Raw genomic sequence first — 144,179 nt, 5'->3', positions numbered from 1 at the left:
TTGACAACACCATTTCATGTATATTTTACATTATATCTTAATCAAACGTGCCCCAATCACTCTCATATTTTAAAGTGAGGTGCAGACTGGCACTCACTACCGCCTGACAAAGTTTGATGTAGATCTGATCCGGACTGTGGATTTTGTGGACATTTAAATTTAATATTGAAAAGCCCATTTAATATATATTTTACATTATATCTTAATCAAATGTGCCCCAATCACTCTCATATTTTAAAGTGAGGTGCAGACTGGCACTCACTATCACCTGACAAAGTTTCATCTAGATCTGATCCGGATTGTGGATTTTGTCGACATTTAAATTTAATATTGAAAAGCCCATTTGGGTTATATCTCAATCAAAAGTGCCTCAGTTACTCACATTTGTGACAATGAGGTGCAAACTGGCACTTTCAATCAATAGACTCAATAGAAAGTTCTTATCCGTATTGCAGATTTAGAAGATATTTGTTTCTTTTTAACATTGAAAAGCCCTTTTGATCTATATTTTGTATTCTATTTTAGCTTATGAAAAGCCACTTCTAGCAGGACTTTGACCTTGAAAATTTTTTTCCAAGGTAAAAATTTGTGGAATTGGAAACTTGTGTTGTCAGAGGTTTGCTCTGTATGAGTGCAGTGCTCTGGTTTGAAATGTGGCTCTCGCTGGGCTCGCCCAGCACTTTTGAACAAATTCCTTTTTTTTTTAAGTCGTCAACATTAACATTAATGTTTGACCCACTAAAAATCAGACAAAATAAATTTCTCTTATTTTGAAATAGCCATCGATGGGATTAAAGCAGACATTCTAACGGAGTTAACAGCAGTGTTGTATAAAGTACCGGAAAATCACACTTAAGTAAAAGTACAGATACCCATTAAAAAAATGACTTTGGTAGACGTTCAAGTCACTGATTGAAATGCTACTCAAGTAAAAGTCTTAAAGTATCTAGTATTTATTGTACTTAAGTATGACAAGTAATGAACAACTAAATGTACTCAAGTATTGAAAGTAAAAGTACAAGTAAATGTTAATAATCAAAAACGGACTGATTTTTTTTTTCTGTTACAAAGTTTATCTAGGCTTGTAAATGACTGGTAGTATTAGTCAAAATACTGAAAATTGTGCACATCACACAAAAACACTTCAGAAACAAGGTTTCAAAACCTAAACGAAAGTAGGCTACTCACTAGATGTTCACAGGAAACAGTTATTTCTATATGTATTTATTTATATTCATTGTTACATGGTTTTATCTTTTCTCTTGTGTTTTGTTTCATTAGGTTATTTTTGTCGCTTTCTCTAAAATTGTGTTGTAACATTATTAGTCTATTATTATTGACTATTATTGTCTATTATGTAGACTATTGTTGTTGTAAAAATAAATTTAAAAAATTACAATTTGACTCTTTTATGACACAAACGCTGTGCCATTAATTATACAGAAAACAAATCAACACAAACGTGCTGATGCAAACAGCTTAATGCTAACTTTAACATTGAAAACGCCATAGACATGCTAACGTGTTAGCATCGGTCCCGTTTTTAAGTTATAAAATACATCTAACAACTGTTTCAGAAGACCATAACAGGTTGGTTTAACATAAAAATATTAAACATTACTCACAGACATATGCTTTTCAGGGTTTTAGCGGTAAAAATTTAAGATAAAGTGAACTAAAATCCACAAATTGTAGATCGAAGCAGTGCTTCGACCTGCGAATCACTGCTTCGATTGGTTCAAGGTTCAAAGCAAAGCCGCGCTGCAGAAAAGTTGATTACAGACCCACTGCAGGTCTGTAATCAATGTAGAGAAATGATTATTTTCCTGATAAACGAGTGCGCAACTGCAAAAAAGCCTACCGGACATGCCTCATGACAAATCGGCCTGACTTCGTTGCAGTCACTAGTAATCAGTGGTGTCTCTCGGTGCAAACACGACTTTTTTCGTGTGTGTGTGTGTGTGTGTGTGTTGTGTGTTTTTTGTAAAGAGTAACGGCATGGCGCATAGAAAATGTATCGGAGTAGAAGTATGCAATTAAGGTCGGAAATGTAGTGAAGTAAAAGTGAAAGTAAGCTGAATTTTTAAAAAACTCAAGTAAAGTACGAAGTCTCCCAAAACGTACTTAAGTACAGTAGTGAAGTATTTTTACTTCATTACTATACAACACTGGTTAACAGAGATATGGTTTGACAAAATGGGACGTGCAGTGTGGAAAATTGAGTTTGGAAGTTCATCATCAAGCTGTATGTAAATATATGTCCATAATGAAACAGTCAACAGACAATGTAGCAAACCAGAATGTGGTTTGGATGTTGTGCCTTTGGCTGGTGTCACGTCGATGGGTTTAGGACGTAGACGAGCTCTCATTGTCTCTGTCACCAGGTTGTCACATGGCTTAATGACTCTGATGATGACCTCATACAAATACTGTCAGTATTTTCCTTTCAGGGGAAACCTGCACGCTGAGCATTTGTGACGAGTGCTTGATCTCAGAGCAGTAATGAATCTGCACTCTGTGTTTTCTACATCCATCTGATGATTGACAGTAACAGCCTCGATGTCAGGCCATCTCAAAGTCACTCATGCTATCTAAACATGTTTAGCCCCCTCTAACCTACGCTGTGGAGCTCCATGCAACAATCATCGCAATCATGTCTACTTTCACAATAAACGCCACATTTGTAAATCAGAAGTCAGTCAGAGAAGAATGTGTGCAGTTTGTGTATGACCAACACAGGCTAGGCTAAAACACGGTGCTAATAAGTGAGATGCAGTGAGGAAAATAAGAATTTGAACACCCTGCTGTTTTGCAAGTTTTCCCACTTATAAATCATGGAGGGGTCTGAAATTTTCATCTTAGGTGCATGTCCACTGTGAGAGACATAATCTAAAAAATAAAAAATAAAATCCAGAAATCACAATGTATGATTTTTTTTTTTTTTTATAATATGTTACTGCTGCAAATACTTATTTGAACACCTACTAACCAACAAGAATTCTGGCTCACACAGACCTGTTAATTTTTCTTTAAGAAGCCCTCTTATTCTGCACTCTTTACCTGTATTAATTGCACCTGTTTGAACTTGTTACCTGTATAAAAGACACCTGTTCACACACTCAATCAATCACACTCCAACCTGCACCACCATAGTCAAGACCAAAGAGCTGTCTAAGGACACCAGGGACAAAACTGTAGACCTGCACATGGCTGGGATGGACTATAGGACAACAGGCAAGCAGCTTGGTAGAAGACAACAACTGTTATGATTATTTATTAGAAAGTGGAAGAAACACAAGATGACTGTCAATCTCCCTCGGTCTGGGATTCCATGCAAGATCTCACTTTGTGGGGTAAGGATGATTCTGAAAAAGCTCAGAACTACACAGGAGGACCTGTGTAGTTCTGAGTATTGTACCTGGTCAATGACCTGAAGAGAGCTGGGACCACAGTCGCAAAGATTACATTGGTAACACATGATGCTGTCATGGTTTAAAATCCTGCAGGGCAGCAAGGTCCCCCTGCTCAAGCCAGCACATGTCCAGGCCCGTTTGAAGTTCACCAGTGACCATCTGGATGATCCAGAGGAGGCATGGGAGAAGGTCATGTGGTCAGATGAGACCAGAATAGAGCTTTTTGGAATCAACTCCACTTACCATGTTTAGAGGATGAGAACAACCCCAAGAAAACCATCCCAACTGTGAAGCATGGGGGTGGAAACATCATACTCTGGGGGTGCTCTTCTGCAAAGGGGACAGGACGACTGCACCATATTGAAGGGAGGATGGATGGGGTCATGTATTGCAAGATTTTGGCAAACAACCTCCTTCCCTCAGTAAGAGCATTGAAGATGGGTCATGGCTGGGTCTTCCAGCATGACAATGACCCCAAACACACAGCCAGGGCAACTAAGGAGGGGCTCCATAAGAAGCATTTCAAGGTCCTGGAGTGGCCTGGCCAGTCTCCAGACCTGAACTCAATAGAAAATCTTTGGAGGGAGCTGAAACTCCAAACCTGAAAGATCTAGAGAAGATCTGTATGGAGGAGTGGACCAAAATCCCTGCTGTAGTGTGTGAAAACCTGGTGAACAACTACAGGAAACGTTTGACCTCTGTAATTGCAAACAAAGGCTACTGTACCAAATATTAACATTAATTTTCACAGGTGTTCAAATACTTATTTGCAGCAGTAACATACAAATAAATTATTAAAAAATCATACATTGTGATTTCTGTAATTTTTTTTTTTTTTTTTTTTTTTTTTTTTTTTTTTTTTTTTAGATTATGTCTCTCTCAGTGGACATGCACCTAAGATGAAAATTTCAGACCCCTCCATGATTTCTAAGTGGGAGAACTTGCAAAATCGCAGGGTGTTCAAGTACTTATTTTCCTCACTGTATCATGATAACAAAAACACTCTGTGCCAAAACCTGCAATTCTTAGGAATGGCCACTTGAGGGTGGCTCCAAAAGCAAGTCAGTCCCCATAGATACCCATGTTAAAATGTCTACATTTACAGTACAAATAAGTATCTTTACAGCCTGGTACAAAAAATGGTTGTAGCCTCTCTAGCTATTTTATCCATTCATAACAACTGTACATGGGATTTTTTTTTTTATGTAACTTATCTGGTTAAGCCGTGTTAGGCCATAAAGTTCTGGATATTTAGGGGAGTGGTCATTTTGATTTGAGTGACAGTTGACGTGTGCCGTTTCCAGGAGGCAGTCGACTAGCAGAGGCCACAGTGAAGTTAATGTGGAGCTGTGATAGACAGGCGACCTATCCAAGGTGTAATCCAGGGTGTACCCCGTCTCTCACCCAATGACCATTGAGGCAGACTCCAGCTGATACATAACTGGAATAAGCATGTGTAGAAACTGAATGAATAAATTTATTTTCTCTTTCATATGGCTAGCATACTGGTGCAGTTTTGTTTTACGCTTTTTACTCTTTTAATTCATGTTATTAGTAATTGAAGTGGGCCGCAGCCTCAACTTCACCTAAATTCTGGGTCTTTTAGTGAAGCTTAGGGCTAGTGGCCGGCGATCACCTTAGTATTTCTTCTGTTTTTCTTGTTGATTAATGCTGGCAAATTATACAGTATTTTTTTTGTCTTTCTGATGCCTAATTCTGTTTTTTCTCTGTTTAAGGTGCAGCTCCATCCAGAGATGGGAGTTGTGTTTGTGTTGGCGATCCTCCTGTCCTGTGCACCAACAGCAATTCTTGTATATTCGTCCGTGAATTGTTCTGTGAATTATTTCTGTAATTTATGTTTGTAGCATGGCCCAAGCAGAGGGTCACCCCTTTGAGTCTGGTCTGCTTGAGGTTTCTTCCTCAGAGGAAGTTTTTCCTTACCACTGTTGCTCTGGGGGTTGGTAAGGTTAGACCTTACCTGTGTGAAGCGCCTTGAGGCAACTCTGTTGTGATTTGGCGCTATATAAAGGAAATAAACTGAAATTGAATTGAAATTGAAATTGAAATTTAAAATGAATGAATGTGCAGTTAATTGTAAATGTGCGAGTCTGTCCAAAAAGTATCGGACCTTTTTATTTTTGCGAAAACCATATGGATTTGAATCATGTGTGATTGCATCAACCAAGCTTGAACCTTCGTGCGCATGTGTGAGTTTTGTCACGCCTGTCGGTTGCGTCATTGGCCTGTGAGCAGGCTTTGTGTGAGCAGTGGCCCACCCCTCTCATCGGATTTTTACTGCGAATAAATGTCTGAACGATTTGGAGCTTTGCTGTATCAAATTTTTCCAGAAACTGTGAGAGACCTCCAGGTGGACACCATTCGGAAAATTTATATGGCTTTCAGGGATGATTTTATGTGGATTACACAGATTAAGGAGTGCTCCAGCCGGTTTAAAGACCGCGGCGCACTCCAAGCGCCAATTGACAGGCTGAAACCCCGCTGAAACAACCAGATCATTTCCAACGTGAAGGCTTTGTTCATCCGGGACGTCGTCTGACTTCCACAAAAAGGCAGAAGGCATGGACATCAGTACTTTTTCGACACATTCTACTGTTACAGGAGTTTTTTTCATGGAAAGAGAAGTGGAGGATTGCGCCACTGTGCCGTTCATGGCGCGGGACAAAACCACCTCCGTGTTGGTCTCACAGGACGGCTTTCAGGTGGCTTTCAGACGGCTTCTGGTTGCTTTTCAGTCGTGTAACTATCCGAGAAATTGTGCATGAGCTCGACATGCCCCAATGTGTCCTGTGAGGCTTCATCACGGCGTTTCTTTGCGCCATGCAGCTCCGTCCTGACGCGCGGAATTCCTCCACGTCTGTCTCAATGTGCCGAAAAAGTGCTGATGTCCATGTCTTCCGCAATTCCTGTGCTAGTCAGACGACATACCGGATCAAGACAGTGTCCAGTTTAGAAATGAACGGCACATTCCACTGTTACAGGAGTTTTTGTCATGAGTGGAGGAATTCCGCGCGTCGCGGCAGAGCCGCATGGCGCAAAGCAATGCCGTGATGAAGCCTCACAGGACATGTTCTGGCATGTCCAGCTCATGCACAATTTCTCGGATACTCACATGACTGAAAAGCAACCGGAAGCCGTCTGAAAGCCACCTGAAAGCCGTCCTGTGAGACCAACACGGAGGTGGTTTTGTCCCGCGCCATGAGCGGCATGGTGGCACAATCCTCCACTTCTCTTTCCATGAAAAAAACTCCTGTAACAGTGGAATGTGCCGAAAAAGTGCTGATGTCCACGTCTCCTGCCTTTTTTAAGAAAGTCAGACGACGTCCCGGATCAACAAAGCCTTCACGTTGGAAATGATCTGGTTCTTTCAGCGGGGTGTCAGCCTGTCGATCTGCGCTCGGAGTGCACCGCGCTCTCAGATGCTGTGGGTGGTCTTTAAACCAGCTGGAGCACTCCTTAATCTGTGTAATCCCCATAAAATCGTCGCAGAAAGCCATCTAAATTTTCCGAATGGTGTCCAGCTGGAGGTCTCTCACAGTTTCTGGAAAAATTTGATGCAGCAAAGCTCCAAATCGTTCAGACATTTATTCGCAATAAAAATCCGACAAGAGGGGTGGACCACTGCTCACACAAAGCCTGCTCACAGGCCACTGACGCAACTGACAGGCATGAAAAAACTCACGCATGCGCACGAAGGTTCAAGCTTGGCTGATGCAATCACACGTGATTCAAATCCATATGGTTTTTGCAAAAAATAAAAAGGTCCGATACTTTTTGGACAGACCTCGTAAATGGACTGCATTTATATAGAGCTTTTCCATCTGCATCAGACACTCAAAGCACTTTACAATTATGCCTCACATTCACCCCGATGTGAGGGTCTTGCTATACAAGGCGCCCACTACACACCAGGAGCAATAAGGGATTATAGAGCCAAGGGCCCTTAATGATTTTCCAGTCAGGCGGGGATTTGAACCGAGGATCTTCTGGTCAAGCCCAACACCTTAACCACTAGACCATCACCTCCCCATTTTAGATTTTTTTTAGATGAACTGTCACCCATGGTTGATCTAAAAAGTCACTGCTCGAGTGTTTTCAGTGAGTGAAATTTTAATATGATTTAATTTGTTACCGTTACCTTTTGGCCACTATTGAGCAGGTATCAAAAGCTTAGTGATTTGGTTCACTGACAGTGACAGTTACTGAGGCATTATGCTCCACATAGCTTTTAATACCCTCCCCCAAGCCAACCCAAATGACAATAACTCTCCAGTGTTAATCGTACACTGGATCCAAGGAGCCTGTTAGCCTTAGCTAGCTTGGTAACTTCCAGATATGTGGCACATATTCAGACTTAATCCGTCCTGTCCAGGTCAATAAACACTTGTCAACGCTCAACGTTTTCATTTATTTATGTGTGTCAGGCGTTAACGGGAGTCAGGCACCGCCAAGATGGCACCATCCAAAACCAACCCACTCGAGCTTCAAACCTGCTCTTCAGAAAACATGTGGGCATCGCAGAGTTTGCTCAGCAAACATACACTCTATGGTTTTCACTCTATGGTTACACATCTCCAGTTCCAGGGTTCTTGTTGCTGATTGTCCAGTCAGCTGGGAAACACCAAATGCTGATAAGATCATTGAATGCAAGTGTGAAGAAAGGCAGTACTTCTGTGCATCATCTGCAGATTTTTGCAAAGTTTAATTCAGGTGAGTGTCTGATTTCTGGGCCATTCTGAGAATTTGTGGGATCCCCAACAAGTTGCTGGACATCATATCCAGCCTCCACACAGATACTCTGAGTGCTATAAGGAGCGGAGAGAGAAACTCTGGAGTTTTTCTCAGCGAAAATGCATTTATCAGGGATGTGTTCTGGTGTCAGTGACTTCGGTGCTTTTGTTGACTTTGAGGACAATGCTGTGATCTTTGTAGAATCAATGGATACTCTGAATGTCACACTTGAGAAGCTGAGTGAGGAATTGGAGTGTCTGGGTTTGTGATTGCTCTGGATCAAGACAAAGATCCAGGCTTTTAATGACTTGTTGGACTCCACCATCAGAAGAACCTAAATGTGGTGAAAGTGTTGAATTTGTAGAGACATTCACTTATCCCAGCAGTGACATACATGTCCCTGAGACCTCTATCTTTGAGACTGAAAGAAGAGCTTATGGAGTCAGAGGTGTTAAGCATGCTGATATCTTTGCAAGAGAAAGAACGTTTAAAACTCTAATGACTGCTTGTTTTGGCAGTGACTTGAGAAGATGATGAGGACACTGTGTACATTGTGAGGGAATGTCATCTCCAACATATCTGCCAAGTTTCTCTGTGTGCATGATCCAGCATGCAGGTGCCTCAGTGTTGAGGAGCCCAGCATAATACAATTTTATTCAACTGGTGAACAGTTATTTTGGTATTTATCAGTGATATTTTGATGAAAAAGTATAAAGCTATGAGTTTCACATTTGCGACTCAAAAAGAATTCACAGCACTTTTTTTTTCCATACGTTATGTTACAACCTTATTCCAAAATGGATGAAATCCATTTGTTTCCTCAAAATTCTACACACAAAACCCCATAATGACAATGTGAAAAAAGTTTTTTTTTTAGATTTTGCAAATTTATTAAAAATAAGAACATTAAGCAATCACATGCACATAAGTATTCACAGCCTTTGCCATGAAGCTCAGAATTAAGCTCAGGTGAAATCTTGGTTCTACTGATCATCCTTGAGATGTTTCTGCAGCTTAATTAGAGTCCACCTGGGGTAAATTCAGTTGATTGGACATGATTTGGAAAGACACACACCTGTCTAAATATAAGGTCCCACAGTTGACAGTGTATATCAGAGCAAACAAAGCATGAAATCAAAGGAATTTTCTGTAGACCTCCGTGACAGGATTGTCTCGAGGCACACATCTGGGGAAGGGTACAGAAACATTTCTGCTGCTTTGACGGTCCCAATGAGCACAGCGGTCTCCATCATCTGTAAATGGAAGACATTTGGATCCACCAGGACTCTTCCTAGAGCAGGCCGCTCGTCTAAACTGAGAGATCGGTGGAGAAGAGCTGTTCACCCCCAAAACATGAATCAGCTGCAAATCGTGAATTATCCACAAATTGTGAATTGCCAAACATCCATCCATCCATTCATCTTCAACCGCTTAGTCCAATTAAGGGTCGCGGGGGGCTGGAGAGTATCCCAGCAGTCATAGAGCGTGAGGTGGGGTACACCCAGGACAGGACGCCAGTCTGTCGCAGGGCCACAAACAGACAAACAAACACAGACACACCCACACACACCTACGGACAATTTTAAAGACTCCAATCCACCTAACCCGCATGTCTTTGGATGTGGGAGGAAACCGGATCACCCGGAGGAAACCCACGCACACATGGGGAGAACATGCAAACTCCACACAGAAAGGCCATGGGAATTGAACCCATGACCTTCTTGCTGTGAGGCAACAGTGCTAACCACTAAGCCACTCTGCTGCCCAATTGGCAAACATGAATACTGAAAAGGTATCACCCAAAACGTGAACACATATCACCCAAAACATGAATTTCTTCACAATTTTGTGTATGTGCGTAGCTGAGGAGCCAATGGTGAGACGCAACCATCTGTGGGATTATGACTGTGCACCTCTCACTTCCATTGTACCATGGGGCTTTGCACCACCCCTCATCTTAGACTCTTTCACATTCCCTATTAGTGGGTGAACAATCCAACCACTGATGAATTCTGCTTCATGATGATAGTGTAGCGGGATGAAAGTCCCGGGTCCCAATTGAAAAGACGTTCCCGCTAGCTTGGCTAACGGGGTGTTCCCCTTTGGCTGACCTGGTAGAGGAACGGTCTTTTGTGCGAGCCGCGTGGGTTCGATCTCCACCGTCGTCCCGGCCATGAAGGTCCCGCTGCTTCAATAGGAAGAGTTCACATCAAAGGATCAAAAAGTGACATCGCCATGAACGCTTGGCCGGCACAAGCCAGTTTCATATGAATTGTTTCAAGCTTTCGTAACTGGGATGTTCGCCAAATAGTGACACGGCATACAATGATTTTTCATCTGTACAGTGTGGTTTTATGAGAGTCTGTCATTTGTGCAAAAATCAAACACTTAAAATTGACAGAATACTGAAAGTGGTCGAGTGCAATACATTAAAAAAAATACAAAAGTAAATTCACCCTGTGTGAAATTTCAGTGATGCTGAAAAACTAATTCATGCATTTATTTCCTCTAGGCTGGACTATTGTAATTCATTATTATCAGGTTGTCCTAAAAGTTCCCTGAAAAGCCTTCAGTTAATTCAAAATGCTGCAGCTAGAGTACTGACAGGGACTAGAAGGAGAGAGCATATCTCACCCATATTGACCTCTCTTCATTGGCTTCCTGTTAATTCTAGAATAGAATTTAAAATTCTTCTTCTTACTTATAAGGTTTTGAATAATCAGGTCCCATCTTATCTTAGGGACCTCATAGTACCATATCACCCCAATAGAGCACTTCGCTCTCAGACTGCAGGCTTACTTGTAGTTCCTAGGGTTTGTAAGAGTAGAATGGGAGGCAGAGCCTTCAGCTTTCAGGCTCCTCTCCTGTGGAACCAGCTCCCAATTCGGATCAGGGAGACAGACACCCTCTCTACTTTTAAGATTAGGCTTAAAACTTTCCTTTTTGCTAAAGCTTATAGTTAGGGCTGGATCAGGTGACCCTGAACCATCCCTTAGTTATGCTGCTATAGACTTAGACTGCTGGGGGGTTCCCATGATGCACTGAGTGTTTCTTTCTCTTTTTGCTCTGTATGCACCACTCTGCATTTAATCATTAGTGATTGATCTCTGCTCCCCTCCACAGCATGTCTTTTTCCTGGTTCTCTCCCTCAGCCCCAACCAGTCCCAGCAGAAGACTGCCCCTCCCTGAGCCTGGTTCTGCTGGAGGTTTCTTCCTGTTAAAAGGGAGTTTTTCCTTCCCACTGTCGCCAAGTGCTTGCTCACAGGGGGTCGTTTTGACCATTGGGGTTTTTCCGTAATTATTGTATGGCCTTGCCTTACAATATAAAGCTCCTTGGGGCAACTGTTTGTTGTGATTTGGCGCTATATAAATAAAATTGATTGATCAAATTGACTGATTGATTGAGTAACGAGAGCTGTACAACTGAAAAACATTTACTCTCCATTTGCCCTATTGACGTATCCCATAATCCCTTGCGTGTCAGAGAGTCGCTGCAGTCAAACAACATATAGCGAATCAACACAATGACAGTTGTAAATTAATATTATACTACAAAATGTATTTTTTATGCTTTTCGTCACGTTAAGAAGAGACTGCTGCATGATACCTTGAAAACTTGCTAAAACAATTATAACAAATAATCCATATGTTACGTTTAATCTGCGTGTAATTTAATAAATGCAAAGCAAATTTCAGACATATTATATATATTCATCTTGAACAAAGAGGACAAACAGTGTTGTAAAGAACAATAATCAAGACGTTAAAGAGCAAACTTCACTTTCCCCCAGAACGACATGATCAGGAAGTGATTGTAGCTCACAGCAGCTCCCACTGAAAATAACGGAGAGACAGCCTGTGATTCTCATGTTTACATAAGATAAACACAATAACAACGTCTATAAACCCAGAGAATATATTCGTGAGAGTTTTAGGCACAATATAAAAATAGTTTTATGTTGCGATGTTAATGCTGTTGTCCGTGTGCAGCGGTTAAAGTGCAGCGTGATCAGAGCGTCTCAATGCAGTTCTCAATGTTACTGAGATCTCGCAGCACGGCGACCTCTCCGAGATTTTAAGATTTGAAACGTCAATAGGGCAAATCTCACAGTGTTAAAATGCCTGATGCAGCTCTTGACTGCTCACAGATTAAATCTACTGTGAGCACGTTTATGAACACAGCAGCAAACACTATATCCATCCAATATTAATGTTTTTTTAACACTTTAAATGTTATTTCAAGTGTATATTTTATGACATCACGTCATAAAATATAATCATCAGCATCACATTTAACTTAAATTGGCTCAAGTTGAGGCTCTTACAACAGATTTAAAAAAATTACATTAATCTTCAATAATTTATTTTATTTATTCTATGTTGTATAGGCCCATTGATGTGTGAAAAGGGCCCATCATAAATGGCCATTAGCCCACACCCCCCTTTTAAAATATAAATAGCTGATTTAGGTTTTTTTTTTTTCATATTTCAATTCCATTGTTGAATATTCTTAACATTTAAAAGATCGCTGCTCTTAGATAAGATGTCATTGCATTTTTATGTGATATTATCATTAAATCAATGTTAAATCAACATATTGTTTATCGTGACATTTTCCGAGGCAACGTATCATCCAGCAAAATTTGTCATCGTGACAGGCCTACCTCTCTGTCAACATTAAAAGCAATCATTTGGGCACTCTTTGCATTGTCTAATATCCAGGTGTCGCAGACCGAGTTTTCAGGGAATACTGTTAAGTCTTCAATTTCCATACCATAAGTCAGAACAAGATCTAAGATATGATTAAAGTGGTGGGTGGACTCATTTACATTTTGAGCAAAGCCAATTGAGTCTAATAATAGATTAAATGCAGTGTTGAGGCTGTCATTCTCAGCATCTGTGTGGATGTTAAAATCGCCCACTATAATTATCTTATCTGAGCTAAGCACTAAGTCAGACAAAAGGTCTGAAAATTCACAGAGAAACTCACAGTAACGACCAGGTGGACGATAGATAATAACAAATAAAACTGGTTTTTGGGACTTCCAATTTGGATGTACAAGACTGAGTCAAGCTTTCAAATGAATTAAAGCTCTGTATGGGTTTTTGATTAATTAATAAGTTGGAATGGAAGATTGCTGCTAATCCTCCGCCTCAGCCCGTGCTACGAGCATTCTGGCAGTTAGTGTGACTCGGGGGTGTTGACTCATTTAAACTAACATATTCATCCTGCTGTAACCAGGTTTCTGTAAGGCAGAATAAATCAATATGTTGATCAATTACTATATCATTTACTAACAGGGACTTAGAAGAGAGAGACCTAATGTTTAATAGACCACATTTAACTGTTTTAGTCTGTGGTGCAGTTGAAGGTGCTATATTATTTTTTCTTTTTGAATTTTTATGCTTAAATAGATTTTTGCTGGTTATTTGTGGTCTGGGAGCAGGCACCGTCTCTATGGGGATGGGGTAATGAGGGGATGGCAGGGGGAGAGAAGCTGCAGAGAGGTGTGTAAGACTACAACTCTGCTTCCTGGTCCCAACCCTGGATAGTCACGGTTTGGAGGATTTAAGAAAATTGGCCAGATTTCTAGAAATGAGAGCTGCTCCATCCAAAGTGGGATGGATGCCGTCTCTCCTAACAAGACCAGGTTTTCCCCAGAAGCTTTGTCAATTATCTATGAAGCCCACCTCATTTTTTGGACACCACTCAGACAGCCAGCAATTCAAGGAGAACATGTGGCTAAACATGTCACTCCCGGTCCGATTGGGGAGGGGCCCAGAGAAAACTACAGAGTCCGACATTGTTTTTGCAAAGTTACACACCGATTCAATGTTAATTTTAGTGACCTCCGATTGGTGTAACCGGGTGTCATTACTGCCGACGTGAATTACAATCTTACCAAATTTACGCTTAGCCTTAGCCAGCAGTTTCAAATTTCCTTCAATGTCGCCTGCTCTGGCCCACGGAAGACATTTGACTATGGTTGCTGGTGTCGCTAACTTCACATTTCTCAAAACAGAGTCGCCAATAACCAGAGTTTGATCCTCGGCGGGTGTGTCGCCAAGTGGGGAAAAACGGTTAGAAATGTGAACGGGTTGGCGGTGTACACGGGGCTTCTGTTTAGGGCTACGCATCCTCCTCACAGTCACCCAGTCGGCCTGCTTTCCCGGCTGCTCGAGATCTGCCAGAGGGAAACTAACGTCGGCTAAGCTACCTTGGTCCGCACCGACTACAGGGGCCTGGCTAGCTGTAGAATTTTCCACGGTGCGGAGCCAAGTCTCGAATTCACCCAGTCTGGCCTCCAAAGCTACGAATAAGCTACACTTATTACAAGTACCATTACTGCTAAAGGAGGCCGAGGAATAACTAAACATTTCACACCCAGAGCAGAAAAGTGCAGGAGAGACAGGAGAAGCCGCCATGCTAAACCGGCTAAGAGCTAGTAGCTGCGCTAAGCTAGCGGATTCCTAAAAACACACAAAGTGAATAATGTGTAAATAATTTAGAGGTGATTCAGCAGAGGGAGTGCTTTAGTTAAGGCACGTGAGGATTACACTGTGAAACAAATTGTTATCTAGTTAACTAGATCAATCTAACTGCGCAGATTAAACAGCTAACAGATACAGCAAAACACCGCTGTGCTCCGGAACAGGAAGTGATACAATACCGCAGTGAGAGCCAACCACCAGTAGAGGCAAGCAAGAGACATGAACATTGTTTTCAAGAATCTGCTGACATTGACCGGAATCCATGTGACCCTCAACTTTAACAAGATTCCCAGTACCTGCACTGGCCACACAGCCACACAGCATGATGGAACCACCTCCAAATTTTACTGTAGGTAGCAAGTGTTTTTTCTTGGAATGCTGTGTTCTTTTTCAGCCATGCATACCACCCATTGTTATGTCCAAATAACTCAATTGTAGTTTAATCAGTCCACAGCACCTTATTCCAAAATGAAGCTGGCTTGTCCAAATGTGCTTTAGCATACCTCAAGCAACTCTGTTTGTGGCGTGTACACAGAAAAGGCTTCCTCTGCGTTACAGCATAATACAGCATCTTCTTGTGCAAAGTGTGCTGTATAGTTGAATGATGCACAGACACACTATCTGCAGCAACATCATGTTGTAGGTCTTTGGAGCAGGTCTGTGGGTTGACTATAACTGTTCTCACCATCCTTCACTTCAGGCTATCTGAGATTTTTCTTGGCCTGCCACTTTGGGCCATAACTAGTATTATGCTTGTGGTCTTCCATTTCCTCACTATGTTCCTCACAGTGGAAACTGACAGCTGAAATCTCTGAGATAGCGTTTTGTATCCTTCCCCTAAACCATGATGTTGAATAATCTTTGTTTTCAATTTGAGAGTTGTTTCGAGGCTCCCATGTTGCCACTCATTAGAAGAGATGCAAAGAGGGGAAACATTTACAAATGGCCACCTTAAATACCCTTTCTCATTACTGGATTCTCCTGTGTAAGGAGCTCAAGGGTCAATGATTTTACCAAACCAATTTTGTGTTCCAATAATTAGTGCTAAATGTATTCAAATCAATAAAATGACAAGGGTGCCCAAATTTATGCACCTGCGTAATTTTGTTTAAATAATTATTGCACACTTTCTGCAAACAATATAAACTTCATTTTGCTTCTCAAATATCAGTGTGTTCATCTGCTATATGATATATTTAACTGAAATTTCTGATCCAGACAACCAATGATTTATAAAGGAAAATCATGAATATTATCAGGGGTGCCCAAACGTTTGCATTCAACTGTATTTATGGTTATCAAAAATGTTGTGTTTTATTGCTGATATTGTGCAAATCCACCAAAAACCTCCTTTCTCCTTGACGCAGCTGTTGAGAAAAGATTCTATTTCATCCTTAGTGCCATGGCTCCATCTAGTGGCCAAATGTAACTACTTCAGCAGGAATTTGGAACATTATATTACAGTGTTGTAAATAATCTAAAATTATATGGTGGCAAACATGATGTGATTCTGTTTGCACATGAGAGGACATATGAACAAAAACTATTTTGAGGGAAAACCATTTGAAGTGTTTTGAATTGAAAGCTTTAAGATATCAAATATATTATTTGTACAATTAAAATACATTATAATCAAAATCTGGACTCAAGAAGAAATATCTGCAGACCTGAAAAACTCCATTTTTGTCACCATCTACAAGCAGAAAGGAGACAAATCTGACTGTGGAACCCATCACAGAATCTCCTTATTGTCTGCTGCAGGAAAAGTTCTTGCATAGATTGTCAATACCAAAGTTCTAGTAAATGGCACAAAAACTGAAGGGCTCAATGTTCAATCAGTAGTACAGCAGGGCTGAATCATTGCCCCTACATTCTTCATCATCTTCATTGCAACAATCCTCCACCAGATCAAGGACAAGGTGTCACCATTAACTGACATCATGTACAGAACGGCTGGAAAGGGCTTCACCCTGAGCTGACTGAAAATCACCACCACTTCACTCCTGGTCTTCCAGTATATTGATGACAGCAGCATGTCATCCTTTAGGGCCCCTTCACACATAGTGCGAATTTGGTCGAATTGCGCATGAAGTGCACATGAAGCACGAATCGTATGCAAAATGTGTAAAATCGTAGCTGCCTCCAACGGCTCGTACTCCTGTTGCTACAACTACTTGCGCACACCAGTGGCTGAAAGACAGAGTGTGCCCTGTGAGAGCTCATCAAACTCTCTCGCAGCAGGTGTCAGCCAAATTCCAGCTGACAAACACGAACATCTAACACTGCTCATTTGGCACTTAAAAAATGTGTGGCCATTCACAATATCATCAGAAAAACAGTCAGTCTGCCCTCACTGTGGACTTGCAAAAAGCCACACAAATGTGGTGCATGTGTCTCACAAGTGTGCGTATGTGTCGCACCCCCTCCCCCCGCTTCCCCCAACACATCTGGTGTGCCGGGGGGAGGGCACCCTTGCACAAAATGCTTATATGTATGTACAGATCTGATCACATGGGGAGCCGGACAGCGAGGTCTGATTGCACACAGCACGGGGAGGGACCTGTCAGCTGATCACAGCACACTGACAGCTGGATGACAGCTCAGTGCACACATTACAAACACAGAAACCACCACCAGGACAGTTATGTAATTAATTACGACAATACATACATACGCAATTACATAACAAGTAACAAAAATGAATGACCGTATAACACAGAGACACCTTGGTCTGGGCACTGAATGGACAGGGGGCGTGCCTGCTCACAGCCGCAGCTGTAAAGATCTCTGCTCCTGGACGTCCCAGCTTCCGTGTTTGGAAGAACATAAACTGACTACATTCCTCCATGAGGCACATGTCTCTACCTGCTGTCCTCACGCGGAAATATATGAAACATCTTTCGCCTTTTGACGGGTCATTTTTCCACCCTGGTTAGAGGCCAGCGATGGTAGCGCAGTCATAATGTTTCTGTCTGCTAATCAGAGCTTATGGGTTTGAATCCCGTGAGCGACATTTTTTTTTAAACATGGTTATTTAGCCCTTTCACGTATTATTTATATCAACCCAGTGATAGTCACTAATTATACAGCTGGTTTTTATTTTTTTGTTCTCCACATCAGTGGCGTGATGTGGTGCAGCTTCTCGCACTGTGTTCCTGCTCGAAAGACGCCATCACATGAACGAATCGTTGCACCGGGATTGTGCACACCTGCACGTTGGCGCAACGTTTTCGTGGTTTGCTCATACAAGCTGGTTCGCCGGGAGTCACCCTGAGTTGTACTTATTCATACTATGTGTGAAGGGGCCCTTACACAACAACATCTTCAGAAAATCCTTCCATGAATCCTACAGTAAGCTTGGTCTTCACATGAACCTGAAGAAAGACACAGGTCCTGTATCAGCCTCCACCAAACATGGCTGATCGAAATCTTTCTGCTGTGAAACTGTGCAGACAGGTCCTGGAAAACATGACCAACTTTCCATACTTGGGCAGCCATGTGTCATCAACCATCAACATCAATGACGAGATCCAATACTGAATCCAGTGTGCAGATATTCCCTTTGAACAGCTTCGCACCCATGTTTTCAACAACAGGTACCTTTGACATGAGATAAACTTCCTCTTCTACAAAGCTGTTGTCATGCCAACCCTACTGTACGGATCTGAGACCTAGACCACCGCCACCAGAGGACCCTCGAGTGATTCCACCAATGCTGCATGAGGAGAATCCTCTGTATCAGATGGGAAACTGTCATACAGGCATCAGGGTCCTGGCTGAAGCCAAGCTCCAGAGCTTTGAGTTTGTCATCATCAAAAACCAGCTTCAGTGGATGGGTCATGTCATTAGAATGGATGGCAGCCGACTTCCCAAACAGATCTTTTACTCCCAGCTGACCAAAGGAAAACAGTCCAGATGAGGGCAGAAGAAGCATTACAAGGACCTCTTGAAGTGCAACTTCAAGAGCTGCTCCAATGACTAGACAACCTGGGAAGAATAAGTGAGGGACTGAGCCAGCTGTAGTCTTTGGAAAAATGAGGATGAACAACACAGAGGAGGAGAAAGAGTAAGGACAGAGAGTAAGATCCTAACCAGCAGAAGCTTCCCACAACCATATGCAGTGTCTGTCAAAAACAATGCACAACGAGACAGGGTATGGTGGTGATTGCACCCATCGGCCCATTTGGCCATGTTTATGAGTTCTTGTTTTATTTTTGTTTTCTGTTCTCCTGTGTGGGTGTGGCTGTCGTGTGCCCTGATCCTTACTCCCTGTGTGTGGGTTTGTTTCCCCTTGTCTGCTGTATGCACCTGCGTGTGTGTGGTTTCCTCCTTGTGCTTTGTGGATAAGTGTGCGTCGATCACTTCTCTCCTCCGGTGTGTGGATGTGAGGGTGTGTGTGTTTCTGCTGTTGTTCTCCCTGTATTCTGCGTGTTTGTGGGTATGTCATGTTCGTGGCCTTCGTTCTCCTCTGTGTCTCCTGGATGGGTGTGCATGCAGATTGACTCCCTGCTTCCCGCGTGTGTGTGAATGTGTATGTTCTCCTCTCTGTCTTCCGGTTGTGCGGGGCCCCCTCTGTGTCATTATGTGTGTGCAGTGATTATTCTGAGTTCTACGTTGTTGTTTAATGGTATTTTGGTTTTTGTTATTATTTTGTACTGATTGTTATTTTGGTTTGATCACTTTGTTATTGCTTTATTATAGTTTTTCTTTTTTTTTCTTTTTTTTTCTGCTGCGCTCACTTCGTAATTGTTATGTATTTCTGTGTGTTTTTTCTTCTTCCATTGTGGTTATGTTTGAGTTTTGTTAATTATTTTCCTCTCACCCTTTGTTGTCCGTTGCTTTGTTTGATCACTGCCCCTGTCTATTTAGTTCTGTCACTTGTATGCCTCTTTATTTCCCATATGTGTTTTTGTTTTACTCCTTTCGTCTTTATGGACCTGTCTCATTAGTTGTTTCAGTATTTAAGCACCCCTGTTCTGTTGTCTCTGTGATGGTTCGTTGTTCAACTTTGACATTGTTTACCTTGTTGTGGTCTTTGCCTTTCCCTTATCTGCTTCGCCCCTCGTATTGTGAGTATGCTTATTATCTCTGGACATTTCCTGTCCTCGTTTAGTTATTCCCGGTTCCTTGTTAGTTGTTATCCATGCTGTCAATTGTACTTTTTGCCCCGCTGTGTTTTTTGGATCCCCTGTTGTTCTCACAACTTGTCGTACGTTCTTCTCTGGGCTCTGCTAATAAACCACTGAATTATTATTTCATCTCTTGGAATGACTCAGGCTTTTGGCGTTGATGCCATGAGGAAAAACACAAATATAAGAGGTATAAGCATTTCAAAACTGGGCGCATATCAGTGGAGAGTGACACATGTTACAGTAGGCCATCCACAAACCAAAATGACCAAGTGATTAACAGAATATGGACTTTGTTCATGGATGACTTGACCATCATGTTACCATCTAAGAACTTGCAGATGAGGTGTAGATAAGCACATGTTTGTTACATTCCATTTTAACAAGGTATTTCGGCATGCAGAAAGTGTCAGTGAAATTTGTCACTGACACAAATTTGCGGGGAGGTGATGGGCTAGTGGTTAAGGTGTTGGGCTTGAGACAAGAAGATCCTTGGTTCAAATCCCCGCCTGACTGGAAAATCACTAAGGGCCCTTGGGCAAGGTCTTTAATCCCCTATTGCTCCCGGTGTGTAGTGAGCATGGCAGCACGCTGACATCGGGGTGAATATGAGGCATAATTGTAAAGCACTTTTAGTGCCTGATGCAGATAGAAAACCGGTATATAAATGCAGTCCATTTACCATTTGTCAAAGTGAAATTTGTTGAAGCTGCTGACAGCAGAGCAACAGAACAAATTTGATTGCTTACTACAGAACAACAAGAGTAGATTGTGACCCAAACTGGAGAAGTTCCGGATCCATGACTACAACACAAGGCAGAATGGATGGCAGGTGGGTGAAGAACCCAAGCAATCATGATCTAACAGAACCAGAGAAATCACTGCTTTCCAGAGAACTGAATTTTGCAATAACAGAACAAAATCCCAGCCATGTATATAGTCACAGAAAGTGAATCAGCCATACACCGGATATACAGAACAGAGTTGATGTCATCCAGAAGATCAAGGATATCTGCATAGAGTAAGATGAGATCATCACCTCATAACACATCTGTTCCCTGTTCAATTGCATACCCCCAAGTGGGCGGTCGCCATGGTGAAGGAATTCCTGGAGGCTCATTTCACCATCTGAGAGAGAACCCACTTGTCTGCAACCAACTTTGCGAATTGTTAGACCTTTTCCTTGGGTGTACTTCACTTACAACGTGTACATGGAGAGGTTTGAGAAGGAAGCTTTCAACACCTTCCCTGACTCTGCCCCAACCAACTTGTTCAGGTACGTGGACGACACATTGTGCTGACCCAAAAAGAGGGTAGCGGACAAGTTCTTTGATCACATCAACCAGGTGGATGACAACATTGAGTTCACACAGGAGGCAAGTCAGTACAACACACTACCCTTCCAAGATTCAAAGGTCATTGTGGAGGAGGACGGCCAATCAGGTTGAAGTGTACCAAAAACTGACAGTCCAGTATTGAATCGCAAGTGTGGCTGCTGAACATGGACCTTCAACAAAGCAGTCAAATCATCTGATGAGTTTAAGAAACCACCTAAATGCAAACACTGAACAACAAGAAGACAGTGAACATCACCATCCCATATGTCCAAGGGATGTCAGAAAAACAAACAGATTTTCCAGAGCTTTAACATTATCACCAACTTCAAGCACTTATGCATCTTCAGGCAGAAACTGATACAACCTAAGGGCCATCCCTGCTACAGCATCAAAGCCAACATCATCTACAGACGCAAGTATGAGGAGCCCCAATGTAGCGACCCCTACAGTGCATACGGTCAATATTCACAGCGCTTCATTTTTTCCAAAATTTATGTTACAGCCTCATTCCAAGATGGAGTAAATAATCAAAATTCTACTCCCATCACCCCATTTATTCTTTTATTTTTGCAAATTCATTCAAAACAAGAGCAATCAGAGATTTCTGACGTCTGCCAAGCTGGATCTGGATCGCGTCCCAAAATTCAGTGGAGTCTTCCATGCCCTAATATCTATCTGTAGTGCAAATTAGGTGAGAATCCATGGAGTAGTTTTTTTATTCTCTTTCAAAGCCTATGTAAAGTGAAATCTTGATCCAGAATCCAGATCACCTCCAAAATTTAATGGAGTCTTCCATGGCCTGTATCTGTGGTGAAAATTTCATCAAAATCTGTGCATTAGTTTTGACATAATCCTGCTAACAGACAGACAGAGAGGTTATACTTAACACAGGACATTTAATGTTTGTATATAGCTACGGCCCTCTGCAAGCAGCTTTTTGTGGCCCTTGAATTGTAACTGTGTTCCTTCACTGTGTTTTGTTTTGGTCAGCACACGTAAACATGGACAGTTATGTCCATACCAACAATGCGCCAGTCTGTCAACGTGAGTGGCTGATTAGAGTGCCTTAACTGAGAGACTGGCGACATGATGAGTAAAAAAAAAAAAAAGGTCACGTGAATCATGGTGCCATCTTGGGTTCAAAATAGCATTCACTCTTAATCTGTCTGCATGTAAATCCAGCTATTTTATTTATTTAGTCACTGAAAATGATGTGTTGTTGTCAGTGGTGGGCACAGATAACCAAAAAATTAACTTTGATAACAGATAATCAGATAACTGAAAAGTTATCTTTGATAACTTTGATAATCTTCTTCACAGACTAAAGTTAATTATGGAGTTCCACAAGGTTCTGTGCTAGGACCAATTTTATTCACTTTATACATGTTTCCCTTAGGCAGTATTATTAGACGGTATTGCTTAAATTTTCATTGTTACGCAGATGATACCCAGCTTTATCTATCCATGAAGCCAGAGGACACACACCAATTAGCTAAACTGCAGGATTGTCTTACAGACATAAAGACATGGATGACCTCTAATTTCCTGCTTTTAAACTCAGATAAAACTGAAGTTATTGTACTTGGCCCCACAAATCTTAGAAACATGGTGTCTAACCAGATCCTTACTCTGGATGGCATTACCCTGACCTCTAGTAATACTGTGAGAACTCTTGGAGTCATTTTTGATCAGGATATGTCATTCAAAGCGCATATTAAACAAATATGTAGGACTGCTTTTTTGCATTTACGCAATATCTCTAAAATCAGAAAGGTCTTGTCTCAGAGTGATGCTGAAAAACTAATTCATGCATTTATTTCCTCTAGGCTGGACTATTGTAATTCATTATTATCAGGTTGTCCTAAAAGTTCCCTTAAAAGCCTTCAGTTAATTCAAAATGCTGCAGCTAGAGTACTGACGGGGACTAGAAGGAGAGAGCATATCTCACCCATATTGGCCTCTCTTCATTGGCTTCCTGTTAATTCTAGAATAGAATTTAAAATTCTTCTTCTTACTTATAAGGTTTTGAATAATCAGGTCCCATCTTATCTTAGGGACCTCGTAGTACCATATCACCCCAATAGAGCGCTTCGCTCTCAGACTGCAGGCTTACTTGTAGTTCCTAGGGTTTGTAAGAGTAGAATGGGAGGCAGAGCCTTCAGCTTTCAGGCTCCTCTCCTGTGGAACCAGCTCCCAATTCAGATCAGGGAGACAGACACCCTCTCTACTTTTAAGATTAGGCTTAAAACTTTCCTTTTTGCTAAAGCTTATAGTTAGAGCTGGATCAGGTGACCCTGAACCATCCCTTAGTTATGCTGCTATAGACGTAGACTGCTGGGGGGTTCCCATGATGCACTGTTTCTTTCTCTTTTTGCTCTGTATGCACCACTCTGCATTTAATCATTAGTGATCGATCTCTGCTCCCCTCCACAGCATGTCTTTTTCCTGGTTCTCTCCCTCAGCCCCAACCAGTCCCAGCAGAAGACTGCCCCTCCCTGAGCCTGGTTCTGCTGGAGGTTTCTTCCTGTTAAAAGGGAGTTTTTCCTTCCCACTGTAGCCAAGTGCTTGCTCACAGGGGGTCGTTTTGACCGTTGGGGTTTTACATAATTATTGTATGGCCTTGCCTTACAATATAAAGCGCCTTGGGGCAACTGTTTGTTGTGATTTGGCGCTATATAAAAAAAATTGATTGATTGATTGATTGATTGATTGATAAAGATAAAACGATAAACCAGCCAAAAATGTATCGGAAGTTACAGATAACCGATAAATTCCAGTATTGTCTCTAGTACACTTGCCACTACTAACAAGCTGATTTTGAGTTTTAACACCACGATCGCTTCTGGTACCATCAAAAGCGGCAACAGACCCAAACAATGAGTCAGCACTTCTGTCTTTGAACATCTTGCCCCTGCTGGAAGGTCCTGTTTACTACATGGCTTCCAGCACAGAAGCAAGCTGAGAGGAGCCACAAAGCTCAACTCTCTATTCAATCATAACGCTGCCGTCAGGCGGAGGTCTTGGAAAATAAAGCAATGCTGAGTTATGGTTTGGTGTAGAAATAAAATGAATACTGACAGAATAACTGTCAATTCTGTCATTTGTACAAAGTTAAAATATAACGTATATCTTTAATGTTGAATAATGCACTAATTCTGAAGTTTTGTAACAAACACAGACAGATCGCAAAGGATTCTGGGTAAAATGTGCCTCCACTAACACTGATTTGGTTGAGCCATTCATTATGTAAACCAACACGTTAATGTGACGTGTGTCGTGTGTTGGTGTTTACAGATAAATGTGCTTTTGTAAAATATTCCATTTTTTTACTTGTAAAAACAGGCATTTCAAAATAAAAATAAAAAGCCAAGTTGTAATTAGATAACCGTCTGATATAACCGTGACAAAAATAAATAGAACACTGCCATGATCTACTGGTGCCAGACGTTCAGTACTTAAGCTGGGCTTACACTGTGCGAGTTTTGGCCCTTTTGCAGCTGATTTTTCATTTGTGCGAGAATTTTTTGGATCGCACCGAATTTCAGGTCAATCGCATGTCTTGCATCGTTTAGTAACGAGCTGCGTTTAACATCGGATAAAATGTCCCGTCCGATCGCAATGTATTTCCATTAAAAATCCTGAGCAGTCTGGACGTGCACAGTAACAGAGGTACAAATTAAAGTTCAGCTCTGACACACACTGATTTGAGGAAAGTTGGTCCGGAGTCATTTCTGTGATTAAAAGACCAACCGTTTATTTTTTTAAAACCGTGTTCAGACTGAGACCTGAAGCCTGACGTGCACCTGTTAAATCAGACACAAACAGCTTTGACTTGACACGTTTCTGCTTTCACTCTTTCATATTTTAATAGTTTTTGCAGTGCGCACGCTGATTACAAATGGATCAGGAATTTTGCACATTTACATCGCAAAGTCGGAAAACGATGGAATTGTACAGCTTACCTTCAAATTGGAGGTGATGATTGTAGAAAGAAAAGCTTGTTGAGGGTCAGATTAGTCCAGAATAAAGCATAATCCTGCAATGGAGATCTTTAAAACCGTCACGCATGTCATTGCATGTCATTGCATGACACGGAGTTACAGAGCTGCAGAAGCACAAATCAGGCTTTAAATTAACTAAATAAATCATCATAAATTGTAAGTTTATGTAAATTTGACAGCTTAACTATTTTATATTTATTTTAATAGCATCTGTACCTGGATGTGTTGCTGTATGTGGTTTAATGATTTAAAAATGTTGAAAACATAAAAGGTTCATTCAGTAGTTCAGCGCAGTTGGAACCAAAATGGTGTCATGTTCTGAGTTGACGCCACTCTCCAATCAAGGCACATTGTGGCTGAGTGGCTGACATGTGAGCGGCAATTTCTCTCTTTTTTTCACTTTCGGAGCAGTTTGCTGATTGATACTTCACCAGTAGTAGCGACCTATTGGATGAAAATACATGTTCCAAGTTCACCAAGAAAAGAAAAGTGGACAGTGAAAAATTGGCAATTCAAATTGAATGAATGGACTGAACATTTTGCGTTCATTTTCCCTCCAACCAGCACAAGACTGATGTGCTTAATATGCCAGGGGACCACAGATGTGATAGTCCATGAGCCAGTCATCAATTTTGGCCTAATCGGTACCACTTAAGGTGAAGAAACGACACTTAGAATCCATCCTCAGTGTAACATGGCCCACATAAAAATGTAGTACTGCCATCCCAGGGTGGCAGCTGTAGCCAGGTAGGGGTCAATGAAGAATTACACAGAAGTCAAAATGTAAAAATGCTCCAATCATGTTGAAAACTATACTACATTATTTGTCTGATCATAATGATCCTAAAAAGGTATAGTTTGGACTATCTATGACTGAATGTTCAGGAGTTATAAGATAAGATAAGACTTTATTGATCTCACAGTGGAGAAATTCACATGTTACGTCAGCTCTTAAAAAAAACACACAAGATAGGTGCGAATAGAGGAAAATGTGCAGGGGTAAGCAATAATAATACTTGTAACAATACAATAAAATAAGAAAATGAGGTAGAAATACAATATGTATATATGTGTATATATATATATATATATATATATATATATATATATATATATATATATATATATATATATACACACACACGTACAGTACACATGCATACATAAACATGATTGGAATTGAAAAAGACAGGAGCATCTTAGTGGAATTTAAATGTGGTAAGGTGACATTAGTGCAGGGATTTGTAAACAAGTTGTTATTGCACATGATTTGTGGACATATTATTGCATGTGGTTATTTCACAGTGTTATTTTACAGTCTGACAGCAGCAGGGCGGAACGACCTGCGGTATCGTTCCTTCTTGCACTGAGGGTGCCTCAGTCTGTCACTGAACGAGCTGCTCAGCTCCACTACAGTCCGGTGCAGAGGGTGAGAGGAGTTGTCCATGATGGATTTGAACTTGGCTAACACCCTCCTCTCAGCCACCTACTCCAAAGAGTCCAGAGGACAGCCCAGGACAGAACTGGACTTCCTGACCAGCTTGTTCAGTCTCTTTCCCTCCTACTCTGTGCTGCCCGGGGCCCAACAGACGACAGCATAGAGGAGAGCAGAGGCTACAACAGAGTCATAGAAGGTCTTAAGCAGAGGCCTGCTCACTCCAAAGGATCTCAGTCTCCTCAAGAGGTGGAGGCGACTCTGGCCTTTCTTGTACAGAGCATCAGTGTTGTGAGTCCAGTCCAGTATGTTGTTGAGGTGAACACCCAGGTATTTGAAACTGTCCACGGTCTCTATGTTCTCCCCCTGGATGTGGTGGTGGTTTCCTCCTGAAGTCGATCACCATCTCCTTCTTCTTACTGGTGTTGAGACACAAGTGGTTGTGCTCACACCAGTCCACGAAGTCTGTGATGACTGACCGGTACTCCAGCTCGTTCCCCTCAGACACACGACCCACAATGGCAGAGTCATCAGAGAAGTTCTGGAGATGGCAGCTGTCCGTGTTGTAGGTGAAGTCCAAGGTGTAAAGGGTGAAGAGGAAAGGCGAGAGGACGGTGCCCTGGGGAGCCCTGGTGCTGCACCTTACCACTGCAGACTGACAGCCGCGCAGCCGCACGTACTGCTGGCGGTCAGTGAGGTAGTCGATGGTCCAGGCGGCAAGATGTCCATCCACACCTGCGTCCTTCAGCTTCCTCCGCAGCAGCACTGGTCTGATGGTGTTGAAGCGCTGGAGAAATCAAAGAACATGACTCTCACAGTGCTCCCGCCGGTCTCCAGGTGGGTGAGCACTCACTGCAGCTACCCTGATGTTGGGCTTTATGGGGTAAAATCAGCAAAATGGTGACAAAAGTCAGTTTCAGTTTGTACAGAGGTCAAAATTTAAAGTTGCACCAATTTCATTAAACAAATATGCAAATTATTATTTGGGTTAATAGTGTTCAAAACAGTTTACACACTCTGCCATGCTTAGTTATCATGTCACAGGGTAACATATGTCACATGTCATAGAATCCAATGGATGCTGACATTGTTTGACCTTTACTGTGGAGACCAGACAGTCAACACAGTCAAAACTATTCCATTTATTAATCCTTTTATTTCAACCAATAATTTGCATCATTTTTTACTGAAATTGGAGCAACTTTAACTTTTGACCCCTGTACAAACTGAAATTGACCTTTGTCACCATTTTTTGCTGTTTTTACCCCATAACTCCAGAACTTTTAGTCACAGATAACCCAAACTATACCTTTTTGGAATTATGATCAGACAATGATTGGAGCCTTTTTACATTTTGACATCTGTGTAATTGTTCATTATCCCCTCCCTGACTACAGCTGACACTCTGGGATAGCTGTACTACAACCCCAATTCCAATGAAGTTGGACGTTGTGTAAAATGTAAATAAAAACAGAATACGATTTGCAATTCCTCTTCAACCTATATTCGATTGAATACACCACAAAGACAAGATATTTAATGTTCAAACTGATAAACTTTTTTTTTTTTTTTGGACAAATATTTGCTCATTTTGAAATTGATGCCTGCAACATTTAGTATGGATTTTTGTTGTTTTTGAATAAAAAGTACATTTTGTTTTGAATATACCAGTATTATCACTTGTGGCTTGACCAACTATAATAAATGGCCCTTTGACTCATTGAACATTTCTTTGTGGCATATTTGACTTGAGTACCCCTTCTTTAGAACCCTGCTATGTTTCACCCCCCCATTTCTCAATTTCTCTTTCCTTTTTTCTTTTCAATTTTTGTTGTTCTTCCTTCCTTATATTTCTTTTATGCTGTTTTTTTTCTTTTTCTGTCGTATTTCTTCTTTTATTTTATTTTTCCTTGTTTTGGACTAGAGGAAAGAAACATATATAGCTTATATTTTAGTTAGCTGTAAGAAACTCATTGAGCTGAGAACAGCATTTTTTGTGATCTTGAGATTGGTGTTTCCACTGTATCACTCACCTCCATTAATCCTCAAGTATCAACTTAACAAGCTCTGGTATCTATGCCGAAATATCGGCACTTGATGTGAAATCTTTATTCTGGAGGTAGCCGTAATGCACTGAATTGTGTCTAATCCGCTATTAAATCCGAAAAAGACGAAACCGACAGAAACCAAACTCAAGTCAACATCCGAACACAGTAGGGGGCGATAATGCACTTTACTGCGATGTTGGTTACAACCCGGTGTTATACGCGAAGAAGAAGAAGAAGAAGAAGAAGAAGCAGCTGCTGCTTCCTGTGTGCTTCTGAAGCTACAGCTAGCTTGCTGAAACCACTGAAAACTCTACAAGTAACAGATTAATCTTCACTCTGTAAACCTCTAATATGTTTTTAGAAGAGCTCCAGAGCCCAGACATCCGACAGTAAACCGGAAGAAGAAGAGAAGGTGAAGTCGGCACGGAAAAGCTGAGTTTTTAGGAGGGGAAGAATCACAGAAAACCGAGAATAAAAGAAATTGGTGGTTTAAAAGAAACTGAGAAACGAGTCAAACGAGTGCTGGATGCTGTTTTCAGGCCTGAAGTTCGGTGGTACACAACAGGTTTGTTCAGTACACTTTATTTTCAACCAGCAACAGTGTAAAAACGCAAAAGCTTACTCTCTCTCTCTCTCTCTCTCTCTCTCTCTCTCTCTCTCTCTCTCTCTCTCTCTATATATATATATATGCGTGTGTATATACAGTGAGGACAATAAGTATTTGAACACCCTGCGATTTTGCAAGTTCTCCCACTTAGAAATCATGGAGGGGTCTGAAATTTTCATCTTAGGTGCATGTCCACTGTGAGAGACATAATCTAAAAGAAAAAAGAAAAATCCGGAAATCACAATGTATTATTTTTTTTTAATAATTTATTTGTATGTTACTGCTGCAAATAAGTATTTGAACATCTGTGAAAATCAATGTTAATGTTTGGTACAGTAGCCTTTGTTTACAATTACAGAGGTCAAACGTTTCCTGTAGTTGTTCACCAGGTATTCACACACTGCAGCAGGGATTTTGGTCCACTCCTCCATACAGATCTTCTCTAGATCTTTCAGGTTTGGAGTTTCAGCTCCCTCCAAAGATTTACTATTGAGTTCAGGTCTGGAGACTGGCCAGGCCACTCCAGGACCTTGAAATGCTTCTTACGGAGCCCCTCCTTAGTTGCCCTGGCTGTGTGTTTGGGGTCATTGTCATGCTGGAAGACCCAGCCATGACCCATCTTCAATGCTCTTACTGAGGGAAGGAGGTTCTTTGCCAAAATCTCGCAATACATGACCCCATCCATCCTCCCTTCAATACGGCGCAGTCGTCCTGTCCCCTTTGCAGAAGAGCACCCCCAGAGTATGATGTTTCCACCCCCATGCTTCACGGTTGGGATGGTTTTCTTGGGGTTGTTCTCATCCAATCAAGAGGAGTTGATTCCAAAAAGCTCTATTCTGGTCTCATCTGACCACATGACCTTCTCCCATGCCTCCTCTGGATCATCCAGATGGTCACTGGTGAACTTCAAATGGGCCTGGACATGTGCTGGCTTGAACAGGGGGACCTTGCTGCCCTGCAGGATTTTAAACCATGACAGCATCATGTGTTACTAATGTAATCTTTGTGACTGTGGTCCCAGCTCTCTTCAGGTCATTGGCCAGGTCCTCCTGTGTAGTTCTGAGCTTACTCAGAATCATCCTTACCCCACAAAGTGAGATCTTGCATGGAATCCCAGACTGAGGGAGATTGACAGTCATCTTGTGTTTCTTCCACTTTCTAATAAATAATCATAACAGTTGTTGTCTTCTCACCAAGCTGCTTGCCTGTTGTCCTGTAGTCCATCCCAGCCTTGTGCAGGTCTACAGTTTTGTCACTGGTGTCCTTAGACAGCTCTTTGGTCTTGGCTATGGTGGACAGGTTGGAGTGTGATTGATTGAGTGTGTGATCAGGTGTCTTTTATACAGGTAACAAGTTCAAACAGGTGCAGTTAATAAAGGTAAAGAGTCCAGAATAAGAGGGCTTCTTAAAGAAAAATTAACAGGTCTGTGTGAGCCAGAATTCTTGCTGGTTGATAGGGGGTCAAATACTTATTTGCAGCAGTAACATAAAAATAAATTATTAAAAAAAAAAATCATACTTTGTGATTTCTGTTTTTTTTTTTTTTTTAGATTATGTCTCTCACAGTGGACATGCACTTAAGATGAAAATTTCAGACCCCTCTGTGATTTCTAAGTGGGAGAACTTGCAAAATCACAGGGTGTTCAAATACTTATTTTCCTCACTATATATATATATATATATATATATATATATATATATATATATATATATATATATATAGTGAGAGAGAGAGAGAGAGGCTCAGTAAGATACAATTTTTTCCAAGTTGAGAAAACCTTGTAGTAAATTAAAGAAAAAAAAAAATCTGCCAGTGGAAAATTGGCTAAGAAAACTCATTTTCAGTTTTATTTTTATTGTATGAAGTGGCTATTAATATGGCACCTCCATGATTATTGTGTAATGAGATAGGACATCATGCCACCTAAGCTGTACAGGAGGCAGTTGATGAATTTCAAGATCAAAACTTGTGCATGAACCGTGATGTTTGGTTGCTTAAATGACAATGTGTACCATACTAATAGCAATTCATGGTTTGCATAAAGCACCACATCAAGAGAGATTTCACGTGACGGTACTATTCACAACATAGCTGCAGGGCACCATAATAGACCCTTATACTGTTGTTATCAGGCAGGTGGACAGTTAAGGTTGACCGGAGGTGTAAAAATGCCACTTTGTGCCATATTTAGGTGCAAAAACAAGCCAGAAAAAGAATCCAGGGTTGTCACAGTGCCATCAGTCTTTGAGAATCAGGATGATCAGACAGAGTAATTGAGCAAGAAAAGGAGAAATGGCCAGCAAGCAACTCTCGTGCTAAACTCCCGAAGGAAAAAAAAAGGCCATGGATATTGTTGTGGTAACCGTAACTATGTGTTGGTAGGTTATTATTATGACGTGACGTAGTGATGGGATGATGATACCTCAAGGAGTGTATTGACACGCTACACAAACTGTGTCGGCACTGTATTGACACTGTGTTGGTCGCTCAATAGTGACCCCTGCAGTACTTATAAAATCAATGCAGGTAAATAAAATGATAAGATGGAAAAGCTAACGTGCTGCAAACGCAGCATCCGCCTGTGAAATAGTTAATCGCCAGTCCTCTATTTAACCCCTTAATGCCTATTGTCGCATATATGCTACAATATTTGACTCAAATATGCAACATACCAAATTGACCAGTATGCCTGTTGTCGCAAATTTGCAACATACCATTATTATTATTATAACATTATAACATAAAGTCATTGCCAAAATTACTATTTATTTTTTGTGCAAAAGTGAAATTAATAATCTCAACATTATTTACCATCTACTTAAAGGCAAAAACACACACAAAACTTTTTTTTATATACAGCTATATAAATTCAGGTGTTAAGTGGTTAAAATATGATCTCATCATTGCATAATTTCATGTGCTCAATTTGTGTGTCGAGTTAAGCTGTTCATGAGAAGAGTTTAAAATTTGCTTAAAACCTTTTTTGTGTAAATGCTAAACTGAGTTGGTTTGTAAAATATAGCAAATTTGTCTGCAATAAAATAAAGAGTTCAAATTTGTAACTTATGTATGGAAATTTGTTATCTTAAGTGTTAAAGCATATGAAATAAAAGACTAAAAATAGATTAATTTATGCATTTTTATTGAGGAACAAAGGTTTCTTTAGTGTCCTTGCTCCAAGGCAATTTATCCTCTTACACACCAGTTCCCCTGCCTTAGAAAAAACTCTTTCACGGGGTACAGATGGCCTGCACTCTGTTGGTGGTGGTGGTGGGGGATTGGGCAGTCGTCGTTCCTTTTCATGTGGGGGTTTTGCTAGGGATGCACCAATCCACAATTTTTCACTTCTGATCTGATCCCAATACCTGAATTTGGATATCTGCCGATACCGATACTACAATACCAGAGCTCTGTTTGCTTTAATATTATTATGATCATTGTTGTTGATTTTATATTGTTGATTTTCTTAAAAAGGAGACCTGAAAGTTCAGCAACAATTTGCCAGAAAGTGTATCTAAGATGAAAGCCTAGATTTGATGTTTTGGTGAAAGAATTAAGTACTTTTATTTTTTATAGACTTGAAGAGAAAGACAGCTCTCTCTTTCTCTGTCTGTCTCTCCTTCTCAATTTTCAATTTCAGTAGGGCTTTATTGATATGGGAAACATGTTTACATTGTAATAGAAAGTGTTAAGAGTAAAATTTTAAGTTCTCTCCCTCTTTTTCTGTCTCTCATTTACTCTCTCTTTATCTTTCTCATTCGCTTTCTCTTTCTCTCTCCTGTCTCTCACTCTATCTCACTCTCTCTGTCTCTCTTGCTTTCTCTCTCCCTCTGTCTCTCTTGCTTTCTCTGTCTCCCTGTTTTCGTGCTGCGCAAACTTCAAACTTTTTGGGAACACAAAGAATTTCAACTGTAAAATCAACCGTAAATTTCAAAATATATTATCAGCGATGCTCGGCAGCAAACAAAGCAGAGAGGAAACAGCAGCAGAAGGGAGGATTCACAGTGGCTCCTCACGTATCAGAAAATGTCACGGGTTAGATCGGTATTTTCTGACACTTGAATTACGTTGGTATCAGAAGCCAATCCCGATATCGGATCAGTCGCAGCCTTAGGTTGTTCCCACTGTTGTGGGAGGGCTGGGGTCTGCTACCTGGGTGGGGGCGGGTGCCTCGCCCCGGAGCTTAGCGCGTGTGTAACCTGTCATGCCCCTGCCTCTCCCTCTGGGTTTGTGGGGCCCGCCTGTCTCCCTCCGGCTCCTCAGTTGCCCCCGCCACTGTTCGGCCTCATCTCATGCGTTTTGGCTCCGGCTGAGCCGTTTCCATGTCAGTTCTTCCGGGTGGTCCTGGTGGGTGCCCTTCCTGGCCCCTGTGCCCTTCCACTGTCCTTTTGCTCCTTGTTTCTCCTGGGGCCCTGCATACTAGAACCCTTTACATTGAGTTGCATGCAATCACCTGTATGGCTCCTGGCATGCCGAACTGGTCCACGTCGTATGGGAAGGTTCTCTACTTTTATCTTGGCCTAATACACCAGCCACAGTTGTGATCAGATATTTAGCTGTGATCTGGGTCTCTGTGTGTGGATGGTTCGGTGTTTGTGGCCATCACCACAATTCAGTTTTGGGTGTTCCCACGAGGATCAAGAGTCTGGTGTCCTCTAATAGGGTATGGATGCTCACTAAATAGACAACAGACTAGTGCTATCATTGCTTGTTCGTGTGTGGCTGTTTGTCCTGGTGTGTTGTATTGTTGGGGTTCCGTCTCCTTGGTGTCTCACATTTCTCATCACTTCACAGTTATTACTGTCAGCACTTGTCTTCGTTCTTGTCTGTCTTCATGTTGTTTTGTTGGGTGGCCCTTCGTGATTAAGTTATGTTAGCTTTAAATAAAATGTTCCAGACTGATCAGGAAGGGCAGGTGAAGGTCACACACACCACATTCAATCAGGCACTAAATACTGTCTTACAAGAACAAATTGCATATATATGTGTGTGTGTGTGTGTGTGTGTGTGTGTGTGTGTGTGTGTGTGTGTGTGTGTGTGTGTGTGTGTATGTACACTCAACAAGAATATAAACGCAACACTTGGTTTTGCTCCCATTTTGTATGAGATGAACTCAAAGATCTAAAACTTTTTCTACATACACAATATCACCATTTCCCTCAAATATTGTTCACAAACCAGTCTAAATCTGTGATAGTGAGCACTTCTCCTTTGCTGAGATAATCCATCCCACCTCACAGGTGTGCCATATCAAGATGCTGATTAGACACCATGATTAGTGCACAGGTGTGCGTTAGACTGCCCACAATAAAAGGCCACTCTGAAAGTTGCAGTTTTATCACACAGCACAATACCACAGATGTCGCAAGATTTGAGGGAGCGTGCAATTGGCATGCTGACAGCAGGAATGTCAACCAGAGCTGTTGCTCGTGTATTGAATGTTCATTTCTCTACCATAAGCCGTCTCCAAAGGCGTTTCAGAGAATTTGGCAGTACATCCAACCAGCCTCACAACCGCAGACCATGTGTAACCACACCAGCCCAGGACCTCCACATCCAGCATGTTCACCTCCAAGATCATCTGAGACCAGCCACTCGGACAGCTGCTGAAACAATAGGTTTGCATAACCAAAGAATTTCTGCACAAACTGTCAGAAACTGTCTCAGGGAAGCTCATCTGCATGCTCGTCGTCCTCATTGGGGTCTCGACCTGACTCCAGTTCGTTGTCGTAACTGACTTGAGTGGGCAAATGCTCATTTGCTGGCATTTGGCACGTTGGAGAGGTGTTCTCTTCACGGATGAATCCTGGTTCACGCTGTCCAGGGCAGATGGCAGACAGCGTGTGTGGCGTCGTGTGGGTGAGCGGTTTTCTGATGTCAATGTTGTGGATCGAGTGGCCCATGGTGGCAGTGGGGTTATGGTATGGGCAGGCGTCTGTTATGGACGAAGAACACAGGTGCATTTTATTGATGGCATTTTGAATGCACAGAGATACCGTGACGAGATCCTAAGGCCCATTGTTGTGCCATACATCCAATAACATCACCTCATGTTGCAGCAGGATAATGCACGGCCCCATGGTGCAAGGATCTGTACACAATTCTTGGAAGCTGAAAATGTCCCAGTTCTTGGATGGCCGGCATACTCACCGGACATGTCACCCATTGAGCATGTTTGGGATGCTCTGGACCGGCGTATACGACAGCGTGTACCAGTTCCTGCCAATATCCAGCAACTTCACACAGCCATTGAAGAGGAGTGGACCAACATTCCACAGGCCACAATTGACAACCTGATCAACTCTATGCGAAGGAGATGTGTTGCTCTGCATGAGGCAAATGGTGGTCACACCAGATACTGACTGGTATCCCCCCCAATAAAACAAAACTGGACCTTTCAGAGTGGCCTTTTATTGTGGGCAGTCTAAGGCACACCTGTGCACTAATCATGGTGTCTAATCAGCATATTGGTATGGCACACCTGTGAGGTGGGATGGATTATCTCAGCAAAGGAGAAGTGCTCACTATCACAGATTTAGACTGGTTTGTGAACAATATTTGAGGGAAATGGTGATATTGTGTATGTGGAAAAAGGTTTAGATCTTTCAGTTCATCTCATACAAAATGGGAGCAAAACCAAAAGTGTTGCGTTTATATTTTTGTTGAGTATGTATGTATAACACAGTTGTGTGTAAAAGTTTGGGCACCCCTCATAATTTCCATGATTTTCCTTTATAAATCATTGGTTGTTTGGATCAGCAATTTCAGTTAAATATATCATATAGCAGACAAACACAGTGATATTTGACAAGTGAAATGAAGTTTCTAGTATTTACAGAGAAAGTGTGCAATAATTCTTTAAGCAAAATTAGGCAGGTGCATAGGTTTGGGCACCCCAACAGAACAAAATAGATCAATATTTAGTAGATCCTCCTTTTGCAGAAATAACAGCCTCTAAACGCTCCATATAGCTTCCAGTGAGAGTCCGGATTCTGGTTGAAGGTATTTTGGACCATTCTTCTTTACAAAACAGTTCAGGTTTGTTGGTTTCTGAGCATGGACAGCCCACTTAAAATCACACCACAGATTTTTAATAATATTCAGGTCTGGGGACTGAGATGGCCATTCCAGAATGTTGTACTTGTTCCTCTGCATGAATGCTTTAGATTTTGAGCAGTGTTTAGGGTCGTTGTGTTGTTGAAAGATCAACTTCAACTTTGTCACTGATTCTTGAACATTGTTCTCAAGAATCTGCTAATATTGACTGGAATCCATGTGACACACAACTTTAACAAGATTCCCAGTACCTGCTCTGGCCGCACAGCCCCACAGCATGATGGAACCACCTCCAAATTTTACTGTAGGTAGCAAGTGGTTTTCTTGGAATGCTGTCTTCTTTTTCAGCCATGCATACCACCCGTTGTTATGTCCAAATAACTCTATTTTGTTTCATCAGTCCAGAGCACTTTATTCCAAAACAAAGCTGGCTTGTCCAAATGTGCTTTAGCATACCTCAAGCGACTGTTTGTGGTGTGTACGCAGAAAAGGCTTCCTCTGCATTACAGCATCTCTTTGTGCAAAGTGCGCTGTATAGTTGAACGATGCTCAGAGACACTATCTGCTGCAAGATCATGTTGTAGGTCTTTGGAGCAGGTCTATGGGTTGACTATGACTGTTCTCACCATCCTTTGCTTCAGATTGTCTGAGATTTTTCTTGGCCTGCCACTTTGGGCCTTAACTAGTACTGTGCCTGTGGTCTTCCATTTCCTCACTATGTTCCTCACAGTGGAAGCTGACAGCTGAAATCTCTGAGATAGCTTTTTGTATCCTTCCCCTAAAACATGATGTTGAACAATCTTCTTTTTCAGGTCATTTGAGAGTTGTTTAGAGCATGGGTTAAAGTTCTCCGTCACCACGACGGATTTCCGTCATTTGTAAAATTTAACCACACATACGCGCGCACACGTTGTGTCATACTTGTTTTGGGGCCGAAATATAATAGTCTCACTGTCAAAACAACATCCCATTCTGCGCTAATCAAAGCCTTCTCCTCCCTGTCCAGGCGGGGGGGGATTTTTAACAGTCGGACCTGCGGCCCGGAGGACCGACACCCACCTGCTAACAGACGGTGGCAGCAGCAGAGAACGAGTCACTTGGAAGAAAAGCGCTTAATCAGTGAAGTTCCACAAAAACCACACATGAAGGATATATTTTTTTCTTTCCTTTTTTACACGAGGGGCCGTAACTTCAGCTTGTCGGTGAGCCCACGTGACACACTGGTAATACAGCACGCATTTGAAGGAACGACTCACGTTTCACATAAGGGAGGACATTATTTGTAACTTCAGTTGGTGAAGTGGCAGATATTAATGATCCAGTTTGGGTCTGAGGGTTGGCTGCCCCTCAGAAAAGCCACGTTAATGAGGAACGAATAAAAACTCCGGTGGGACACAGCGGACGAGCCTTGTTTATTGATCGCGCCAAAGTCCTTGTTAGTGACTTTAATCGACAAAAAAGGTGAGTCACGATTGATATCTTTAAATAGCTTTGATGAAGTTTACTTGTGGTGCGCTACGTTTTGTTTTACGAGTGAGAGCATTTTACCGTTTAAATGTGAATAAGCCAGTTTCAAGTTTCTCAGTGCGCATGCAAACCCCCCATAATCAATACTGTGTTTTTATTTCACAGTTTGAAGTGAATTTTGTTTCAGAGGGCTTCATATCCATTAAAATTCACCAGAATACACAAAATTTGACTTGCTCTTTAAAAAATTTCTGGGGGAGATCCCCAAGACCCCCGTAATCAATACTGTGTTTTTATTTCACAGTTTGAAGTGAATTTTGTTTCAGAGGGCTTCATACCCATTAAAATTCACCAGAATACACAAAATTTGACTTGCTCTTTAAAAAATTTCTGGGGGAGATCCCCCAGACCTCCCATAATTAATACTGTGTTTTTAACTTCATAGTTTGAAGTGAGTTTTGTTTCAGAGGGCTTCATACCCATTCATACCCATACCCAATTCAATCAATCAATCAGTTTTTTTTATATAGCGCCAAATCACAACAAACAGTTGCCCCAAGGCGCTTTATATTGTAAGGCAAGGCCGTACAATAATTATGTAAAACCCCAACGGTCAAAACGACCCCCTGTGAGCAAGCACTTGGCTACAGTGGGAAGGAAAAACTCCCTTTTAACAAGAAGAAACCTCCAGCAGAACCAGGCTCAGGGAGGGGCAGTCTTCTGCTGGGACTGGTTGGGGCTGAGGGAGAGAACCAGGAAAAAGACATGCTGTGGAGGGGAGCAGAGATCGATCACTAATGATTAAATGCAGAGTGGTGCATACAGAGCAAAAAGAGAAAGAAACAGTGCATCATGGGAACCCCCCAGCAGTCTACGTCTATAGCAGCATAACTAAGGGATGGTTCAGGGTCACCTGATCCAGCCCTGACTATAAGCTTTAGCAAAAAGGAAAGTTTTAAGCCTAATCTTAAAAGTAGAGAGGGTGTCTGTCTCCCTGATCTGAATTGGGAGCTGGTTCCACAGGAGAGGAGCCTGAAAGCTGAAGGCTCTGCCTCCCATTCTACTCTTACAAACCCTAGGAACTACAAGTAAGCCTGCAGTCTGAGAGCGAAGCGCTCTATTGGGGTGATATGGTACTACGAGGTCCCTAAGATAAGATGGGACCTGATTATTCAAAACCTTATAAGTAAGAAGAAGAATTTTAAATTCTATTCTAGAATTAACAGGAAGCCAATGAAGAGAGGCCAATATGGGTGAGATATGCTCTCTCCTTCTAGTCCCCGTTAGTACTCTAGCTGCAGCATTTTGAATTAACTGAAGGCTTTTTAGGGAACTTTTAGGACAACCTGATAATAATGAATTACAATAGTCCAGCCTAGAGGAAATAAATGCATGAATTAGTTTTTCAGCATCACTCTGAGACAAGACCGTTCTGATTTTAGAGATATTGCGTAAATGCAAAAAAGCAGTCCTACATATTTGTTTAATATGCGCTTTGAATGGCATATCCTGATCAAAAATGACTCCAAGATTTCTCACAGTATTACTAGAGGTCAGGGTAATGCCATCCAGAGTAAGGATCTGGTTAGACACCATGTTTCTAAGATTTGTGGGGCCAAGTACAATAACTTCAGGTCATCCATGTCTTTATGTCTGTAAGACAATCCTGCAGTTTAGCTAATTGGTGTGTTCACCAGAATATACAAAATTTCACTTGCTCTTTAAAAAATGTTCTGGGGGAAGCACCCCCAGACCCCTCCACCGCCCTTTTATGTACCTTTATGTTCAGGTTTTGCATTCTTTTTATGCATTGTCTCTCTCCTTAGAGGCTATTTAGAATAGATTTGTATACTGTATAATGTGTTTATTGTATTTATTGAGGAAAAAAGTGTGTGCCCCCACTACACCACATTTTAGGGAATTGTTGGCATTGATTTTTGCCAGGAAAAAAATTTCAGTCAGATGAAAATTTATTGCTTTAACTCATGGTTTAGAGGCTCCCATGTTGCCACTCATTAGAAGAGATGCAAAGAGGGGAAACATTTGCAAATGGCCACCTTAAATACCCTTTCTCATGATTGGATTCACCTGTGTAAAGATGTCAAGGTTCAATGAGCTTACCAAACCAATTTTGTGTTCCAGTAATTACTGCAAAATGTATTCAAATAAATAAAATGACAAGGGTGCTCAAATTTATGTACCTGCCCAATTGTGTTTAAATAATTATTGCACACTTTCTGTAAATACTATGAACTTCATTTCACTTCTCAACTATCAGTGTGTTTGTGTGCTATATGATATATTTAACTGAAATTTCTGATGCAGACAACCAATGATTTATAAAGGAAAATCATGAGTATCATCATCAAATATCAGGGGTGCCCAAACTTTTACATACAAGTGTGTGTGTGTGTGTGTGTGTATATATATATATATATATATATATATATATAGTTCTGCCAGTTTGGCATTTACCATTATTGTATATGCAGACAGGGTGGGAAATTAAAAAGTGTTGACACAAGCAACTGCAAAAGACCATGGACATGCCCATATGTCATTACAATGGCTACTTTTAGAGGTGGTGGTTTTGTTTCGTTCGTTGCAGAACAGGACTCAGTGCAGTTCTTTTGTGTGGTGGATGCAGCAACATACAAGCACATGCCCCCAGACCTGACTTTTAAATTCTTCAGTACAATAACACTATAGTCACCACACACACACACCACTATACTGCTTTATCTTTATTATAACGAATGTTGTTAATAATTTTGTTCATTTAAATTCTTAATTGCAGACATGCAGCAGGTGTTAGTGAGTGAAGAAGATATTCTCCCCGAACAGCAGGAATGGAATCAGAATCTGGACCTAAATGACTCACATCCTCCAAATATTAAAGAGGAACAGGAGGAACTCTGGGTAAGTCAGAAGGTCAAGCATCATGGGCTGAAGGGTACTGATATCACTAAATTCCTTTTCACTGTTGTCTATGTGAAGAGTGAAGATGAAGAAAAACCACAGTCATCACAGTTTCATCAAAGCCAAAAAGATAAGAGCACAGAAGTGGAGCATCTCTCCTGCAACTCAACTGAACATGGAACACTGAAAATAGAACCTAATGGAGAAGACTGTGGAGGATCACAACCAGCCGGCAACTCAGGTCCATGCAGACATTTACAACCACATACTGATGGTAAGAGTGAAATTTGGGACTGACATATTATTTACATTATCCAACCTGAAATAACTTTTTTGTTTTCCATCAGTAAATGTCTAGATATGATAAATGATAGCACAGAATCATACAGTGATTGTATTGCTTTTTTCCTTATGATTAGCGGGGCATACGTGTACTCAGCCAGTGAGTGCGTCTGCAGAATATCTCAGTAACTCTGTAGTATGGTACATTCAGCTCTGAAATTTTCAGGTTCTGATGGATAACATGTAAAATAACTGGACTGTTATAGACAGACAGGCTTTGACTGACTGGACAATGATCAACTACTGGCAGTTCATGGTGAACCTGTAGTCATGGGGTCCTGGTGGCCAATGTTAGGTCTGTTTATCTACAACATGTTGTTCACTTGGCTCCAGCGTGGAGAACCGATTGTGTGTGCTGCTGGTGCTCACCCTGGTGGTAGTCCCAAGGTGGGGCTTTGGTCTGCTCTCCCTGCGAGGTTACAGGTCCCTTCTGATGACTGGAGTGGAGGTCTGTGTCCTACTGCAGCACAGTGGCTTAGTGGTTAGCACCGTTGCCTCACAGCAAGAAGCTCATGGGATCGATTCCCACCTGTGGCCTTTCTGTGTGGAATTTGCTTGTTCCCGTTGTGTTTGCGTGGGTTTCCTTCGGATGCTCTGGTTTCTTCCCACATCTGAAAGACATGCAGGTTAGGTGAATTGGAAACTTAAAAAAAAATGTCCAGGTCTCCCTTGTAAAAGAGATCTCAATCTCAATGGGAGTAACCTGGTTAAATAAAAATACTGTAGATTTTATGCACACAGGATTGCTTTGCTCTTGTCTTTGAGGTGATTGCTTGCACCCTTTCACTAGGTGACTGTTTTTTTGTTTCCTTTAGTCATTTTTATAGCATATAGCATCCGGGTCGTCTGGCCTTCCGTCTGTCCGGCTGCAATTCGTTCGCCGCAACGTAGCTCTGCACCTATTGCTCACAAAAACGTCATATTTGGTGGGCACTTGCCTTGGAGGAGTACTTTGCATGGGTTCGAAGGCTGGTGACCTTGACCTACTATTCAAGGTCACCAGTGGTCACAACTGTCAAATCCTTCACCGCAACGTAGTTTCGCACCTATTGCTCGCAGAAACTTCATATTTGGTGGGTACATGCCTTGGAGGAGGACTTTGCATGGGTTCGAAGGCCGGTGACCTTGACCTACTTTTCAAGGTCACCAGTGGTCACAACTGTCAAATCCTTCGCCACAACATAGCTCAGCACCTATTGCTCACAGAAACTTCATATTTGATGGGTACATGCCTTAGAGGAGTACTTCGCATGGGTTCGATGGTCGGTGGCCTTGACCTAATTTTCAATGTTATCAATGGTCACAACTGTCAAATCCTTCGCCTGAAATTTGTTTGCCGCCATGTACCTCGGCACCTATTGCTTGCAAAAATTCATATTTGATGGGTACATGCCTTGGAGGAGTACTTCGCATGGGTTAGAAGGCCGGTGAGCTTGACCTACTTTTAAAAAATTGCCAATAGTTGCATTTGTTCGAAGGCTACGGACTTTTTATGGTCACTGTTGGCCACATTCTCTAAATAAATATAATGTCATTCTCCGATTTTTCCACTGTGTATTCCAGTTTACATCAAACACATGAGGGTTCAACCACATACCTTCCCCACTGCACAGTGTACTGCACTTTACATGGAAAATAGATCTGCGCGCGGGGTATTTCGTGACGAATGTCTCTAGTTCACCTTCTGGTATTGTCATGTACTGCACATGTTCTCTTCAATGAGGCAGGACTGCTCTGTGCTCAGTCGTAGCACAGCTGGCCTCCTGCCTCCTTCTCTCATTTCTCCAGCAGAAGCAACCTCATGGTTTGGATTTTCCTCATCTGACAATTCTAGATCTGTATCTCCCTCAACGATTTGTTACAAAATTCTCTCTGCTACAGTTCTGCCTTTTATAATAGTGTAAAAATTAAAGTCAAAAGAGTCATTGCTAAAAACAGCTATTTATTTATTAAATTAATTACTTTACATAGAAAATACATTCAGAATGTTTATTACCCCACAAAGAAGCAGGTATTTGAACGTAAACAAAGAACTACAAAGCAAGTTATCTACTGTATTAGCGAACCCCATTAAATCATCCTCATATCCATTCTAGTTGACATTCATAAAAGGGCTATTATTTTTCCAAACAAAAATTTTAACTCAACTCTGGCTCCAATTTATAATTCCTGACATGTTCATGAACAAGAAAATATATGATTACCATAGCTAAAACCTTAAGAAATAAACCTTAATACGAGGTCTGTGATAAAAGTAACGGACCTTATTATTTTTTTCAAAAACCATATGGATTTGAATCACGTGTGATTACACCCGACATGCTTGAACCCTCGTGGGCATGCAAGAGTTTTTTCACGCCTGTCGGTTACGTCATTCGCCTGTGGGCAGTCTTTGAGTGAGGAGTCACCCACCCTCTCGTCGTTTTTTCATTGTTTAGGAATGGCTCAGAGACTGCTGCTTTGTTTGATAAAAATTTTTTCAAAAACTGTAAGGCACAACTGAGTGGACACCATTCGATAAATTCAGCTGGTTTTCGGTGAAAATTTTAACGGCTGATGAGAGATTTTGGTCTGGTAGTGTCGCCGTAAGGACGGCCCACGGCGCCTGACGGCGATCTGCGCTTCGAGGCGGCAGCGTCTCGCCGTTTCAAGTTGAAAACTTCCACATTTCAGGCTCTGTTGACCCAGGAAGTCGTCAGAGAACAAGTCAGCATGAGGAGTTTATTTGGACATTCCATTGTTAACGGACATTTTGTAATGAAAGAACGTGCGGGCAGAGTCGCATGTCGGGCCGGACCCGACCGCGTGGGGTCGCGACAGGAAAAACACCTCCATTGGAAACCTTAATGGGCAAGTTGGAACATGCCCAAGCTGTTAAACAATTTCTCAGTTACTCACTTGTTGAAAGCCATCAAAAGCCGCCTGAATTTTACAAATGGTTTTCAACACGGAGGTGTTTTTCCTGTTGCGGCGCACACAGATTCGTCGAGTCGTCACGGAAACAACTCGGCGAATTTGCGCGCACGTCTTTCATTACAAAATGTCCTTAAACAGTGGAATGTCCACATAAAGTCCTCATGCCGGCCTGTTCTGAATCTTCTCTGTTCTCTCATGACATCCTGGGTGAATTAAGCCTTAAATTAGAATGTTTTCAGGTCGAAACAGGCCGACGACGGCGCCTGGAAGCGCTGCGCGACGTCCCTCTCCGTGGGACGTCCTTACAGCGACAGAAACACCCCATAATCTCTCATCAGCCGTTAAACTTTTCACCGAAAACCAGCTTAATTTTTCGAATAGTGTCCACTCGGATATCCCTCACAGGTCCAGAAAAAATGTTGATAAAGCAACGCACGCCGTCCGCAGCGGCTATTCAGACAAAGAGATTCCGACGGGCGGGGTGGAGCACTCCTCACTCAAGGCCTGCCCACAGGCGAATGACGTCACCGACGCGTGAAAAAACTCACGCATGCGCACGAGGGTTCAAGCTTGTCTGACGTAAAAACATATGAATCAAATCCATTTATTTTTTGAAAAAAATACAAAAGACCGTTTTTTCATCACAGACTTCGTATATCTTAATATTTTACTTACCTTTTCGCTCCCGAATTGGGAGCTGGTTCCACAGCTCCCAATTCGGGAGTTATGCTGCTATAGACTTAGACTGCTGGGGGTTTCCCATGATGCACTGAGTGTTTCTTTCTCTTTTTGCTCTGTATGCACCACTCTGCATTTAATCATTAGTGATTGATCTCTGCTGTCTTCCACAACATGTCTTTTTCCTGATTCTCTCCCCTCAGCCCCAACCAGTCCCAGCAGAAGACTGCCCCTCCCTGAGCCAGGTTCTGCTGGAGGTTTCTTCCTGTTAAAAGGGAGTTTTTCCTTCCCACTGTCGCCAAGTGCTTGCTCATAGGGGGTCGTTTTGACCGTTGGGGTTTTTCTGTGATTATTGTGTATGGCTTTTGCCTTACAATATAAAGCGCCTTGGGGCAACTGTTGTTGTGATTTGGCGCTATATAAATAACATTGATTTGATTTGATTCACTTTTCCTGGCATGTGCGTTTTGCTGCAGTCTCCATTTTGTCAGTCATATATTTATGTTTATATTTATATTCTGGGGACCCGGGGCCGAGCATCCGTCCACCCCCTTTTTTGAAGAAAGTTGGTTAAACGGCCACCCAAAATAAATTTTATTTTTTAAATGAAAGTTTATTAAACACCCACCTAAAATAAATTAATTCTGTGACCCCTAGCACATTGTAAAAAGCAAAAAATGAGATCTTTGTCATGAAAAATGACAGCAAAAACAAAAGTGTTGCGTTTATATTTTTGTTCTGTGTGTGTGTGTGTGTGTGTATATATATATATATATATATATATATATATATATATATATACACACACACACACGTATACACAGTGCATCTGGAAAGTATTCACAGCACTTCGCCTTTTCCACAATTTATATTACAGCCTCATTCCAGAATGGAGTAAATTCATTTTTTCCTCAAAGTTTTACTCAACACCCCATAATGACAACATGAAGAAAAGATATTTTGAAAATGTATTAAAAATAATAATAAAAAACCACTAAGTAACCCCTTTGCTCAGTACTTTGTTGATGCACCTTTGGCAGCCATTAAAGCCTCAGGTCTTCTTGAATATGATAAACAAAGGAGAGGTCTACACAGCCAGTTAGCTCCCAAACAGACTGGTTGGTTTGGGAGCTAACTGGCTGTGCAGATCTCTCCTTTGTTTTTTGTGCTATTTTTTGATCCTGCATGCCAATACGGATTGTGATGTGCATGTCATCTTATCATTTTTGCTTCTTGAATATGATGCCATAAGTGTGGCGCACCTATCTTTGGGCAGTTTTGCCCATTCGTTTTTGCAGCACCTCTCAAGTTCAGCAAGTTGGATGGGGTGCATCAGTGCACAGCCACTTTCAGATCTCTCCAGACATGTTCAATAGGATTTAGTTCTGTTCTCTGGCTGGGCCACTTAAGGACATTCACAGAGTTGTCCCGAATCCACTCCTTTGCCATCTTGGTTGTGTGCCCATTCTGAGCTCAAGAGCGCTTTGGAGCAGGTTTTCATCCAGAATGTCTCTGCATATTGCTGCATTCATCTTTCCCTCAATCCTGACTAGTCTGCCAGTTCCTGCTGCTGAAAAACATCTCCACAGCATGATGCTGCCGCCGCCATGCTTTACTGTAGGGATGGTGCCTTGTTTCCTCCAAACATGACGCCTGGCATTCACACCAAAGAGTTCAGTCTTTATCTCATTAGACCATAGAATTTTGTTTCTCATTGTTTGAGAGTCCTTTAGGTGCCTTTTGGCAAACTCCAGGTGGGCTGCCATGTGCCTTTTACTAAGGAGTGACTTTCGTCTGGCCACTCTACCGTACAGGCCTGATTGGTGGATTGCTGCAGACGTGGCTGTCCCTCTGGAAGGTTCTCGTCTGTCCACAGAGAAATGTTGGAGCTTTGACAAAGAGACATCAGGTTCTTGGTTACCTTCCTGACGAAGGCCCTTCTCCCCTGATCGCTCAGTTTAGATGGGTGGCCAGCTCTAGGAAGAGTCCTGGCAGATCCAAACTTTTGCTATTTATGGATGATGGAGGCCACTGTGCTCATTGGGACCTTCAAAGCAGCAGAAGTGTTTCTGTACCCTTCCACAAATTTGTGCCTTGACTTAATCATGTGTCAGAGGTCTACAGACAATTCCTTTAACTTCATGCTTGGTCTGTGCTCTGTGCACCCTCTGTGGACTCCATTTAAGCTGTGGAAATATCTCAATGAATCAGTTTTGTTGATGAATCAATTTTGAGCTTCATGGCAAAGGCTATGAATATTTATGTGATTCCTTAGTTTTTTTTTTTTAAATATGCAAAAATCTCAACAATGACAAAGAAAATGTTTTTACATTGTTATTGTTGGATATTGTATGTATCAACAAAGTATTGTGCAAAGGGTGTGAATGTATGTGATTTCTTAGTTTTTTATTTTTAATAAATTTGCAAAAATCTAAAAAAAAAAATCAGTCATTTTGGGGTATTATGTGTAAACACAATTTCATCTATTTTGAAAAAGGGTTGTAACATAACAAAATGTGGAACAAGTGAAGCAGTGTGAACAATTTCTGGATGCAGTGTGTGTATTTATATCTACAGTGAGGAAAATAAGTATTTGAACACCCTGCGATTTTGCAAGTTCACCCACTTAGAAATCATGGAGGGGTCTGAAATTTTCATCTTAGGTGCATGTCCACTGTGAGAGACATAATCTAAAAAATAAAAAAAAAATCCATAAATCACAATGTATGATTTTTTTTTTTTTTTTTTTTATAATTTATTTGTATGTTACTGCTGCAAATAAGTATTTGAACCCCTACCAACCAGCAAGAATTCTGGCTCTCTCTCTTTTCTTTAAGAAGCCCTCTTATTCTGCACTCTTTACCTGTATTAATTGCACCTGTTTGAACGTGATACCTGTATTAATGACACCTGTTCACACACTCAATCAATGACACTCCACCTGTCCACCATAGCCAAGAGCTGTCTAAGGACACCAGGGACAAAACTGTAGACCTGCACAAGGCTGGGGTGGACTACAGGACAACAGGCAAGCAGCTTGGTAGAAGACAACTGTTATGATTATTTATTAGAAAGTGCAAGAAACACAAGATGACTGTTTATGTCCCTCGGTCTGGGATTCCATGCAAGATCTCACTTTGTGGGCTAAGGATAATTCTGAGAAAGCTCAGAACTACACAGGAGGACCTGGTCAATGACCTGAAGAGAGCTGGAACCACAGTCACAAAGATTACATTAGTAACTCATGATGCTGTCATGGTTTAAAATCCTGCATGGCAGCAAGGTCCCCCTGCTCAAGCCAGCACATGTCCAGGCCCATTTGAAGTTCACCAGTGACCATCTGGATGATCCAGAGGAGACATGGGAGAAGGTCTTGTGGTCAGATGAGACCAGTATAGAGGTTTTTGGAATCATCTCCACTTACTATGTTTAGAGGATGAGAACAACCCCGAGAAAACCATCCCAACCGTGAAGCATGGGGGTGGAAACATCATACTCTGGGGGTGCTCTTCTGCAAAGGGGACAGGATGACTGCACCGTATTGAAGGGAGGATGGTTAGGGTCATGTATTGTGAGATTTTGACAAACAACCTCCTTCCCTCAGTAAGAGCATTGAAGATGGGTCATGGCTGGGTCTTCCAGCATGACAATGACCCCAAACACACAGCCAGGGCAACTAAGGAGGGGCTCCGTAAGAAGCATTTCAAGGTCCTGGAGTGGCCTGGCCAGTCTCCATACCTGAACTCAATAGTAAATCTTTGGAGGGAGCTGAAACTCCAAACCTGAAAGATCTAGAGAAGATCTGTATGGAGGAGTGGACCAAAATCCCTGCTGCAGTGTGTGAAAATCCGGTGAAAAACTACAGGAAACGTTTGACCTCTGTAATTGCAAATAAAGACTACCGTACCAAACATTAACATTGATTTTCACAGGTGTTCAAATACTTATTTGCAGCAGTATAACATACAAATAAATTATTTTAAAAAATCATACATTGTGATTTCCGGATGTTTTTTTAGATTATGTCTCTCACAGTGGACATGCACCTAAGATGAAAATTTCAGACCCCTCCGTGATTTCTGAGTGGGAGAACTTGCAAAATCGCAGGATGTTCAAATACTTATTTTCCTCACTGTATATATTAAAAGCCAATTGGCCTCTTTGTACCAGCTTGCGTGTGTATAACTTCAATCACGGACAAACTGGGGAAAGCTGACATTTGCCCTTTGGTATGCTTGGGTCAATGATGAACACCGCCAAAATGGAACATTGACAGGACTAATGTTTTTGAAGAAACATGAATGCGTGTGTGTGCCTTCAATCACAGAGAAACTGGGATGAGCTGACATTTGCCGTTTGGTGTGCTTTTATATTTTTGGTCAAGAATGAACATCGCCAAAATGGAACATTGATAGGACTAATATTTTTGGAGAAACTACAGATGTCATAGCTGAAACACATATACTGAACTGTGACTGCTGCACCATGATACCTCGATATGTGGTTTGATGAATTTATTTCTGTATTCCTGGTTTGTTTTAGGCACTGGGTGAGTATTGGACTGTAAGGCCTCGGTCCCACCGAATAATAAGCCATGAGTAATGAGCCACGCATGGGTTTGTCCGTGATTATACGAAGAATGATGCACTTTTTAAGCTATCACGTATCCGTTACTAAGGTGCCTGTATGTGCCTTTCTGTACCTCACATGTGCCAGGTATCATCCTCTAGTGAGCCACAATCAACCTGTCATTTGAGCCCCATCCAGCCTCGAATGGCTTGTCACCGCATGTGATCCACGTCAAGAAATATGATCCATGTAGCACCATGTAACGTGACACTGGTGCACATTTTGACATGGGTTTGTTCCAAACGTCCAGCCCTCCCACACTTGGTCCCTTTTAAAGTGTGGGTTTTCAATTCACAGCATCCATTCAAGATGGTGTCACATTTTTTAAACGCAGTCCAAAAAAAAGATGCTCCCGTACAGTCCGGCCGGTGTGCACTTCCGTTCGCCAGGCTGCTGTTCACCTGTGTTCCAGAGTCATTAAATGCACCAGACCAGTTGGAACCACCACGGGTTCCTGGACAGTCGCCTCAGCGCTTCTTCTCGCTGGCTTTATTTCTTCCACAGCTTACAGTCAATTTGACACCGTGATCCAACTTTTTAACTTTGTGTTCATCTGTTGTCTGCAAAATCGCTCTTTTGCGTGCTCGCGTTCTTGGACAGTCACCTCTGCACTTCTTCTTGGTGGTTTTATTTATTTTTTTTTATTTTATTTCTTTCACAGATTATCAGTCATTTTGAAACCGTGATCCAACTTTTAAAATCGTGCATTTGCGCGCTGGCATTCTGCGTAAATGCTTGTCTTGATTGCGTCAGTGCGCCTCATCTGATCCATTATAACAAGTTGTTAAATCTATCATTACAACATTACAATATAAACATTACAAATACAGTTGTATTCAAACGTTTGGGTACCCCTGATAATTTTCAGGATTTTCCTTTATAAATCATTGGTTAAATATATCATATAGCAGATAAACACAGTGATATTTGAGAAGTGAAGTGAAGTTTACAGGATTTACAGAACGTGTGCAATAATTCTTTAAACAAAATTAGGTAGGTGTATAAATTTGGGCACCCGAACAGAAAAAAAATACATCAATATTGAGTAGATCCTCCTTTTGCAGAAATAACAGCCTCTAAACGCTTCCTATAGCCTCCAATGAGAGTCTGGATTGTGGTCGAAGGTATTTTGGATCATTTTTCTTTACAAAACATCTCCAGTTCAGTCAGGTTTGTTAGTTTCCGAGCATGGACAGGCCGCTTAAAATCACACCACAGATTTTCAATAATATTCAGGTCTGGGGACTGAGATGGCCATTCCAGAATGTTGTACTTGTTCCTCTGCATGAATGCCTTAGTAGATTTTGAGCAGTGTTTAGGGTTGTTGTCTTGTTGAAAGATCCAGCCCCGGTGCAACTTCAGCTTTGTCAATTATTCATGAACATTGTTCTCAAGAATCTGTTGATACTGACTGGAATCTGTGTGACCCTCAACTTTAACAAGATTCCCAGTACCTGCACTGGCCACACAGCCACACAGCATGATGGAACCACCTCCAAATTTTACTGTAGGTAGCAAGTGTTTTTCTTGGAATGCTGTGTTCCGTTTCAGCCATGCATACCGTCCCTTATGTCCAAATAACTCAATTTTAGTTTCATCAGTCCACAGCACCTTATTCCAAAATGAAGCTGGCTTGTCCAAATGTGCTTTAGCATACCTCAAGCGACTCTGTTTGTGGCGTGTACACAGAAAAAGCGTCCTCTGCATTACAGCATCTTGTTGTGCGAAATGCGCTGTATAGTTGAACACTATCTGCAGTAAGATCATGTTGTAGGTCTTTGGAGCAGGTCTGTGGGTTAATGTTGTCTGTTCTCACCATCCTTCACTTCAGTTTATCTGAGACTTTTCTTGGCCTGCCACTTCAGGCCTTAACCAGTATTGTGCCTGCGGTCTTCCATTTCCTCACTATGTTCCTCACAGTGGAAACTGACAGCTGAATTCTTTGAGATAGCTTTCTGTATCCTTCCCCTAAACCATGATGTTGAATAATCTTTGTTTTCAGATTATTTGAGAGTTGTATAGAGGCTCCCATGTTGCCACTCATTAGAAGAGATGCAAAGAGGGGAAACAAATGGCCACCTTAAATAAAATTTCTGTGGTTGGATTCACCTTTGTAAAGAGGTCAAGGGTCAGTGAGCTCACCAATTTTGTGTTCCAGTAATTAGTGTTACATGTATTCAATTCAATAAAATGACATGGGTGCCCAAATTTATGCACCTGCCCAGTTTTGTTTAAATAATTATTGCACACTTTCTGTAAATACTAGAAACTTCATTTCACTTCTCAAATATCAGTGTGTTTGTCTGCTATATTATATATTTAACTGAAATTTCTGATCCAGACAACCAAGGATTTATAAAGGAAAACTGAAAATTATCAGGTGTGTCCAAAAATTTGCATACAACTGTAATTACCTTTTAGGCTGTTCCAAATATGTTCTCCACCTCAGCACACAAGCGAGACAGAGAGGAAAAAGCTCCAAATGTCCTCAGTGATTCCAGAAGCAATTAGAGGTGTTTTCAACATCCAAGCTCTGACAGAAAATGATTCATTTGCTCCAAAATAATTATTTTATATGCAGCGTCCAGCACACAAAACAAGTGAGATTGTAGTGTGCAAGAGGGCTGAGCCAAAATACCCTGTCCTGTCATCGTAGCCGTCAGGTGTTCGGATAATGGGCTTTTCACAGCCTCACTACAAACATGCCTCTAAAATCCTCATTTGTTATTGTAGTACCTCACACACAAACTGCCCCATGCTGTTGTTGCTAAATTTTGAACTTCTTGAAATTAGCGCCATGTTCAGAGATGAGCCTCGTTAGCCAAATATTCTGCCTCTAAGAGCCTCTCAGAGCCACTATTCTTCCATGATTGTTTAATAACTGGACACATACCAAAAAAACATGCTACGTGGCTCATTATTCATCCTTCATTATTCAGTTGGACCAGGGCTTAAGTATTGGACTGAAAAAAGATGGCACCGGTGTGTGTGGCTGCTCGTCTGTCATTCTCCAGTTTGTTTGTTTATTGTTTTTATATTATTTTATTCATGAAACTGAGTCTCTACTGGTGTACGATCACTAAATGTTGCTGGATCTCCGACCATCGGTCCAAGGTGTGGTGCTGTCTTCCATGGGTAGACAGAAGTGTCCGCCGCCATTTTTATGAGAGGTTCCAGGTTTTCTGTGCCGTAGTCCTGCACTGCCATCTGGCCGAAAGTGCAGTCGTTGCGGTGGAAGATGACATGGTCGGCTGATGAAGCTGAAGTTTCATTTGCTTCATTGTTTGGGATCTCAACAATCAGTGTGCAGACTCCTGGTGGGGTCTGTGTTGCCCTGGCGTCTTGTGGATCCGGTCGGAACCTGTGTGGTGCCTGTGATCGGCTTTGTGGACTGTTGGCCCGGCATTCCATGTCCTCCCCGGATTGATTTACGAGTACACCAAACGGCGCTGTCGGAATTTTGATTTGCTTCACTGGGTTCCTCAGCTGGTTGAAGTCAGCGGTCCGGTTCAAGTCCCTGCTTCAGTCAAGTTTGGCCTGGTAAATGCCAGATCACTGGATAACAAAACGTTTCTTCTTCAGGACTTGTTAGCTCCCGTGATCTGGATTTTTTTATGTGTAATTAAGTGCTGGGGAATCTGGTGCTGTTGTCGAGCTTTTACCAGCAGATTGTTGCTATTTTAACTCTCCCTGGATTTCTGGGAGAGGTGGAGGCACATCAGCTGTGTATAAAAAGGATTATGAATGCAAACAGTGTTTGCCAGTCTTCCTTTTACAGTTTGAATGTACCTCATTTGAGATGGGTCAAACTAATCCTGTTCTCTGTGCTGTCTTGTTTATCACCCTCCCAGGTATAATAATAACTTTATTCATGACTTTTCATTTTTTTAGCTGCTAAATTTTGATTGTGTTTTAATTATTGGAGATTTTAATATTCATGTGTGTTGCCCTGATAGGCTGCAGGTAAGAGACTTTTTAAGTCTTGTCTGAGCGCAAGTGGAAAAAGGACAGATTATTGAAAGGACTCTTTTCAAATCTTGAAAAGCTGTTGGCACTGTTGTCAATCCACAGTAAAGGAGGCAAGAAGGGAATATTTTGTGAATATTATTTCCCTTTATGCTCATAACCCACATGTGTTGTACAAGATCATTGACTCTGTATTAGATATTGTACAGAAGGTATGTTTGGCTGCCTCCCCACATATGTGCAATAATTTTGCCCATTTTTTAATGGAGAAAGTTGATAATATTTAGGGTTCAGTAAGCTCCTGCTTTTGACCCTTCGGCTTTGGTTTCTTGTCCTGCTGCTTTTATTCAGTTTGAATCTGTGACCTCTTCATTTTTAGAGGATGTAGTAGGGCACATCAATTCTGGTTCTTTATATGATCCTGTCCCTCTGTGATTTTTTTTTTTTTTTAAATTTTGTTGTGTACTGTGGATCCGGCAAAATTTAAACATGCAGTGGTCTAGCCAGTCTTGACCACACTGTTTTTGGCTAATTATAGGCCCATTTCTAAACTGCTTTTTTTTTTCTTTTTTTTTTTTTTTTAGGTTTTTTAAGGTTTTAGAGAAAATAGTTTATTGCCAATTAAACAACTTTTTGAATGAAAATGGGAAGAGTTTCAGTCAGGTTTTAAGCCATTTCATAGCACAGAGTCTGCATTACTTAAGGTCTTTAGTGACATTTTTCTGGCATGTGATGCTGGGAACTGTGTTATCCTGGGTTTGCTTGATTTAACTGCTGCTTTGATACTGTTAATCACAGTATTTTATCATCTTGACTACATCATTTGGTGGGCATTGGTGGTACTGTGCTTGAGTGGTTCCGGTGTCGCCAACCAAGAATGTGTGATATATATATATAGATATATATATATATATAGATATATCTATAGATATAGATATATATATATATATATAGATATATAGATACACACAACAACATTTCCTACTGTTTAACAAATGCAATAATAACTATTTTAATGAATTTTGCTCTAACCATTATGCATTTGTTTGACTTTGCAGACATTCAGCAGTTATTGGTGATTAAAGAAGAAATTCTGTCTGAACAAAAGAAGTGGAATGTGAGTGTTGACCAGGAGGGCATTAAAGAAGAACAAGAGAAACTTTGGATAGCTCAGCAGAGACAGCGGCTTCACCAGCTGGATGAGGACGACATGACTAAGTTCACTTTCACTTCTGTCTTTGTGAAGAATGAAAATGATGATGGAAAACGACAGTCACCACTCGTTCATCAAAGTCAAAGTGATGAGAGGACAGAGGCTGAGCCTGTAGCCAGCATCTCAACTGTACACAAAACACAAGCTGAGGAAGAGCATGATGGAGGACCTCAACGAGCCAGCAACTCTCATCTAAATGGTTATTTACAACATAACGGTGGCTGCTCAGACAATTCTAAAGCTGAGACTGATGACAGTCATGATTGGAAAAAGATGAGAGACCTTAGTTCAGGTTGTAACTCTCTGAAAAACAGAAATGTGTGTGTAAAACCAAGTAGCTGCAGTCTGGGGGAGAAACAACTTAATTGCTCTGAATGTGAAAAAATATGTGGTCACATGAACTTTTCAAAGCCACACAAGGAAAAGCAAGGGAGTGAGCAACCATTTAATTGCCCTATCTGGGGTAAAAGGTGGAGAAAAAAGAGCACTCTGGATGGACAAATGAGAATTCATACAAAAGAAAAACCATTTGGCTGTCCAGAGTGTGGTAAAAGATTTGGACAAAAGGACAATATGACCAGACATCTGAGAATTCATACAGGAGAGAAACCATTTGGCTGTTCTGAGTGTGGTAAAAGATTTATACAAAAGGGCAATCTGACCAGGCATATGATAATTCATGCAGGAGAGAAACCACTTGCATGTTCTGAGTGTGGTAAACGATTTGGGCAAAATGGCGATCTAACCAGACACATGATCATTCATACAGGCGAGAAACCATTTGGTTGTTCCGCGTGTGATAAAAGATTTGGACAAAAGGGCGATCTGAACAAACACATGAGAATTCATGCAGAACAGAACCCTTTTGGCTGTTCTGAGTGTGGTAAAAGATTTGGATATCGGAGCAGTTTGATCTCACACATGATAATTCATTCAGGAAAGAAACCATTTTGCTGTTCTGAGTGTGGTAAAAAGTTTGTGTATAGAAGCAGTCTTTGTGCACACAAGATAAGTCATACAGAAAAAAAAACATTTGGTTGTTCTGAGTGTTGTAAAAGATTTGGACACAAGAGTAATCTGATCACACACATGAAACTTCACACCCAAAAGAAACCATTTGGGTGCTCTGAATGTGGAAGAAGATTTGCACAAAAAGGCAATCTGAACACACATGAGAATTCACACAGGAAAAAAATGGCTGCTCTGCGTGTGGAAAAATTTGTACAAAAAGGTAGTGTTACGATGAAGATGTGATTGTCACTACAAACCATTTGGCTTTTCGCACTAACTCACTGTAGGTACACAGATGAGGAAAAATTCTTTAGCGCCCCCCAACCGAAATTTATCATTTTCTTCAAAATTTTCCCCAGTGCCTTTTAACAGAGCAAGGAATTTTCAACACTGCATCTCTATACGAGGGTAGGCTGAAAAGTTCTAAGGCTCACTGTAATGCAGTTAATGCATTACTCCTTCATGGGGAGCCTTAGAACTTTTCAGCCTACCCTCGTATGGTTGCACAGTCACAGCAGATCATGACCACATTGTCTCACCAAATTATCAAATTATCACCTCCTTTTTCTTTAAACCCAGGAGAAGTCAGCTGTTTTTAACCAGTTGGCGCAGCATAAATCACATAACATTCCTGTTCTTTATGAGTTGACAGTGTTAAGGGCCACTTCACACATAACACGGCAGTAAAGCGTAAATGGACTGCATTTGTATAGTGCTTTTCCATCTGCATCAGACGCTCAAAACACTACAACAATAATGCCTCACATTCACCCCAATGTCAGGCTGCTGCCATGCAAGGTGCCCACTACACACCGGGAGCAACTAGGTGATTAAGGACCTTGCCCAAGGGCCCTGAGTGATTTTCCATTCAGGCTGGGAATTGAAACGAAGATCCTCTAGTCTGAATCCCAATGCTTAACCACTAGACCATCACCTCCCCTGATGTTGGGCAAAAGATGCAGTAACCGGAACAAAATCCGTGAACAAAAATCGAAATGGGGAACTGCAAAACACTACACCTGCTGTCCCACATGGTCGGAGTGAACAATACCGGTTGGTATTGTGCACGTTCATGCACATGCATAAATGCAGTGCGAGCAGCTGGAGCGTGTGGCACCATATTGCGCCACTGCTGTGGGGGAAAAAATAAAAACCAGACACCATTTTAAAAAAACAGCAATTTATATTTAATTCTAATCACATGGACAGTACGAGTATGAACCTTCTGTTCCTCTGTAGATGAGCCATGGTCATAGACGTACAGTCATGAAGTAGTGTGCTCCCATCATGTCCACATCTGCTGGCCCGGCATGTTTAGCCGGCCCCGCCCACGTCTCGAGTGTGGCGCGCCAAAGGACAGACACCTCGTCATGTGGACCAAAGTTCACATGGGTGAAATGACATTCCAATCGCCAGCTGAGTGTTCACATGATCGGACGGTCCTTTTCACATGGAGCAGCCTGCCAATGTGCAAGCTGTGTGGCCACTCCAGCCTGTGGCAAAGGCAATATGTTTTTATGTATTTCCATGTGAGGACAGCAAGCACGCGCCTCACGGCCTAGAGTTGTAATGTCATGTTCTTCAAAATACAGATCTCAACAGCTGCTGCTATGTGTGGCCACGCCATCTTGTTCATTCAATCCACAGAACAAACTGTCACCTCTCTTTCTGTGTTCTGTGATTATTCATTTTAGTTATTTGTTATGTCATTACAGTTGTATGCAAAAGTTTGGGCACCCCTGATAATTTCATGATTTTCCTTTATACAGTAAATCATTGGTTGTTTGGATCAGCAATTTCAGTTAAATACATCATATAGCAGACAAATAGTGACATTTGACAAGTGAAATGAAGTTTACAGGACATACAGAAAATTATCAAGGGTGCAAAACTTTTGCATGCAAATTAATTATTTGCATGCAATAATTATTTTATATGCAGCGTCCGGAGCACAAAGCAGGTGGGATTGTAGTGCACAAGAGGGCTGAGCCAAAATAGCCTGTCCTATCTTCGTAGCCACCAGGTGTTCGTAAAAAGGAAATCCTCATGGGTGGCCAAACTTTTACATACAACTGTACAGTGGGGCCAAAAAGTATTTAGTCAGCCCCTGATTGTGCAAGTTCTACTTAGAAAGATGAGAGGTCTGTAATTTTTATCATAGGTACACATCAATTATGAGACAAAATGAGAAAAAAAATCCAGGAAATCACATTGTAGGATTTTTAAAGAATTTATTTGTAAATTATGGTGGAAAATAAGTATTTGATCAAGAACAAATGTTCAGCTCAATACTTTGTAATCTTAATAATCTTTGTTGGCAATGACAGAGGTCAAACGTTTCCTGTAATGTGGCATTCACACGGGATGCCACGCGATGCCACAAATTCGCCTGGCGATGGATGCGCCACCATCGCCCGGTGTGTCGCTCTGCTTTTGCTGCGAAAATTCACCCCAGTGCGTCATCAAATAGGATGAGCTTCCATTCCGCTCGACGTCAAGTCAACATGGCGGATCTTGATCACACGGAGCAAGTTTCTGTGCTCTATTTGTTGTGGAAAGCTGACAAACCTCGCCAGTGGCGCCGCCCCTGGATTCACAACATCCTCATGAGACGTTCCCAATTCGGGAAGTTTAATTATTTGCTGCAGGAGCTGCGTCTGGATGACGGCCGCTTTCAGTGCTACTTCTGCCTCTCCAGGACCCAGTTTGACCCCGTTCGTGCGCACACGTGAACAATTTAAAAAAAAACTGGCTGCCGCTGCAGTTCCTCGCTCTTTCTGTTATAATTGTGTTACAAACCAGTCACCATTTGTTTTATTATACATCTGTGTAGTTAATAAAATTATCTTAATGGATGATTTGTTTGTGCACGCACGTGAAAAATAAAAAAAACTGGCTGCTGGTGTGGTGGTGCTGCTTGCTATCCCCTCAGACTCTGTCATAATTGTGTTATAAACCAGTCACCATTTGTTTTATTATACATCTGTGTAGTTAATAAAATTATCTTCAAGGACGATTTGTTCGCGCACGGATGTGAAAAAAAAACTGGGTGCTGCTGCAGTGCTGCTGCTTGCTCACCCCTCAAACAATTGTGAAATAAAGGACAAAAAGGACATAAGTCCTGATCACAGGCTGGCTGCCAGAGACAGGACATGTCCACATCAAGTATAAACTCCAGACATCTCCACATCACTACATATCCAGTCCCTGATTGGTCATCGTGGCGCGACAAGACGAATATGGCACGACATCGCACCAATCGCTCAAAATCGCTTAATTCACGTGACATTGCGTGGCTTGGACTTTTGTGGCGCCACAACTCGTCCTTCAATAGGGATTATATGGCAACCTGTCACCGCCGTCGCTCGCGTGGCATCCGGTGTGGATGCGGCGCAAGTCTTCACCAGGTTTGCACACACTGTAGCTGGTATTTTGGTCCATTTCTCCATGCAGATCTCCTCTACAGCAGTGATGTTTTGGGGCTGTGGCTGGGCAACATGGACTTTCAACTCCTTCCACAAATGTTCTACGGGGTTGAGGTCTGGAGACTGGCTTGGCTACTCCACGACCTTGAAATGCTTTTTATGGAACCACACAGAGTGGTGTGTTTGGGATCATTGTCATGCTGGAAGACCCAGCCACGTTGCATCTTCAGTGCTTTCACTGAAGGAAGGAGGTTTTGGCTTAAAATCTCATGATACATGGCCATGTTCATTCTTCCCTTAACACGGATCAGTCGTCCTGTCCCCTTTGCAGAAAAACAGCCCCAAAGCATGATGTTTCCACCCCCATGCTTCACAGTAGGTATGGTGTTCTTGGAATGCAACTCAGCATTCTTCTTCCTCCAAACATGACGAGTTGAGTTTTTACCAAAATGTTCTATTTTCGTTTCATCTGACCACATGATATTCTCCCAATCCTCTTCTGGATCATCCCTATGGTCTCTGGCAAACTTCAGACAGGCCTGGACATGTACTGCTTAAGCAGGGGGACAAGCCTGGCACTTCAGGATTTAAATCCCACTCTGCGTAGTGTGCAGTGGTGGGCACAGCTAACCAAAAAAGTTAGCTCCGATAACCATTAATCAGATAACTGAAAAGTTATCTTTTATAATGAGAAACTGCTAGAAAGTTATCTTTATTACAGATAACTGATAACTATTAGTATTGATTTGGACGGGGCCACAAGCAGATTACATTGTCGGCTTCTGATAAACCAGTTTCACTTTAAGCACAGCAGGGGCTGCTGGGAAAATTCAAGGATCACAAACAAAGAACACATGAAAAATGAATAAATAAATAAAAAATAAAACCCCAAACACTCATCATCTTTCAAAAGTCGTAAAACAGTATTAGAAGTCACAGTTTATCTCGGTATTATATGCACTGTCATTTAGGAGCTAAAGGCTGCTGCTTTTTTCACACGCTTTGAACCCTGCGGCTTCAACAATCGAAATACATTAATTTATGCATTGATTGGCAGAGTAAAATACATGTAGTAAGTATAAATTCTTACCTGTCTGTTTCAGTGGGATTCATGAAGAAAATAATCCACATAAAGTGTCCTTTTTAAAAATCCAAATCAGTGTCTAAACATGAAGGTAAGTCCCTCCCTCTGTACACATAGCTGCACCATGAGAGCGCCTCTCCCCCACCGAGTCTTGGCAATTAAATTACAGCCACAAAGAAATAAAATAACGTTAAAATGAATGTTTTGTTTTTGTGTCGAGTGGACAGTCACTGTAACGTCCAAAGTGAAACTGAACTACACTACCCACAGTGCTCCATGCGTCGACCGGCCAATCACATTTTGTGCGTAATGATGACGTCATCAGCAAGTGACAGGCAGCCAGTCTGCTCCGTGGCTATAAACGCACAACAAACGGACTAAAATGTTTGATTTTAGGGTTTACAAACGTTTTTATCTGTTAAACTTTACCAGCAAAAAAAATGTTATCGGACTGAGAGTTATCGGAACTAAATTTATTGGAAGATGATTGGTCCGATAAAGGTTTTAAAATTTATCTGAAAAGCTAATTCGATAGCAAAAACATTAACTTCGATGATTTTCTGCTATTGGATTAGCTGAACTGTGCCCACCACTGGTAGTGTGTAGCCTTTGTTACTTTGGTCCCAGCTCTCTGCAGGTCATTCATCAGGTCCCTCCGTGTAGTTCTGGGATTTTTTCTCACTGTTTTCATGATCATTTTGACCCCACGGGATGAGATCTTGCATGGAGCCCCAGATCAAGTAAGATTATCAAGGGTCTTGTATGTCTTCTATTTTCTTACAATTGCTCCCACAGTTGATTTATTCACACCAACCTGCTTGACTATTGTAGATTCACTCTTCCCAGCCTGGTGCACAGCTAGTTTTCTTCCTAGTATCCTTCGACAGCTCTTTGGTCTTGGCCATGGTTGAGTTTGGGGTCTGACTGTTTGAGGCTGTGGACAGGTGTCTTTTATACAGATAACGAGTTCTAACAGATGCCATTAATACAGGTAACAGGTGGAGGACAGAAGAGCTTCTTAAAGAAGTTGTTACATGTCTGTGAGCCAGAAATCTTGTTTGTGGGTGACCAAATACTTATTTTCCACCATAATTTACAAGTAAATTCTTTAAAAATCGTGATTTCCTGGACTTTTTTTTTTTTCTTATTTTGTCCCTCATAGTTCAAGTGTACCTATGATGAAAATTACAGACCTCTCTCATCTTTCTAAGTAGAACTTGCACAATCAGGCACTGACTAAATACTTTTTGGCCCCACTGTTTTTATGAAGTTATTGTATTTATTTATATAATTGTCCTGGCTCTGTTCTCTGTGTTTTTAATGTAACACGTTGTGTGCACTGAGCTGTTGTTTCCAGCTGTCAGTGCATGGCTGGCTGGTGATCACCGGAGAGGCGCCTTGCTGTGCCGTGTGTGCTTCAGATGTGGCCGGCCTGTCCCCATGTGATCTTGTCTGTCCATAATTATCAGCATGTCAGGCAAGTGTGCCAGCCCCTCCTTCCCTCTGCACACTACGTGTTGAGGGGGGAGCCGACACACTCTCATGCCACACGTGTTGGGGGGGAACTTTGGCACAGCCATGCCCATATGTATTGCTTGGTGACGCCACACTTGTGGGGTACTTACAGTTTTCACAGACAGCTGGAATGCGGTCAGCTGCTCTCTACTATCGGACCAGGAGCGCATGTAGTCCTGCCTTTTCTCAGTGTTGGGTGTTCATATGTGGCACCTGAAATTTGACCGACACTTGCTGAGCGGGGGATCGAATGGGCACTTGCTGGCATTGAGCCGCTTGTGTGCACGAATGGTTGCGGTGACAGCTGTACGAGGCGTTTGAGGTGTCTCTAATTTTTCACGAGTGGCATTTGACTCCTTCATATGCCATTCTGCCTCAATTGTGTTAAGTGTGAAGGTGCCCTAAAAAAAAAAAAAAAAAAAAAATTGCGAATCAAATGTAAAGTTCAAGGTGGTATATTTACCTGTTATCCTGCCTACCACTTTTGGATGGCTTTTGTTTTACCTTGTAAAGTTAAACATTTGTGTGGCTCATTTTGTGTTGACTTTTGAAGATTTACAAGCGTGTCTTAAATGTGGCACCGTGAAACAAGCTTTATACAACCAATAATCGGGACCTTCATCCTGAGCCTGGCTGGTTCCTCATACAATTAGATCAATTCAGGGGTCTGGATTAACCACCTTAAGGGCCCCTTCACACATAGTGTGAAGTTTGGTCGATGTCTGGTCAAAAACAGCAAAACAGTTCGAATTTGCGCTCCATGAAACATTGCGCAGATGGGCAGGCATGCATGAGCCTGGTGCAAGAGTTCGTGCACGTGATGGTGTCTGTCGAGCAGGAACAGTGCGAGGTGCACCACATGATTGCACCGCTTATGTGGAATAAATAAAAATTAAAACCAGGTGGTACCTGTGGGACCACATTGTGCCGCTTATGTTGAATAAAAAAAGAAAAGAAAAAAACATACCACCTGCAGGCCGTGAACTTGCACCTTCCAAAACCTCTGATTGCTAGTCAGAGACTTTACCACTGAGCTGTCCTTTGAAAGCTGTGGGAATCTGCCTCATATCAGGAAGGACATGGAAGTAAAAATTTAAAATCACACCATATAAAAGCACCACATTTATCAAGCGAACAATACAAATATGACCCATTCAGTTCCTCTGTAGATGACCCATGGTCACAGACATACAGTCATGCAATGACCTGAATGAGAAACAGTGTGTTCTTACATCCACAACTACTGGTCCTGTGCGCCCAGTTGGCCGCACACGTGTTCTGCTCGACACCCATGTCTTGGGGATGGCGTGCCACAGCACAGACACTGCATTGTGGAACAGACCACACGTGGGTGACGTGACGGTCAGACCACCTGCTGCGTGTTCTGATCTGACGGTCCGTTTCAACCTAGGGGGCTGTCAGTGTCCACTCCGTGCATGCGCGCTCGCTCGCTGCAGCTTGTTGCCATGGTGCTATATGTTCTTATTTATATCCACGCAAGTACAGCAATCAGACACATGCACATCACAGTGGACAGGTGTTAGTCCATGTCTGTCCAAACACAGTAGGTGTTTATCTGTCCAGAATGACAGATCACCACAGGTGCTTCTGTCGTAGCCACACCTCCTCTCAGTTCTGGTCGCCTGCAGTCTGCTGTCGATTGAAGAGTGTGACTGGCCACACATTTTCTAAGTGCCATGCGAGCAGTGTTAGATGTTTGTGTCACCTGGAATTTGGTTAACACCTGCCGTGAGAGGGTGTGAGGGGTTCGCACAGCGCACACTTTGTCTTTCAGCCGCTGCTGTGCGCAAATAGTTTAGCAACAGATGTACGAGACGTTGGAGGCAGGGACGATTTTACACGGTTTGCACATGATTCCTGCGTCATGCACACTAAGTTCGAAGCGCACAAAGCAGGAGAAATGATAGACAAAGTTATCAGCATTTCCAAGTGTCAGGAACTGGTGCCTCATGTACAAAGACTTGCATGGATTTCCAACGGAAACATGGCATATGCCAAAACCCAGATACTGGTGTAAGCACAAAAATTCAGATGTATGAGGTCTGTCCGTAAACTATAGGTCCTTTTTATTTTTTGCAAAAACCATATGGATTTGAATCACGTGTGATTGCATCAGCCAAGGTTGAACCCTCGTGCGCATGCGTGAGTTTCCCCACGCCTGTCGGTGACATCAATCGCCTGTGGGCACGGCTTGTGGGAGGAGCGCTCCACCCCCCTCGTCGGATTTTTTTCTTGTGAGAAAATGGCCGAACGCTTGGAGCAGCGTTACTGCATTAAATTCTGCCAGAAACTTTGCAACAGCCAGGCAGAAACTATTCGAAAAATCCAAATGGCTTTCGGAGATGAAGCCATGAGCAGCACACGGATTAAGCAGTGGTACAACCGGTTTAAAGACGGGCGCGTAACGGTGGAGAGTGAGCCACGCTCCGGTCGGCCATCAACGAGCCGAAATGACGAGATCGTTTCCAAAGTGCACGCTGTGGTTATGCGGGATCATCGCTTGACTGTCCGAGAAATTGCTGAGGAAGTGGACATTAGCAAGACTTCGGCACATTCCATCATAACGGACGATTTGGGCATGAAACGAGTGGTGGCGAAGTTCGTGCCGAGGTTGCTGACGGCGGAGCAAAAGCACCTCCGTGTGGAAGTCTCACAGGACATGCTGGACTCCATTGACACTGATCCCAGCTTTATGGACACCATAATCACCGGAGATGAGTCCTGGGTGTACGGGTACAACCCGGAAACCAAATTTCAGTCGTCACAGTGGAAGCATTCCACGTTGCCAAGACCGAAGAAGGCGCGCCAAGTGCGCAGCAACATCAAGGTAATGCTGACTGTTTTTTTTTTTACTCCCGTGGTGTGGTACACCACAAGTACGCACCACAGGGTCACAGGGATGTCCTCCGTCATCTACGTGATAGTGTGCGGCGCAAGAGACCGGCGTTGTGGGCCGGAGGAAATTGGCGCCTCCACCACGACAACGCGCCAGCTCATTCCTCTCATTTAATTCAGACTTATTTGACCAAAAACCAGACTCCGGTGTTTCAACAGGCGCCTTACTCCCCTGACATGGCCCCTTGTGACTTTTGGCTCTTCCCAAAACTTAAAATACCATTAAAAGGAACCCGATTTGAGACAAGAGAGGACATTATGGCTGCGACGATGGCGGAGCTGCGCGCCATCCTGAAAAAGGCGTTTTTGGAATGCTTCCAACAGTGGCGACAACGCTGGGTGAAGTGTGTGGAGTCCCAAGGAGAGTACTTCGAGGGTGATTAGGTTTCCAACCCTCCAGGTAAGCCAGTTTTTTTTTCCCATCCAATGGTCCGATACTTTTTGGACAGACCTCGTACAGTGAGGCAAATAAGTATTTGATCCACTCTCGATTTTTGCCAGTTTTCCCATCTACAAAGAATGGAGAGGTCTGTAATTTTTAATTGTTGGTACACTTCAACTGTGAGAGACAATCTAAAAAAAATTCAGAAAATCAAATTGTATGAAGTAATTTGCATTTTATTCCATGAAATAAGTATTTGATCATGTACCAACCAGAAATCATTCTGGCTCTCACAGACCTGTTAGTTTTTCTTTAAGAAGCCTCCTATTCTGCAATCTTTGCCTGAATTAATTGCACCTGTTTGAACTTGTTACCTGTATAAAAGACACCTGTCCAAACAGTTAATCACACTCCAATTAGTGGGGCAGCATAGCAAAACAATTGTGCATTCTTGGATAAAAGCATCAGATTTAGCACACATATTCTAAATTAACTAATGTTTATTTTCAGATATGGAACCATCCTGGAGCTGACCTCTAATGAGCTACAGGGGTCAATAAAGAATTACACAGGGGTCAAAGTACCACTTTATTTGTCTGATCATAACAATTCCAAAAAGATATAGTTTTGACTATCTATGACTGAATGTTATGGTGTAAAAACAGCAAAAATGGTGACAAAGGTCAGTTTCAGTTTGTATAACGGTCAAAAGTTAAAGTTGCTCCAATTTGGTTAAAAGTGATGCAAATTATTGGCTGAAATAAAAGGATTAAAAAATGGAACAGTTTTGACTGTGTTGAATGTTTGGGCTCCAAAGTAAAGGTCAAACAAGTTCAGCGTCCATTGGATTCTGTGACATGTGACATGTTACCCCATAACATAACTAAGCATGACAGATGGTGCAAACTATTCCTTTTTAAAATGCTATTTACCCAACCAATAATTTGCATCATTTTTTAAACCAAAATTGGAGCAACTTTTAGTTTTGACCCCTGTACAAACTGAAACTGACCTTTGTCACCATTTTTGCTGTTTTTACCTCATAAATCCAGAACATTCAGTCATAGATAGTCCACGCTATACCTTTTAGGAATTGTTATGATCAGACAAATAATGTGGTATAGTTTTCAACATGATTGGAGCATTCTAGCTGGAAGCTAGTAAAATCTAATCTTTTTTTGCCAAAAGATTGTGGTGTGTGTACTCGCGGCCAGTATGGAGGAGCTCCAACAGCTCAGAGAGCAATTATCTCAGTTTAAAGCGGACAATGGGCGACTTCTCCAGGAGAGGGGCGGAGTTACCCAACCTCCAGGCACTCCCACTGGCAGTGTTCTATCAGTGATTCCACTTGTGAACACGGAGCGTGTGATTGTTATACCCCGTGATCGTAAGTGTTTCCTGTTCAATGGTACGACTGGTATAACTTTAGATGAATGGACAGAGGAGGTTCAAGCTTGTATGTGTGCCCGTTGCCTCGCTACAAGGGACAAGGCGTTATTCATTCTAGATCATTTGGAAGGTGAGGCCAAGAGCGAGATAAACTTCTGTCCTATGGAAGATCGGGAGGACCCGGCTTGAATTTTGCAGATCCTTCAGGAACCGTATGGCTATGCGCAGCCATATGTAACCTTACAGCAAGCTATCTTTTCCAGATGACAAGACAGAGAAACTTTACAGGAGTTTTCATTGGCTCTAATGTTGCTCATGGAAAAAGTCGAATAGAGTACCCCTGGTAGTGTGCCAAATGCCACAGTTCTCCTTCGGGATCAGTTTGTTGAGCATGTAAATGACAGCGCTCTGTGTAGGGAGTTAAAGCGGTTTGTCTGCGGGAGTCCAAATGTTACACTGTTGCAAGTATGTGTAGAGGTCCTTACGTGAGAGAGACTGCCTACTGTTCATCGTGAACATCGCTTTTCCCTTCTGTTCATCCATGGCCTCCAATTTTAGGTTAGCGGTAATGCTCATTCCCCTCCCTTGCCAGCACAATGGCTGAGTGAAGTCCTGGAGCTGCTTAAGAATCAGCAAGAACAACAATCAGCTCACTCAGTGTGGTTTCTCTCTAGATATCACGGCAAAGTGGTAGCCCCCCTCAGTAGTATCACATGCCAGAGGTGTAATCAACTTGGCCACAATGCAAGTGTGATGGAGAGAGAGTTGTATTCCATGGCTGAGCAAACTCCACCTCCAGGCATTCCCAGGCTTCTGACCCACAGGGAGACTCGTGCCCCCTGAACTAGGGAGCCAAAGTTCAGGTGGGGTGTTCATGGACTCAGTGGTAGGCGAATTCGCAGGCTTAATGTCGTCTTGTCCAACTATTCAGCTTGGCATGGGTGGAATAGAGGTTCCTTGCTTGTTGGACACTGGATTCATGGTGTCCACCATTATGGAGAGCTTTTTGAGAAAACACTTTGAGCCTTGGGGAACAGACCATCTTCAGGCCTGCCACTGGTTGCAGCTGAGGGCCGCCAATGGACTCGAAATTCCATACATTGGCTATTTAGAGCTGGATGTGACTCTGTGCAACATTCCACAGTCCCACTGTGGAATACTTGCAAATGATTTGCCTGATGAAAAGCTTCCAGTACTCGGTATTTTAGGAATTAATATAATTTGTCGCTGCTACAGAGAGCTTTTTGGTGCCCATGGTTGTTCTCTTTTTGAACTTCCGGTTCTCCTTCGCCGAAGCTCCAGGCCCTGTCATTGAGGCCTTACAGAAGTGCTATTGGGCGGAGGCTTGTAAGCCAACAACTTTAGCTGGACTGCTAAAAATGCGGGGCCCACATGCTGTCCGGATATCTGGTGGCACTATGAAGCTAGTCGCCAGCACTTGCCCCCAGCATTTTGCTGGCCAGGCTGTTCTTTTTGAACCACCACAATCAGGCCTTCCACCTGATCTGCTGGCCTCTCCTTGTTTAGTACGCATTGACAGAGGTACGGTCTACATCCCGGTGGTCAGTGTTTGGATGACCGATGCTTTATTGTATCCTTGCACCAGTCTTGGAACCCTTAGTAGGGCTGACGGTGTGAGCTTACTGGCAGGGCTCACAGAGGTCATCCTTCTTACAGCAACAGTGTCCACCCGTGTGGCCAACAAGTCAGAAGATGGATGCAGTGGACTTGTCTGCACTCAATCATTGTTGCAAAAGTAAGGCACCGTGTTCTCTGCTCACAAGTGAGACCTTGAGTGTACGAAATTGGTCACCCATGAGATTCCTTTGCTGGAAGATGTGCCTGTTCGGCAGCGCAACCGCCGTATTCCACCTTTGGAATATGAGGCTGTGAAAGCTCATATTAACTAGCTCCTTGATGCACAGGTGTAAAGGGAAAGTAGCAGCTCATATGCTTCCCCCATCATCCTGGTCCGTAAGAAGGATGGTGGTCTTCGCCTTTGCATGGACTATCGCCTCCTTAATGGTAAGACCAGGAAGGATGCCTTTCCCTTGCCGTGCAATCGAGGAGAGCCTCAACGCACTGTCTGTTGCCCGATGGTTTTCAACTATCGACCTGGGCAGTGGGTACAATCAGGTCCCCATAGCGGAGCAGGACAAGCTGAAAACAGCCTTTTGCACACCTTTTGGCCTCTTCTAATTTAATCAAATGCTATTTGTTTTGTGCAATGTTCCAACCATGTTCCAGCGTCTAATGCAGAGGCTGTTTGGTGACCAACAATGTCAGTCGTCGTTACATCTCAATGACATTGTTGTGTACTCTCCCAACGTCCCGCAGCACCTGGAGTGGCTGGAGCTGCTTCTGGTTCTGGAACTCCTTCAACAGGAGGGCTTGAAGGCTAAGCTGGAAAAATGCTCCTTCTACCAGCCAAGGGGTAAATACTTGGGACTTGTTATCTCCCAGGAGGGTGTCTCCACTGACTCTTCCAAGATTGAGGCAGTGGTTGAATGGAAGCAGCCTAAACATGTCACAGAACTGCATTCCTTTCTAGGGTTCGCCAGTTATTACCGGCAGTTTGTTGAGGGTTTCGCCAAACTGCCTGCCCCGCTACACAGGCTGGTGGCAGAAGTTGCTGCGACTAAGCACAAGAGGGGATCCGGGAAGCCTCTGGGTGAGGTTTGGATTCCCCAGTGCGAAGAGGGCTTTGAAGCCTTAAAGGCTAAGTTGGCCTCAGCCCTGGTGCTTGCATATGCAGATTTCTCCAAACCTTTAATCTTGGAGATTGATGTGAGCTTGGGGCTGTGCTGTCTCAAGAGACTGAGGGTGGCTTCAGACTGCTTGCATATGCAAGTCGTGGTGTTCGGCCCACTGAGTGCAACATGACAAACTATAGTTCCATGAAACTGGGACTGCTAGTGCTGAAGTGGGCCATGACTGAAAAATTCCGGGAGTACTTGCTAAGGCATAAGTGCCCGGTCTTTTTCAGCTTGGGACTCTGACGAGGGCGGTCGCATCTCCTCCACTCTCCCTTATCTCTCTGCCTTTAACCTTCAAGTCTCTACTTCACCAGACTGTGAATTCCTCAAAACTATATTGGATTCTGGATCTATTGGACTACTACTGGATTAACCATGGAATTGATCAGCTGGTCTCTGAACGCTATTGACACCATTTTTTCTACAAGAAGGTCAGGACCGGGGGATCCTACCTGCCCAGATGGAACATATCCTGCGGACTATGTCCTCGACTCCTGGGGGTCTTGGCGTGTTGCATGCTTGGCACCTTTCTCCGTTGAGGATGTCGAGGATTTATTCATTTTTGGTCTCATGGCAGCAGGGCTGGTACTTTTTGGCTTATGTGCTACCCTGATCTACCAGAAAATTGGCGGCATCAAGAACCATGGGCCCTCACTTGTCCGTCATGATTAACGAGGTTGGCAAGGCAGTGCATTCTCAGACTGCGTTGACTCTTGAACTCAGACGCAAATTGGATGACACCTTGGAGCTGATGCGTGCCTTGCAGTTGAAGCTGAAGGTTTCAGAGGCTGGTGAATATTCCATTCATCCATCCATTTTCTTCTGCTTTATCTGGAGTCGGGTCACAGGGGCAGCAGCTCAAGCAAAGCCGCCCAGACCTCCTGATCCACACACACCTCCCCCAGCTCCTCTGGGGGAACCCCAAAGCATTCCCAAGCCAGCCAAGAGATGTAGTCCCTCCAGCGTGTCCTCGGTCTTCCCCAGGGCCTCCTCCCAATGGGACATGCCTGGAACACCTCTCCAGCGAGGCGTCCAGGGGGCATCCGGAAAAGATGCCCAAGCCACCTCAACTGACTCCTTTCGATGTGGAGGAGCAGCAGTTCAACTCCGAGCTCCTCCCAAGTGACCAAGCTCCTCCCAAGTGACCGAGCTCCTCACCCTATCTCTAAGGGAGCGCCCAGCCACCCTGCGGAGGAAACTCATCTCGGCCGCATGTACTCGTGATCTTGTTCTTTCGGTCATGAGCCAAATCTCCTGACCATAGGTGAGGATCGGAATGTAGGTCGATCTGTAAATCGAGAGCTTTGCCCCCCCTACTCAGCTCTCTCTTCACCACGACGGTCCGATACAGCGACTGCATCACTGCAGATGCTGCACCGATCCGTCTATCGATCTTGCGCTCCATCCGTCCCTCACTCGTGAACAAGACCCCAAGATACTTACACTCCTCCACTTGAGGCAAGGACACTCCACTGATCTGAAGAGGGCAAAGCACCTTTTTCCGGTCGAGAACCATGGCCTCGGATTTGGAGGTGCTGATTTTCATCCCAGACGCTTCACACTCGGCTGCAAACCGCCCCAGTGCACGCTGAAGGTCCTGATTTGACGAAGCCAACAGAACCACATCATCCGCAAACAGCAGAGACGAGATTCTGTGGTTCCCAAACCAGACCCCCTCTACACCCTGGCTGTGCCTAGAAATTCTGTCCATAAAAATAATGAACAGAACCGGTGACAAAGGGCAGCCCTGGCGGAGGCCAACGTGCACTGGAAACAGGTTTGACTTACTACCGGCAATGCGAACCAAGCTCCTGCTGCGGTCGTACAGGGACCGGATAGTCCTTAGCAAAGGACCCCGGACCCCGTACTCCCGGAGCACCCCCCATAGGGTGCCCCGAGGGACAAGGTCGAACGCCTTCTCCAGATCCACAAAACACATGCGGACTGGTTGGGCGAACTCCCATGAACCCTCGAGCACCCGATGGAGCGTGTAGAGCTGGTCCAGTGTGCCGCGACCAGGACGAAAACCACACTGCTCCTCCTGAATCCGAGGTTCGACCATCGGTCGAATTCTCCTCTCCAGTACTCTGGAATAGACCTTACGGGGGAGGCTGAGGAGTGTGATCCCCCTATAGTTGGAAAACACCCTCCGGTCCCCCTTCTTAAACAGAGGGACCACCACCTCGGTCTGCCAATCCAGAGGCACTGTCCCCGATCGCCACGCGATGTTGCAGAGGTGTGTCAGCCAAGTCAGTCCCACAACATCCAGAGACTTAAGGTACTCAGGACGGATTTTATCCACCCCAGGAGCCTTGCCCTGGGGTGGATTGGTGGGTTGGCAAGGCAGTGCATTCTCAGACTGCGTTGACTCTTGAACTCAGACGCAAATTGGATGACACCCTGGAGCTGATGCGTGCCTTGCAGTTGAAGCTGAAGGTTTCGGAAGCCGGTGAATATTCTTAATTCATAATTGGGAATATTCTTAATTCATAATTGGGATTTGGTTGTTCAAGTGGACCTATTAAAAAGTGTTTTTCACTGCTCAGCTGCAACATTCCAGGCTATCTAGCCTCAAGGTCAATTGCCCACTGTTTACCTCCAGAGGAATTTATTCAGGCCTTGGTGAGATTATTCGGCTCCATTCTTATCTCCACCCACAAAGACAATAACTGACTTACACATGGACTGAAGCATGCTCCAGTTTCTCCTTTTACCTCTCTTCCCGCCCTGCTGCAGGCCCCGTTCTTCCCAAGCTGGCAGGCGGCGCGACTTCAGTTGCAACGGCTACCAACACACTCACATCGCCTCAATTTGGAAAACGGACTATTTCAAGTTTAGTGCACATAAACAATGTCAAATGTATATGTGTTGTCCTAATTCTGATGTGTGCCATTATTACAGTAAACAAGTAATAATTGTGGATTAATTGCTATTTGTATGTGGAATGTGAGTGCGGAAATCTTGTTGTTGTAATGACAATGATAATAAAAGCTATCTACCTATCTATCTATCTATAACAGCCCCCTAAGTAACCTTCAGTGTGCAAAGTTCTGAGCTTTTGAGCACAGGTGGGCTGCTCAACTGGCTGTGTTCAACTTTGAAGTAAAGTATAAATCTGGTCGCAGCAATGGCAATGCAAATGCACTGTCTAGGCCATGGGTGGGCAGTGACGGCCAAGACACTGGAGGGTTTCCTTGCAACTAATCACCTCAGCAGGTGGGTTTGCTTCTCCCCTGAACATAAACACATTGTTGTCAATGAAATCACCTGCTGAAACACCTGAACATTAATGAAATCACCTGCTGAGGTGATTGGTAGCAAGGAAAACCTGCAGTGTCTCGGCCCTTCGTGGCACATGATTGTCCACCCCTGGTCTAGGCAGTTTCTTACATCCTCCGAGCTGGCTGCTAGTGTGCTTCCAGGCAGCTCTGTCCCACTGGCCTTCCAGCAACTTGCAGGCTCACACCTTGCCAGCCATTCACTGATTTAGTGCCCTACCAGGGCGGTCTCTGCCTGAAATTGGTGCTTTGCAGGAGAATGACCCTTACCTGAAAGAGATCCTGGTAATGTGGTGGAGATGTGCATGACCCTCTCGAGTAGAGCATCGTGGCCTTTCAAAGCAAACACTAACCATCCTCCAGCAGTGGCATCGTTTTGTAGAGCAAGAGGGAGTGCTGTACCGTCAGCTTTTACGGCCTGACAGGGAGGGGGGCTCCAGCTCCAGCTCCTCCTGCCCGGCAGAGCACTTAGGGAGCAGATCCTTCAGGTATCCATCGGGAGCACGGCCACCAGAGGCCATCAGTGCGAAAGGTGTCAAGTGGCTAAAGACTGCACAGCAAAGCAACGCCGTGATGAAGCCTCACAGGACATGTTCTGGCATGTCCAGGCACATCCACAATTTCTCGGATAATCACTCGATGGAAAAACCACCGACAGCTGTCGGAACGCCATCTCAAAGCCGTCCTGTGAGACCAAAACGGAGGTGGTTTTGTCTCGCTCCAGTAGCGAATCCATCGTGACGCGTGAAGTCTCCGCTCGGCTTTCCATGACAAAATCTCTTGTTAAAAGTCAAGTCTGCCGGAAAATGGTTGATGTCCAGCTCTTGTGATAACCAGAGAAATTGCACACGATGGTCACGGATCCATACAGCCATCCGTTTAGAAATGAAATGGTCGCTCAGCCTGTCGATGGCGGCTTCGGAGCGCTGCGCACCACCAGTCGCTCTGGGCCGTCCTTAAAGCGACAGTAACACTCTGTAATCTCTTTGAAGCCCATAAAATTTTCACCAAAAACCATCTGAATTTCTCGAATGGTGTCCACTTTGATGTCCCTCACAGTTTCTGAAAAATTTTGATCAAGCAAAGCGGCAGTCTCTGAGCCATCCCTAAACAATGAAAAAAACGACGAGAGGGGTGGACCACTCCTCACTCAAAGCCTGCTCACAGGCGAATGACGCAACCGACAGGCGTGAAAAAACTCACGCATGCGCACGAAGGTTCAAGCTTGGCTGATGCAATCACACGTGATTCAAATCCATATGGTTTTTGAAAAAAATAAAAAGGTCGGATACTTTTCTAACAGACCTCGTATTTGGTAAGCTGTTAAACGGATTAATCATGAAATCTGAAAAATGTTCTTGGGAGCTACGGAGCATGTGTGTGTGTGAGGCTGACACGCTGTGAGCTCAGAACAGCTCACACACACCGAAGTTACAAAAGTGAGGCACGCCTCCGTTGACTGTGACATTCATAATTTTACATATGCTATTATTGACAAATACTAAACACAGGAAGCCTGCTAAGAAGCTCTGCAGCTATCACCATCAAGCAAAAATTAAAAGACATTAATAAACATATCTGAATGTGCACATGCCGAAATGTGACCATGCTGGATTACATATGGATCAATTACACAAATACACCAGCCAGCCATCTCACACCATGCCAGGCTCTAGTCTGATGCACATCACATATGATGTGAACAAGTGTGCAGTCAATAACTCAGATTGCATTAGGGAAACCGGTGTCGCAGACCAAACGGTCCCCCCTAAAAATTGCTCCACCCTGCCTTCACTGCGAATGCATCATTTGGGACAGCAGTTTGTCTGACTCTGACTCTTTACCCAAAGCAATAAAAGTGAATAATGTGATTATTAACCATCAGATGTAAAACCTCTTAAATCTTTCTAAAGTCAGTTTTAAGCAGAAACGAGGCGATAATCTGTGATAATCTGAAATGACATAGGCGCAGCAGCTGCTGTGGTGCTCTGATGGGTCCGCCGTCTTTTATTATAAAATAATGCTCAATTTATGTGGAAATGGTTGCTGAACAAAAGCTTCAGATATCTGTCGATGAGACAGATGACTGACGTTTTAACCAGAAATGAGGAGATAATCAGGGAATCGCTGCTGACATTCCGAAATGACATGGCTGAGCTCCGAAATGATGCATGCACAGTGAAGGCAGGGCAAGCCGATATTTAGGGGGGACCATTCGGTCGGTGACACCGGCTATCGCTGCGAATGGTGCTTTAATATTGGAATGTGAAGTATCTGGATGATATTCGAATGATTATGTTCCACACAGCTGGCATGGCTCAGCTCAAGGTTGACTGGCACACTCCTGACCAATCAGCCAGCTACTGCTGAAATGCCCACTGCCAGTAAGCCCAGCGTGGTCAGCACTTGTGTGGGATGTGTTTGCTTGAATGCAGGCAGAAGGTTGCAACAAACAACACTTGCAGCCGCGCAGTGATGCTGTGAAGGTCTCGCACACAAACATTTACCTTCTCAACCAGGATCTTACTGACAGTGGAGCCGTTTCTTGGTTTCTCTGATCACATTCTGCCACTGCTCTCTTGTAAAGTACACAAAATCATGTGGAGGCTGTTTTGGGGTCATCCGTTCTTTTTATGTCGGACAGGTGGCTCCTCCAGATGTTCCCAGTTCACCTGCACTGTCCGTTTGGGCTTACCAGGTCTGTCCAAAGTCCTCCCCACCCTATGATCCAATTCATCACCAGATGGTGATCAGTTGACAGCTCTGCCCCTCTCCTCACCCGAGTGTCCAGAACATGTGGCCTCAGATCAGGTGATACGATCACAAAATCGATCATCGATCTTTGGCCTAGGGTGCTGTGGTACCCTTTACACTTATGAGCATCCTTATGTTCGAACATGGTGTTCGTTATGGACAGTCCATGACTAGCACAGAAGTCCAATAACAAATGACTGTTTGGGTCTAGATCGGGGAGGCTGTTCTTCATTTTTTTTGTGGTAGGGGTAAAAATAAATTGGGTGAAATTTCATGAGATTTGAAAAAAAACAAAAAAAAACAAGTGCTGCTGTCCATGATTTTGCTGAGCGAGGAGTTGCACTTATCCAGGATTACAATCAAATCCTAACGAAGGATGAACAGCAGCACCAATACCTGCTACAAGTTGAGTGGCATCAACGTCAGTTCCTGGAGGTGAAGAAAATTGGAACAAAACGCCACTCCACATGACTGTTTGTTTTCAACAAATAGGTGGACAGTGACATGTAATACTTTATCTCTCCTGTATGGTCAGTTAAAAGAGATTGTTTCAATTTGTATTTCATTTGTGAACTATTGCTGGTTTGTGCTAATATGCTCAACCATGGCAACGTAACTAATGAGTTTTACATACATTCATACATACACACACACACACACATATATATAGTGGTTAGCACTGTTGCCTCGCAGCGAGAAAGTCATGGGTTCGATTCCCACCTGTGGCCTTTCTGTGTGGCATTTGCGTGTTCTCCCCGTGTTTGTTTGGGTTCTCTCCGGGTGTAACATCCAGAGTATAGTCCATGGGCCCAACCAGATGTCGGTACCATCCAAGTTGGCAAAGGTTGAATGGTGGCAATTTATTTCTCTTACCACAATGAATTAAAAATATATGATAACCATTCCAGATGAGTAGCTTAATGTTTTTTTTTCAGGCATCCTATTTTTTGCATTGATCGCCATTATCGATGTATACGATATGGTCATTATCACAACATTCTTTTGTATTTTTCTTATCTTCCCCCAACCAGATGTTCAGGAACACACAAGACTACTTTACAGATGCTACTTTTGTTTGTGCTCAATCAAGAAAATCTAATCATAAAGTGATTTTCAGGGTTTAGTTTTGGTGCCAAAGCAAGGTATTTGTTGAACCGGGCAAGTACGTTCGATAATTTTCCTTTTCAGCAGCTCAAATATTTTACTGATCAGATTTCTAACATTTTCCAGGAACATGTATGTACATTTATGACCTATTTTAATTAGAAGCACCTCAACAGGCTTGGTGGTGAATCACAAACACGATTGTACTGCTTACTGTTGATTTAAAGCAACACACATTGAACAGAATGGACAGGTGGGTACTTTTTAGCACGTGCCAGTCAGTGACATGTTATAGATTAAGTGACGTCATCACTGACGTCAGAGTAATCTGAGCCTTCCCGAAAAGTGGCCCACCTGTGCTGTTCCGTACAGTGCCGCTTTAACATTTATACCAGGAATATCAGTATGCATTTCTGGAGAGTTCCTTGCAGTCCATGTTGGTGTCTTACACCAGTAAATGCACAGTACTAATTAATAACAGATCATTATTCCAGCAGCAAGTATATGTAAGGAATTTAATTAAGTCTAGTTAAGACTGAATACTACCAATTACAGCCTTGTTCAATTAAGTCTAGTAAAGACTGAGTGCTACTGATTACAGATTCACATCTAGTCATTTTCTTGGTCTCTCAATCATGTAATGTCTGGTTACTGTCTTGCAGGTGAATGATGGAGAGTGACGACGGGAGATAGCCATCCAAACAGCCATCTGCCACTCCTGTTGGCTGTATTATTCACTGCTGCAATGAGGAGTCTGAAGAGCTCATGTCACCACGGAGTGTGGACTCATGGAAAACACTGTTGAAGGCAGCTGAGATCCGTAGACATGAAGCCATTTTAGAATTGGCAAAAAACCTGCAGGATGGTGAGATTCCCAAAATACAGTACCATCGAAAGTGCCGCAGCATCTTCACGATGAAAAAACGTCTTGAGAAACTTGAAAGTTCTAGAGAAAACAAGGAGACTGCAAGCAATGAAAAAACCATCAGGAGGTCAGCTAGGCAACCAAGTTCTTCTAGAACTTATCCTGCAGTCTGCATATTCTGTCAGAAAGAGACCAAATACACGGGAGGAGAAAGAACAAGGCAGCCTCTGGTGCAGTGTAGAGAACTCAGAGCTGACGAGAGGATCAGAGAGGCAGCAACAAGGAAAGGGGACAGCGGAGTCCTTACAATACTCAGCAGGGATATCGTAGCTGCTGAAGGTCACTACCACAGGTCATGCTACCGATCTTACACCAAAGGAGTGGGCACAGCTGATACCAGAGACGGGGAAGAGGATGCTGATGATGATGAAGCTCAATATCAAGATGTTGTGAAACAGTCATACAGTGAGCTCTTCCTCTTCATTAGGAATGATCTATTTGCCAAACCTCGTGTCACAACTATGGCTGAACTCTCTAGCAGACTGGTTGCCTTGCTGAATTCATTTGGGGTAGAACATGTCAGAGATTCCACCAAGAAACACATCGGTCGAAAGCTGGAAACTGAGTTTGGCAGATCCTTCCAGATCTTTCCTGATGCAAACAGGAAACTCCAAACTTGAGTGATCCTTTCTCTTTGAAGTGTCAGACCTTACACAACATTTTATAAATATCACTTGTGCCGAGAGGGTTAGAGAACGCCTACAGGTTAACTCCTTTTGATTTCATTTTCGGTCTCCTGAAGTACCGTTTTATGCAATGTCCTTTTTAATTTTGTAAGTAAATGTTGCTTTTACACAAGAAAGTTTATTGTGGCCTATTGTTGTTGTTATTTTATCACTTGAAGTACAGTGAAAAGTGGTAATATCATAGAAGGCATATCTCAGTAAGCATGCTCAGCGAGCATAGGGTATGGTCATTCAAGTGGTGATAAAAACCTTCAGCTACCAGTCTGCAGTGGTTATCATACCAAAACATAAACTAGAGACATATACCAAGTAAAAAATATTAACCAACCTTTGCCACCCCAGATGGTACCAACACCTGAAATTTTGGGTCTGGGCCCATGGACTAGCTTGCTGTCATCATGATACTGCATTACGTCCTGTTAGACCAAAAACAGTATTGATCCATGTTCTTTTTTAAAAAAATTAAATATTCCATGAAATCTTGGTGCTGCTGGGCTTTCAGAAATACCAACATAAGACTTTACATATACAAGTAAAATAGATTTTATTGGCCATTAACATACAAATACTGCTTATAAAAATGTATTTCTGCAATTGATTACATACTTCAGCAAATACTTGATATTTCAAGAAAACATTCTGAAGAAAACCACGTGTATGATTGTTTAGCTTAGAACTGCTCTTCTGATAGCGTGTGCGTATAGCAACAATTATTTAACCGAGGTGCTACCTGTGCATACGCTGTCTTCTGATTTGCATTTCCCCTGCAACATTTCATGATACACTGTGAAGTAACAGACTCTAGAACAAAAGCAAAAGACAATAGGCTGTTTACTAAGAACTAATAAAATTATAAAATGAAATTTGCATTGCCTAATCAAGTTGTTCTATGCAACAGTGAGAGTAAATATTCGCTTATAAAGATTTGTGCCCTGATAGCATGGTAAAAGAAAAAAAAGTCATAAAAAATACAAAAATAAAAACTGATCTTACTTAATACTTGACAGAAGCATAGTTGATATAAGACAATGAGGTAATTCCAATCAAGTACTGTAAATTGACAAACAGGAGGCACTGAGTGAGGCAACAATAAGGCATGTCACTCAGCCTTCATCTGGTCCCTGATGTCTGAAGGCAGTGTTTCAAACAGTGTGTCTTCCACTATCAGACCGCAGCGTTTCAAAGCCCGACAACATCCAAGTTCTGGTGGCAGGACCTCAAAGTGATTGCCTCTGAGCTCCAAATATGTCAGCTGGACAAGGTATGAAATTTTTGGTGAGAGAACAGACAGTGAGTTCTTCCCAAGTTTTACAGTTTTGAGCTTTTTGCAGAAGAAGAGCTCATCTGGTAGATTTTCAATTTTGTTGGAAGTGACAGAGAAATACTGTAGACTCTGAAGTACTCCGACTTCTGGAGGGATGAATCGGATGTCATTGTTGGAAAGGTCCAGGTAGCGTAGCTTGTTGCATAAGAACAGGTGTGAGGGCAAGATTTCAATCTTGTTGTGGCTTAAGTACAGATGTTCTAGGCTGCCAAGCTTTTTGATATGTTCTGGAATATACATGATGCTGTTATGCCAAAGTTTCAGGCAAGTGAGCTTTCGGAGATGCTGGAAGCTGATGATCTCCTCTATTGATTGAAGGTTATTCTCCTTCAGGTCAAGCTCCTGCAGGTTTGCAAGGCTGAAGATTGCATGTGGAATGCGTTCAAGATCACAGCGAACCAGTTCCAGCTCCGTCAGATTGGTCATCTTTTTCAGGTTGTTGAGCATTACAAGTTTAGTTCCATCATTGTAGATGTACAGGCGCTGCAGATGGCTGGAAACATCCACAACAGACTGGGGTATTTTTGTCAGATTACTCTTAAGGGAGAGAGTTTTCAAGCACTTCAACTCCCGTAATGATTCCAGGACTATGTTCTTGGATGCATCAGGGCTTAATGTCCCGGTGAGATAAAGCTCCTCCAAGTTCCGAAGGCCATACGTCCAATTGGGGAGTTCCCTGCTGTCATCAAACTTGACACGAAGTACTTTCAGGTTCTCTTTAAGGAAGGAGGTAGCTGTTGTGTGTAACTTCAAAGAGCATTGGTAAAGCGACAGCTCCTGAAGGTCTTGCAGCTGAGACACTGAGGCAGGGATGGTGACGTTGTTGATGATCTCCAGTTTGAGCGACTGGAGTTCTGTCAGTTCAAAGATGGTGTCAGGCAGCCCGGACAGCATGAAGAGCTGAAGTTCAAGCCTGTTGTTGGCACTGATCTGAAGTCTCTGGCGTAACTTCTCTGCCGTCCACTCGTGGTTCAGATTGAGCTGTTTCAGTTTGTTCTCGCTGACCTCTGAGAGAAAAACTGCAAATCTTTTAGAATAGAGTGGATCATACTGATCAATCATGTGCAGCATGAAAGCAAAGTCATTCTTGACATCTGGGATGTCACTGATGCCTGTTTCTTGCCGCACATACTCAAACGAGTATTCTTTTAGTGAGCGGTAAAACAGCCAGTAAGAGGTGTAAAGGCTCGTCAACCCATAAACAGCCACTAAACACAGGTAACAGTAAGACAGCTTGGAGAACAAATGTGCCATAGTGTGATTACACTCAAAGTGTGTATATCCTGTCATGTCCTGGATCTCAACATGACAACGCACTCTGTTCTGCACTTTGATTACAAGCATGCTGTTGTACGCAATAATCAGGAGAAATTTAAGCACTTTGAAGACTGTCTGGCGAACATACATAATGTAAAGAATATCCCCCTCCTCAACATGTAGACGGAACTTCTTCACCTTCTCAAAAAGTGCTTTAGCCTGTTCACCCTCCTTTTTATCGAGAGCACTTGCTGTTGGTTTATCAACTACTATCTTCTCCGGGATAGAGCGGAGAGACGGGGTCTTTACCAAACTGCCTTCTCCAGGAGACACAGCAATGCTGGACCTCGCAGTGGCACTCTTTTTGTGGTCCTTTTCCTCGGGATTTTCTCCGGATACCTCCGACAATGCACGCGTGGTCCAAGGAGAGTCAAAGCACTTGCCGAGAATGGAAATGAAATGCTCTATTTTAGAGCTAGAGCCGGGAAATTTGAACCAGAAATTGCTACACACCATGAAAATAAGAGTGTGTATAAGAACCAAATAAGGAAAATACTTTGCATACCAATGCAGTGCTTTCTCATAACACATCTGATTAATGAAACTGTACTGTTGCAGATCCAGATCAGTTTTCAGGCCTGACATTTCTCTGGGTACAGCTGAGATATGGTACTGCACGTGGGGCACAGACTCTGTTTCTGCTTCACTTTTGTTCTCTGAAGGCATGGCTTGGTCTGCTGATGGCATTCTGTGAGGAAGGCAAATGATTTTGTCTTGAACTACCTAAAATGAATAATAGAAAAGGAGAAAAAAAAAAATAAGACAGTTTCATGCAGTACATGTGTAAAGTTAATGCAAAGAACAGGACAGAAAACATTTCCATACTTGTCATTTCACCTTCTCTTTATACAGTAGTGTTCAGAATAATAGTAGTGCTATGTGACTAAAAAGATTAATCCAGGTTTTGAGTATATTTCTTATAGTTACATGGGAAACAAGGTACCAGTAGATTCAGTAGATTCTCACAAATCCAACAAGACCAAGCATTCATGATATGCACACTCTTAAGGCTATGAAATTGGGCTATTAGTAAAAAAAGTAGAAAAGGGGGTGTTCACAATAATAGTAGTGTGGCATTCAGTCAGTGAGTTTGTCAATTTTGTGGAACAAACAGATGTGAATCAGGTGTCCCCTATTTAAGGATGAAGCCAGCACCTGTTGAACATGCTTTTCTCTTTGAAAAGCATGTTCAAAGAGAATGCTTGCCTCTACTGGTGGTTGGCTCTCACTGCGGTATTGTATCACTTCCTGTTCCGGAGCACAGCGGTGTTTTTCTGTATCTGTTAGCTGTTTAATCTGCGCAGTTAGATTGATCTAGTTATCTAGATTACGATTTGTTTCCCAGTGTAATCTTTACGTGCCTTAACTAAAGCACTCCTTCTGCTGAATCACCTCTAAATTATTTACACATTATTCACTTTGCGTGTTTTTAGGAATCCGCTAGGTTAGCGTAGCTACTAGCTCTTAGCCGATTTAGCATGGCGGCTTCTCCCGTCTCTCCCGCACTTTTCTGCTCTGGGTGTGAAATGTTTAGTTATTCCTCGGCCTCCTTTAGCAGTAACGGTACTTGTAATAAGTGTAGCTTATTCGTAGCTTTGGAGGCCAGGCTGGGCGAATTGGAGACTCGGCTCCGCACCGTGGAAAATTCTACAGCTAGCCAGGCCCCTGTAGTCGGTGCGGACCAAGGTAGCTTAGCCGCCGTTAGTTTCCCCCTGGCAGATCCCGAGCAGCCGGGAAAGCAGGCCGACTGGGTGACTGTGAGGAGGAAGCGTAGCCCTAAACAGAAGCCCCGTGTACACCGCCAACCCGTTCACATCTCTAACCGTTTTTCCCCGCTCGACGACACACCCGCCGAGGATCAAACTCTGGTTATTGGCGACTCTGTTTTGAGAAATGTGAAGTTAGCGACACCAGCAACCATAGTCAATTGTCTTCCGGGGGCCAGAGCAGGCGACATTGAAGGAAATTTGAAACTGCTGGCTAAGGCTAAGCGTAAATTTGGTAAGATTGTAATTCACGTCGGCAGTAATGACACCCGGTTACGCCAATCGGAGGTCACTAAAATTAACATTAAATCGGTGTGTAACTTTGCAAAAACAATGTCGGACTCTGTAGTTTTCTCTGGGCCCCTCCCCAATCAGACCGGGAGTGACATGTTTAGCCGCATGTTCTCCTTGAATTGCTGGCTGTCTGAGTGGTGTCCAAAATATGAGGTGGGCTTCATAGATAATTGGCAAAGCTTCTGGGGAAAACCTGGTCTTGTTAGGAGAGACGGCATCCATCCCACTTTGGATGGAGCAGCTCTCATTTCTAGAAATCTGGCCAATTTTCTTAAATCTTCCAAACCGTGACTATCCAGGGTTGGGACCAGGAAGCAGAGTTGTAGTCTTACACACCTGTCTGCAGCTTCTCTCCCCCTGCCATCCCCTCATTACCCCATCCCCGTAGAGACGGTGCCTGCTCCCAGACCACCAATAACCAGCAAAAATCTATTTAAGCATAAAAATTCAAAAAGAAAAAATAATATAGCACCTTCAACTGCACCACAGACTAAAACAGTTAAATGTGGTCTATTAAACATTAGGTCTCTCTCTTCTAAGTCCCTGTTGGTAAATGATATAATAATTGATCAACATATTGATTTATTCTGCCTAACAGAAACCTGGTTACAGCAGGATGAATATGTTAGTTTAAATGAGTCAACACCCCCGAGTCACACTAACTGTCAGAATGCTCGTAGCACGGGCCGGGGCGGAGGATTAGCAGCAATCTTCCATTCCAGCTTATTAATTAATCAAAAACCCAGACAGAGCTTTAATTCATTTGAAAGCTTGTCTCTTAGTCTTGTCCATCCAAATTGGAAGTCCCAAAAAACAGTTTTATTTGTTATTATCTATCGTCCTCCTGGTCGTTACTGTGAGTTTCTCTGTGAATTTTCAGACCTTTTGTCTGACTTAGTGCTTAGCTCAGATAAGATAATTATAGTGGGCGATTTTAACATCCACACAGATGCTGAGAATGACAGCCTCAACACTGCATTTAATCTATTATTAGACTCTATTGGCTTTGCTCAAAAAGTAAATGAGTCCACCCACCACTTTAATCATATCTTAGATCTTGTTCTGACTTATGGTATGGAAATAGAAGACTTAACAGTATTCCCTGAAAACTCCCTTCTGTCTGATCATTTCTTAATAACATTTACATTTACTCTGATGGACTACCCAGCAGTGGGAAATAAGTTTCATTACACTAGAAGTCTTTCAGAAAGCGCTGTAACTAGGTTTAAGGATATGATTCCTTCTTTATGTTCTCTAATGCCATATACCAACACAGTGCAGAGTAGCTACCTAAACTCTGTAAGGGAGATAGAGTATCTCGTCAATAGTTTTACATCCTCATTGAAGACAACTTTGGATGCTGTAGCTCCTCTGAAAAAGAGAGCTTTAAATCAGAAGTGTCTGACTCCGTGGTATAACTCACAAACTCGTAGCTTAAAGCAGATAACCCGTAAGTTGGAGAGGAAATGGCGTCTCACTAATTTAGAAGATCTTCACTTAGCCTGGAAAAAGAGTCTGTTGCTCTATAAAAAAGCCCTCCGTAAAGCTAGGACATCTTTCTACTCATCACTAATTGAAGAAAATAAGAACAACCCCAGGTTTCTTTTCAGCACTGTAGCCAGGCTGACAAAGAGTCAGAGCTCTATTGAGCTGAGTATTCCATTAACTTTAACTAGTAATGACTTCATGACTTTCTTTGCTAACAAAATTACAACAAACTATTAGAGAAAAAATTACTCATAACCATCCCAAAGACATATCGTTATCTCTGGCTGCTTTCAGTGATGCCGGTATTTGGTTAGACTCTTTCTCTCCGATTGTTCTGTCTGAGTTATTTTCATTAGTTACTTCATCCAAACCATCAACATGTTTATTAGACCCCATTCCTACCAGGCTGCTCAAGGAAGCCCTACCATTATTTAATGCTTCGATCTTAAATATGATCAATCTATCTTTGTTAGTTGGCTATGTACCACAGGCTTTTAAGGTGGCAGTAATTAAACCATTACTTAAAAAGCCATCACTTGACCCAGCTATCTTAGCTAATTATAGGCCAATCTCCAACCTTCCTTTTCTCTCAAAAATTCTTGAAAGGGTAGTTGTAAAACAGCTAACTGATCATCTGCAGAGGAATGGTCTATTTGAAGAGTTTCAGTCAGGTTTTAGAATTCATCATAGTACAGAAACAGCATTAGTGAAGGTTACAAATGATCTTCTTATGGCCTCGGACAGTGGACTCATCTCTGTGCTTGTTCTGTTAGACCTCAGTGCTGCTTTTGATACTGTTGACCTTAAAATTTTATTACAGAGATTAGAGCATGCCATAGGTATTAAAGGCACTGCGCTGCGGTGGTTTGAATCATATTTGTCTAATAGATTACAATTTGTTCATGTAAATGGGGAATCTTCTTCACAGACTAAAGTTAATTATGGAGTTCCACAAGGTTCTGTGCTAGGACCAATTTTATTCACTTTATACATGCTTCCCTTAGGCAGTATTATTAGACGGTATTGCTTAAATTTTCATTGTTACGCAGATGATACCCAGCTTTATCTATCCATGAAGCCAGAGGACACACACCAATTAGCTAAACTGCAGGATTGTCTTACAGACATAAAGACATGGATGACCTCTAATTTCCTGCTTTTAAACTCATAAAACTGAAGTTATTGTACTTGGCCCCACAAATCTTAGAAACATGGTGTCTAACCAGATCCTTACTCTGGATGGCATTACCCTGACCTCTAGTAATACTGTGAGAAATCTTGGAGTCATTTTTGATCAGGATATGTCATTCAAAGCGCATATTAAACAAATATGTAGGACTGCTTTTTTGCATTTACGCAATATCTCTAAAATCAGAAAGGTCTTGTCTCAGAGTGATGCTGAAAAACTAATTCATGCATTTATTTCCTCTAGGCTGGACTATTGTAATTCATTATTATCAGGTTGTCCTAAAAGTTCCCTAAAAAGCCTTCAGTTAATTCAAAATGCTGCAGCTAGAGAACTGACGGGGACTAGAAGGAGAGAGCATATCTCACCCATATTGGCCTCTCTTCATTGGCTTCCTGTTAATTCTAGAATAGAATTTAAAATTCTTCTTCTTACTTATAAGGTTTTGAATAATCAGGTCCCATCTTATCTTAGGGACCTCGTAGTACCATATCACCCCAATAGAGCGCTTCGCTCTCAGACTGCAGGCTTACTTGTAGTTCCTAGGGTTTGTAAGAGTAGAATGGGAGGCAGAGCCTTCAGCTTTCAGGCTCCTCTCCTGTGGAACCAGCTCCCAATTCAGATCAGGGAGACAGACACCCTCTCTACTTTTAAGATTAGGCTTAAAACTTTCCTTTTTGCTAAAGCTTATAGTTAGGGCTGGATCAGGTGACCCTGAACCATCCCTTAGTTATGCTGCTATAGACGTAGACTGCTGGGGGGTTCCCATGATGCACTGTTTCTTTCTCTTTTTGCTCTGTATGCACCACTCTGCATTTAATCATTAGTGATCGATCTCTGCTCCCCTCCACAGCATGTCTTTTTCCTGGTTCTCTCCCTCAGCCCCAACCAGTCCCAGCAGAAGACTGCCCCTCCCTGAGCCTGGTTCTGCTGGAGGTTTCTTCCTGTTAAAAGGGAGTTTTTCCTTCCCATTGTAGCCAAGTGCTTGCTCACAGGGGGTCGTTTTGACCGTTGGGGTTTTACATAATTATTGTATGGCCTTGCCTTACAATATAAAGCGCCTTGGGGCAACTGTTTGTTGTGATTTGGCGCTATATAAAAAAAATTGATTGATTGATTGATTGATTTGAAAGCCTGAGGAAAATGGGATGTTCAAGACATTGTTCAGAAGAACAACGTAGTTTGATTAAAAAGTTGATTGGAGAGGGGAAAACTTGTATGCAGGTGCAAAATATTATAGGCTGTTCATCTACAATGATCTCCAATGCTTTAAAATGGACAAAACAGAGACGCGTGGAAGAAAACGGAAAACAACCATCAAAATGGAAAGAAGAATAACCAGAATGGCAAAGGCTCACCCATTGATCAGCTCCAGGATGATCAAAGACAGTCTGGAGTTACCTGTAAGTGCTGTGACAGTTAGAAGATGCCTGTGTGAAGCTAATTTATTTGCAAGAATCCCCCGCAAAGTCCCTCTGTTAAATAAAAGACGTGCAGAAGAGGTTACAATTTGCCAAAGAACACATCAACTGGCCTAAAGAGCAATGGAGGAATATTTTGTGGACTGATGAGAGTAAAATTGTTCTTTTTGGGTCCAAGGGCTGCAGACAGTTTGGGAGACGACCCCCAAACTCTGAATTCAAGCCACAGTTCACAGTGAAGACAGTGAAACATGGTGGTGCAAGCATCATGATATGGGCATGTTTCTCCTACTATGGTGTTGGGCCTATATATCGCATACCAGGTATCATGGATCAGTTTGGATATGTCAAAATACTTGAAGAGGTCATATTGCCTTATGCTGAAGAGGACATGCCCTTGAAATGGGTGTTTCAACAAGACAATGACCCCAAGCACTCTAGTAAACGAGCAAAATCTTGGTTCCAAAACCAACAAAATTAATGCCTCGCAGATGTAAAGAAATCATGAAAAACTGTGGTTTAGTATTTCACAGGATTGCTAAAAAAGCAGTTTGAACATAATAGTTTTGAGTTTGTAGCATCAATAGCAGATGCTACTATTATTGTGAACACCCCCTTTTCTACTTTTTTTTTACTAATAGCCCAATTTCATAGCCTTAAGAGTGTGCATATCATGAATGCTTGGTCTTGTTGGATTTGTGAGAATCTACTGAATCTACTGGTACCTTGTTTCCCATGTAACAATAAGAAATATACTCAAAACCTGGATTAATCTTTTTAGTCACATAGCACTACTATTATTCTGAACACTACTGTAGAGTTGAGATTTGCGCCATATTAAATGTCAAACGCTCACTCACAGGTGGAAATTAACAACAAATGCTTTTGAGAACAAAAAAAAAAAAAAAAGAATTTTCAGTCTTGCTAGTCTCTTGACACACGATAGTAGTTGCTTTTCTAACACAAGCAACAAATAGCTGATCTGAAAACCTGCTATGAGGCTGAAGATCCATAACGGGTGCTAAGTTGCGTGGGCAGTCCACACTTTTGTGGGTTGGATTGGAGACACTTTTGCAGGTGATTTACTAAGAGTACTGGAAATGTGCAGTTGAGAGTGGGTGGTAATGTGACGTAGACAGCAGTAAATTAGGATTTTGCGTGTTTTAATAGCCATAACCACCTTAGTTACATACAAACTCTGACACATAACTGAGCGTGTTCAAGCACTGCTATTAAAAAGAAAAACAATCACCTTAATTCTTAGTTCAACAATGATATTTTAGCAAACTAGTGAATAATTATGCCGCACTCTGCAGGTGGAACACACACAGACAGCGTTATGCACACAGTCCGATGGCAAAACAAAACGTAATTAATCAGAAGTTTGCTAAAATACCATTTCTGGAAGAATAATTATACGTCTTAAATGGGAGATTGTTTTTTATTTGTTTCTTGTAATAGCCAGCACAAGTGTAATCATGTACTGTGCGTCCTTTGCACACAGCCAAGATGTCTCATATAGACTCCGATATGTGCATCTGTGTGTGGTCCACCTTTTAAACATAGAGACATTCTTCAAGAAACAAGCACAATATAAAATTGAATATGCCTGAACCTTACAATCAAATTTTTTTTTATTCTGTGCAGCCTTTGTGCAGAAACAGCAGTAAATACAGATGCTATCAGCATCCGCTAAATTTCCTTTTGACCTTGATAAACTGTGCTGCATGTGCAAAGCTCACCTATTTACATGTTCCCTCCACAATTTTGTGCACTCAGGTGGACACACCTCAAATTGCATATTCATCAATCAATCAATTTTTTTTTATATAGCTTCAAATCACAACAAACAGTTGCCCCAAGGCGCTTTATATTGTAAGGCAAGGCCATACAATAATTATGTAAAACCCCAACGGTCAAAACGACCCCCTGTGAGCAAGCACTTGGCTACAGTGGGAAGGAAAAACTCCCTTTTAACAGGAAGAAACCTCCAGCAGAACCAGGCTCAGGGAGGGGCAGTCTTCTGCTGGGACTGGTTGGGGCTGAGGGAGAGAACCAGGAAAAAGACATGCTGTGGAGGGGAGCAGAGATCGATCACTAATGATTAAATGCAGAGTGGTGCATACAGAGCAAAAAGAGAAAGAAACAGTGCATCATGGGAACCCCCCAGCAGTCTACGTCTATAGCAGCATAACTAAGGGATGGTTCAGGGTCACCTGATCCAGCCCTAACTATAAGCTTTAGCAAAAAGGAAAGTTTTAAGCCTAATCTTAAAAGTAGAGAGGGTGTCTGTCTCCCTGATCTGAATTGGGAGCTGGTTCCACAGGAGAGGAGCCTGAAAGCTGAAGGCTCTGCCTCCCATTCTACTCTTACAAACCCTAGGAACTACAAGTAAGCCTGCAGTCTGAGAGCAAAGCGCTCTATTAGGGTGATATGGTACTACGAGGTCCCTAAGATAAGATGGGACCTGATTATTCAAAACCTTATAAGTAAGAAGAAGAATTTTAAATTCTATTCTAGAATTATCAGGAAGCCAATGAAGAGAGGCCAATATGGGTGAGATATGCTCTCTCCTTCTAGTCCCCGTCAGTACTCTAGCTGCAGCACTTTGAATTAACTGAAGGCTTTTTAGGGAACTTTTAGGACAACCTGATAATAATGAATTACAATAGTCCAGCCTAGAGGAAATAAATGCATGAATTAGTTTTTCAGCATCACTCTGAGACAAGACCTTTCTGATTTTAGAGATATTGCGTAAATGCAAAAAAGCAGTCCTACATATTTGTTTAATATGCGCTTTGAATGACATATCCTGATCAAAAATGACTCCAAGACTTCTCACAGTATTACTAGAGGTCAGGGTAATACCATCCAGAGTAAGGATCTGGTTAGACACCATGTTTCTAAGATTTGTGGGGCCAAGTACAATAACTTCAGTTTTATCTGAGTTTAAAAGCAGTAAATTAGAGGTCATCCATGTCTTTATGTCTGTAAGACAATCCTGCAGTTTAGCTAATTGGTGTGTGTCCTCTGGCTTCATGGATAGATAAAGCTGGGTATCATCTGCGTAACAATGAAAATTTAAGCAATACCGTCTAATAATACTGCCTAAGGGAAGCATGTATAAAGTGAATAAAATTGGTCCTAGCACAGAACCTTGTGGAACTCCATAATTAACTTTAGTCTGTGAAGAAGATTCCCCATTTACATGAACAAATTGTAATCTATTAGACAAATATGATTCAAACCACCGCAGCGCAGTGCCTTTAATACCTATGGCATGCTCTAATCTCTGTAATAAAATTTTATGGTCAACAGTATCAAAAGCAGCACTGAGGTCTAACAGAACAAGCACAGAGATGAGTCCACTGTCCGAGGCCATAAGAAGATCATTTGTAACCTTCACTAATGCTGTTTCTGTACTATGATGAATTCTAAAACCTGACAAACTCTTCAAATAGACCATTCCTCTGCAGATGATCAGTTAGCTGTTTTACAACTACCCTTTCAAGAATTTTTGATATATTTTATCCTTTTATGATATTCATAAAAGCAAACGTGCTAAATGGACAATACAACCTAGATGCACAGTAGACAGATGCCATCTTTGTTAGTAACTCTGTATGTAGGTGCAGTTGCAAGTGTATTGGTGTCTGCACACTTTTTACATACACTAATCTTTAGGAAATAAGGCTTCCTGTGTTTGCCACTAGAGGAACAGCTGACATTACGACAGGGGTGGGCAATTAATTTTTACAAGGGGCCACATAGGGAACCTGAATTATGTCCGAGGGCCACACCATCGATAACTCAGCTGTCTCCCATTACAAATTTTAGAAAAAATTACCTATTTAATAGCTTTTATAGGTAATTTTTATTATTGTAATAATATGTAAATATTCAAATATACCTAAATAAACCTCTGTAATAATTTGCAACAAACAGGCTTGACATTTTTAATAATATGTAGTAATAATCACAGACCTCATGAGGGCCGGACAGAGACATGCAAAGGGCCGCATGTGGCCCCCGGGCCGCAGTTTGCCCAAGTCTGCATTACAACCAAACTGGGGCTTTTTTTTATCCCTATATCAGGGTACTTTTCAGGGGACTGGGCTCTAAAGGATTGAAGCTACTGATAGTGACTGCTCAGGCACTAGTATACAAACCGTGAACCTTCTTCATTCACACAATTGAAAGAGTACTTGCAAGAGTGGAAAGATGGAACACTCAGTGGATGAAAATGTTCTCTCCACTGCATTGTTTGTTTTACAAGACACCTACAACCCCTGGCAAAAATTATGGAATCACCAGCCTCGGAGGATGTTCATTCAGTTGTTTAATTTTGTAGAAAAAAAGCAGATCACAGACATGACACAAAACTAAAGTAATTTCAAATGGCAACTTTCTGGCTTTAAGAAACACTATAAGAAATCAGGAAAAAAAAAATGTGGCAGTCAGTAACGGTTACTTTTTTAGACCAAGCAGAGGGAAAAAAATATGGGATCACTCAATTCTGAGGAAAAAATTATGGAATCATGAAAAACAAAGGAACGCTCCAACACATCACTAGTATTTTGTTGCACCACCTCTGGCTTTTATAACAGCTTGCAGTCTCTGAGGCATGGACTTAATGAGTGACAAACAGTACTCTTCATCAATCTGGCTCCAACTTTCTCTGATTGCTGTTGCCAGATCAGCTTTGCAGGTTGGAGCCTTGTCATGGACCATTTTCTTCAACTTCGACCAAAGATTTTCAATTGGATTAAGATCTGGACTATTTGCAGGCCATGACATTGACCCTATGTGTCTTTTTGCAAGGAATGTTTTCATAGTTTTTGCTCTATGGCAAGATGCATTATCATCTTGAAAAATGATTTCATCATCCCAAAACATCCTTTCAATTGATGGGATAAGAAAAGTGTCCAAAATATCAACGTAAACTTGTGCATTTATTGATGATGTAATGACAGCCATCTCTCCAGTGCCTTTACCTGACATGCAGCCCCATATCATCAATGACTGTGGAAATTTACATGTTCTCTTCAGGCAGTCATCTTTATAAATCTCATTGGAACGGCACCAAACAAAGGTTCCAGCATCATCACCTTGCCCAATGCAGATTCGAGATTCATCACTGAATATGACTTTCATCCAGTCATCCACAGTCAACGATTCCTTTTCCTTAGCCCATTGTAACCTTGTTTGTTCCTGTTTAGGTGTTAATGATGGCTTTCGTCTAGCTTTTCTGTATGTAAATCCCATTTCCTTTAGGCAGTTTCTTACAGTTCGGTCACAGACGTTGACTCCAGTTTCCTCCCATTCGTTCCTCATTTGTTTTGTTGTGCATTTTCAATTTTTGAGACATATTGCTTTAAGTTTTCTGTCTTGACGCTTTGATGTCTTCCTTGGTCTACTAGTATTTTTGCCTTTAACAACCTTCCCATGTTGTTTGTATTTGGTCCAGAGTTTAGACACAGCTGACTGTGAACAACTAACATCTTTTGCAACACTGTGTGATGATTTACCCTCTTTTAAGAGTTTGAAAATCCTCTCCTTTGTTTCAATTGACATCTCTCGTGTTGAGCCATGATTCATGTCAGTCCACTTGGTGCAACAGCTCTCCAAGGTGCGATCACTCCTTTTTAGATGCAGACTAACGAGCAGATCTGATTTGATGCAGGTGTTAGTTTTGGGGATGAAAATTTACAGGGTGATTCCATAATTTATTCCTCAGAATTGAGTTAAAACAGATGCTGCATATGTACTTGTGCTTTGATTTTATTTTTTCTTATTAACCCTCTAAGGCCCAAGGGTATTTTCTCAGTTTTACCATACTTTCAGCAATTACCCTTTTACGGTACTTTCTTTTTGTATAATGCCCGTGTGTTGCAAATCAAAATGTTCAGAGCACTGTTGGTTTTCTGGATATAAGACATATATTTGTGTAGGATGCTGTGTCGAAGACATAATTTGTCTGTAAATCTGAAAATATGAAATATGTTTCAGAAATTCTTAAACTCTTGAGTAAATATATATTTTTAATACTGTCAAACATCTTGTGCAAGTGTCTTTCAGTCATTTTGCATAAACACATACTCGTCATTGGAGAAAAACAAAACAAAAAAATAACGTTTACTGTTTCGGCACTCTGGCAAAATTATTTCCTTTGGGATTAAAAAGTTCTTTCTTATTCTTAATCATGTGGAAGAACCTTTTAGGTGTTAGAAATGGGTTTACCAACCTTTTTTAGTTCACAAAGGTAATGTAACATGAAAAAGGCTTTAAAACAATGTATAACAAATGTAAATAAACAAAAAATATGCACTATGCAGTGCAGCAGCTCCACCTGCTGGGAACCTACACGGCAGAGATCTGAAACATTCCTAAACAGTATATTTGTAAAATAGTATCATTTAACTGCCTGCTGCTCCTATAACTCCTTTATTGTGATTGTGACGAAAACTGTTGTCAAAAAACGTACACTGCTGCACTGAAATAAAAAAAACCTGCTCCGCTGTTCTTGAAGAAAATAGTCCCTCCATGTTACCATGATTATTTTCTTTGTCTCTAAGACTCAAAAAAAAAAAAAAAAAAAAACCTGAAGCACTCGGCCAACCTCTGCCAAGACCATAGGGTCACTGACGTCACCTTTGGCAAAGAGACTTATTCCACGCTGTTTCACGCATCTACCGTCATGTTTCAGATTCAGTGGTTAAACCCTTAGATCTTCAGCAAATGTATTTATCAAGAAAAACTGCATGAACTACTCAAGTTTTTTTTCTTTCTAATAAGTTTATTATTTTTATTTTTTTCTAATAAGTTTATTCGGGGCAGCATGGTGGCTTAGTGGTTAGCACTGTTGCCTCACAGCGAGAAGGTCGTGGGTTCAATTCCCGTGGCCTTTCTGTGTGCAGTTTGCATGTTCTCCCCGTATTTGTGTGGGTTTCCTCCAGGTGCTCCGGTTTCCTCCCACATCCAAAGTCATGCGGGTTAGGTGGATTGGAATCTTTAAAATTGTCCGTAGGTGTGTGTGTGGGTGTGTCTGTGTTTGTTTGTCTATTTGTGGCCCTGTGACAGACTGGCGTCCTGTCCTGGGTGTACCCCGCCTCGCGCTCTATGACTGCTGGGATAGGCTCCAGTCCCCCGCGACCCTTAATTGGACTAGGCGGTAGAAGATGGATGGATGGAACAATTTTATTCAAGGAGGAGAAACAAATGCTAAATTACTGTTGTGTCGTAACTTAATTTTTGTTCAGCCTTTGTGACCCGTCTTCATGAAGTTAGATGCAAAAATGTTGAAATTGGCCCTATCCTGCAATGATAAAGAATCCTTAAAAAATTACTGGATCCAGATCGTGTTCCGGATCATTACCAAAATTTTATGACTTCTACGTTAGGCCAAGATACACCCCTGGTAAAAATTTCATTGAAATCCGTTGAGGATTTTTTTTGAGTAATCCTGCTAACAAACCAACCAACCAACCAACCAACAAACAAACGGATGCGACTGAAAACATAACCTCCTTAGCGGAGGTAAAAAGTGTTTTCAGGTCTATATAACCATTCGAGTTTAGAAGTCTTGACTGTTTGCCCCTAACAGTCACTGCAGAGTGCTGCCTCTCGCAGTGGGCACCGAGAGGTGACAGACCATGGGATGAGTATTTGTAGTTTCAGGAAGTGGTCAAATAAAGTCTCTGTGGTGTTCTGTTGCTGATCTATTAATAGAAACATGAATACTCGGACCTGCATCCATGGACCCGGCAAATATGTTGCAAAAACAATGAAAAGCTTCTCAATATGAAAAGTTTACATTATATGACAATCCACCAACACGACAATCCTTGTCGTGTTGGTGGATTGTATGTCACATGACATTCATTATCTGTCCCACTCTGTGGAGAAATAGTCCAGTGTATGACTGATGTTATTTATCATCCATTTTTGTCCCATATGTTTTGCTCCATCAAATGACTCCACCACCTTTCTGTAAAAACGCTAAGTGCAGTATGCCAGAAACCAGTGAGAGGCATATGCAGTGTTACTGGGGACATCTTTAGCAACCGCAGAAGCACTGTCAGATGAAAAAATGGACAAGTTCCTATCATGTTTTTTCAGTGGATTGAGGAAAGCAATTATGCTTCTAAACACAATGCTTTTGTCCTTCATGGTGCACACTTCACTCTGCTCAGTGTTGCAGCTCGCCTACAGGATGGAGTCAACAGCTGTGCGGCCCCATACAGTGCCCTCCAAAAGTATTGGGCCCCTTGATATTTCATAGATTTTAATTTGTTTATGCCATTTCAAATGGCATAAACCATTAAATTTTGAAGGTGATCTGGAATCCAGATCTGGATCCGGATTCTGGATGAAGTTTCATTTTATAGGCTTTGAAGGATTACGTTAAAACTACTTCACAGATTCTCACCAAATTTGTACCACAGATAGATATTAGGGCATGGAAGACTCCACTGAATGTTGGAGGTGATCTGGATCTGGATCCGGATTCTGGCTCAGGATTTCTCTTTATATAAGATTTGAAGGATTACATCAAAACAACTTCACAGATTCTCACCAAATTTGTACCACAGATAGATATTACACCATGGAAGACTCCATTAAATTTTGAAGGTGATCTGGAATCCAGATCTGGATCCGGATTCTGGATGAAATTTCATTTTATAGGCTTTGAAGGATTATGTTAAAACTACTTCACAGATTCTCACCAAATCTGTACCACAGATAGATATTAGGGCATGGAAGACTCCAATGAAATTTTGGAGGTGATCTGGATCAGATTGGCGGACGTCAGAAATCTCTGTTTGCTCTTGTTATCATACTACATATCATATGTTCACATTTATAGACAGTGATATGGTGACAGTGGGAAACTGTACCTGCCTTTATTCTGGTAAAACAAATTCTTAATAGTTATTGTGAAATCTTTTTGCACATTTTCTAGGATTATCTCTTGAAGAGCTTGTCAGCCTCCAAAAGTGTTTGTGTTGCACACAGTAACAGAAGTGAAGCGCCAAGCTGGGATCTGGTGTTTACTAAAAGGGGAGGAACGTGCAAATGTTTCCACTGCTAAACTCCTGATGGGATGAATGCTTCCTTTGCTGCATGCAGTGCAGGCTGTAAATGTGGTTCTGAGCTGGAACCAAACCAAAAGACACATCAGTGATGTTCCCACAGCGAGCCTGCAGACTTCAGGGAATCACATTAACTGCAGATATAATAAAAATAGGAGACGAGCTCCTTTCATCTTAGAAATGAATCACCACTTATGTAACTGTCTTTGGAGCCATGAACAGCATAAACTCAAAGACCAGTGAAGGCAGAGGAGAACGTTAAAGCAGAGTTACTAACCTGAAGTGTGCATCCAAACACACCGATCATTAGCATGACCACAGACAAATAGTCAGTGAACACATCCCACCAAGGCTTCAAGACTCGGAATGCTGGCTGCTGCTCAGAGAATTGCCGGAATTCCGTCACAGGAATCATGATGTCTGTTACAAAAGATTGGGAAAATTCTGTCATCCTTTTGCTCCTTTCGATTGGAAAATTATTCAAGAAATTCTGTACAGTAGTGTTCAGAATAATAGTAGTGCTATGTGACTAAAAAGATTAATCCAGGTTTTGAGTATATTTCTTATTGTTACATGGGAAACAAGGTAAAAAAAAAAAAAAAAGGCAGAAAAGGGGGTGTTCACAATAATAGTAGTGTGGCATTCAGTCAGTGAGTTTGTCAATTTTGTGGAACAAACATCAGGTGAATCAGGTGTCCCCTATTTAAGGATGAAGCCAGCACCTGTTGAACATGCTTTTCTCTTTGAAAGCCTGAGGAAAACGGGACGTTCAAGACATGTTCTCAGAAGAACAGCGTAGTTTGATTAAAAAGTTGATTGGAGAGGGGAAAACTTATACGCAGGTGCAAAAAAATGATAGGCTGTTCATCTACAATGATCTCCAATGCTTTAACATGGACAAAAAAAACAGAGACGTGTGGAAGAAAATGGAAAACAACCATCAAAATGGATAGAAGAATAACCAGAATGGCAAAGGCTCACCGATTGATCAGCTCCAGGATGATCAAAGACAGTCTGGAGTTACCTGTAAGTGCTGTGACAGTTAGAAGACGCCTGTGTGAAGCTAATTTATTTGCAAAAATCCCCCACAAAGTCCCCCTGTTAAATAAAAGACATCAATCAATCAATCAATTTTTTTTATATAGCGCCAAATCACAACAAACAGTTGCCCCAAGGCGCTTCATATTGTAAGGCAAGGCCATACAATAATTATGTAAAACCCCAACGGTCAAAACGACCCCCTGTGAGCAAGCACTTGGCTACAGTGGGAAGGAAAAACTCCCTTTTAACAGGAAGAAACCTCCAGCAGAACCAGGCTCAGGGAGGGGCAGTCTTCTGCTGGGACTGGTTGGGGCTGAGGGAGAGAACCAGGAAAAAGACATGCTGTGGAGGGGAGCAGAGATCGATCACTAATGATTAAATGCAGAGTGGTGCATACAGAGCAAAAAGAGAAAGAAACAGTGCATCATGGGAACCCCCCAGCAGTCTACGTCTATAGCAGCATAACTAAGGGATGGTTCAGGGTCACCTGATCCAGCCCTAACTATAAGCTTTAGCAAAAAGGAAAGTTTTAAGCCTAATCTTAAAAGTAGAGAGGGTGTCTGTCTCCCTGATCTGAATTGGGAGCTGGTTCCACAGGAGAGGAGCCTGAAAGCTGAAGGCTCTGCCTCCCATTCTACTCTTACAAACCCTAGGAACTACAAGTAAGCCTGCAGTCTGAGAGCAAAGCGCTCTATTAGGGTGATATGGTACTACGAGGTCCCTAAGATAAGATGGGACCTGATTATTCAAAACCTTATAAGTAAGAAGAAGAATTTTAAATTCTATTCTAGAATTATCAGGAAGCCAATGAAGAGAGGCCAATATGGGTGAGATATGCTCTCTCCTTCTAGTCCCCGTCAGTACTCTAGCTGCAGCACTTTGAATTAACTGAAGGCTTTTTAGGGAACTTTTAGGACAACCTGATAATAATGAATTACAATAGTCCAGCCTAGAGGAAATAAATGCATGAATTAGTTTTTCAGCATCACTCTGAGACAAGACCTTTCTGATTTTAGAGATATTGCGTAAATGCAAAAAAGCAGTCCTACATATTTGTTTAATATGCGCTTTGAATGACATATCCTGATCAAAAATGACGCCAAGACTTCTCACACTATTACTAGAGGTCAGGGTAATACCATCCAGAGTAAGGATCTGGTTAGACACCATGTTTCTAAGATTTGTGGGGCCAAGTACAATAACTTCAGTTTTATCTGAGTTTAAAAGCAGTAAATTAGAGGTCATCCATGTCTTTATGTCTGTAAGACAATCCTGCAGTTTAGCTAATTGGTGTGTGTCCTCTGGCTTCATGGATAGATAAAGCTGGGTATCATCTGCGTAACAATGAAAATTTAAGCAATACCGTCTAATAATACTGCCTAAGGGAAGCATGTATAAAGTGAATAAAATTGGTCCTAGCACAGAACCTTGTGGAACTCCATAATTAACTTTAGTCTGTGAAGAAGATTCCCCATTTACATGAACAAATTGTAATCTATTAGACAAATATGATTCAAACCACCGCAGCGCAGTGCCTTTAATACCTATGGCATGCTCTAATCTCTGTAATAAAATGTTATGGTCAACAGTATCAAAAGCAGCACTGAGGTCTAACAGAACAAGCACAGAGATGAGTCCACTGTCCGAGGCCATAAGAAGATCATTTGTAACCTTCACTAATGCTGTTTCTGTACTATGATGAATTCTAAAACCTGACAAACTCTTCAAATAGACCATTCCTCTGCAGATGATCAGTTAGCTGTTTTACAACTACCCTTTCAAGAATTTTTGAGAGAAAAGGAAGGTTGGAGATTGGCCTATAATTAGCTAAGATGTGTGTGAAGACATGTGCAGAAGAGGTTACAATTTGCCAAAGAACACATCAACTGGCCTAAAGAGAAATGGAGGAATATTTTGTGGACTGATGAGAGTAAAACTGTTCTTTTTGGGTCCAAGGGCCGCAGACAGTTTGTGAGACGACCCCCAAACTCTGAATTCAAGCCACAGTTCACAGTGAAGACAGTGAAGCATGGTGGTGCAAGCATCATGATATGGGCATGTTTCTCCTACTATGGTGTTGGGCCTGTATATTGCATACCAGGTATCATGGATCAGTTTGGATATGTCACAATACTTGAAGAGGTCATGTTGCCTTATGCTGAAGAGGACATGCCCTTGAAATGGGTGTTTCAACAAGACAATGACCCCAAGCACTCTAGTAAACAAGCAAAATCTTGGTTCCAAACCAACAAAATTAATGCCTCGCAGATGTGAAGAAATCATGAAAAACTGTGGTTATACAACTAAATACTAGTTTAGTGATTCACAGGATTGCTAAAAAAAAGCAGTTTGGACATAACAGTTTTGAGTTTGTAGCGTCAACAGCAGATGCTACTATTATTGTGAACACCCCCTTTTCTACTTTTTTTTTTTACTAATAGCCCAATTTCATAGCCTTAAGAGTGTGCATATCATGAATGCTTGGTCTTGTTGGATTTGTGAGAATCTACTGAATCTACTGGTACCTTGTTTCCCATGTAACAATAAGAAATATACTCAAAACCTGGATTAATCTTTTTAGTCACATAGCACTACTATTATTCTGAACACTACTGTATGTGTAAATAGTGACACAAAGCTATATTTTAAAGTCTTTCTTGAATATTTATAAATGACCTCTTCAGTCTGGCATGCTATAGGCCAGTATATACAACTAACATGCACATTATTAGGATCCATTTTGTAAAACATATAACTAGAAGAGTGAAGTGGGAAACATTTTGTCCACCTGTTCTGTGCTGTTAGTGGGTTCAGCTCATTATTAACGTGAAGTCTTGGGACAGGTTTGAAGTGTTGCAATTAAAACTTGTAGAATACATTATTTGGTTATATTACCCGGCGATGCCTTCATGTGCTGTCATGAAAACAAAAGGAGAGCGATGCACATTTTATTGCACTGGAATCTTGCTGCACTGTTGCAGGGCAGATGTGTGTAACATATCACTACAACTATGCATTTTAAAAGAGGATGCTGTCTACTACGGGCTGGGAGAACATCCACAGGAGTTTACTGCAGATGTTAAACGACCGCAGCCTCCTCAGGAAGTCCAGCCTGCTCTGCCCCTTCCTGTACAGGTGGCTGATGTGGGTTGTCCGTGTCCAGTTTGCTGTCCAGCCATAGCCCGAGGTACCCGTAGAAATCCACAGCCTCCACCTCAATTCCCTCAATCAGAACTGGTCGTGAACTTGGTCTGGACTTCCCAAAGTCAATGACCAGCTCGTTTGTCTGTTTGTTGTTGGTGTTGAGCTCTGGATGGTCTGTGTGGCACCAGGCAGCAAAGTCCCTCACTAGGCTCCTGTACTCCTCCTCTCTGTCATTCCTGATGAAATTGACTGTAGGTGTGAGCAGGAGTGTGAATGAATTTACCTGTCCATATGTGTCAGCTGTGCAATAGTTTGGCAGACTGTCTAATGACCACTGGGATAAAAGTTAAAGTTGCTCCAATTTTTGCAAAATGTGATGCAAATTATTGGTTGAGTTAATAGGGTTTTAAAAAGATATAATTTGCACCATGTGTCATGCTCAGTTGTCACGTTAAAGGGTAACATCTGTCACATGCCATAGAATCCAATGGACGTCGACATTGTTTGACATTTACTTTGCAAACCAAGCATTCAACACAGTCAGAACTATTCAATTTATTAATCCTATTAGTTCAACCAATAATTTTCACCAATTTTTACCAAAATTTGGCCAACTTTAACTTTTGACTCCTGTACAAACTGAAATTGACCTTTGTCACCATTCTTTTTGTTTTTACCCCATAACTCCAGAACATTCTGTCATAGATCATCCAAACTATACCTTTTTGGAATCTTTGTGACTAGACACATAATGTGATATAGCTTTCAATATGATTGGAGAATTTTTATATTTTGACCCATGTGCAATTCTTCATTGACCGCTACCTGGGCGCCATATTGGATTTTCAAGTGGCCAGCACTTTTTTCTCAAACACTGATTTCTGAAGAACATTCATGTCAAATATGATGTTTGTATCACCAAGTGAAGGATTGTTTCAGTTATCTGCTGCACTATCATGGCCAGTATTTACAGTCTTTTTCAAACAGTTCTTTCCCTGAAAAATATAATATGGTCACTGCATTTATTTATTTATTTTTATGCATACTGTTATATGGCTGGGGGGGGCCTGGCTGCCGGTTTGTTTGTCTGTTTGTTTTCCTCCCAGGTGGCGTGCATTTGGGACTGAGTGGCTGTGTTGCTGAGGCTGTCAGGACCTCACCCTGATCACCTGCGACTCGTCAGGACTCACAGCTGAGGTGCATCTGGCTGGATTGGAGCATGTTGGCATTTAAGACTGGAGTGCACAGTGTGTATTTGCCAGAGACTCGACCTTGTGACCAGACGGGTGAGATCGTCGTCTTGGGAGCCATCTCATCAGCAGCGGACGCTGAGAATGTCCAGGTTTGATGCACAGTCTGTGAAAGAGGAGGGGGTGAGGTCTCACGCTCATCAGCACACTTCCTGAGGTACGTTAGATTTTGTGACTAACAGTTATACAGTCAGTAAATGTGGTGTCCCTCACACCTTATTGTATTGAGCTGTTTGTTAGTCATGTATCAGCTTCCACTGCGGTGGAGTTTTGTGAACTGGATGTTCCATGCCCGCAGGTTGGAAGCTGATCAGCAATCAAGCCAGGAAGTGTTTGCTGTTTGTACACCTTTAAGTGTTCTGTGTGTAGAGTGTGGACTCACATAATGGTTCCTTCTTTCACAGACTCGGTTGTTGCGGCCACCTGGGGGGTGTCGGCGGGGTCCTTGGGTCCGAAACAGCTTCTGGCTCCGGACCGTTAGCGCTGCTGGGAGCGCACCACGCCAGACCGCACCTTTTTGTATTATCACTGTTATGTATTAAATTCAGTTAGCCTTTGTACCGTGCTCTGCTTATTTCATACTGGGTCCTTCAAACGCTGGTCGGTTCTCCGAGCTGCGTCCGACACATAACACATTCTACCCAATGGGTATTTCTGCTAGCATATAGAAATGTATGTATTACTACATTACTACATTATTACTACATTACTGGCAACATTTACCAACACTTTACTGAAAAGTATTTCACATTATTAAAATAATGTAGTGAGATGAGATGAGATTTACTGTCACTGTCATTACACGAGTGCAACAACAACGAAATTACGTTTACACTCCAATTACCTCAGACAAGATACAGAAATTTATCCACAATTATTACTTGTTTACCACAATAATGGCACACATCAGAATTAAAGACAACACATATATATATTTGACATTGTTTATGTGCACTAAACTTGAAGCATTCCGTCATCCAAATTGAGGTAAAGTGGGTGAAGGCTGCAACGGGAGGGGCCCGCACCACCCAGCTTGTGGAGTTGAAGGCTGCAGCAGTAAAAACCGCACTGCCTTCGAGGTGGCAGGGAGGAAGCCAGGGTGAGGGGAATGGAGAGACATGGGGGGGGGTAATAGGGATGGAGGGAGGGAGGCATGCGTCGTGTGCAGATAAGTTTCTGTCAGTTTCTGTCCATGTGTGTGTAAAGTCTGACATTGCTAGGCAACAGCAGGCTGGAGGGAGGGGATAGATAGATAAGAAGGGGGAGCCGAATTCCTTCACCAAGGCCGTAGATCCTTCGAGGGCATAGGTGTCAAACTGATTCCAGAAAGGGCCAAGAGGGTGCAGGCTTTCTTTGTAACCACCTACTGCACCAGGTGATTTCACTGATTAACATCACTTTGAGCAGATGTTCTAGGGGAAGAGCAGGGTATTTGGCCTTCAGGAGCCGATAAGGCTGCCATGTTAGACAGAGAGATACAGAATTCCATTTACTGTACCTCTGACAGTCCAGAGTCCAAATTTATGAAGAATATTCTCCGGTCCTCAGCATCACATTCCTTTGCAATGCAGCCATATGCTGCGAGATGGTATCCATTTTGTGTTTAAGTTCAAGAGTTCACGCAGTCTGAGATTACACAGTATTGCCCAACTCATTAATCATGACGGACAGATGAGGGGACGAGATTCTGGAAGCAGCCGTCTTGCTAATATTCCTGTGGGTCAGGGCAGCGCACAAACCAATCAGCACCAAACCTCCCACGGTAACCACAGAGAATGGAGCCAGCATGTCACACTCCATTCTCTCAGGCTCAAGAGCATAGCCTGCAGTGTAATGTAGTGTAATTTAGATGGAAAATCATTATAATTATTATTATTTTTTACAGTTTGATTTTTCTGACTGCGACTGCACAAAACAGTAACATTGCTGACAGTGTATCTCTTAAATTGCTGGCCAACAGCTGTGAGGAGGGCACTGAAGATTTCAAAAGACATACTTAACTACAACCCCTGGCAAAAATTATGGAATCACCGGCCTCGGAGGATATTCATTCAGTTGTTTAATTTTGTAGAAAAAAAGCAGATCACATACATGACACAAAACCAAAGTCATTTCAAATGGCAACTTTCTGGCTTTAAGAAACACTATAAGAAATCAGGAAAAAAAAAATCGTGGCAGTCAGTAACGGTTACTTTTTTAGACCAAGCAGAGGGAAAAAAATATGGAATCACTCAATTCTGAGGACAAAATTATGGAATCATGAAAAACAAAAGAACGCTCCAACACATCACTAGTATTTTGTTGCACCACCTCTGGCTTTTATAACAGCTTGCAGTCTCTGAGGCATGGACTTAATGAGTGACAAACAGTACTCTTCATCAATCTAGCTCCAACTTTCTCTGATTGCTGTTGCCAGATCAGCTTTGCAGGTTGGAGCCTTGTCATGGACCATTTTCTTCAACTTCCACCAAAGATTTTCAATTGGATTAAGATCCGGACTATTTGCAGGCCATGACATTGACCCTATGTGTCTTTTTGCAAGGAATGTTTTCACAGTTTTTGCTCTATGGCAAGATGCATTATCATCTTTCCCCAAACATCCTTTCAACTGATGGGATAAGAAAAGTGTCCAAAATATCAACGTAAACTTGTGCATTTATTGATGATGTAATGACAGCCATCTCCCCAGTGCCTTTACCTGACATGCAGCCCCTTATCATCAATGACTGTGGAAATTTACATGTTCTCTTCAGGCAGTCATCTTTATAAATCTCATTGGAATGGCACCAAACAAAAGTTCCATCATCATCACCTTGCCCAATGCAGATTTGAGATTCATCACTGAATATGACTTTCATCCAGTCATCCATAGTCCATGATTGCTTTTCCTTAGCCCATTGTAACCTTGTTTTTTTCTGTTTAGGTGTTAATGATGGCTTTTGTTTAGCTTTTCTGTATGTAAATCCCATTTCCTTTAGGCAGTTTCTTACAGTTCGGTCACAGACGTTGACTCCAGTTTCCTCCCATTCGTTCCTCATTTGTTTTGTTGTGCATTTTTGATTTTTGAGACATATTGCTTTAAGTTTTCTGTCTTGACGCTTTGATGTCTTCCTTGGTCTACCAGTATGTTTGCCTTTAACAACCTTCCCATGGTGTTTGTATTTGGTCCAGAGTTTAGACACAGCTGACTGTGAACAACCAACATCTTTTGCAACATTGCGTGATGATTTACCCTCTTTTAAGAGTTTGATAATCCTCTCCTTTGTTTCAATTGACATCTCTCGTGTTGAAGCCATGATTCATGTCAGTCCACTTGATGCAACAGCTCTCCAAGGTGTGATCACTCCTTTTTAGTTGCAGACTAACGAGCAGATCTGATTTGATGCAGGTTAAAGTTATGGGGATGAAAATTTACAGGGTGATTCCATAATTTATTCCTCAGAATTGAGTGAGTCCATATTTTTTCCCCCTGCTTGGTCTAAAAAAAGTAACCGTTACTGACTGCCACAATTTTTTTTCTTGATTTCTTATAGTGTTTCTTAAAGCCAGAAAGTTGCCATTTGAAATGACTTTAGTTTTGTGTCATGTCTGTGATCTGCTTTTTTTCTACAAAATTAAACAACTGAATGAACATCCACCAAGGCCGGTGATTCCATAATTTTTGCCAGGGGTTGTATATGGGTTCACCCTTAGGAGAGAACCGATGACCTCAAACATCCTGATGGAGCTCAAGGGTTCAGGTTTTGGGCATCAGATCAGGATACAGCCCTGTGGACGTATTTTGGGCAGGTCGAATTCAGACAAGACACTAATGCACATGCACACCACTGTGGGGGGATTACATCCTGTTCCTTGGGAATATGGTTTGTCTGCCTTCACAAACACTGGCACAGTCTACGCTGCATCCCACTCTCACAAGCAATGTAATTATTTAGAGCCAATACTGTCAAAGACTAAATGAATGATTCACTTTAATGTTAGCGTCTCTCAAAAATATTTAGACATTTAACATCTTTTCAGATGGCGGAACATACCCAACTGTTTATAGCGTGAATCATATATATGGTAAACAATGAGCATAATGACAGTGTTACTGTGAGTGAAACCAGATTTCAGTCCTTTCATTGTTTAAATAGCAGAAATTAATGTCTTAAGAAGAACATTAAAAACTCGTCAGTATTTGCTTCTATAAACACTGGTGTATCTCTGTCGCAACAACAAAACATAATGAAGCTGCTGCACATTTGCTCTGCCTGGTCTGGAGGTATTCAAAACCTGTCCTCCATCACGTCTCCTGCAGCGTTGTGCAAACGGAAAACATAATGCACCCTATGTAGTTCTAAAGCAGTAATATAGCACAATACTACTAATATATTAATAAAATTATTCCCCCCAGACTGAAGCAGTACCTATTCATCAGCAATGAGTCACAATATGTTAAATGATCTTGACAGTCACACAACATTCTCTCCACTTGGAACACTCTTATTCTTAATGCACTAATCACAACAGATGCGCTTTGCACCCCCCCAAAGAACTGTCGTATTTAAGTGCAATCAATGATAATTAAGTCTTTAGGTCAAGTCTGGGAGCACACACAAGTGTCACGCATTACCACATCCACCTCACTGCAGAACTGCTTTGAGTCCTGGATGGCAACCACCCAGGAAGACAGTTGGTCTGCACCCACCTACAAAACAAAGCTATCTATCTGTCACAACCAGGTGGACATCTGCTTCGCTTTAAATAGGCCATAAGTCTCTTTTCAATCATCAGCAGTGCACGTCTGTCATGGAAATGTCACTCATTTCATGACAGGAGTATAAAAAAAAACAGACTGGGCTGCCCCAACCACACCGTTAGTCAGGATGAATGAGTCATGTGTTAAACCAGGCCACCCAGCCACGATGTTCATGAGATGCATTTGCACATCACATATGATTTGAACATTGATGAAATGAAAATGTTTCCAATTAACAAAAACAAATTCATCATGTGATGGCGCCTTTATAGCAATATGTGAACAGTCAATAGCTCTGATCACATTAAGGAAACCAGCTCTCACTGCAAATTGCACTTTAATGTTGGAATGTGATGTGCCTGGATGACATTCGGATGATTACGTTCTACACTGCTGCCATAGCTCAGCTCAGAGTTGACTGGCACACTCCTGTCCGATCAACCAGCTCCCGCTGGAATGCCCTTGTTGCCAGGAAGCCAAGCGTGGGCAGCACTTGTATGGGCAAAGACAGCCCCTGGCTCCTTGCCATATTGTGCTCTGCAGTTCTGCGTGCAACTCCAGTAACACTGGCCTAATCGGAAATGGCTTATGAGCCAACTGTCATCATTTGCAAGTAAATCCTCGCCTTCCCTGAATACACGCTCACCTCGGATTGCACCATTTGATAAGTCCTGTAACAACACTAACACAGCCATTGTTAATGACATTTTCCTCATTTTGCATGTTTTTATACCCCTCTCCCCCCCATATAATTGCAAACGTGGGTATGTTAATTGTTCATATGTATGTCTCTAGTTTCTGGTTTTTGACAGTATAAACAGTCACTTCTACATGTCGCCAGTGGACCAATAGCTGTAGAAACGTGTGCACACCAGCCAGGATTTTTGCATGGCACACCGCACATTGATATATGTGAATGTAAACATGGAGACGGACATACGCCATGTCTTTGTGCATATGCAGCCTTTGTACATGAGGTCCCAGGCCTTCCAATCTGTAGACCTGGTTTAAAATCCTACTCATGTTACCTGTGTGTCCTCAGAAAAAGAAAAAAAAAAACACTTAATCTGAATTCTCTCAGTCCACCCAGATGTAAATGGGTACCGGTCTTGGCTGGGGAAGTAACCTGCATCCGAATGGCATCCTGTTAGGAGGAAATTCAGGGTTCATATACCACTTCCAAGACCAAATTCAAGCACTTCCAAGGTCCATTTTCAAGCTTTTCTGGCACCTTACAACTGTAGTGAATTACATATTTACATGACTACTGCTGGGAAAAAAATATTTTTGACAGAACAATTCAGTGGATGGCTTGGCGTAGGTAGATGAGCATGGACATAAAGCACCTGTCTCAGGCCTAAGCGCCCGAGGAAATAGAGGCGTGTGTGTGTGTGTGTGTGTGTGTGTGTGTGTGTGTGTGTGTGTGTGTGTGTGTGTGTGTGTGTGTGTGTGTGTGTGTGTGTGTGTGTGTGTGTGTGGATGGGGGGGGCTGGGCTGGGAACCTTTGTAGAATTAGATGCTCTTAGATGCATTTTGGGGTACTTTGAAGCATAAACTTTGTTTTACAAGGATGCTTTTAAACAAGCACAATCAAGACAAACATTATGTGAGACCTTTAAAAAAAAAATGGTGACATTACAAAATCCACGTTCATAAACTAAAGTGAACTCAACATTACCCTCCAAGCTACTGTGTGTGTGTGTGTGTATATATATATATATAGATATAGATATACACACACACACACACACACAGCGGTGGGCACAGTTCAGCTAATCCCCTAACCGATAATTATCAAAGCTAATGTTTCTGTTAGTGGATTAGCTTTTAAGATAACTTTTAAAACCATCAGCAGACCAATTATCTTCCAATAAATTTAGTTCAGATAACTTTTAGACCACTAATGTCAGGAAAAAAACATTCATAAACCCTGTTTATTGTGGCTGGCTACATATTTGCAGCAGTGAAGCAGCTGAGAGGAGCTGAGCTCAACTCTACCCCAGCAAAAGGCATATTTTACAAAAGCACATCTATTTGTAAACACCAACACACATAAGGGCTCAATTTAGAACTAGAAATTGGGGCAGACAAAGTGTGAGGCCCACAGGGCCGAACCCCATAGGCAGGGGGTTCTAGATAAGCCAACAGTTTCTAGATAAGCTCAGATACATTGTGAGCATCCAGAACAGTAATTTTAATGTTTTGAGACCATAAAGTGGACACCATTTGACTTATACAATTTGAAACTTTGGATATAAGTACTTTATTCTGAGAATAGCCAGCACTGATTTTATTAACATCTTGGTGTAAATAAGGTATCACCACATGTGTAGAACTCAAAAAGAATGATAGGTTGAGTTTTCATTTAAAAAAAAACTGCAATGTGGTAAAATGTATTCATAAATATGAACGAACAGGCTCTTAATTCTTAACGATTGCATACTGTATTTTTTTTCTCAAGATTTGTTTTTGTATAAGTTTGAAAAAACAACAGATCATAAGTTTAGGATAAATTACTTATCATGAATTTAATTTTCGAAGTGGCACTAATGACAACACTCATACTGAACATAATTTCGCTTGCATAGACTGATTTTGGAGATCAAGCAATAATTGCAGATGGGCTTTCTGAGGTCCCAGATAGCTTTTCTGATTTCCTTTTCTAACTTTCAGAATTTAGTAAATTAGCATTGATACTTATGTGTAGACACATAAGTATGGTAGCCAGCCTGCTCAGGAGGTCCTCTGGTAGCCAACCTGTGAGCAGGCTGGCTACCAGAGACAGGACATGTTCACATCCAACTCAGTCAAACTCCAGACATTTCCATGTCACTACACATTCAGTCCTTGATTGGTCATCGCGGCGCGACAAGACGAAAAAGTTCAGATTTTTCAACTTTTGGAGTTTGAATGTTTATTAAATCATACTTTTGGGGACTGTGCAGTGGTTGTCATAAGGGTTTTGCCTCGGTTCGGGCATTAAAAATTATGATCTGCTTATTTCATCAGTAATTATGGATTAAGTGGACCTAACATTACCAAGCTACAGACAGCTGCTAAAAGTGCTAACACTATTAGCATACAGAATTAAACAGCATGGAAATACTGATCCACTATGACAACAGATATTTGTAATAAAAAGTTCAGAAAGGACAGAGACAGTCCTCCACAAGAACTAACAGCTGAGTGAGCTTCACTCAGTTAGCTGTCAACCACGCCCCCAATTATGCATGCCTTCATGGCTTAAAATGTCTCTGAGTTATTAAAAAATATTACCCTCTGCACAGCTGTCATGGAGGGGTAAACTGTTTTTTGTTTTGTTTTTTTGTACTAGGCTGTCAACATGTTTTTCTCCTCGAAACAGTTAAAGTTTTCATTTAAACATGAGCTTCTGTGCGAATCCGCTCACTTTTAAAGCTAGGCTCAAGTGGCCATTCAAGGAACGGCAACTTCCAGGTGGCTTTATTTCTGATGATCGGAGTTTGCTTTGAAGCTTGGAAAATCCCAACTTAACCTGCTAACTAGTTTCGTACAAAAGTCCACAGGACGGTTAAAGTCAAACTGAAGATTGTTGCTGGGCTTTGGCAGAGGTATGTGAGGCAGAGGTATTTTTTCACTGATGACTTTGACGAGAAGTTAAAGGCTTTTTAACTGTTCAGATAAAGTCAGCACTTTGTTGATGTTACTGTTCAGGAACGTCTGGGCCTGAATCTAAAGTCTCCTTTGGAAAATACTGTCTTACTGGATGAGTCAGCCATTGAATTGGGCTGAGCAGGTCACATCCTTGTCCCCTTCCTGAGAGGAAACTGTCTGATTCTCAGATGTCCAAAAACAGAACTAAACCCAGCCCAAGACGTGAAAGAGCCTCGCTAGAATCCAGTCTGTGGGACTTTGAGAGGGGAAACCTTCACTGATTTAAGATTAAGTGTGGAAACCATTAAAAAAAAGTCTGCAGCAGCTTATTTCACATGACGTTACCGGCTGAAGTGGCCGTTTCCCTGACAACACAGAGGACACGTTCACCGAGCAAAACGCTCGTCATTCACTCACAAAGTGAGTACTGAGAGGAACACAGCGGTTAGCTTAGAAACCAGCCGTGTACCGGCCAAACCACGCACCGACCCAAACTCTGCTCTGTACCAGATAAACATCACACTGCTGATAAATGATTTACCGGTTCACAGCTGCAGACGCGCCGTTAGATGTCAGCCGGAGGACTTTCAGATCATGATGTTTGCGTCTTTCTTCTCTCCGGTGGATCCTCCTCCTCAGTGCGCCACTGTGGGCGTGGTCTCACAGAGGAGGGCGTCTCTCACACTCTCACGAGCGCCACTAGATTTTCTGATGACAAGTTAAAAGTGGACACTCTCGCTCTGGTTTTGGCCGAACAACTGTCCAGTTTCGGGGTATTCTGTCTTAGTGCGCGCCCGCGGCTGACGTGCTTGATGAATTCCTGCGCAGAAAGTAGTTCACAGATAATTGAGATATATTCCTGTGAGATAATGAGGATACTTCTACGGAAGCGTATTACATTCACTTGATAAATTTATTTTTTGGTTTGTTTTTCTGAGTAATTATTTGTGTTTTTCTGAGTAATTTATTTTTTGTCTGTTTTTCGGAATAATTATTGCTGTTTTTTCTTTTTTAGTTTGTTTTTCTGGGTAATTTGTTTTTAGATTTGGGTTTTTTGATTATTTTTTCTTTTTTTTCTTTTTTTTTTTACAATTTTTTTTCCAGTTTTTCAGAGTTCTTTTTGTTGTTGTTGTGTTTTTGGTGGTAATGGTGGTTAAAAGATACATTTTAAAAGATACATTTATACAACAGAATGTACCCCTTGGGAATGAAAGTTATGACATGGTTAAAAAAAATGAAACTTGCAGGAGCTCCAATAAATTCCCACTTTACCTTATATGACTCACTAATGGGGTCACAAAAGGTCACGAACAAATGGACATCGCAATGGTGTGTTTGTAGGTGTTCCTGTGGTTGCTGGAGAGTGTATGCTGTGGGGAACAGGATAAGATGGTCCAGAAGAGAAGCAGGGCATCACAGAACAGCCGGGATTCCAAACGGTCTGTTTGAACTTGGAAGTCCTGCAGACGGCCGACTTCACTTACAGGGACGAAGCATTTTACATAAAATATCAAATTGTAAAGTGCATTCCAAACATACTCCCTTTATTTATCTCCAAGGCAACTGTAGTGCCAGAAAACCAAAATATTACAATTTATTCAGATCTCATAGTAGCAGATAACATTAACAAAAACTGCAAACATCCTTACAGTCATCACATAGCAACACATTATCAGTTCCAAAAACACTGTATCAAAAATATGTACTTGGAAAGCTCTTACAACTTCTGGTATGAATATAATGTGTCTTATTTTTCAGCTGGAAGCTGTACAATGTATGAAGAATCCAAGTACCAATGACATCTTGTGTACTGAATCTGAATCACAAAGCGTTGGGTTTCGGGTTGCAGACTAGGCAGATATGTCTGTGACTAACACCTACATTGGATAATGGCTATTATCACAAAAACTGCACAATGTTATATGAGACATGAAAACATGTTACGTTTGTTAGAACAATAAAGAAATTGACATATTACAGTGTTATGAATGCCTTGTCTCAAAACGTATACCAGTATTACTATCTGTTCCACAGACAGTGTTTACTTTCCATTAGATGCTGACATACATCACACAGTGAAATATGGAACAATTTTGGTCACAGTGGTCCATAACTTTATGGGAGGCAAAATACAACACATGTATGAAACCTCATCTACACAGCTGGAAACCGGGACATGTGCGCTCTAATCGACTCCCATTTCTCTGACTTTTCACAGTCACTGGTCAATGGCCGTCTCTCGCTCGGGCTGCTCATCAATCTCATCATCTCTTGCGACTGAGGGCCTCTATGATCTCCATCAAATCAACAACATACTCTATGCAAACAATAGATCAAGAATCATTTCATGACCTCCCCATATCTACCATAGATACTGGTGTACAAGTTGACCTTGCAGTTGTTACAAACAGCTAAGATGTAACAGCTGCTGGGCCATCTAGTCATCAACCGGGTCCATCCGTCTACAGACGTTTCATTCCTTAACCCGGAACGTCCTCGAGATGGTGGAACAGCAGAAGGTGATCAGTCTTCTACTCTTGACTGTCAAGTTTCCAGCTACTGTCGTTCCTTCGTAGCCAGAGCCAACTGGATGCTCTCTCTGCTGCTTGAGCCATGGTGTTTATTGCTCTTTTCCTTTCTCTTCCTTTTACTGCCAAGACTGCCATCATCTTCCAGCAAGACACTGCAGGGAAACCACGTGTTCCTACTTCAACAGGGAAGTTCCAGGTTTGCCAGCCTTGTTGTTTACAGTCTGCCAACAACTCATCATACTTTGCAAGCTTCCTCTCGTGGGCTTCTTGACAACGGGTTTCCCATGGTACCGTTAACTCAATGACAACTAATTTCCTTCTACTCTCTGAAATTAGCAGGACGTCTGGTCGCAGAGTTGTCTCTACTATTGGTGGAAATACGAGCTTCTTTCCAAGGTCAACCTTCAGCTGCCAGTCTTTTGCCATGCTCAGGATACCACCCCTTTGCTGCTGATTAGCTGGAGCATGTTCTCCACTTCTGACAAAGTTGATGAAAGCTGGCTTGTTCTCTTTATGATCTTTCTTCCTCTCAATTTCCAAACTATGGGCTAGAGATCTCAACACCTGGTCATGTCTCCATCTGTATCTCCCCTGTCTAAGGGCAACCTGGCATGCTGACAAAAGGTGCTCTAGGTTGGCTGGTTTCTGACACAGATGGCATGCTGCATCTTCCATCATTCCCCAGTTACACAGGTTTGATGGTGTTGGGAGTACATCATACACAGATCTTAGCAGGAACTGCAGTTGGTAAGGTGTGTACTTCCATATTTGGTCCCATGTCAGCTCTCTCTGCTCTGTATCCCATTTTGTCCAGGCTCCTTGGCTTCCCATCTGCACTGCCCATACATATCTGGTTTCTTCCTCTTTCTTCCTTATCTCTTGTTGGACCAGATGTCTTCTATCCTTTGGCTTTGCACCTTTCCACCTAGTTGTGGGTTCGGTACCTAGACCTTGTCTTCCCTTGCACACACTTCCTACAATGTCTCTGTACTGTAGGCGGTATTCTGCTTCTTCCATTTGTTTCCTGTTTGTGTTTCTACTCCTGCATCTCTGGAATCTTTCAGAATCATAATTAGGCCGGCCTTCCCCGTCTTAAATTCTTCCACAACTGACGAAAGTGGCAAACGAAGCTTTGCTGATTTGCTGTACAGTCCCGTTGCAGAGAAGCATTGTGGTATCCCTAGCCACCTTCTGAGGTATCTATTGGTTTTCCTCTCTATGCCCTCGACTGTTGACAGCATGATATCATACAGCATCATCGGCCACATTATTCTAGGTAGAAGCCCGTGTTGGAAGATCCAGGCTTTAAACTTCCCTGGGAGCCCTGATTTGTCAATGTTCACCAGTCTGTTGTTTGCTGTTCCAGACGTTTGTTGTTGTTAACGTCCTTAAGACTGTCATCATACCATTTCCCCAAGTACTTAATAGGGTTTCCTATGATTGATGGAATTTCCTCTTCCTGGATCTTCAGGGTGTACTTCTTGGTGATCTAGCCTTTCTTGATCACCATACACCTTGACTTGGCAGGTTTGAACTTCATCCTTGCCCATGTGGCAGTTTCTTCCAGTGCCTGAAGGACCCATCTAGCTTGGACATGTGATGTGGTTGTAATGGTCAAGTCATCCATGAACCCTCTGCTTGGTGGTTGCCTAATATTGTCCTGGTTTTTGGCCCTCTGGTTTCTCTTTTCCCTGCTTCTATGATCAGGTTCATGGCCATAACAAAGAGAACCACTGAAATGGTGCATCCTGTTACTATGCCCTTCTCTACTCGCTGTCATGATGTTACATAGTCATGCACAGTGAATCTAAGGTGTATCCCCTCCAAATAGCTTGCTAGTATCTTGGTGACCTTCTCAGGAATGTAGTAGTGCTCCAATGCATTTTCAATGACTTTGTGTGGCACTGTCCCATAAGCGCTGGCTAAGTCCAACCACACGACTGTCAGGTCTCCTTTTATTGCCTTTGCTTCCTCTATGAGCTGGGAAATGATGCTTGTATGTTCCTTGCACCCCTGGAACCCAGGAATGCCACCTTTCTGTACTGTTGTATCAATGTACTTGTTTTTTACCATGTAGGACGTCATTCTTCTGGCAAGCACCGCAAAGAAGATTTTCCCTTCTACACTGAGGAGAGAGATGGTTCGAAATTGCTTGATTTCTATTGAATTCTCCTCTTTTGGCACAAAGCAACCTTCAGCCACTTGCCAACACAATGGTATCTGGCCTTTCCTCCATATGACCTTCATTAGCCTCCACAATCTAGTGAGAAGCTTGGGGCACTTCTTGTAGACCTTATACGTTATTCCGTTAGGCCCTGGTGCTGATCGTGATCTTGCCTTCTTAACAATGTCTCTTACTTCTCCCAGGCTAGGTTCTTTCTCATCTAGTACTTTTTCCGGCTGTTCAACTGGCTCTATCCTGCTATTTCCACTGAGTGCCTCGTGTCTAAACTCGTCAGAGTGTGTTTCCTTCAGATATGCTTCCACTTCTGCCCTTGGTTTCTGTAACATACCAGATCTTCTCCCTTCCAAAACACTTGCTGCGAAGCCATAAGGGTTCTTAATGAAGGCTGCCCTTTTCTTGTTCTTATCACTTTGTTCTTCCTTATCCTTTCTGCATTCCTGAGTTCTTTAAGCCTTCTTCTTAGACCTTGTCTCAGTTGCTTTAACCCTTCCTTCTCCTCTTCACTGCTTCTTTTATACCTGTTGGACAACATTCTGATCTCTCGTCTTATGCTGGTAATCTCTCTCTCTCTTCTACTAGGCTGATGAGCTCTCTTTTCTTTGGTTCTTCCTTGCTTCCCATACCGATCTTCTCCAACACAATACACCAATTTACACATGCTTTCCAGCTTCTTTTCAGCTGGTCCTATTAGTGTTGTCTCTAGGAGCTTGTCCATATCCTCATCAAATTTCTGCCATTCACCACTGTTCATTGGAGGCCAGTTTATCCTCCCCTTCTTCTCATCTGCAAGTCCTCTGCAGGTAACTCCTGGTTCATCAGTCGATCTCCTTCTGTGTTCCTGGTTCGACACAACTGGTTGAAGGACCTCAGTACTGTGGGGTTGGTCCTGACTGTCGTCCTCCACCGTCTCACCAGCTGCAGCTGTGTGTTCCAGTTGCCTCTCTCCAGTTCTACATTTGGATTTCACCTGATGGATCTTGAGTCCCCTGAGGTTTTTGCACACTTTGCCACAGTGGCATGTTTGCTGTGTTAGGGTTGTTCCAGTCAAAGTCCTTTTTACAAGCCTTGTCGTTACCATTTGTTCCATCCTGTTGGGTCTTTCATCCTCCCTCCCTCTCGGAAGACCCTGAGGGTGTGTCTCTGTTTCGATACTTGTAGCTAGTTGAAGGTACCTTTTTACAAAGGTGTCACATTGGGTTGCTGGCCCTCTGTGCCTTGGTTCCAGTCTTTCCTGGATGTCCTCTGTCTCTCCAGATGTCACCAGTCTGTTCCTGGTTGTCATTCAGACTTTCCTGAAAGTCGCTGGTTCACCAGTTGATATAGTTGTTACAAACAGCTAGGATGTTACAGCTGCTGGGCCGTCAAGTCATCAGCCGGGTCCATCCGTCTACAGACGTTTCATCCCTTAACCCGGAACGTCCTCAAGATGGTGGAACAGCAGAAGGTGATCAGTCTTCTACTCTTGACGGTCAAGCTTCCAGCTACTGTCGTTCCTTCGTAGCCAGAGCCAACTGTATGCTCTCTCTGCTGCTTGAGCCATGGTGTTTATTGCTCTTTTCCTTTCTCTTCCTTTTACTCCCAAGACTGCCATCATCTTCCAGCAAGACACTGCAGGGAAACCACGTGTTCCTACTTCAACAGGGAAGTTCCATGTTTGCCAGCCTTGTGGAGAGAGGTCAGTTTTCAATCTAAAATTCCAAAGAAGTGCCTCACTCAAATATTGGTTGAAGCAAATCTGCCCCAACTTTGTCAAAACTTTGACAAGCATTTAAAAAGAATTGAGTACAGCAAGAATCTTATATAAAAGGGTGAAACTGGTAATAAACATTAATTGATTATGGTAGGTGTACAATTATATCAAACAAAAGTTGTTGAATTGCAATATGTATATAAATAGTTTTGCTTTGGTATACCATAGACAAGTTGTACAGTAGTGTTCAGAATAATAGTAGTGCTATGTGACTAAAAAGATTAATCCAGGTTTTGAGTATATTTCTTATTGTTACATGGGAAACAAGGTACCAGTAGATTCAGTAGATTCTCACAAATCCAACAAGACCAAGCATTCATGATATGCACACTCTTAAGGCTATGAAATTGGGATATTAGTAAAAAAGAAAAAGTAGAAAAGGGGGTGTTCACAATAATAGTAGCATCTGCTGTTGACGCCACAAACTCAAAACTATTATGTCCAAACTGCTTTTTTAGCAATCCTGTGAATCACTAAACTAGTATTTAGTTGTATAACCACAGTTTTTCATGATTTCTTCACATCTTTGAGGCATTAATTTTGTTGGTTTGGAAACAAGATTTTGCTCGTTTACTAGAGTGCTTGGGGTCATTGTCTTGTTGAAACACCCATTTCAAGGGCATGTCCTCTTCAGCATAAGGCAACATGACCTCTTCAAGTATTCTGACATATCCAAACTGATCCATGATACCTGGTATGCGATATATAGGCCCAACACCATAGTAGGAGAAACATGCCCATATCATGATGCTTGCACCACCATGCTTCACTGTCTTCACTGTGAACTGTGGCTTGAATTCAGAGTTTGGGGGTCATCTCACAAACTGTCTGCGGCCCTTGGACCCAAAAAGAACAATTTTACTCTCATCAGTCCACAAAATATTCCTCCATTTCTCTTTAGGCCAGTTGATGTGTTCTTTGGCAAATTGTAACCTCTTCTGCACATGTCTTCACACACATCTTAGCTAATTATAGGCAAATCTCCAACCTTCCTTTTCTCTCAAAAATTCTTGAAAGGGTAGTTGTAAAACAGCTAACTGATCATCTGCAGAGGAATGGTCTATTTGAAGAGTTTCAGTCAGGTTTTAGAATTCATCATAGTACAGAAACAGCATTAGTGAAGGTTACAAATGATCTTCTTATGGCCTCAGACAGTGGACTCATCTCTGTGCTTGTTCTGTTAGACCTCAGTGCTGCTTTTGATACTGTTGACCATAAAATTTTATTACAGAGATTAGAGCATGCCATAGGTATTAAAGGCACTGCGCTGCGGTGGTTTGAATCATATTTGTCTAATAGATTACAATTTGTTCATGTAAATGGGGAACCTTTTATCAAACTGTAACCTCTTCTGCATGTCTTTTATTTAACAGAGGGACTTTGAGGGGGATTCTTGCAAATAAATCAGCTTCACACAGGCGTCTTCTAACTGTCACAGCACTTACAGGTAACTCCAAACTGTCTTTGATCATCCTGGAGCTGATCAATGGGTGAGCCTTTGCCATTCTGGTTATTCTTCTATCCATTTTGATGGTTGTTTTCCATTTTCTTCCATGCGTCTTTTTTTTTTTTTTGGTCCATTTTAAGGCATTGGATTTCATTGTAGATCAACAGCCTATAATTTTTTGCACCTGCATATAGGTTTTCCCCTCTCCAATCAACTTTTTAATCAAACTACGCTGTTCTTCTGAACAATGTCTTGAACGTCCCATTTTCCTCAGGCTTTCAAAGAGAAAAGCATGTTCAACAGGTGCTGGCTTCATCCTTAAATAGGGGACACCTGATTCACACCTGTTTGTTCCACAAAATTGACAAACTCACTGACTGAATGCCACACTACTATTATTGTGAACACCCCCTTTTCTACTTTTTTTTTTTTTTTTTTACTAATAGCCCAATTTCATAGCCTTAAGAGGTCCTGTTGGATTTGTGAGAATCTACTGAATCTACTGGTACCTTGTTTCCCATGTAACAATAAGAAATATACTCAAAACCTGGATTAATCTTTTTAGTCACATAGCACTACTATTATTCTGAACACTACTGTATATCTGCTACAGCCACAACCATACAGTCAGACAGGAATCATCAGGACTTGAACCTTCGTTCTCCATCACCAAACCCCTCTGACCAGCGACCTCATGACCCCATGACCTCTTCTCAGACGTCTCTCAGGGTCACAGGCCAAGAACCCAGAGACATGGATGTCAATGATGACCAAATTAAGTTTTGGATTGGTTATTTCAAATTAATGACATGATAGAGTGTTGCTTGAACTTTCCATTAATTGTTGAATTCATACATCAGTCCAAAATGTTGCAGCCCAAATACAGAGCAAACCTACACACAGCACAGTGAAGCCATCAGAGGAACATTTTGACATTCTAACTGGCACCAAACACACAATATTACTTTACAGAGGTGTGTGTGTATGTATGTGTGTGTTAGAGGAAGTCAGTCAGATCTCCACTTTTCCCTCCATCAGCTGAGCTCCAGTAGAAGCTGTTTCATAAAGAAATAATCTAAACAGTTCATGAGGAAAATGTTTCTTCTATTTGAACAGCCATCATTATAGTGTCGAAATGTGAAGCAACAGCGCCTCCTAGAGGTCAGGTACCAAATTACACCATGTTATAGTCAAGTTTCAGACCGTGGTCATGATAAAAAGAGTCCTCCTGGCAGGTGACTGTTTGCACCTGATGTGCACCACGGGGTTGAAGCTGACACCAGATTGTCGCAGACGCCTAAAGCGCCTGAACCATTGACAAGCCTGATGTTGCTGCAACTGTGTTGCATTTGCGGGTCCTTCCGGGAGGGGGGAGGGAGGGGGGGGAGGTACACATACATTACATTCTGCCCCATCAACCATCACCATCCCTCCGTGGATGCGACCTGCCACCAGATACAAACGGCACTGATCCTGCAGGATTGACTCTCCCATCCGGGGCTGGAACCACATCAGGTGGCGGGAATCGAACCCGGGTCTCCCTCTTTATAGCAGAACTAATTATCCCTTTGAGCCACCTGATGTGGTGCGCGCCAAAGTATAAAGCTTATATATAAAGATGACGTCATGGAATTGTGTCTGTGGTAACCATGGTAACCAAGTGGCGACATCTGCTTTATCATATTTCACCACCAGAGGGCGAAAATCAAGTGGAACATTTTGAAGCATATGTTTTTGAAAGAATCCCCATTTAGCACAACACATGATGTCTTCATTTTCATATGGATTCTGGAAAAAAAAATTCCAAAAAGTGGATGCTGCTACAGTTTAAAAACTTTCTGGAACAGTGTTTTGAGTTGGCATCACGAACTTGCAGTGCGCCACTGTGGGCGTGGTCTCACAGAGGAGGGCGTCTCTCACACTCTCACGAGCGCCACTAGCTTTTCTGATGACAAGTTAAAAGTGGACACTCTCGCTCTGGTTTTGGCCGAACAACTGTCCAGTTTCGGGGTATTCTGTCTTAGTGCGCGCCCGCGGCTGACGTGCTTGATGAATTCCTGCGCAGAAAGTAGTTCACAGATAATTGAGATATATTCCTGTGAGATAATGAGGATACTTCTACGGAAGCGTATTACATTCACTTGATAAATTTATTTTTTGGTTTGTTTTTCTGAGTAATTATTTGTGTTTTTCTGAGTAATTTATTTTTTGTCTGTTTTTCGGAATAATTATTGCTGTTTTTTCTTTTTTAGTTTGTTTTTCTGGGTAATTTGTTTTTAGATTTGGGTTTTTTGATTATTTTTTCTTTTTTTTCTTTTTTTTTTACAATTTTTTTTCCAGTTTTTCAGAGTTCTTTTTGTTGTTGTTGTGTTTTTGGTGGTAATGGTGGTTAAAAGATACATTTTAAAAGATACATTTATACAACAGAATGTACCCCTTGGGAATGAAAGTTATGACATGGTTAAAAAAAATGAAACTTGCAGGAGCTCCAATAAATTCCCACTTTACCTTATATGACTCACTAATGGGGTCACAAAAGGTCACGAACAAATGGACATCGCAATGGTGTGTTTGTAGGTGTTCCTGTGGTTGCTGGAGAGTGTATGCTGTGGGGAACAGGATAAGATGGTCCAGAAGAGAAGCAGGGCATCACAGAACAGCCGGGATTCCAAACGGTCTGTTTGAACTTGGAAGTCCTGCAGACGGCCGACTTCACTTACAGGGACGAAGCATTTTACATAAAATATCAAATTGTAAAGTGCATTCCAAACATACTCCCTTTATTTATCTCCAAGGCAACTGTAGTGCCAGAAAACCAAAATATTACAATTTATTCAGATCTCATAGTAGCAGATAACATTAACAAAAACTGCAAACATCCTTACAGTCATCACATAGCAACACATTATCAGTTCCAAAAACACTGTATCAAAAATATGTACTTGGAAAGCTCTTACAACTTCTGGTATGAATATAATGTGTCTTATTTTTCAGCTGGAAGCTGTACAATGTATGAAGAATCCAAGTACCAATGACATCTTGTGTACTGAATCTGAATCACAAAGCGTTGGGTTTCGGGTTGCAGACTAGGCAGATATGTCTGTGACTAACACCTACATTGGATAATGGCTATTATCACAAAAACTGCACAATGTTATATGAGACATGAAAACATGTTACGTTTGTTAGAACAATAAAGAAATTGACATATTACAGTGTTATGAATGCCTTGTCTCAAAACGTATACCAGTATTACTATCTGTTCCACAGACAGTGTTTACTTTCCATTAGATGCTGACATACATCACACAGTGAAATATGGAACAATTTTGGTCACAGTGGTCCATAACTTTATGGGAGGCAAAATACAACACATGTATGAAACCTCATCTACACAGCTGGAAACCGGGACATGTGCGCTCTAATCGACTCCCATTTCTCTGACTTTTCACAGTCACTGGTCAATGGCCGTCTCTCGCTCGGGCTGCTCATCAATCTCATCATCTCTTGCGACTGAGGGCCTCTATGATCTCCATCAAATCAACAACATACTCTATGCAAACAATAGATCAAGAATCATTTCATGACCTCCCCATATCTACCATAGATACTGGTGTACAAGTTGACCTTGCAGTTGTTACAAACAGCTAAGATGTAACAGCTGCTGGGCCATCTATCAATCAATCAACTTTTTTCTTCTATAGCGCCAAATCACAACAAACAGTTGCCCCAAGGCGCTCCATATTGTAAGGCAAGGCCATACAATAATTATGAAAAACCCCAACGGTCAAAACGACCCCCTATGAGCAAGCACTTGGCAACAGTGGGAAGGAAAAACTCCCTTTTAACAGGAAGAAACCTCCAGCAGAACCAGGCTCAGGGAGGGGCAGTCTTCTGCTGAGACTGGTTGGGGCTGAGGGAAAAAAACAGGAAAAAGACATGCCGTGAAGGGGGGCAGAGATCGATCACTAATGATTAAATGCAGAGTGATGCATACGGAGCAAAAAGAGAAAGAAACAGTGCATCATGGGAACCCCCCCACAATCTACGTCTAAAGCAGCATAACCAAGGGATGGTCCAGGGTCACCCGATCCAGCCCTAACTATAAGCCTTAGCGAAAAGGAAAGTTTTAAGCCTAATCTTAAAAGTAGAGAGGGTATCTGTCTCCCTGATCTGAATTGGGAGCTGGTTCCACAGGAGAGGAGCCTGAAAGCTGAAGGCTCTGCCTCCCATTCTACTCTTACAAACCCTAGGAACTACAAGTAAGCCCGCAGTCTGAGAGCGAAGCGCTCTAATGGGGTAATATGGTACTACGAGGTCCCTAAGATAAGATGGGACCTGATTATTCAAAACCTTATAAGTAAGAAGAAGAATTTTAAATTCTATTCTAGAATTAACAGGAAGCCAATGAAGAGAGGCCAACACGGGTGAGATATGCTCTCTCCTGCTAGTCCCCGTCAGTACTCTAGCTGCAGCATTCTGAACCAACTGAAGGCTTTTTAGGGAACTTTTAGGACAACCTGATAATAATGAATTACAATAGTCCAGCCTAGAGGAAATAAATGCATGAATTAGTTTTTCAGCATCACTCTGAGACAAGACCTTTCTGATTTTAGAGATATTGCGTAAATGCAAAAAGGCAGTCCTACATATTTGTTTAATATGCGCTTTGAATGACATATCCTGATCAAAAATGACTCCAAGATTTCTCACAGTATTACTAGAGATCAGGGAAATGCCATCCAGAGTAACGATCTGGTTAGACACCATGCTTCTAAGATTTGTGGGGCCAAGTACAATAACTTCAGTTTTATCTGAGTTTAAAAGCAGGAAATTAGAGGTCATCCATGTCTTTATGTTTGTAAGACAATCCTGCAGTTTAGCTAATTGGTGTGTATCCTCTGGCTTCATGGATAGATAAAGCTGGGTATCATCTGCGTAACAATGAAAATTTAAGCAATACCGTCTAATAATACTGCCTAAGGGAAGCATGTATAAAGTGAATAAAATTGGTCCTAGCACAGAACCTTGTGGAACTCCATAATTAACTTTAGTCTGTGAAGAAGATTCCCCATTTACATGAACAAACTGTAATCTATTAGACAAATATGATTCAAACCACCGCAGCGCAGTGCCTTTAATACCTATGACATGCTCTAATCTCTGTAATAAAATTTTATGGTCAACAGTATCAAAAGCAGCACTGAGGTCCAACAGAACAAGCACAGAGATAAGTCCACTGTCCGAAGCCATAAGAAGATCATTTGTAACCTTCACTAATGCTGTTTCTGTACTATGATGAATTCTAAAACCTGACTGAAACTCTTCAAATAGACCATTCCTCTGCAGGTGATCAGTTAACTGTTTTACAACTACCCTCTCAAGAATCTTTGAGAGAAAAGGAAGGTTGGAAATTGGCCTATAATTAGCTAAGATAGCTGGGTCAAGTGATGGCTTTTTAAGTAATGGTTTAATTACTGCCACCTTAAAGGCCTGTGGTACATAACCAACTAACAAAGATAGATTGATCATATTTAAGATTGAAGCATTAAATAATGGTAGGACTTCCTTGAGCAGCCTGGCAGGAATGGGGTCCAATAAACATGCCGATGGTTTGGACGAAGCAACCAATGAAAATAACTCAGACAGAACAACCGGAGAGAAAGAGTCTAACCAAATACCGGCATCACTGAAAGCAGCCAAAGATAACGATACATCTTTGGGATGGTTATGAATAATTTTTTCTCTAATAGTCAAAATTTTGTTAGCAAAGAAAGTCATGAAGTCATTACTAGTTAAAGTTAATGGAATACTCAGCTCAATAGAGCTCTGACTCTTTGTCAGCCTAGCTACAGTGCTGAAAAGAAACCTGAGGTTATTCTTATTTTCTTCAATTAGTGATGAGTAGAAAGATGTCCTAGCTTTACGGAGGGCTTTTTTATAGAGCAACAAACTCTTTTTCCAGGCTAAGTGAAGATCTTCTAAGTTAGTGAGACGCCATTTCCTCTCCAACTTACGGGTTATCTGCTTTAAGCTACGAGTTTGTGAGTTATACCACGGAGTCAGACACTTCTGATTTAAAGCTCTCTTTTTCAGAGGAGCTACAGCATCCAAAGTTGTCTTCAAAGAGGATGTAAAACTATTGACGAGATACTCTAACTCCCTTACAGAGTTTAGGTAGCTACTCTGCTCTGTGTTGGTATATGACATTAGAGAACATAACGAAGGAATCATATCCTTAAACCTAGTTACAGCGCTTTCTGAAAGACTTCTAGTGTAATGAAACTTATTCCCCACTGCAGGGTAGTCCATCAGGGTAAATGTAAATGTTATTAAAAAATGATCAGACAGAAGGGAGTTTTCAGGGAATACTGTTAAATCTTCTATTTCCATACCATAAGTCAGAACAAGATCTAAGATATGATTAAAGTGGTGGGTGGACTCATTTACTTTTTGAGCAAAGCCGATAGAGTCTAATAATAGATTAAATGCAGTGTTGAGGCTGTCATTCTCAGCATCTGTGTGGATATTAAAATCGCCCACTATAATTATCTTATCTGAGCTAAGCACTAAGTCAGACAAAAGGTCTGAAAATTCACAGAGAAACTCACAGTAACGACCAGGTGGACGATAGATAATAACAAATAAAACTGGTTTTTGGGACTTCCAATTTGGATGGACAAGACTAAGAGACAAGCTTTCAAATGAATTAAAGCTCTGTCTAGGTTTTTGATTAATTAATAAGCTGGAATGGAAGATTGCTGCTAATCCTCCGCCACGGCCCGTGCTACGAGCATTCTGACAGTTAGTGTGACTCGGGGGTGTTGACTCATTTAAACTAACATATTCATCCTGCTGTAACCAGGTTTCTGTTAGGCAGAATAAATCAATACGTTGATCAATTATTATATCATTTACCAACAGGGACTTAGAAGAGAGAGACCTAATGTTTAATAGACCACATTTAACTGTTTTAGTCTGTGGTGCAATTGAAGGTGCTATATTATTTTTTCTTTTTGAATTTTTATGCTTAAATAGATTTTTAATTAGATTTTAAATAGATCTAGTCATCAACCGGGTCCATCCGTCTACAGACGTTTCATTCCTTAACCCGGAACGTCCTCGAGATGGTGGAACAGCAGAAGGTGATCAGTCTTCTACTCTTGACTGTCAAGTTTCCAGCTACTGTCGTTCCTTCGTAGCCAGAGCCAACTGGATGCTCTCTCTGCTGCTTGAGCCATGGTGTTTATTGCTCTTTTCCTTTCTCTTCCTTTTACTGCCAAGACTGCCATCATCTTCCAGCAAGACACTGCAGGGAAACCACGTGTTCCTACTTCAACAGGGAAGTTCCAGGTTTGCCAGCCTTGTTGTTTACAGTCTGCCAACAACTCATCATACTTTGCAAGCTTCCTCTCGTGGGCTTCTTGACAACGGGTTTCCCATGGTACCGTTAACTCAATGACAACTAATTTCCTTCTACTCTCTGAAATTAGCAGGACGTCTGGTCGCAGAGTTGTCTCTACTATTGGTGGAAATACGAGCTTCTTTCCAAGGTCAACCTTCAGCTGCCAGTCTTTTGCCATGCTCAGGATACCACCCCTTTGCTGCTGATTAGCTGGAGCATGTTCTCCACTTCTGACAAAGTTGATGAAAGCTGGCTTGTTCTCTTTATGATCTTTCTTCCTCTCAATTTCCAAACTATGGGCTAGAGATCTCAACACCTGGTCATGTCTCCATCTGTATCTCCCCTGTCTAAGGGCAACCTGGCATGCTGACAAAAGGTGCTCTAGGTTGGCTGGTTTCTGACACAGATGGCATGCTGCATCTTCCATCATTCCCCAGTTACACAGGTTTGATGGTGTTGGGAGTACATCATACACAGATCTTAGCAGGAACTGCAGTTGGTAAGGTGTGTACTTCCATATTTGGTCCCATGTCAGCTCTCTCTGCTCTGTATCCCATTTTGTCCAGGCTCCTTGGCTTCCCATCTGCACTGCCCGTACATATCTGGTTTCTTCCTCTTTCTTCCTTATCTCTTGTTGGACCAGATGTCTTCTATCCTTTGGCTTTGCACCTTTCCACCTAGTTGTGGGTTCGGTACCTAGACCTTGTCTTCCCTTGCACACACTTCCTACAATGTCTCTGTACTGTAGGCGGTATTCTGCTTCTTCCATTTGTTTCCTGTTTGTGTTTCTACTCCTGCATCTCTGGAATCTTTCAGAGTCATAATTAGGCCGGCCTTCCCCGTCTTAAATTCTTCCACAACTGACGAAAGTGGCAAACGAAGCTTTGCTGATTTGCTGTACAGTCCCGTCGCAGAGAAGCATTGTGGTATCCCTAGCCACCTTCTGAGGTATCTATTGGTTTTCCTCTCTATGCCCTCGACTGTTGACAGCATGATATCATACAGCATCATCGGCCACATTATTCTAGGTAGAAGCCCGTGTTGGAAGATCCAGGCTTTAAACTTCCCTGGGAGCCCTGATTTGTCAATGTTCACCAGTCTGTTGTTTGCTGTTCCAGACGTTTGTTATTGTTAACGTCCTTAAGACTGTCATCATACCATTTCCCCAAGTACTTAATAGGGTTTCCTATGATTGATGGAATTTCCTCTTCCTGGATCTTCAGGGTGTACTTCTTGGTGATCTAGCCTTTCTTGATCACCATACACCTTGACTTGGCAGGTTTGAACTTCATCCTTGCCCATGTGGCAGTTTCTTCCAGTGCCTGAAGGACCCATCTAGCTTGGACATGTGATGTGGTTGTAATGGTCAAGTCATCCATGAACCCTCTGCTTGGTGGTTGCCTAATATTGTCCTGGTTTTTGGCCCTCTGGTTTCTCTTTTCCCTGCTTCTATGATCAGGTTCATGGCCATAACAAAGAGAACCACTGAAATGGTGCATCCTGTTACTATGCCCTTCTCTACTCGCTGTCATGATGTTACATAGTCATGCACAGTGAATCTAAGGTGTATCCCCTCCAAATAGCTTGCTAGTATCTTGGTGACCTTCTCAGGAATGTAGTAGTGCTCCAATGCATTTTCAATGACTTTGTGTGGCACTGTCCCATAAGCGCTGGCTAAGTCCAACCACACGACTGTCAGGTCTCCTTTTATTGCCTTTGCTTCCTCTATGAGCTGGGAAATGATGCTTGTATGTTCCTTGCACCCCTGGAACCCAGGAATGCCACCTTTCTGTACTGTTGTATCAATGTACTTGTTTTTTACCATGTAGGACGTCATTCTTCTGGCAAGCACCGCAAAGAAGATTTTCCCTTCTACACTGAGGAGAGAGATGGTTCGAAATTGCTTGATTTCTATTGAATTCTCCTCTTTTGGCACAAAGCAACCTTCAGCCACTTGCCAACACAATGGTATCTGGCCTTTCCTCCATATGACCTTCATTAGCCTCCACAATCTAGTGAGAAGCTTGGGGCACTTCTTGTAGACCTTATACGTTATTCCGTTAGGCCCTGGTGCTGATCGTGATCTTGCCTTCTTAACAATGTCTCTTACTTCTCCCAGGCTAGGTTCTTTCTCATCTAGTACTTTTTCCGGCTGTTCAACTGGCTCTATCCTGCTATTTCCACTGAGTGCCTCGTGTCTAAACTCGTCAGAGTGTGTTTCCTTCAGATATGCTTCCACTTCTGCCCTTGGTTTCTGTAACATACCAGATCTTCTCCCTTCCAAAACACTTGCTGCGAAGCCATAAGGGTTCTTAATGAAGGCTGCCCTTTTCTTGTTCTTATCACAGTTTGTTCTTCCTTATCCTTTCTGCATTCCTGAGTTCTTTAAGCCTTCTTCTTAGACCTTGTCTCAGTTGCTTTAACCCTTCCTTCTCCTCTTCACTGCTTCTTTTATACCTGTTGGACAACATTCTGATCTCTCGTCTTATGCTGGTAATCTCTCTCTCTCTTCTACTAGGCTGATGAGCTCTCTTTTCTTTGGTTCTTCCTTGCTTCCCATACCGATCTTCTCCAACACAATACACCAATTTACACATGCTTTCCAGCTTCTTTTCAGCTGGTCCTATTAGTGTTGTCTCTAGGAGCTTGTCCATATCCTCATCAAATTTCTGCCATTCACCACTGTTCATTGGAGGCCAGTTTATCCTCCCCTTCTTCTCATCTGCAAGTCCTCTGCAGGTAACTCCTGGTTCATCAGTCGATCTCCTTCTGTGTTCCTGGTTCGACACAACTGGTTGAAGGACCTCAGTACTGTGGGGTTGGTCCTGACTGTCGTCCTCCACCGTCTCACCAGCTGCAGCTGTGTGTTCCAGTTGCCTCTATCCAGTTCTACATTTGGATTTCACCTGATGGATCTTGAGTCCCCTGAGGTTTTTGCACACTTTGCCACAGTGGCATGTTTGCTGTGTTAGGGTTGTTCCAGTCAAAGTCCTTTTTACAAGCCTTGTCGTTACCGTTTGTTCCATCCTGTTGGGTCTTTCATCCTCCCTCCCTCTCGGAAGACCCTGAGGGTGTGTCTCTGTTTCGATACTTGTAGCTAGTTGAAGGTACCTTTTTACAAAGGTGTCACATTGGGTTGCTGGCCCTCTGTGCCTTGGTTCCAGTCTTTCCTGGATGTCCTCTGTCTCTCCAGATGTCACCAGTCTGTTCCTGGTTGTCATTCAGACTTTCCTGAAAGTCGCTGGTTCACCAGTTGATATAGTTGTTACAAACAGCTAGGATGTTACAGCTGCTGGGCCGTCAAGTCATCAGCCGGGTCCATCCGTCTACAGACGTTTCATCCCTTAACCCGGAACGTCCTCAAGATGGTGGAACAGCAGAAGGTGATCAGTCTTCTACTCTTGACGGTCAAGCTTCCAGCTACTGTCGTTCCTTCGTAGCCAGAGCCAACTGTATGCTCTCTCTGCTGCTTGAGCCATGGTGTTTATTGCTCTTTTCCTTTCTCTTCCTTTTACTCCCAAGACTGCCATCATCTTCCAGCAAGACACTGCAGGGAAACCACGTGTTCCTACTTCAACAGGGAAGTTCCATGTTTGCCAGCCTTGTGGAGAGAGGTCAGTTTTCAATCTAAAATTCCAAAGAAGTGCCTCACTCAAATATTGGTTGAAGCAAATCTGCCCCAACTTTGTCAAAACTTTGACAAGCATTTAAAAAGAATTGAGTACAGCAAGAATCTTATATAAAAGGGTGAAACTGGTAATAAACATTAATTGATTATGGTAGGTGTACAATTATATCAAACAAAAGTTGTTGAATTGCAATATGTATATAAATAGTTTTGCTTTGGTATACCATAGACAAGTTGTACAGTAGTGTTCAGAATAATATTAGTGCTATGTGACTAAAAAGATTAATCCAGGTTTTGAGTATATTTCTTATTGTTACATGGGAAACAAGGTACCAGTAGATTCAGTAGATTCTCACAAATCCAACAAGACCAAGCATTCATGATATGCACACTCTTAAGGCTATGAAATTGGGATATTAGTAAAAAAGAAAAAGTAGAAAAGGGGGTGTTCACAATAATAGTAGCATCTGCTGTTGACGCCACAAACTCAAAACTATTATGTCCAAACTGCTTTTTTAGCAATCCTGTGAATCACTAAACTAGTATTTAGTTGTATAACCACAGTTTTTCATGATTTCTTCACATCTTTGAGGCATTAATTTTGTTGGTTTGGAAACAAGATTTTGCTCGTTTACTAGAGTGCTTGGGGTCATTGTCTTGTTGAAACACCCATTTCAAGGGCATGTCCTCTTCAGCATAAGGCAACATGACCTCTTCAAGTATTCTGACATATCCAAACTGATCCATGATACCTGGTATGCGATATATAGGCCCAACACCATAGTAGGAGAAACATGCCCATATCATGATGCTTGCACCACCATGCTTCACTGTCTTCACTGTGAACTGTGGCTTGAATTCAGAGTTTGGGGGTCATCTCACAAACTGTCTGCGGCCCTTGGACCCAAAAAGAACAATTTTACTCTCATCAGTCCACAAAATATTCCTCCATTTCTCTTTAGGCCAGTTGATGTGTTCTTTGGCAAATTGTAACCTCTTCTGCACATGTCTTCACACACATCTTAGCTAATTATAGGCAAATCTCCAACCTTCCTTTTCTCTCAAAAATTCTTGAAAGGGTAGTTGTAAAACAGCTAACTGATCATCTGCAGAGGAATGGTCTATTTGAAGAGTTTCAGTCAGGTTTTAGAATTCATCATAGTACAGAAACAGCATTAGTGAAGGTTACAAATGATCTTCTTATGGCCTCAGACAGTGGACTCATCTCTGTGCTTGTTCTGTTAGACCTCAGTGCTGCTTTTGATACTGTTGACCATAAAATTTTATTACAGAGATTAGAGCATGCCATAGGTATTAAAGGCACTGCGCTGCGGTGGTTTGAATCATATTTGTCTAATAGATTACAATTTGTTCATGTAAATGGGGAACCTTTTATCAAACTGTAACCTCTTCTGCATGTCTTTTATTTAACAGAGGGACTTTGAGGGGGATTCTTGCAAATAAATCAGCTTCACACAGGCGTCTTCTAACTGTCACAGCACTTACAGGTAACTCCAAACTGTCTTTGATCATCCTGGAGCTGATCAGTGGGTGAGCCTTTGCCATTCTGGTTATTCTTCTATCCATTTTGATGGTTGTTTTCCATTTTCTTCCATGCGTCTTTTTTTTTTTTTGGTCCATTTTAAGGCATTGGATTTCATTGTAGATCAACAACCTATAATTTTTTGCACCTGCATATAGGTTTTCCCCTCTCCAATCAACTTTTTAATCAAACTACGCTGTTCTTCTGAACAATGTCTTGAACGTCCCATTTTCCTCAGGCTTTCAAAGAGAAAAGCATGTTCAACAGGTGCTGGCTTCATCCTTAAATAGGGGACACCTGATTCACACCTGTTTGTTCCACAAAATTGACAAACTCACTGACTGAATGCCACACTACTATTATTGTGAACACCCCCTTTTCTACTTTTTTTTTTTTTTTTACTAATAGCCCAATTTCATAGCCTTAAGAGGTCCTGTTGGATTTGTGAGAATCTACTGAATCTACTGGTACCTTGTTTCCCATGTAACAATAAGAAATATACTCAAAACCTGGATTAATCTTTTTAGTCACATAGCACTACTATTATTCTGAACACTACTGTATATCTGCTACAGCCACAACCATACAGTCAGACAGGAATCATCAGGACTTGAACCTTCGTTCTCCATCACCAAACCCCTCTGACCAGCGACCTCATGACCCCATGACCTCTTCTCAGACGTCTCTCAGGGTCACAGGCCAAGAACCCAGAGACATGGATGTCAATGATGACCAAATTAAGTTTTGGATTGGTTATTTCAAATTAATGACATGATAGAGTGTTGCTTGAACTTTCCATTAATTGTTGAATTCATACATCAGTCCAAAATGTTGCAGCCCAAATACAGAGCAAACCTACACACAGCACAGTGAAGCCATCAGAGGAACATTTTGACATTCTAACTGGCACCAAACACACAATATTACTTTACAGAGGTGTGTGTGTATGTATGTGTGTGTTAGAGGAAGTCAGTCAGATCTCCACTTTTCCCTCCATCAGCTGAGCTCCAGTAGAAGCTGTTTCATAAAGAAATAATCTAAACAGTTCATGAGGAAAATGTTTCTTCTATTTGAACAGCCATCATTATAGTGTCGAAATGTGAAGCAACAGCGCCTCCTAGAGGTCAGGTACCAAATTACACCATGTTATAGTCAAGTTTCAGACCGTGGTCATGATAAAAAGAGTCCTCCTGGCAGGTGACTGTTTGCACCTGATGTGCACCACGGGGTTGAAGCTGACACCAGATTGTCGCAGACGCCTAAAGCGCCTGAACCATTGACAAGCCTGATGTTGCTGCAACTGTGTTGCATTTGCGGGTCCTTCCGGGAGGGGGGAGGGAGGGGGGGGAGGTACACATACATTACATTCTGCCCCATCAACCATCACCATCCCTCCGTGGATGCGACCTGCCACCAGATACAAACGGCACTGATCCTGCAGGATTGACTCTCCCATCCGGGGCTGGAACCACATCAGGTGGCGGGAATCGAACCCGGGTCTCCCTCTTTATAGCAGAACTAATTATCCCTTTGAGCCACCTGATGTGGTGCGCGCCAAAGTATAAAGCTTATATATAAAGATGACGTCATGGAATTGTGTCTGTGGTAACCATGGTAACCAAGTGGCGACATCTGCTTTATCATATTTCACCACCAGAGGGCGAAAATCAAGTGGAACATTTTGAAGCATATGTTTTTGAAAGAATCCCCATTTAGCACAACACATGATGTCTTCATTTTCATATGGATTCTGGAAAAAAAAATTCCAAAAAGTGGATGCTGCTACAGTTTAAAAACTTTCTGGAACAGTGTTTTGAGTTGGCATCACGAACTTGCAGTGCGCCACTGTGGGCGTGGTCTCACAGAGGAGGGCGTCTCTCACACTCTCACGAGCGCCACTAGCTTTTCTGATGACAAGTTAAAAGTGGACACTCTCGCTCTGGTTTTGGCCGAACAACTGTCCAGTTTCGGGGTATTCTGTCTTAGTGCGCGCCCGCGGCTGACGTGCTTGATGAATTCCTGCGCAGAAAGTAGTTCACAGATAATTGAGATATATTCCTGTGAGATAATGAGGATACTTCTACGGAAGCGTATTACATTCACTTGATAAATTTATTTTTTGGTTTGTTTTTCTGAGTAATTATTTGTGTTTTTCTGAGTAATTTATTTTTTGTCTGTTTTTCGGAATAATTATTGCTGTTTTTTCTTTTTTAGTTTGTTTTTCTGGGTAATTTGTTTTTAGATTTGGGTTTTTTGATTATTTTTTCTTTTTTTTCTTTTTTTTTTACAATTTTTTTTCCAGTTTTTCAGAGTTCTTTTTGTTGTTGTTGTGTTTTTGGTGGTAATGGTGGTTAAAAGATACATTTTAAAAGATACATTTATACAACAGAATGTACCCCTTGGGAATGAAAGTTATGACATGGTTAAAAAAAATGAAACTTGCAGGAGCTCCAATAAATTCCCACTTTACCTTATATGACTCACTAATGGGGTCACAAAAGGTCACGAACAAATGGACATCGCAATGGTGTGTTTGTAGGTGTTCCTGTGGTTGCTGGAGAGTGTATGCTGTGGGGAACAGGATAAGATGGTCCAGAAGAGAAGCAGGGCATCACAGAACAGCCGGGATTCCAAACGGTCTGTTTGAACTTGGAAGTCCTGCAGACGGCCGACTTCACTTACAGGGACGAAGCATTTTACATAAAATATCAAATTGTAAAGTGCATTCCAAACATACTCCCTTTATTTATCTCCAAGGCAACTGTAGTGCCAGAAAACCAAAATATTACAATTTATTCAGATCTCATAGTAGCAGATAACATTAACAAAAACTGCAAACATCCTTACAGTCATCACATAGCAACACATTATCAGTTCCAAAAACACTGTATCAAAAATATGTACTTGGAAAGCTCTTACAACTTCTGGTATGAATATAATGTGTCTTATTTTTCAGCTGGAAGCTGTACAATGTATGAAGAATCCAAGTACCAATGACATCTTGTGTACTGAATCTGAATCACAAAGCGTTGGGTTTCGGGTTGCAGACTAGGCAGATATGTCTGTGACTAACACCTACATTGGATAATGGCTATTATCACAAAAACTGCACAATGTTATATGAGACATGAAAACATGTTACGTTTGTTAGAACAATAAAGAAATTGACATATTACAGTGTTATGAATGCCTTGTCTCAAAACGTATACCAGTATTACTATCTGTTCCACAGACAGTGTTTACTTTCCATTAGATGCTGACATACATCACACAGTGAAATATGGAACAATTTTGGTCACAGTGGTCCATAACTTTATGGGAGGCAAAATACAACACATGTATGAAACCTCATCTACACAGCTGGAAACCGGGACATGTGCGCTCTAATCGACTCCCATTTCTCTGACTTTTCACAGTCACTGGTCAATGGCCGTCTCTCGCTCGGGCTGCTCATCAATCTCATCATCTCTTGCGACTGAGGGCCTCTATGATCTCCATCAAATCAACAACATACTCTATGCAAACAATAGATCAAGAATCATTTCATGACCTCCCCATATCTACCATAGATACTGGTGTACAAGTTGACCTTGCAGTTGTTACAAACAGCTAAGATGTAACAGCTGCTGGGCCATCTATCAATCAATCAACTTTTTTCTTCTATAGCGCCAAATCACAACAAACAGTTGCCCCAAGGCGCTCCATATTGTAAGGCAAGGCCATACAATAATTATGAAAAACCCCAACGGTCAAAACGACCCCCTATGAGCAAGCACTTGGCAACAGTGGGAAGGAAAAACTCCCTTTTAACAGGAAGAAACCTCCAGCAGAACCAGGCTCAGGGAGGGGCAGTCTTCTGCTGAGACTGGTTGGGGCTGAGGGAAAAAAACAGGAAAAAGACATGCCGTGAAGGGGGGCAGAGATCGATCACTAATGATTAAATGCAGAGTGATGCATACGGAGCAAAAAGAGAAAGAAACAGTGCATCATGGGAACCCCCCCACAATCTACGTCTAAAGCAGCATAACCAAGGGATGGTCCAGGGTCACCCGATCCAGCCCTAACTATAAGCCTTAGCGAAAAGGAAAGTTTTAAGCCTAATCTTAAAAGTAGAGAGGGTATCTGTCTCCCTGATCTGAATTGGGAGCTGGTTCCACAGGAGAGGAGCCTGAAAGCTGAAGGCTCTGCCTCCCATTCTACTCTTACAAACCCTAGGAACTACAAGTAAGCCCGCAGTCTGAGAGCGAAGCGCTCTAATGGGGTAATATGGTACTACGAGGTCCCTAAGATAAGATGGGACCTGATTATTCAAAACCTTATAAGTAAGAAGAAGAATTTTAAATTCTATTCTAGAATTAACAGGAAGCCAATGAAGAGAGGCCAACACGGGTGAGATATGCTCTCTCCTGCTAGTCCCCGTCAGTACTCTAGCTGCAGCATTCTGAACCAACTGAAGGCTTTTTAGGGAACTTTTAGGACAACCTGATAATAATGAATTACAATAGTCCAGCCTAGAGGAAATAAATGCATGAATTAGTTTTTCAGCATCACTCTGAGACAAGACCTTTCTGATTTTAGAGATATTGCGTAAATGCAAAAAGGCAGTCCTACATATTTGTTTAATATGCGCTTTGAATGACATATCCTGATCAAAAATGACTCCAAGATTTCTCACAGTATTACTAGAGATCAGGGAAATGCCATCCAGAGTAACGATCTGGTTAGACACCATGCTTCTAAGATTTGTGGGGCCAAGTACAATAACTTCAGTTTTATCTGAGTTTAAAAGCAGGAAATTAGAGGTCATCCATGTCTTTATGTTTGTAAGACAATCCTGCAGTTTAGCTAATTGGTGTGTATCCTCTGGCTTCATGGATAGATAAAGCTGGGTATCATCTGCGTAACAATGAAAATTTAAGCAATACCGTCTAATAATACTGCCTAAGGGAAGCATGTATAAAGTGAATAAAATTGGTCCTAGCACAGAACCTTGTGGAACTCCATAATTAACTTTAGTCTGTGAAGAAGATTCCCCATTTACATGAACAAACTGTAATCTATTAGACAAATATGATTCAAACCACCGCAGCGCAGTGCCTTTAATACCTATGACATGCTCTAATCTCTGTAATAAAATTTTATGGTCAACAGTATCAAAAGCAGCACTGAGGTCCAACAGAACAAGCACAGAGATAAGTCCACTGTCCGAAGCCATAAGAAGATCATTTGTAACCTTCACTAATGCTGTTTCTGTACTATGATGAATTCTAAAACCTGACTGAAACTCTTCAAATAGACCATTCCTCTGCAGGTGATCAGTTAACTGTTTTACAACTACCCTCTCAAGAATCTTTGAGAGAAAAGGGAAGGTTGGAAATTGGCCTATAATTAGCTAAGATAGCTGGGTCAAGTGATGGCTTTTTAAGTAATGGTTTAATTACTGCCACCTTAAAGGCCTGTGGTACATAACCAACTAACAAAGATAGATTGATCATATTTAAGATTGAAGCATTAAATAATGGTAGGACTTCCTTGAGCAGCCTGGCAGGAATGGGGTCCAATAAACATGCCGATGGTTTGGACGAAGCAACCAATGAAAATAACTCAGACAGAACAACCGGAGAGAAAGAGTCTAACCAAATACCGGCATCACTGAAAGCAGCCAAAGATAACGATACATCTTTGGGATGGTTATGAATAATTTTTTCTCTAATAGTCAAAATTTTGTTAGCAAAGAAAGTCATGAAGTCATTACTAGTTAAAGTTAATGGAATACTCAGCTCAATAGAGCTCTGACTCTTTGTCAGCCTAGCTACAGTGCTGAAAAGAAACCTGAGGTTATTCTTATTTTCTTCAATTAGTGATGAGTAGAAAGATGTCCTAGCTTTACGGAGGGCTTTTTTATAGAGCAACAAACTCTTTTTCCAGGCTAAGTGAAGATCTTCTAAGTTAGTGAGACGCCATTTCCTCTCCAACTTACGGGTTATCTGCTTTAAGCTACGAGTTTGTGAGTTATACCACGGAGTCAGACACTTCTGATTTAAAGCTCTCTTTTTCAGAGGAGCTACAGCATCCAAAGTTGTCTTCAAAGAGGATGTAAAACTATTGACGAGATACTCTAACTCCCTTACAGAGTTTAGGTAGCTACTCTGCTCTGTGTTGGTATATGACATTAGAGAACATAACGAAGGAATCATATCCTTAAACCTAGTTACAGCGCTTTCTGAAAGACTTCTAGTGTAATGAAACTTATTCCCCACTGCAGGGTAGTCCATCAGGGTAAATGTAAATGTTATTAAAAAATGATCAGACAGAAGGGAGTTTTCAGGGAATACTGTTAAATCTTCTATTTCCATACCATAAGTCAGAACAAGATCTAAGATATGATTAAAGTGGTGGGTGGACTCATTTACTTTTTGAGCAAAGCCGATAGAGTCTAATAATAGATTAAATGCAGTGTTGAGGCTGTCATTCTCAGCATCTGTGTGGATATTAAAATCGCCCACTATAATTATCTTATCTGAGCTAAGCACTAAGTCAGACAAAAGGTCTGAAAATTCACAGAGAAACTCACAGTAACGACCAGGTGGACGATAGATAATAACAAATAAAACTGGTTTTTGGGACTTCCAATTTGGATGGACAAGACTAAGAGACAAGCTTTCAAATGAATTAAAGCTCTGTCTAGGTTTTTGATTAATTAATAAGCTGGAATGGAAGATTGCTGCTAATCCTCCGCCACGGCCCGTGCTACGAGCATTCTGACAGTTAGTGTGACTCGGGGTGTTGACTCATTTAAACTAACATATTCATCCTGCTGTAACCAGGTTTCTGTTAGGCAGAATAAATCAATACGTTGATCAATTATTATATCATTTACCAACAGGGACTTAGAAGAGAGAGACCTAATGTTTAATAGACCACATTTAACTGTTTTAGTCTGTGGTGCAATTGAAGGTGCTATATTATTTTTTCTTTTTGAATTTTTATGCTTAAATAGATTTTTAATTAGATTTTAAATAGATCTAGTCATCAACCGGGTCCATCCGTCTACAGACGTTTCATTCCTTAACCCGGAACGTCCTCGAGATGGTGGAACAGCAGAAGGTGATCAGTCTTCTACTCTTGACTGTCAAGTTTCCAGCTACTGTCGTTCCTTCGTAGCCAGAGCCAACTGGATGCTCTCTCTGCTGCTTGAGCCATGGTGTTTATTGCTCTTTTCCTTTCTCTTCCTTTTACTGCCAAGACTGCCATCATCTTCCAGCAAGACACTGCAGGGAAACCACGTGTTCCTACTTCAACAGGGAAGTTCCAGGTTTGCCAGCCTTGTTGTTTACAGTCTGCCAACAACTCATCATACTTTGCAAGCTTCCTCTCGTGGGCTTCTTGACAACGGGTTTCCCATGGTACCGTTAACTCAATGACAACTAATTTCCTTCTACTCTCTGAAATTAGCAGGACGTCTGGTCGCAGAGTTGTCTCTACTATTGGTGGAAATACGAGCTTCTTTCCAAGGTCAACCTTCAGCTGCCAGTCTTTTGCCATGCTCAGGATACCACCCCTTTGCTGCTGATTAGCTGGAGCATGTTCTCCACTTCTGACAAAGTTGATGAAAGCTGGCTTGTTCTCTTTATGATCTTTCTTCCTCTCAATTTCCAAACTATGGGCTAGAGATCTCAACACCTGGTCATGTCTCCATCTGTATCTCCCCTGTCTAAGGGCAACCTGGCATGCTGACAAAAGGTGCTCTAGGTTGGCTGGTTTCTGACACAGATGGCATGCTGCATCTTCCATCATTCCCCAGTTACACAGGTTTGATGGTGTTGGGAGTACATCATACACAGATCTTAGCAGGAACTGCAGTTGGTAAGGTGTGTACTTCCATATTTGGTCCCATGTCAGCTCTCTCTGCTCTGTATCCCATTTTGTCCAGGCTCCTTGGCTTCCCATCTGCACTGCCCGTACATATCTGGTTTCTTCCTCTTTCTTCCTTATCTCTTGTTGGACCAGATGTCTTCTATCCTTTGGCTTTGCACCTTTCCACCTAGTTGTGGGTTCGGTACCTAGACCTTGTCTTCCCTTGCACACACTTCCTACAATGTCTCTGTACTGTAGGCGGTATTCTGCTTCTTCCATTTGTTTCCTGTTTGTGTTTCTACTCCTGCATCTCTGGAATCTTTCAGAATCATAATTAGGCCGGCCTTCCCCGTCTTAAATTCTTCCACAACTGACGAAAGTGGCAAACGAAGCTTTGCTGATTTGCTGTACAGTCCCGTTGCAGAGAAGCATTGTGGTATCCCTAGCCACCTTCTGAGGTATCTATTGGTTTTCCTCTCTATGCCCTCGACTGTTGACAGCATGATATCATACAGCATCATCGGCCACATTATTCTAGGTAGAAGCCCGTGTTGGAAGATCCAGGCTTTAAACTTCCCTGGGAGCCCTGATTTGTCAATGTTCACCAGTCTGTTGTTTGCTGTTCCAGACGTTTGTTATTGTTAACGTCCTTAAGACTGTCATCATACCATTTCCCCAAGTACTTAATAGGGTTTCCTATGGTTGATGGAATTTCCTCTTCCTGGATCTTCAGGGTGTACTTCTTGGTGATCTAGCCTTTCTTGATCACCATACACCTTGACTTGGCAGGTTTGAACTTCATCCTTGCCCATGTGGCAGTTTCTTCCAGTGCCTGAAGGACCCATCTAGCTTGGACATGTGATGTGGTTGTAATGGTCAAGTCATCCATGAACCCTCTGCTTGGTGGTTGCCTAATATTGTCCTGGTTTTTGGCCCTCTGGTTTCTCTTTTCCCTGCTTCTATGATCAGGTTCATGGCCATAACAAAGAGAACCACTGAAATGGTGCATCCTGTTACTATGCCCTTCTCTACTCGCTGTCATGATGTTACATAGTCATGCACAGTGAATCTAAGGTGTATCCCCTCCAAATAGCTTGCTAGTATCTTGGTGACCTTCTCAGGAATGTAGTAGTGCTCCAGTGCATTTTCAATGACTTTGTGTGGCACTGTCCCATAAGCGCTGGCTAAGTCCAACCACACGACTGTCAGGTCTCCTTTTATTGCCTTTGCTTCCTCTATGAGCTGGGAAATGATGCTTGTATGTTCCTTGCACCCCTGGAACCCAGGAATGCCACCTTTCTGTACTGTTGTATCAATGTACTTGTTTTTTACCATGTAGGACGTCATTCTTCTGGCAAGCACCGCAAAGAAGATTTTCCCTTCTACACTGAGGAGAGAGATGGTTCGAAATTGCTTGATTTCTATTGAATTCTCCTCTTTTGGCACAAAGCAACCTTCAGCCACTTGCCAACACAATGGTATCTGGCCTTTCCTCCATATGACCTTCATTAGCCTCCACAATCTAGTGAGAAGCTTGGGGCACTTCTTGTAGACCTTATACGTTATTCCGTTAGGCCCTGGTGCTGATCGTGATCTTGCCTTCTTAACAATGTCTCTTACTTCTCCCAGGCTAGGTTCTTTCTCATCTAGTACTTTTTCCGGCTGTTCAACTGGCTCTATCCTGCAATTTCCACTGAGTGCCTCGTGTCTAAACTCGTCAGAGTGTGTTTCCTTCAGATATGCTTCCACTTCTGCCCTTGGTTTCTGTAACATACCAGATCTTCTCCCTTCCAAAACACTTGCTGCGAAGCCATAAGGGTTCTTAATGAAGGCTGCCCTTTTCTTGTTCTTATCACATTTGTTCTTCCTTATCCTTTCTGCATTCCTGAGTTCTTTAAGCCTTCTTCTTAGACCTTGTCTCAGTTGCTTTAACCCTTCCTTCTCCTCTTCACTGCTTCTTTTATACCTGTTGGACAACATTCTGATCTCTCGTCTTATGCTGGTAATCTCTCTCTCTCTTCTACTAGGCTGATGAGCTCTCTTTTCTTTGGTTCTTCCTTGCTTCCCATACCGATCTTCTCCAACACAATACACCAATTTACACATGCTTTCCAGCTTCTTTTCAGCTGGTCCTATTAGTGTTGTCTCTAGGAGCTTGTCCATATCCTCATCAAATTTCTGCCATTCACCACTGTTCATTGGAGGCCAGTTTATCCTCCCCTTCTTCTCATCTGCAAGTCCTCTGCAGGTAACTCCTGGTTCATCAGTCGATCTCCTTCTGTGTTCCTGGTTCGACACAACTGGTTGAAGGACCTCAGTACTGTGGGGTTGGTCCTGACTGTCGTCCTCCACCGTCTCACCAGCTGCAGCTGTGTGTTCCAGTTGCCTCTATCCAGTTCTACATTTGGATTTCACCTGATGGATCTTGAGTCCCCTGAGGTTTTTGCACACTTTGCCACAGTGGCATGTTTGCTGTGTTAGGGTTGTTCCAGTCAAAGTCCTTTTTACAAGCCTTGTCGTTACCGTTTGTTCCATCCTGTTGGGTCTTTCATCCTCCCTCCCTCTCGGAAGACCCTGAGGGTGTGTCTCTGTTTCGATACTTGTAGCTAGTTGAAGGTACCTTTTTACAAAGGTGTCACATTGGGTTGCTGGCCCTCTGTGCCTTGGTTCCAGTCTTTCCTGGATGTCCTCTGTCTCTCCAGATGTCACCAGTCTGTTCCTGGTTGTCATTCAGACTTTCCTGAAAGTCGCTGGTTCACCAGTTGATATAGTTGTTACAAACAGCTAGGATGTTACAGCTGCTGGGCCGTCAAGTCATCAGCCGGGTCCATCCGTCTACAGACGTTTCATCCCTTAACCCGGAACGTCCTCAAGATGGTGGAACAGCAGAAGGTGATCAGTCTTCTACTCTTGACGGTCAAGCTTCCAGCTACTGTCGTTCCTTCGTAGCCAGAGCCAACTGTATGCTCTCTCTGCTGCTTGAGCCATGGTGTTTATTGCTCTTTTCCTTTCTCTTCCTTTTACTCCCAAGACTGCCATCATCTTCCAGCAAGACACTGCAGGGAAACCACGTGTTCCTACTTCAACAGGGAAGTTCCATGTTTGCCAGCCTTGTGGAGAGAGGTCAGTTTTCAATCTAAAATTCCAAAGAAGTGCCTCACTCAAATATTGGTTGAAGCAAATCTGCCCCAACTTTGTCAAAACTTTGACAAGCATTTAAAAAGAATTGAGTACAGCAAGAATCTTTATAAAAGGGTGAAACTGGTAATAAACATTAATTGATTATGGTAGGTGTACAATTATATCAAACAAAAGTTGTTGAATTGCAATATGTATATAAATAGTTTTGCTTTGGTATACCATAGACAAGTTGTACAGTAGTGTTCAGAATAATATTAGTGCTATGTGACTAAAAAGATTAATCCAGGTTTTGAGTATATTTCTTATTGTTACATGGGAAACAAGGTACCAGTAGATTCAGTAGATTCTCACAAATCCAACAAGACCAAGCATTCATGATATGCACACAAAAATGAAACTTGCAGGAGCTCCAATAAATTCCTACTTTACCTTATATGACTCACTAATGGGGTCACAAAAGGTCACGAACAAATGGACATCGCAATGGTGTGTTTGTAGGTGTTCCTGTGGTTGCTGGAGAGTGTATGCTGTGGGGAACAGGATAAGATGGTCCAGAAGAGAAGCAGGGCATCACAGAACAGCCGGGATTCCAAACGGTCTGTTTGAACTTGGAAGTCCTGCAGACGGCCGACTTCACTTACAGGGACGAAGCATTTTACATAAAATATCAAATTGTAAAGTGCATTCCAAACATACTCCCTTTATTTATCTCCAAGGCAACTGTAGTGCCAGAAAACCAAAATATTACAATTTATTCAGATCTCATAGTAGCAGATAACATTAACAAAAACTGCAAACATCCTTACAGTCATCACATAGCAACACATTATCAGTTCCAAAAACACTGTATCAAAAATATGTACTTGGAAAGCTCTTACAACTTCTGGTATGAATATAATGTGTCTTATTTTTCAGCTGGAAGCTGTACAATGTATGAAGAATCCAAGTACCAATGACATCTTGTGTACTGAATCTGAATCACAAAGCGTTGGGTTTCGGGTTGCAGACTAGGCAGATATGTCTGTGACTAACACCTACATTGGATAATGGCTATTATCACAAAAACTGCACAATGTTATATGAGACATGAAAACATGTTACGTTTGTTAGAACAATAAAGAAATTGACATATTACAGTGTTATGAATGCCTTGTCTCAAAACGTATACCAGTATTACTATCTGTTCCACAGACAGTGTTTACTTTCCATTAGATGCTGACATACATCACACAGTGAAATATGGAACAATTTTGGTCACAGTGGTCCATAACTTTATGGGAGGCAAAATACAACACATGTATGAAACCTCATCTACACAGCTGGAAACCGGGACATGTGCGCTCTAATCGACTCCCATTTCTCTGACTTTTCACAGTCACTGGTCAATGGCCGTCTCTCGCTCGGGCTGCTCATCAATCTCATCATCTCTTGCGACTGAGGGCCTCTATGATCTCCATCAAATCAACAACATACTCTATGCAAACAATAGATCAAGAATCATTTCATGACCTCCCCATATCTACCATAGATACTGGTGTACAAGTTGACCTTGCAGTTGTTACAAACAGCTAAGATGTAACAGCTGCTGGGCCATCTATCAATCAATCAACTTTTTTCTTCTATAGCGCCAAATCACAACAAACAGTTGCCCCAAGGCGCTCCATATTGTAAGGCAAGGCCATACAATAATTATGAAAAACCCCAACGGTCAAAACGACCCCCTATGAGCAAGCACTTGGCAACAGTGGGAAGGAAAAACTCCCTTTTAACAGGAAGAAACCTCCAGCAGAACCAGGCTCAGGGAGGGGCAGTCTTCTGCTGAGACTGGTTGGGGCTGAGGGAAAAAAACAGGAAAAAGACATGCCGTGAAGGGGGGCAGAGATCGATCACTAATGATTAAATGCAGAGTGATGCATACGGAGCAAAAAGAGAAAGAAACAGTGCATCATGGGAACCCCCCCACAATCTACGTCTAAAGCAGCATAACCAAGGGATGGTCCAGGGTCACCCGATCCAGCCCTAACTATAAGCCTTAGCGAAAAGGAAAGTTTTAAGCCTAATCTTAAAAGTAGAGAGGGTATCTGTCTCCCTGATCTGAATTGGGAGCTGGTTCCACAGGAGAGGAGCCTGAAAGCTGAAGGCTCTGCCTCCCATTCTACTCTTACAAACCCTAGGAACTACAAGTAAGCCCGCAGTCTGAGAGCGAAGCGCTCTAATGGGGTAATATGGTACTACGAGGTCCCTAAGATAAGATGGGACCTGATTATTCAAAACCTTATAAGTAAGAAGAAGAATTTTAAATTCTATTCTAGAATTAGCAGGAAGCCAATGAAGAGAGGCCAACACGGGTGAGATATGCTCTCTCCTGCTAGTCCCCGTCAGTACTCTAGCTGCAGCATTCTGAACCAACTGAAGGCTTTTTAGGGAACTTTTAGGACAACCTGATAATAATGAATTACAATAGTCCAGCCTAGAGGAAATAAATGCATGAATTAGTTTTTCAGCATCACTCTGAGACAAGACCTTTCTGATTTTAGAGATATTGCGTAAATGCAAAAAGGCAGTCCTACATATTTGTTTAATATGCGCTTTGAATGACATATCCTGATCAAAAATGACTCCAAGATTTCTCACAGTATTACTAGAGATCAGGGAAATGCCATCCAGAGTAACGATCTGGTTAGACACCATGCTTCTAAGATTTGTGGGGCCAAGTACAATAACTTCAGTTTTATCTGAGTTTAAAAGCAGGAAATTAGAGGTCATCCATGTCTTTATGTTTGTAAGACAATCCTGCAGTTTAGCTAATTGGTGTGTATCCTCTGGCTTCATGGATAGATAAAGCTGGGTATCATCTGCGTAACAATGAAAATTTAAGCAATACCGTCTAATAATACTGCCTAAGGGAAGCATGTATAAAGTGAATAAAATTGGTCCTAGCACAGAACCTTGTGGAACTCCATAATTAACTTTAGTCTGTGAAGAAGATTCCCCATTTACATGAACAAACTGTAATCTATTAGACAAATATGATTCAAACCACCGCAGCGCAGTGCCTTTAATACCTATGACATGCTCTAATCTCTGTAATAAAATTTTATGGTCAACAGTATCAAAAGCAGCACTGAGGTCCAACAGAACAAGCACAGAGATAAGTCCACTGTCCGAAGCCATAAGAAGATCATTTGTAACCTTCACTAATGCTGTTTCTGTACTATGATGAATTCTAAAACCTGACTGAAACTCTTCAAATAGACCATTCCTCTGCAGGTGATCAGTTAACTGTTTTACAACTACCCTCTCAAGAATCTTTGAGAGAAAAGGAAGGTTGGAAATTGGCCTATAATTAGCTAAGATAGCTGGGTCAAGTGA

The 144,179-nt window shown here is 42.1% G+C and overlaps 2 protein-coding genes across 3 annotated transcripts; one reads left to right on the top strand and one right to left on the bottom strand.

Moving 5' to 3' along the window:
• Window positions 1-29,055: 29,055 nt before the first annotated feature.
• LOC117519365 (gastrula zinc finger protein XlCGF57.1-like) lies at window positions 29,056-55,766 on the top strand. The gene is made up of 4 exons (XM_034180718.1): window positions 29,056-29,169; window positions 40,533-40,654; window positions 40,733-40,928; window positions 54,244-55,766. Exons 2-4 carry the CDS (start codon window positions 40,535-40,537, stop codon window positions 55,650-55,652), a joined length of 1,725 nt encoding a protein of 574 aa, XP_034036609.1. The 5' UTR covers window positions 29,056-29,169; window positions 40,533-40,534; the 3' UTR covers window positions 55,653-55,766.
• A 22,376-nt stretch (window positions 55,767-78,142) lies between these two features.
• lrrc8c (leucine rich repeat containing 8 VRAC subunit C) lies at window positions 78,143-109,992 on the bottom strand. 2 transcript variants are annotated; one of them, XM_034180716.1, is made up of 3 exons: window positions 109,862-109,980; window positions 95,789-95,931; window positions 78,143-80,987 (listed from the first exon to the last, which is right to left on the bottom strand). In XM_034180716.1, the coding sequence occupies exons 2-3, from the start codon at window positions 95,924-95,926 to the stop codon at window positions 78,723-78,725; spliced, it is 2,403 nt and encodes an 800-aa protein (XP_034036607.1). In that variant the 5' UTR covers window positions 95,927-95,931; window positions 109,862-109,980; the 3' UTR covers window positions 78,143-78,722. The 2 variants fall into 2 exon arrangements, with proteins under 2 accessions (XP_034036607.1, XP_034036608.1); XM_034180717.1 differs by lacking the exon at window positions 95,789-95,931 and having other exon boundaries at window positions 109,862-109,992.
• Between the last annotated feature and the right edge of the window lie 34,187 nt (window positions 109,993-144,179).

This window comes from Thalassophryne amazonica, chromosome 10 (genome assembly GCF_902500255.1).
Source record: "Thalassophryne amazonica chromosome 10, fThaAma1.1, whole genome shotgun sequence".
NCBI classification, from domain to species: domain Eukaryota; kingdom Metazoa; phylum Chordata; class Actinopteri; order Batrachoidiformes; family Batrachoididae; genus Thalassophryne; species Thalassophryne amazonica.
This window is presented reverse-complemented; position numbering and strand designations above follow the sequence as displayed.

Coding starts and splice junctions, on each gene's coding strand:
- LOC117519365 (XM_034180718.1), top strand. CDS start 40,535: ATGCAGCAGGTGTTAGTGAGTGAAGAAGATATTCTCCCCGAACAGCAG. Junction 40,655..40,732: donor AGGAACAGGAGGAACTCTGG/GTAAGTCAGAAG, acceptor GTCTATGTGAAG/AGTGAAGATGAAGAAAAACC. Junction 40,929..54,243: donor TTTACAACCACATACTGATG/GTAAGAGTGAAA, acceptor TTGACTTTGCAG/ACATTCAGCAGTTATTGGTG.
- lrrc8c (XM_034180716.1), bottom strand. CDS start 95,926: ATGATTCCTGTGACGGAATTCCGGCAATTCTCTGAGCAGCAGCCAGCA. Junction 80,988..95,788: donor TGTTTGGATGCACACTTCAG/GTTAGTAACTCT, acceptor TATTCATTTTAG/GTAGTTCAAGACAAAATCAT.